At 48.4% G+C, this 126,567-nt stretch overlaps 1 protein-coding gene and 1 long non-coding RNA gene across 2 annotated transcripts; one reads left to right on the forward strand and one right to left on the reverse strand.

The window, feature by feature from the left end:
- Nucleotides 1-33,049: 33,049 nt before the first annotated feature.
- On the reverse strand, nucleotides 33,050-120,318 carry LOC120757950 (hydrocephalus-inducing protein-like). The gene is given in 67 exon segments (XM_058422144.1): nucleotides 33,050-33,809; nucleotides 38,841-38,975; nucleotides 41,569-41,704; nucleotides 42,486-43,068; nucleotides 43,974-44,074; nucleotides 44,586-44,746; nucleotides 54,405-54,479; nucleotides 54,481-54,498; nucleotides 54,500-54,631; nucleotides 54,964-55,106; nucleotides 55,451-55,693; nucleotides 56,269-56,377; nucleotides 56,937-57,129; nucleotides 58,072-58,223; nucleotides 58,801-59,033; nucleotides 59,407-59,611; nucleotides 60,218-60,290; nucleotides 60,606-60,844; nucleotides 61,118-61,286; nucleotides 61,779-61,878; nucleotides 62,470-62,569; nucleotides 63,266-63,464; nucleotides 63,636-63,808; nucleotides 63,911-64,070; nucleotides 65,319-65,438; nucleotides 65,651-65,833; nucleotides 66,008-66,195; nucleotides 66,618-66,776; nucleotides 67,267-68,323; nucleotides 69,564-69,705; nucleotides 70,454-70,658; nucleotides 70,960-71,088; nucleotides 71,547-71,671; nucleotides 72,768-72,927; nucleotides 73,227-73,408; nucleotides 73,884-74,094; nucleotides 74,347-74,586; nucleotides 77,071-77,223; nucleotides 77,622-77,813; nucleotides 77,901-78,022; nucleotides 78,660-78,796; nucleotides 79,757-79,890; nucleotides 80,600-80,847; nucleotides 81,365-81,542; nucleotides 83,986-84,114; nucleotides 85,396-85,605; nucleotides 86,275-86,373; nucleotides 86,867-87,032; nucleotides 88,355-88,671; nucleotides 89,165-89,305; nucleotides 90,653-90,796; nucleotides 91,947-92,211; nucleotides 94,554-94,792; nucleotides 96,616-96,768; nucleotides 99,010-99,174; nucleotides 99,619-99,754; nucleotides 100,990-101,093; nucleotides 101,909-102,141; nucleotides 104,301-104,368; nucleotides 106,304-106,527; nucleotides 107,713-107,831; nucleotides 109,102-109,201; nucleotides 110,380-110,572; nucleotides 113,916-114,117; nucleotides 115,438-115,559; nucleotides 118,557-118,756; nucleotides 120,169-120,318. Coding segments are annotated over 67 exon segments (12,264 nt in total). The 3' UTR covers nucleotides 33,050-33,521.
- LOC120757727 (uncharacterized) lies at nucleotides 106,671-109,866 on the forward strand. The gene is made up of 4 exons (XR_005702624.1): nucleotides 106,671-106,977; nucleotides 107,499-107,752; nucleotides 107,891-108,768; nucleotides 109,265-109,866. It is a non-coding gene; the product is annotated as an uncharacterized LOC120757727 (long non-coding RNA).
- Nucleotides 120,319-126,567: the final 6,249 nt, after the last annotated feature.

The following is a 126,567-nucleotide window of genomic DNA, read 5'->3' on the forward strand; positions in this document are numbered from 1 at the left end:
ACAATTGACATTGCTAATGCCTTTTTCTCCATTCCTCTGGCTGCAGAATGCAGGCCTCAGTTTGCTTTCACCTGGAGGGGCGTGCAGTACACCTGGAACCGACTGCCCCAGGGGTGGAAACACAGCCCCACCATCTGCCATGGACTGATCCAGGCTGCACTGGAAAAGGGTGAGGCTCCGGAGCACCTACAGTACATCGATGATATCATTGTGTGGGGAAACACAGCAATGGAAGTGTTTGAGAAAGGAGAGAAGATCATCCAGATTCTCCTGAAAGCTGGTTTTGCCACCAAGCAGAGCAAGGTCAAGGGACCTGCCCGAGAGATCCAGTTCCTGGGAGTAAAGTGGCAAGATGGACGGCAGCAGATTCCCACTGAGGTCATCAATAAGATCACCGCAATATCTCCACCAACCAACAAGGAGACACAAGCTTTCCTTGGTGCCATAGGCCTTTGGAGAATGCACATTTCTGAGTACAGTCAGACTGTGAGCCCTCTCTACCTGGTCACCCGCAAGAAGGACAATTTCCACTGGGGCCCTGAACAGCAACAAGCCTTTGCCCAGATCAAGCAGGAGATCGCTCATGCAGTAGCCCTTGGCCCAGTCAGGACGGGACCAGATGTGAAGAACGTGCTCTACTCAGCAGCCGGGAACAATGGCCTGTCCTGGAGCCTTTGGCAGAAGGTGCCTGGGGAGACTCGAGGCCGACCACTGGGATTCTGGAGCCGAAGCTACAGAGGGTCCGAAGCCAGCTACACTCCAACAGAGAAGGAAATCTTGGCCACCTATGAAGCAGTTCAAGCTGCCTCAGAGGTGATTGGCACAGAAGCACAACTCCTCCTGGCACCCCGACTACCGGTGCTGGGGTGGATGTTTAAAGGAAAGGTTCCCTCCACCCATCATGCCACCGACGCCACGTGGAGCAAATGGATTGCCCTCATCACTCAGCGCGCCCGCATTGGAAACCCAAATCGCCCTGGGATTTTGGAGATAATTACAAACTGGCCGGAAGGTGAAAACTTTGGTCTCACAGATGAAGAGGAGCAGGAACAAGTGACACGTGCCGAAGAGGGTCCGCCATACAACCAACTGCCAGCAGAAGAAACACGCTATGCTCTTTTCACTGACGGTTCCTGCCACGTCGTAGGGATGAACCGGAAGTGGAAAGCTGCTGTATGGAGCCCCACACGACAGGTTGCACAAGCCACTGAAGGAGAAGGTAGGTCAAGCCAACTTGCTGAACTCAAAGCTGTTCAACTGGCCCTGGACATTGCTGAAAGAGAGAAGTGGCCAAAGCTCTACCTCTACACTGATTCGTGGATGGTGGCCAATGCTCTGTGGGGTTGGCTGGACAGGTGGAAAAAGGCCAACTGGCAGCGTAGGGGAAAGCCAATCTGGGCTGCAGATGAGTGGAAGGACATTGCCACTCGGGTAGAGAAGCTACCTGTCAAAGTCCATCATGTAGATGCCCATGTCCCCAAGAGTCGGGCTAATGAGGAGCACCGAAACAACGAGCAGGTAGATCAAGCTGCAAAGATAGAGGTGTCAAAGATAGACTTAGATTGGCAACACAAGGGAGAGTTGTTCCTAGCTCGATGGGCCCATGATGCCTTCGGCCATCAGGGCAGAGATGCCACCTATAAGTGGGCATGAGACCGAGGGGTGGATCTAACCATGGACAGTATTTCTCAGGTTATCCATGACTGAGACGTGTGCTGCCATCAAGCAGGCCAAGCGGGTGAAGCCGCTATGGTATGGCGGGCGATGGTCCAAGTATAAGTACGGGGAAGCCTGGCAGATTGACTACATCACCCTTCCCCAAACCCGCCAAGGCAAGCGCTATGTGCTGACCATGGTGGAAGCCACCACTGGATGGCTGGAGACCTACGCTGTGCCCCACGCTACTGCCCGGAACACCATCCTGGGCCTTGAAAAGCAAATCCTGTGGAGACATGGTACCCCTGAGAGGATTGAGTCTGACAACGGGACTCATTTCAAGAACAGCCTTATAAACACCTGGGCTAGAGAACATGGCATTGAATGGATATATCACATCCCTTATCATGCACCAGCTGCCGGGAGAGTTGAACGGTGCAATGGACTACTTAAGACTACCCTGGAGGCGCTTGGTGGGAGGACTTTCAAAAATTGGGAACTGAACTTAGCAAAGGCCACCTGGATGGTCAACACTCAAAGGTCAATCAATTGAGCTGGTCCTGCCCAGTCTGAACCCTTGCACACAGTGGATGGAGATAATGTCCCTGTGGTACACATGAAAGATATTTTAGGAAAGAGTGTTTGGATTAATCCCACCTCAGGCAAAGGCAGACCCATCTGTGGGATTGTTTTTGCTCAAGGACGTGGTTCCACTTGGGTAATGCAGAAAGATGGAGAAACCAGTTGTGTACCACAGGGAATCTCATCCTAAGCGAGAACTGGATGTAAGGGTTCATGGTGTATAAAAGAGTTTATTGATTTAGGTATGATGCAGATGGTAATAGAATAAGGGGTGGATAATATCTTGTGTTATGTGACCAAAAAGCATGTATTCTATTTTATCTGTTGAAAGCTGTTTTTTGTGAGATGTTTTTCCCTTAACTCTTGTGACTCCAGGGAGAGGGGGGGCGGATGCCTTCTGTTAATGGTCTAGCCATTAAAACCATGTGATGCAGTGTTTCTTATCTATTTCACCACCTGTCCATACTCCAGGGAGACATCTTCTGATAATGAGCCATTAAGGTTCACCAAAGACATGACACATTCCATCATCCCATTGGGAGATGCTTCACACAGTAGGGGAGTGTTGGAGTCCAGGGCATTCCTTTGGTTGCCCTGGAGGGTCAGGGACCTGGGCAGGGGGGTCTGGGACCCCAGCCCAGAGCCCAGAGCTCAGAGAGACACTGGATTTGATTTCAGTCCTTGGGAGAGGCTTCTTGCACTGCAGGAAGCATTGCAGGCCACAAGAGTGTAAAAATAGTAGTTTAGAATATCACAGGGTGAAAAAACAGTGAGTTTGGGATTCTTGGCATTGAAGTGAATGGGGCAAAATGGAGAATTTAGGGCGTTGTCCCTTTCTTCTTCCTTCTTGTTCCCTCACTCCATTTCTGCAGTGACGTTGGCACAAAGTAGTTAGTGAGGATTGGGTCAGAGTAAAGATGACCTTTTTAGTAATAGTGATAGACATTGGTAATAAATAGTAAATAAAGAATACGTAGCAATGAGTATAAAAGATAAGGACAGCCCAGAGACAGGGGGAGTCATCAGATGTCCGAGCTGCGGCAAACACCTTTTGGACACTGAGAAAATTGTAAGATAAGAACTAATAAACGAAGCATGTAACCTTGAAGACTCCGTCTTTTCCTGCGTTTGGCACAGAGCTTTGCAGAGGGCCAGAACTCTAAAACCACCTGAATGCCGGGGAATTTAAGCTCCTAAAAAGGAGCGCCCGACAACTGCCGTCCCTGGGATGGGCAGAAACAACTGCCGTCCCCCAGATGGGACAGAAACAGAGGAGGAGCCAGCTGTTCCTAGCTAGATAAAAACTGGGCCTGAAGACGACCAAGTATCTGTTTTTTTCCACTGGATGCCGGAGGAAGACTGGATCCATCTCGCCACCACTGGATTTTCTACAGGACCATCTCTACTCCACAGAACCACATCTGTTACTCCAGGAGGATTTATTTGGACTGCTTCCAACACTCTGATCGACAGGGTGCCAGGTCATATCCCTGACTCTGTCAGGGGTTTTTTCTATGATTTTTGTTTGCTTTCTTGCTTGTGGGTTTTGGTGGTTTTTTTGTTTTTTTGTGGTTTTTTTTTTTTTTTTTTTTTTTTTACTATTACATTTGTATTTTCCTTTTTAATATTCCTAGTAAAGAATTGTTACTGCTATTCCCATATCTGCCTGAAAGCCCCTAATTGCAGAATTATAATAATTTGGAGGGGAGGAGTTTACATTCTCCATTCCAAGGGAAGCTCTAGCTTTCCCTGGCAGACAACTGTCTTTCAATATACCATGGGCCTTGAAGTAGATTGCAGCCTCCTTGCACACAGCATTTACCAAAAGTGCAGGTGGATGGTGCTTTGAGAGCCTTGGTCACAAAATTGCCAGCTTTGCTCACTTGTCAGCTCTCTTTCTAAATTATGCAGGAGTACTTGGTCCTTGATATCCCTGTGGCCATAACTTTAGCCCAGCTCTGTCAATAAGGGAAGCTCATGCCTAATGAAAGTAAGCAATATGCAAATGACCCTTGAGCCTCATTGCAGAGAGCTGGGTGCAGAGTATGAGGTCATTTTATCCCACAGGATCTTCTGAGGGCTGCATCTCCTCACACTAGAGTCAGAAGCTGTTTCTGATCCGGTCTGTTCTGTCTGTCTTCTGCTGACTGTGGTTGGTTTGCTCTTTGCTTACGCAAGTGAGCAGAAGTGAACTGGACTGCAAAAGGGATAACATCCCCAAATCTCCTCCAAGAGTCCTGCTGTCTCTGTGCTGCAGCCCTTTCTCTGTCATTCCGGCCATGGGAGCTCTGGACATCGGCGACGCCATGCAGGTGACAGTGGGATATGAGCCACTGAAGACCGGTGACAGTTCCACGTCCCTTGTCGTGCACTACGACACAGGTGAGTGCTGGACACTGCACAGGGCACTCTGTGCATCCCTCAGAGCAGAGCCCTTTCTAAGCAGAAAGGCTGATGTGGCCATGGCTTTAATGAGGGAGATGATGATCGTTTTCAAAGTGTTCATTTTGTAGTCATGTAGTTTGTTATCTTGATCATTGTAGAGCTCCATATAAATGCCATTTCTACAGAGCATATCTGATATTTGTTGTTTGCATCTTGCCTGGGAAACACTCACCTGCAATAGGAATGGTGAGCTTAGTACTGAAGTCTAAGGGCAGATAAATCCCAGGAGTTGGTTGGGAATAATGAAGGTTTGAAAGCTCTGGAAATGAGGGAGCCTTTGGTAGGGATCTGTTCGAGAGGGTGAAATGCTGGCAGGTTGTTCAGAACAACCTCATGCTGTGCATGTGTCGCTAGAGGACACGAAGAGATATGTTACTCACACTCCAACTCTAAGGCAAAAGAAGGTTAACTTTATTTAGACTACTTCGTTTATATAGATTCTGGACAATGACGAGGGATTGGAGAACAAGGTTACCACTTCTCCATCCCACGGGCCTGGCTAGAAGTCAATCAATTGTCCCTCATCAGAGAGGAATGCAAAAAACAACTCTTGTTTTTGTTACAAGCGTGAGAAGACTCCACTACAAAATGTAAACATTCACAGAAAGCTAACAGAATACGGCAACATGCATGTGCAGCTCTCTGGTTGTGATAAATGTACTGATGGAACTGCTCATTCAGCTAATGACACTTTCTTCTATTCCCCGTGGTTTGCTCTGTTCCTTGTGCTTCCATCAGTGAAGCAGTGCAAAGCCAGTGAGCTGAGCAAAGACTCCCCTTTGCTTTGTTCCAGGTGAAGACACCCACACAAGCCTTCATGGAGGAGCTGTGGATGTTCCCATCAGCCTGGACAGGAATGCTGTGACAGTTGAGAAGACGTACATCACACTGTCAAAGAGCACAACTGTGTGCATCCACAACCTGAGTGATATCACAGCCCGCTTCCAGTGGAAGGCTGTTGATACTCAGGGAGAGGAGGAGCTGAAGCTGAGGTAGGTTTGAAAGATCCATTTCAGTGACCTACCTTGCCCAAGGATAAAACTAATGGATGGCTTCAGGAGATAATGGTGCTTTTGAACGGCTTAGGCTAAGTAATCCATCCCATCTCTACCTGCCTCCCCCAAGAAGTTCTGTGTCAGGAAAAGCCACTTGGGTTGGCTGGTGGATTCTCCTTCAGCTGTGGCAGAGGCTTTGAGCCAGGAGGTTCTCTTGAGGGCTGCTGGCTTTGGAAACCTCTCCTGAGCTTGCAAGTGTGGAGTGTGGAGTGAACAACAAGTGATCCTCTGATCCCTTTGGAAGCCTGTAGCTCAGGGTCAGACCTTTGCTGAGGAGCTGCTCCTGCACTTCCACTTCTCTCTTCAGATATGTGTGGCTTATTAAACAATCTGCTGGGTTTGTCTCCCCTGCGGCTGCAAGGCAGTATCACAGGCTGTGTCAGCAGGAAAAGGACAAGTTGTCTGATTTTCTGAAGGAGTGCAGAGTGGACACCACTCGCTGAGAACACTTTGCTCTTCCCACCGGCAGTCTCCAGAGGGAGAGGGCAAAGGTTTGACGAGATCCCATGCTGTTCTACTCTGACGTTTTCTCCATTGAGCCAAAGGCTGAGAACTTCCCTTCCAGCTTCTCTTCCTCCTCATCCCTGAATAAGGTCACGTGACCAATCCCTGCCCCAGCTGGCTTTGTGTGCCAAGAGGGGTCATGGGTGAGGTCAGAGAGTTGGCTGCAAAAAGCATTTCTGCCCTGTGGGCTTCTGGCAGGCAGCAGGAGCCTGACTAAAGCTTGCAAACTCTGTTATCATTGTTATTGATGAGTGTTACTCACTCCTTGCTTGTCACTGATGTTCTAAATAATGGATTACAGGACTGTGCTTGAAAACAAAACTGTGACGTTTGAAGAGAAATGTTTTGCTGTCCCCTTCTGCTTTAGGAGGGCGAGATCAGGCCGAATTGTTGGGCTGAAATCAGCGTGTTCTTTAAGCCCCGGGAAGCCCGGGTCTATGAGCAAGCAGGTTACTGTGACATCTCAGGTACGGCTCCTTCCCCTGCCTCTCTCACCGCAGTGAAGGTGAGGTGCAAACACTCCCCCAGATCACTGGGCTCCTGTGTAACAGCTGGGAAGGCTCCGTGGTCAGCAGGGCAGTGCTGGCACATCCCCAGTGTTCCTGCAGCTTCCAGGGGATCTCCTCTATTTTGATTTTTTCCCCTCTCAGCTCTTCTGAATGCTGCCTGCATGTAGTGTGTTCCTCCTCCCTTGGGAAAACAATCTCTGAGGTGCACCTAGAAGGCAGAAGAACAAAATTTTCTGGCATTTCCTAAAGTTCCACTGTTTCCAAAGTTCCACGTGATTTCCAAATTGCCTTATTCATAATAGCCCTCATTTACTTTTCTTATGATTCCTTTACACATTTCTATCCTATTTGGGCATTATGGACATTAAACAGAATGATTCTTCAATGGCTTGTTTTGTAGTTTCTGAACCCCTCTCCATTGTTCCATATTTGGTAGGTTACAAGTTGAAACTTCAACTCTTCTGTGTTATCCAGAACAGTGCTTCCAGCCTGAAGCTGAACTCACTAAGCGTGGTGACCTGGTTTTAACAGGTGTGTCTTCCCCTCAACCCCTGCCCCTTAAAACTATATTATTTAACACTAGCTCTAAGTTGACTGAACAGAGTTTGACTTCTTCTGTGTGTAAAGTTGAATGGTTTGTGTGGAGTCATCAGGTGCCAATGACAACTTCCATGCTGTAGCAGTTTTGATGAAGCCATTATCACAACAACTCAATTAACTAAACAAACATATTTGTAAGCAGCTGCAGCTCATGTGCTCTGCATCACCTTTACTTCCACACAGATCATTTTGAGTGTATGTGCCAATGAGTACTGCCCCTCAGTCCTTTGCTTCTCCTCTTCCCCTCCCAGCCAGGGAAGATGAGGTACAAGGCAGTACTGCTCACTCTCAGCTGGGATCTGGCACGTGTGCAGCTGCTCCTGGCAGTGCAGAAATCCAGATCAAGTCGTTGTCATCTTCCTCTTCCTCCCACTTCTCCCTGTTCTCCCCTTGAGGTCACCTTTCAGGAGTTGAGTTCTAGCTCTGCTCCAGTTAGAGGAGAGTTTGTAGATAAATACACATCGATCTGCTTGCCCATAAAATGTGTTTTTATACAAAGAACGAGGACAATCAAGTATGACAGCCAGCCTGAGGTTGTCTTGAGATGGGCAGGTTTTGGTGATGCATGCTCATTTAGAAATAGGTACCACAGCAGCTGAAGTTACCTGTATAGCTTCACTCACCCAAGAGCTGTGTGTGGAGTAGCTGACAGATCTAAGTCAATGCTTAGGTCACAACCGAGTTTTAATTGCCTTCACTGCAAAAGGAATGTAATGTTTCTTCATAAAGGAATGACTGTTCCAATACTTCCCTCAATACACAAAGCATGAAGGAACAGAAGGGATAAAAAAAGGGGTTCCTTATTAGAAAGTTGTGGAGATTACTGCAGGCTGAGGCCCTAAGTACAACAGAAAGTTCAGACAACATCCACCTGCAGTCATCAAACAGCAATGGCCACTTCCATGTTTGACAGTGTGATATGTAATGTAAAGGTAATTCGTGTTCGGTCTTGTGATATGTAATATAAAGTTAATTCACGTTCGGTCTGAATTAAGCTCTGTAAAATATAAAATGTACTTGGGGTTTGAAAGCTAAACTGTGAGAGGGGGACATGAGGGTTGAGAGACAGGGAGGGTCTCTGCCTGGAAACCATCAGAACACTCGTTCACTCAGTGAATGGAAGAGATGATGAAATAAACCGTGTCTCCCCCGGAGATGAATCTGCTAACGACACAGCGATCAACACCAGATGGGTATCTTATCTGCTCCAGCCGAGTTTAACATCTCTAAACACCACTCTGGAGTAAGCAATCACGGCATTGTTCTACCTCAGGAACCTATTCAACCGACTGGAGACATAGACATGAATAACTGATGAAGCAAAAGAGGGACAAGAGTAACACGGTAGCTCTCCACTCTCAGCGAAAAACTGTATAAAACCCAGAAGCTCAGGACACACTTTGTGAACAGAGTGGATACGGAGCGATAGAGTCCGTTTCTGCGTTCACCCAGCGCCGAAACCCGGGGTTCGACACTATTCCTTTTAATTGTGGCTGTTAGAGACTGAATTTAAGTCTCGAAATAAAATTCTGTATTTTGATTTACGAAATTTGGCTTGACCATTTATTACAGACAGCATCTATTTTCATGTTCCATCTTCAGTTCTTTCAGAAAATATTGTGCGGGACTTGGCAATAGCAATAAATGGAGCTCAGGTAAGTAAGGCATAAACCAGAAGTAAGACAGATGAGAAATAACACGGCAAAAAGGCATGCAGTCTGAACAGAGAACTTCACAGACTTTAACTGTGAGCACTGCCATTGTCACTTTCTTCCTTGTCAAGGCCTGGTAGTGCCCAGACTGATTTTTGATCCTGAAAGAAGCGTCAGATCTATAACAAAGTCCTGTTTAGCCTAAGGGGAGGTTTAGTGATGTGATATATGTCCTAAAGTTAATTCGTGTTGATAGATATAATTTAATATCATCTAAATAAATGTAAGGTTTTATTTTAATCCAACAAACTCTGAGTTAACTCAGAGTTAAGCAACTCAGAAGAGGGTGCAGGAATTCCTCTCGCTTGAAAGGACAAGGGAGGGGGAAACATGAGACATAACATGATTAAGAATTACCAGGAGGGAGACACAAACATGCATTAACTACCAGGAGAGAGACACAAACATGCTTTGGCTACAGATCGTTAAAAAGGAATGTAACATCTGCTCTGAAGTTACTTCATATTAATAGAATATAAATTGTAATACTGAATGTATGATTATAAGTCCTGTATAAAGTAGCATGTTAGAAGTTAGGTTTTGTTTTAGCATTTTGTGGGTTAACTTGGGAAGATGGGGGATTCAACAGAATACAAAATATCCCTAGCCTGAAAAGGTTTGGGAGGGACACGGAAAGAGCTTGGTTGGAATTACCAGAAAGGAGGACGAAAGACTGTCACTGCCAGGAATCGCTGAAAGGAAACAAAGGGCAACGGAACACAGAGATAATAGCCCGGAGAACCTGATGATGGTTTCAGATCTGTATCTCGATGGTCTCCGCCAAAATCAGCATGTCTACACCACACCTGGAACCGACCATCGACAGCATTGTCCTCCTCTGCTGATCCATTCAGACTCTTAGAACTGAAACTTGCATACTTAATGAAGCTGCTTCAGATGGAGGACTTACATCATCTCAGGCCTCTCTCCGCGATCCAGTGTATAAAAAGAGGCTGCTGCAAACCCCAGATGTGAACTTGGGGGATAACAGACTGGCAGAGTCTGTTATCGTTGTTCACCCGGCGCCGACCCCGGGCTCGACGCTGTCCTTTTAATTGTGGCTTTCTGAGACTGATATTTTGTCTCACAATAAAATTCTAAATTTCTGATAAATCGAATCTGGTCGATTTTATTTATAACAATTCTGGTGACCCCGACGTGATTGGAGTGATACCGGGACCCCCGTGGGACCCCCGTCTCTGGCCAGGAGGCGTCCTGCTGAATTCAGCGGCCTGGCAGAGCTGGTGTAGCCGGGTGGAACCGATCAACCACACGACGAACAGAAACGGCAAAAGCCACACTTAAAAGGGAGATAGGCGAGGTCAGAGCTCTCGGGGAACTCGGGGAGGTTTTTCTTTGAAAGCAGAACCTCCGGAGCCGCGGCGAAGAGATCTACTCATAAAAATCTACGTGCACGAAGAGCCCACGCAGGAAAAGGATCGTAAGTATTGCGTGGTTGAGTGGGGGTGACCGAGCGTGTGAGTGAGACGTGATTTTATCACGAAGCGAGTGGGACCCCAAAATCGCAGTTCCATTGTCCCGCGAGGGGCGTGGTCGGTTGCGGGGGAAACGAAAGTTTCGGGGCTAAAACGCACCTCACACGTTAAGCCCTGAAAACTCGGGGAGTTTTTGGAAAGGGGGGATCGGTCACAGGAAAGCTGAAAGGGAAGGCTACGTCCTTACAAGAGTTCCAGGGACTGGTAAACCTTTCAGCCTTGGACCAGGAACGGTCCGGGGAGGAAGTAAGGAGAAGGGAGAGCTCACACACACCACAGAAACCCCGGGGGGGGAGCGATCACCCACAAAGGGTAAGTATCTGGAAAACCCACACCATGGGACAAACAAAAAGCAAAACTAATAGAAGGAATTTAAGAAAAACAAAACGGGGAACCGGTAAAGGAATCCCTGAAATCCCAGTTGAGAGCCCGCTGGGATGGATGTTAGAACATTGGGAAGAATGTCCCATAAGGGAAAGAAAATCCAAGAAACAGATGATACACTATTGCATAGAAGTGTGGGGAGGGGTGGAAATACGGGATCACGTAACTTGGCCCGTGTTTGGAACGTTTGAGGAATGGATATGTAAGGCACTGGTGCTTTATGTCAGAGAGAAGGGAAATGCGGAAGAACAGGAATATGCTGGGGTCTGGGGAAAAATAGATGCAAGGCTGTTACCCGTGAAGATAGAAAACCCTACCGCTGTCTCAGGGGATAAATGGGAACCCTTAGACAATTTACCTCCACCATACATTGTGCCCTCGCCCCCTCCCCTCCCAGAGCAGAATAATCCGCAAAACCCTGGGAGATTAGGACCTCCTTTAGGACGAAGAGTCCCTATGCCCCCGTCTCTTCCATCTGCCCCTCCGCTAGAATCACAATCAGGGGCCCCGTTCCCACCGGTTGGGCTCCCTCCCCCGCTAGAACCTGTACAAGCCACTCAGCCCCTGGGAGGGAGGACACAAAGTACAAACACCTCTGCACCAACACGGGATGACCTGCTGCCTGATTTAGATTTGGCGGCTTTCTTTAGTCCCCCTGCAAATACACAGCAGAGTTGGGCAGAAGCAAAACACTCACCTCCTGCTAGGAGGACCAGAAGACAGCTAAAGAGAATGAATGAGGTGGAGAGTGAAGGGGAGGGTGAAAACGGCTAATCTTCTCCCCTTAAGGGAAATACCCACTGCTCCGGGAATTATCGGGTACGTAAACGTCCCGATTAATACCAGCGATGTAAGAGCCTTCAAAAAGGAGATGGGGAAACTTATGGATGACCCTTTAGGGGTCTCCGAAAGGCTAGATGAGTTTTTGGGAACTAGCATCTATTCATATGAGGATCTCACAGCCATTCTAAGGTCTTTGTTCAATACGGAAGAAAGAGAAATGATCAGGCAGGCAGGAATAAGGGAATGGGAACGGAGAAACCCTCAGAGCACTCCTGGAGATCAGAAATGGCCAAGCCAAGATCCCCGATGGAATGCTCAGACCGAGGAGGGTAGGAGAAGTATGATTGATATGAGGAACATTATCATACAGGGAATCAGAGAGGCCGTGCCCCGGGGACAAAATCTGAGCAAGGTTTTTGGGGAATGTCAGGGGAAAGATGAGACTCCCACTGAATGGCTAGAGAGATTGAGAAAAAGCCTCCAGATATATTCAGGGACAGACCCCGATTCTCCCGTGGGGGAGGTACTGTTGAGAACCCAGTTTGTAGCAAAATCGTGGGAGGACATCAGGAAAAAGCTGGAGAAGATCGAGGGATGGCAGGAGATGGGACTGCAGGAATTGCTGCGGGAAGCCCAGAAAATCTATGAGAAGGGATGAGGAAAAACAGAAAATACAGGCTAGGGTATTAGTAGCTGCTGTAAGGGAAGCCCAGAAACAGGAACGCCCGCAAGCTTCGGAGAAACCCTTAAGGAAAGCACCACCGAAGGGGTCAATACGTCCGCAGAAAGGGACCTCAGGGAATCGAATGGAGGGGTTGGAATGTTTCTATTGTAAGAAAAAAGGACATATGAAAAGGGATTGTCCAAAGAGGATAAGGGATGAAAAGATGTTTCAGGAGGACTAGGGACGTCAGGGGCTTTATCTTTTGGGGTCCATAACATTGGGAGAGCCCTTGATAACATTGAAGATAGGACCCAAAGGAACAAAAATGGATTTTTTAGTAGATACTGGGGCTGAGAAAAGTACATTTAAGCAGTTGCCCCCAGGGTGCCAAATAAGCAAAAGAATCTATGGTGGTTATAGGAGCTAAAGGGGAACCGTTTAAGGTCCCCATTGTAAAGAATGTGGAAATAGAATCAGAGAATAAAATTTGTTTGGGGGACATGTTGTTAGTAGAAGAGGCTGATTACAACCTGCTGGGTAGGGACCTGATTGTTGCACTGGGTATTAACCTCATTGTAAGGAATTCACAGATAATGGTTAGCATATATAAACTAACCTGTGAAGATGAGGACAAAATTAACCCCAAGGTATGGCATACAGGGAAAGAAGCTGGGAAATTGGTTATGGAACCCATTTCAATTGAAATTGAGAGGCCTGAAGATCCCATAAGGATCAGGCAGTACCCAATCCCTTTAGAAGGAAGACGGGGACTGAAGCCTGTAGTAGATGACCTAAGTGAGCAAGAGAATTTCAAAGCCATGTGTGTCCTGATGTGGTAACCTGATGCTAGCCGTGAGAAAGACAGACAGGAGTTATAGATTAGTGCAGAATCTGAAAGCAGTGAATAAGACAGCTAAGACTCAGCAGCAAGCCCATGCACGCTTCTGAGCGGGGTCTCCCCAAAAGATACATAGTATAGTGTAAGTAACTTAAAAGGATGCATATTAGACCTGCCCTTTAGCCGAAGGCAGTCGCGATTTTTTGCATTTCAATGGGAAGACTTGAAACAAATGTAAGCAACAGTTGAGATGGGCCACCCTGCCTCAGGGCTTTTGTAAACTCTTCCAACTTATTTAGGCAAGCTTTAAAGCAATTGATAAGTCAGTTTTCCCCTAAAAAAGAGACAAAAATCCTGCAATATGTAGACGACTTATTAGTTGCAGGAGAAACAGAGAAAGATATAGTGATAAAGCAAAAATTCCTATACGAGAAATTGACAAAGGACAAAATAAAGTGGACTGAACAGGATGACAAGGAACTGCAAAGGCTAAAGGAGGCCTTGGTAACCGCACCTGTCTTAAGCCTCCCCGACATAAACAAAAAGTTCCAGTTATTTGTGGATGTAAGTAATCACACAGCCTATGGGGTTTTTACACAGGAATAGGCTGGAGATAAAAAGCCTGTAAGTTACCTTTCAAAATTACTAGACCCTGTAAGCAGGGGATGGCTCACATGTTTGCAGGCCATAGTGGCTGTGGCCCTATTAGTGGAAGAAGCCAGAAAGATCACATTTAAAGCTCCTATAGTAGTCTATACCGCACACAATGTGAGGACTATCTTACAACAAAAAGCTGAAAAATGGCTCACGGATGCGAGGCTTTTAAAGTATGAGGCCATTCTCATCCATGCTCCAGAATTGGAATTGAGAACAACCCAAGCAAGCAATCCAGCAGGATTTCTGTATGAGGAAGCACTGGGGAAGCCTATGCATATTTGTTCAGACTTGACAGAATTGCAGACAAAAGTAAGGGAGGACTTGGAAGATGAAGAATTAGATGAAGGGGAGAAATGGTTTGTAGATGGGTCGGCCCGAGTCATAGAAGGGAAAAGAAAATCAGGGTATGCCATCATAAATGGGAAAACCGGGGAGGTGGTCAAATCAGGTCCCCTAAGCGCTTCTCGGTCAGCTCAGGCATGTGAATTGTATGCAGTACTGCAAGCCCTAAGAGAGCTGAAAGGGAAAACAGGGACCATCTTTACTGACTCTAAGTATGCTTTTGGGGTGGTACATACTTTTGGGAAAATTTGGGAGGAAAGGGGACTAATAAACACTCGAGGAAAAAACCTCGTGCATAAGGACTTAATAAGACAAATCCTCGAAGCAGTAAGAGAACCAAAAGCTATTGCCGTAGTATATGTAAAGGGTCATCAAGCAGGATTACAATTCAGAATAAGGGGAAATAATTTGGCCGATCAGGAAGCCAGAAAAGCAGCTCTTCTCACCCTTGAAATCCCTGAGAACATACCAAAAGGTCCCCAGGAATTTCCCCCGCATCCCACAGAAAAAGAAATCGAGGAGTTTAAAAAGATAGAAGGTACCTTAGAGAATGGGAAAAGGAAACTCACTGACAGTCGAGAATTAATTCCAAAAGCATATGCCCGAAAGATACTGAAGAGATTGCATTCTCAAACCCACTGAGGAACTCAGGCATTAGCAGACCAGTTCCTGAAGTTTTTTGGATGCAAAGGTGTGATAAACATTAACTATTTTTTGTTCACTGGAGATCAAATAACTCAAGATAACAGGAAGTTACTATGTCGCTATCTAAGCTGATAGGCAAACAGACCCTTGCCCATTCCTTCTCTACTTGCTTAATCAGCTTTAAGTTTCAGGAATTCCAGCTTACAACTACAGCCTTCATCTCTGCGACCACCGAGGGACAGAAAGAGACCCTCCTAGCAACATGTCACACATACATCATCGGAGGGAAGAAGCAAGATAAAAGCAAGACTGAAAAACCTGCCAAGGCACGGCAGTTGGTGGAGCGAGACTCCCCTGCCGTCCAGCGCTGTATTTGCCTTTGCTTTGCCTGCTGTAATGTAATAAATTTCTATTGGAACTTTTCTTCGTGTTCATAGTCTATTACAATTTGGTGCCGTGACTCGGATCCACCTCTGAGATAGGACTTTTGGTTCTGCCTGGGGGGCGCCCCGCCGATCAGTCGGCGGCCCTGGTAGACCCGATTCCTGTCTCGGTTGGACCGACGAACCTAAATTCAAAGCATTAGGCAAAGGAGGCCGGCAGACCCTATAAACTTTGTGCACAAAGGTCCGGACGAAGACGCAAGACGCGTGAGTATCTGTGTGGAAGATTCCGTTCGGTCTGGGTCGGGTATCCTGGAGTGCTGCGAGTGTGTGTGTGAGTGAGAGGAGAACCGGCAGCTCGGATTTTCCAAGCGATTGTGGACCCTCAGTAGTGCAGTTCTCATTGCCCGAGAGGGCGTGAGCCACCAACAAGGGGAAGCGAGTGATTTCCGCACCACGCTTGTGTGAGGGCACTCCAGAAGATGGGACAGGGGAAGAGCAGGCCCTCTACTCCCATAAAACAGATAGCCCACTGGGGTTCATATTAGACAATTGGAAACATTACCCTAACACAGGGGGTAAAGATAAAGCTAAAATGATCCATTATTGTGTAGTAGTATGGGGTGGAAAGGAGATTTCCTGGAATATTTTTTAGCCTATTTTTAGATCATCAGAAGATTGGGTGAGGCAAAAACTCAACTTGTGGGTAAACACTAAAATTCCTGTTAGTCAGGAAGAAAGTGAATATGCTAATGTATGGGTTACAAGACCTGGGGGTGAAGTGCTCCTGTTTCCCCTCAAAGAGGGAGGACGAAAGAAAGACAGGAGTAAAGAGGAAGAAGCCTTACTAATCCCACCTCCTTACATACCCCCTCAGAACCCCCAGATTCCGGATGCACCTCCAATGGAGCCTCATGAAGCAGGGAGTAATCCCGAGCCCCCCGAGGAAGTGCAGGGACCCATAACCCGAGGTCGGGCTAGACAGCATAACCTATATACCCTAAGAGAAATGCCTGTGGGGGGGGGCCAGGGACCTCACCCAGCGATAGGGTTTGTTTCAGTACCTTTGAGTTCTGGGGATGTTCGAGAATTTAAGAGGGAGATGGGGAGCCTCCTGGAAGATCCTTTGGGGGTGGCCGAGAGACTGGACCAATTTTTGGGACCCAGTATTTATACTTGGGGCGAGTTGCAAGCCATATTGAATATTCTCTTCACGGCCGAGGAAAGAAATATGATTAGACGAGCGAGGATGCAGATATGAGATTCACAACATGCACAAGGACCTTTAGCAGACACCAAGTGGCCTTTGCAGGATCCCAATTGGAATCATCAGCAGCAGGATCACAGAATCAATATGCAGGATCTGAGGAGGATAATAGTACAGGGGATCTGGGAAGCGGTGCCTAGGGGGCAGAACATCAACAAAGCATTTAATGAGACAGAAAAAGGAGGAGACACTTAGGGATTAGCTAGAACGCTTGAGAAAAAAAAAAAAAAAAAAAAAAAAAAAAAAAAAAAAAACCCAAAAAAACCCACAACCCTGTAGATGTACTCGGGCTTAGATCCTGAGACACCGTTAGAGCAAGCACTACTAAAAACACAATTTGTGGCTAAATCGTGGGAAGATATCAGAAAGAAGTTAGAAAAATTAGATAATTGGCAAGATAGAGACCTAGATGAGCTATTGAGGGAAGCACGGAAGGTATGTGTGAGAAGAGATGAAGAGAGTCACAAGAGACAAGTAAGAATAATGGTAGCAGCAGTAAGGGAGACTAGGAGAATTGATGCCCCTCCCAAAACAAGTCAAGTGGCCCAGAGAAATGGGGGAGGGGTTCTCCGGGTAGAGGAAAAGGATGGAGGCGTATGTTTCTACTGTGGGAATGAAGGACACTTTCGGAGAAACTGCAGGAAGCAGCTGAGGGATGAGAGAGTCTTCAAAGAGGACTGAAGGAGTCAGGGGCTTCATTTGCTGGGGACACAGAAACATCAGGAGCCCTTGATAAAATTAAAAATAGGTCCTCAGCAGCAGGAATTTGAGTTTTTAGTAGATACTGGAGCTGAGCGATCGACAGGCCAGGTACTACCGGAGGGATGTAAGATATCAAAGGAAACTGCTCAAGTGGTAGGGGCGAAGGGGGAGCCCTTTGAAGTCCCTGTTATTAAGAATGTACTGGTGGAATCGAGGTCCAAAATAGGAATAGGGAACCTTCTGCTAGTACCAGAAGCAGATTATAATTTGTTAGGGAGAGACTTAATTATAGAAATGGGTATTAATATAGAAGTAGTAAATGAGGAAATCAAAATAAAACTCTGTCCCTTGAGGGTAGAGGATGAGGAAAAAATTAACTCAGAAGTATGGTACACTCCTGATAGTGTAGGAAGGTTGAATATACCCCCCTTCTCGGTAATCATTAAAGATCCAGAGACACCGATAAGGGTTAAACAGTACCCCATCTCCCCAGAGGGGGATAGGTTGTTTGTAGATGGCTCATCGCGAGTAATTAATGGAAAAAAGGTCTCTGGCTATGCAATAGTTGGGGGAGAAGGACTTGCAGTTATCGAATCAGGCCCTCTAAGTGGATCTTGGTCGGCACAGGCCTGTGAACTTTATGCTGTACTGCGGGCATTGCAGTTGTTAAAAGATAAATCAGGTACCATCTATACTGACTCAAAATATGCCTATGGGATTATACACACTTTTGGGAAAATATGGGAAGAACGGGGGTTGATAAAGTCCCAGGGAAAAAACCTGGTTCACCAGGATCTAATCAGGAAACTGCTGAAGGCCTTGAGGGGACCTAGGAAAATTGCTGTTGTTCACCTGAAAGGGCATCAAAAGGGATTGGATTTTAAAAGCAGGGGAAATAATGCAGCAGATCAGGAAGCAAGAAGGGCTGCTTTGCAGACGTCACAATCTACCCCCCAGAAAGATCCGAAGGCTGAAAGAAAAGAGCGTGAGACTAGCAGAGGGAATTTGCAAAAGATATATAGTTTTACTATGCAGGAAGAAGAAAAGATGAAAGGAATGGGGTTGAGAGAAGACCCAGAAGGGGAATGGCGACTTCCAGAGGATAATAGAACTGTACTGCCTAAATCCATAGCTATGGATATTATGAGGAGAATACATAGCAAAACACATTGGGGGGCACAAGCATTGGTAGATCAATTTGCCACCAAACATATGTGTATTGGGGCAGATGACTTGGCAAAGCAAGTAGTGAGGGGGTGCGTTACCTGCCTAAAGGTAAATAGGGCCAATTTAAGAAAAACCTTAATGGGGGGACGACCTACAGCATACCGGCCATTTGCAAACATCCAACTAGACTTTACTGAGTTACCAAAGACTGGGAGGTATAAATATCTATTGGTAATAGTGGATCACCTAACCCATTATGTAGAGGCATTCCCTACGGCAAGGGCAACGGCACAAACAGTGATCAAGACCCTATTAGAGCAGATTATTCCCAGATATGGGGTCACGGAAACCATTGACTCGGACAGAGGCCCTCACTTTACATCCAAAATAATTAAGGAAACCATGGCAATAATGGGAATACAATGGGATTATCACACCCCCTGGCACCCCCAAAGTTCGGAAAGAGTAGAAAGAATGAATGGGGAAATTAAAAAACAATTGACCAAACTCGTGATTGAGACCAAACTGTCATGGGTAAAATGCCTACCATTAGCATTGCTAATATCTGGACACAACCTAGATCGGATATGGGAATATCTCCATTTGAAATGTTGTATGGAATGCCCTACAATATAGAGGAACCGCAAGATCATCCAAAGTTGAGGGATCAAAATATGAATGTATACATTACCAGCCTAATGAAATATAGGGAAAATCTATGGAAAAAGGGAAGGTTAGCTCAGAGACCCCCACTAGATTTGAAACTGCACCAGGTGCAACCAGGAGATTGAGTAATGATAAAGTCCTGGAAAGAAGCAACCTTGGCCCCACAATGGGAGGGCCCTTACCTTGTATTGCTTACTACAGATACTGCAGTCAGAACAGCAGAAAAGGGATAGACACATGCTAGCAGAATTAAAGGGCCAGTGAGCAAACCGACTCCTGAGTAGCAGGTGACAAGCAATCCTGGAGACCTGAAGTTACGGATCCAGAGGAGAGATCGTCAATGAATGGACACCGTGTGAAATATGCACCAGAACCACACTACCCGGAGGAAAGATTAATTTGTAACTCTGATGTTAAGATAAAGTGTAGAGACCCAGAGTGCAATTGTTATCCCTTTGTTTGTTATATTTGTAAAATCTGCGGGGACAGGTGGTGGAGTCATTGTAGGCGAGGAACCCCTCCTAGAGGAATTTGCAGCCCCTGTTGGGTACTGCAGCGGAACATAACTGATTGGATTCTAGAATATAAAGTTAAATATGAGGGATTAGTAGGAGAATCAGAAGAGTGGTGGAGGATTTTTGCATTAGGGATTAAACCAAAATATTATTGTTATCACCCTAATGAACCCATCCCGTTCATAGCTGAAATTGTTGACTGCACCTGCCGCACACGCCTAAAGGGAATCCGGTGTGATACACCCCCAGTTAAGTATCGGAACTGGGATTCCTATGTCAAGAGGCAACAGAGTCGCCCCCGGGGACCTCCTGAAGAATATCCCTGCTGCCGAGAAGATGGTACCCCCCGTGGCTCGAGGCAACCGAGTCGACGGGAAAGGCAGAGGGGTAAAAAGCTGTGGAGGAAAGAAACCCCAGGGGTGGGACAACAAAACAATATTTGAGGAATTGCCTCAGGAATAGGAATAAGAGCAAAGACCCTGGGCAGAGAGACAAGTTGCGGTCTATGAAATGGAACAATCCTCAAATATGCTCCCATTCCTATGCCCCCAATGATGCTCACCACGTGACCCAGCCGATTACTTTTCTTTTGCTGATGTTATACTTAAGAGGGATTAATGCCTTAGACAATCTACCACACCAACCCTTTAAATGGTCACTATGGCGATGGGATGACAATGAGATTTTGCAAACTGTAACTACTGTAGGAGCACCCAGTTTCAGAGTAAAATTGTGTGATCTGACCAACATAAATCATTGTAGAAAAGTACTGAACCTAACGGGATTTTACATGTGCCCAAGCTCAAATCACAGTAAAGGATATTGTAATTATCCTGGGGAATATTTTTGTGGATATTGGGGCTGTGAAACAATCGCCTCTGACTGGACACCCAGGGGAGGGCATGATAAATATTTGCAAGCAGACTTTAGACCATGTATATTTAATAAACTGATTACTATAGTGAAAAGCCGGCTGGAAGCGGCACATCTTATGCTTCTTAGGACTAAGTATGATCAGATACCTGAAGAAGAAAATTTAGAAACTTTAGAGTTAGCTAGACAAGAACTGCAAAGATACAGTGAACAAAAATAAGTAAGAACAAGAGAAATGGGGGAATTGTGATAAACATTAACTATTTTTTTGTTCACTGGAGATCAAATAACTCAAGATAACAGGAAGTTACTATGTCACTATCTAAGCTTATAGGCAAACAGACCCTTGCCCATTCCTTCTCTACTTGCTTAATCAGCTTTAAGTTTCAGGAATTCCAGCTTACAACTACAGCCTTCATCTCTGCGACCACCGAGGGACAGAAAGAGACCCTCCTAGCAACACGTCACACATACATCATCGGAGGAAAGAAGCAAGATAAAAGCAAGACTGAAAAGCCTGCCAATTCACGGCAGTTGGTGGAGCGAGACTCCCCTGCCGTCCAGCGCTGTATTTGCCTTTGCTTTGCCTGCTGTAATGTAATAAATTCCTATTGGAACTTTTCTTTGTGTTCATAGTCTATTACAAAAGGCATCTTCGAATTAGCGAAGCAGGAAGTTCAGAATTGCCTAGTGTGTCAGAAAATTAACAAGTCAAGAATCAGGCAAAATATACCAGGGGGACGACCTTTAGCATACCGTCCCTTTGGGAGGATTCAAGTAGATTTCACTGAGCTACCCAAAATAGGAAGGTATAAGTATTTACTGGTAATAGTGGACCAATTAACACATTAGGTGGAAGCATTCCCTAGCCCCAGGGCAACAGCACAAACTGTGGCCCGAAGGTTACTGGAGGAAATAGTACCTAGATATGGGATCCCTGACTCTATAGACTCAGACCAAGGAACCCACTTCACATCAAAGATCATAAAACACTTAGCAGAGGCCTTGGGGATCAGATGGGAATATCACACTCCTTGGCACCCTCAGAGTTCAGGCCAGGTAGAAAGAATGAATCAGACTCTAAAAGCTCAATTATCCAAAGTTATGCTAGAAACTAAAATGTCATGGGTGAGGTGCCTTCCTTTAGCTCTCCTAAATGTTAGGACCCAACCCCATTCAGGTTCTGGTTTATCTCCCTTTGAAATGCTATATGGAATGCCATATGAGCATGGAATGCCGGTTGGACACCCCCGAATAGAAGATTGCCAGATCCAGTCTTATCTTGCCTTAATTAACAAAAATGTACAGGAGCTCCGAAAACGCGGACTAATAGCACAAGGCACACCTCTGGGATTTGCTATTCACAAAATCCAGCCGGGAGACCAGGTGCTGATCAAGACGTGGAAAGAAGCCCCATTGTCACCGCACTGGGAGGGACCTTTTCTCGTCCTCCTCACCACTGACACAGCAGTGAGAACAGCAGAAAAGGGTTGGACACACTCATCTCGGGTGAAAAGAGTGAAAAGCAGCTCTCCGCAGTGGAAAGTCACCTCAGCTCCGGGAGACTTAAAGCTGAAGATACATCAGGAAACCTAATGACCAGCACTTATCGGATATGTTGTAACCAAGCAGGATGTCCCTGCTATCCCTTTGCTCATTTTAAGTGCGGGTATTGTAAACAGATTTGGGTGACTCATTGTTACAGAGGGGCCAGGCCGTGGAGTTTATGTGAACATTGCTTTGAGGAGGAGAGCAGGCTTACGAATCTATTTCTATACATTGCCACAGAATCGGGTCTTTTTGAATTGGATTCTCCTGAGTGGTTCCATTATTTCACGAACGGGATAAGGGGAGGACTAAATAAAAGAGCGGAGCCACTCGTGATTGAGTGCAGGAGAACAGTGAAAGTACCCTGTTTAGCTGACCAAGTGAAATTAGCCAGGTGGGAACAATACAAAAGGTGATACGCTCAAAGGAGCACCTGTAGGGGCCCTGAAGAATATCCCTGCTGCCAGGAAGATGGTTTACCCCGCCGTTGGTGGCACCCCAACAGGCGAAGGGTTGAGCAGAGGGATACGCCTGTGGGTAACCCTGGTGATCCTGAGCCTAGCCATGTACCCCACGAATGGCCTCCCCAACCCCAAGGAGAAAACGGGGAAAGGAACTGACCTCCAGAGGTTCACTCAGAACTTACCTGGGATCAGGTCTCAAAATCCAGGGTACGAGTAGACTGGTCTACATTGCGAGGGGGAGGGGACTACAAATTGAATAGTGGGTTCCAAATGAACAAAACCAATAACCCGATGGCAATGTCTAGGAAAAGAAGGGAACTACAAGGCTTACCTTTTATTCCCACCTGCATGGAATGTAATAAAACTGTATGGATTGGGGGGAAGAAGGAAAGTACCTTTGTGGGATACTTACAAGTGAACCAATTGTGTTATGATAAAAAAAAAAAAGCTAGACATGTGTACCCTTAACAGGAAAACATATTGGGTGGGACAGAATAAGAAATTGCAAACCAATTCTTTAAGCGGAGGACCCATATTGCTGGATTTGTTGAGTGAAAATGATGAAAGGGTATGTCTGAAATTAGAAAAAGTGTTTTGTTTTTCTAAAGATGAAGAAGGGTTGGACCCAGAAAACAAGATACAAAGGGTAGCCTTAGAGCTAAAAAGGCAGGAATTAGAAGCAAAAAGGAAAAGAATGGAGCAAGAAAGGATGAGGACACTTAGCGAGCAATATGAGCAATTAGAAAGAGAATCTAGTGACTGGAGCCTGTCGGCCTCCAGCAAGAATCTCTTCCTGGATTTAGTGCAAGAAATTGCCACCGAATTGGGGCTAACTAACTGCTGGATCTGTGGAGGATTGAGATCAGCAGAAAGGTGGCCCTGGAAAGGTGAGAGTTTGGCCCCTGAACAACTGCTCAGATGGGATAACAAAATCTTAAAAACAATGACTAGACCAGAGGGATGGACACGGGATGAACGGGTAATAGGGACAATTTGCATTAGCAGGGAAGGAAATACATACAGGGAGACAGTAGGTTACACCCCATGCCTATCCACCCTAACCGTAAATTCTAGTAATAAGTCCAAAATGTGGCAACCCGAACCCCCTAACGGGTATTGGGGAAAGAAAAGAGAAGAAGGGTGTAAATGGATAGAAGAAATTGGACTCTGCTGGCACCAGGTAACAAATGCTAACCCATACTATTCCCTGACTGACTTAGCGGGACTTTGGGAAAACCCAGAGAACATATATATCAGATGGAAAGCCCCAAGTGGAATCTACTGGATTTGTGGGAATAAAGCTTATAGCGAGCTACCCCGTAAGTGGAAAGGGTCCTGTACCCTAGGAATGATTAGACCCTCATTCTTTACACTTCCCCGAACGGGCAGTAATTTACTAGGGGCTCCTTTACATGAGACTCTCAGCAGGAGGAGACGAGAGATAAAGAGAGAATTTCCACAGGTAGAGGGGAATCAGAAATGGAGAGAGGAGGAGTGGCCTGCAGAGCGCATTATAGAGTATTATGGCCCTGCCACATGGGCACAAGATGGGAGCTGGGGCTACCGAACCCCAGTATACTTGTTGAACCGACTAATTAGGTTACAAGCTGTAGTAGAAATAGTGTCTAACCACACCTCAGACGCCCTGGAGTTGTTAGCCAAACAGCACTCACAGATGAGAGCTTTCGTGTACCAAAATAGAATAGCTTTAGACTATTTATTAGTAGAAGAAGGGGGCGTTTGTGGAAAATTTAATGACTCAGAGTGTTGTATCGAAATAAATGATTATGGAGAAACTATCAGAGATTTGGCTGCAGAAATCAAAAAGGTGGCACATGTCCCATTGCAAAAATGGAATTCGATACTCAAAGCATCATGGTGGGATCAAACATTTGGAGCAGGAGATTGGTGGAAAAAGGTGGGATTTTTTATCCTGTGCTCTGTAGCTGGATTAGTATTCTTGCCCTGCCTAATACCCTGCCTAATAAGATTAATCCATACAGTAGTCCAGGGAATGCAAATAGCAGCACTCCCTATAGACCCTGAATTGGCCTCAGGGGGAGCAAATAAAACAAAGGCAGTCCCAAAAATCATGAAATTGAGTGAGAAAAGGAGTAAAGCTGCTCAGGTGTCAGAAAAATTTGAAGCTCGAATACAGGAAGGAAGCATAGGAAAAAACCTATTGGAACGAGACAACTAGAGAAATATAACCTGAATAATTAAAATGGTTAAGAGGCTTTTTTATCTTGATAGAGAAAAAAGACTATAACCAGAACACGAATTAAATTGGTGAATTTAGAAGAGGGGGGATTGTGATATATGTCCTAAAGTTAATTCGTGTTGATAGATATAATTTAATATCATCTAAATAAATGTAAGGTTTTATTTTAATCCAACAAACTCTGAGTTAACTCAGAGTTAAGCAACTCAGAAGAGGGTGCAGGAATTCCTCTCGCTTGAAAGGACAAGGGAGGGGGAAACACGAGACATAACATGATTAAGAATTACCAGGAGGGAGACACAAACATGCATTAACTACCAGGAGAGAGACACAAACATGCTTTGGCTACAGATCGTTAAAAAGGAATGTAACATCTGCTCTGAAGTTACTTCATGTTAATAGAATATAAATTGTAATACCGAATGTATAATTATAAGTCCTGTATAAACTAGCATGTTAGAAGTTAGGTTTTGTTTTAGCATTTTGTGGGTTAACTTGGGAAGAAGGGGGATTCAACAGAATACAAAATATCCCTAGCCTGAAAAGGTTTGGGAGGGACACGGAAAGAGCTTGATTGGAATTACCAGAAAGGAGGACAGAATACTGTCACTGCCAGGAATCGCTGAAAGGAAACAAAGGGCAACGGAACAGAGATGATAGCCCGGAGAACCTGATGATGGTTTCAGATCTGTATCTCGATGGTCTCCGCCAAAATCAGCATGTCTACACCACACCTGGAACCGACCATCGACAGCATTGTCCTCCTCTGCTGATCCATTCAGACTCTTAGAACTGAAACTTGCATACTTAATGAAGCTGCTTCAGATGGAGGACTTACATCATCTCGGGCCTCTCTCCGCGATCCAGTGTATAAAAAGAGGCTGCTGCAAACCCCAGATGTGAACTTGGGGATAACAGACTGGCAGAGTCTGTTATCGTTGTTCACCCAGCGGCAACCCCGGGCTCGATGCTGTCCTTTTAATTGTGGCTTTCTGAGACTGATATTTTGTCTCACAATAAAATTCTAAATTTCTGATAAATCGAATCTGGTCGATTTTATTTATAACAAGTGAGACCACATTTGAATTTTTGAATTTCAAGGAGAGACTTAAACGGCCCTTTGTCTGGTTTGTGTTATTCTGTGCAGAAGAATTTGCACTCTTTGCTAGAATATGAAAAAGAATATAATATAGAATCCCATTCAGAAAAGCAGTTAAGTCACTTTTGTCCTTCCTGGCTTTTGTGTTTTTCTAATGGAACCGAAGTTCATGCCTAAAATTAAAGCCTAACTTTTTGTCTTAGTTTTTTTTTTCACTCAAGTCCCTAGTGATTCAACCAGTAAAGTTTTAAACAGTCTGGATCTGTGACCTTACCAGGCATTGCTTTATTGGTAATTTTTTAAAAAATTAGGAAAAGGAAATAATTCTACCTTTAGTATTTGTCCTGCTTTAAAAACACATAGAGAATACATGAGAGATAGAGAATTCCTTCCTCAAAACCCCAGCAACAATCATCCCCAAATCCCACATAAAGCTAAAATACTGTATTCTTAAAAGATAACATTTCACTACTGCATTTCTGAGCTACCAGATTCAAGCAAAATATGATGCATGAACTAAGTATTGATTTGAGTTAATACAACCCTCAATTTAGGAGACTATAAAGACATTTCAGCTCCTTTCCTGGACACACTCAAATGTTCTTCGTGAACCGAGGGGCCCAGAACTGGACACAGCACTCCAGGCTCTTGTAGGCCTGTGGTCCTATTTATCTCACTGTAAGCAAGGAAATCTTCAAGCTTTTGAACAAAGCACACTTTTGCTCAAAATAAATCTAGAATTCTCCATGTCTGCTTTTCTGATGGGCAACTCCACACAGCAGTGTCTGTGTCTCTGGAACTCATTTCCATCAGCTGCAGATCTGACTCACACTGCCCAAATGTAACTGAACTGTCTTTATATCCTGAGCTCCACAATACATCTCTGGCAGCCATATGACTGTCCACAAGAAAACCAAACCATCTGCCTGTCTTGCTTAATAAGCCTTAATGTTTAATAAGAAAATGAAATATTTAATATTTACGGAAATAAAGCTGCGTCACTGCCAAATCCAAAATGGCCAACAGAACGTGCACAGCTGCACTTCTGCCTCTGTGGATGGAGCTGAGGAACTCTTCTGATGCCAGACACTTTCTGCAATCAGCATTTCTTAATGAGCAACCTTCAAGAGCAGAAAGTCAAAACTAGGATAAATACCACAGCAAATCCTAATCAGTAAAATTGTGGGATAGATTTAAATGACAGGAATGTATTTGGAAGACAGTTCTAAGGTTTGATAGCAGTTACTGCATGTGCACAGGAACCACCATCAGCTTTTATTTATCACACTTGCATCTGTCGGTGACTGGAGCAGGAGCAGCACAAGTGCAAACACCCACAGGAATATCTGAGGGCTTTCTTCACCTTACTGGAGCCTTGCGCTCAGGCACACAATTCCCAGAGACAGGTTGTTGTCTTTTATGTATTTAAAGGGAAAAAAGAGTAATATTAACTGCAGATTGAAAAATCTCATTCAACAAAGCTGCACTGCATTGTCAGTTTCCTTATTTAAGTAAACAATCGTTGCTGAGTCTGGAAATTATCATTTGCTGTCATGGGTTTCCAGGGAGCCAGCATGTTCCTGGCACGCGAACACCAGAATCACAGGAGTGTAAAAACACCTGGCCATGCCCTTGAGAACAAAGGGCGGGATTGGGGGTGCGCAGATGCCGAGAGGGCTGTAATATATGATATAAAATAATTTGTGCTTGTCAAATAAAGATTCAAAAAAAAAAAAAAAAAAAAAAAAATCGACGGCAGGGAAAGAGACTGGTTTGCAATTGTGAAGTGGGCAGCGGCAAAAGGAAGGACCTGATTTGCAATAGAAAAGAGTGGCTCCAGAACCAGGGATGAGTCCAGCTACACCCTGATGACGATGAGTACCCGATATGCATCTATGATAAGGAAAATCTGCATCGTCAAGGCTGTGCATCTCAAGGACAAGTTCTGAGATAAGCATTCATCTCTTCCCAGAAACAGTTTTGTCAAGCCTACAGCAAAGAAAAGCGACTGCATGAATATGCGAAGGGAGCAAGAGCGACAGAAAAGAATAGAAAAAACTCTGCCTTAGTCAAAAAACTGTATAAAAACTGGCCTGGCAGAGGCAGACTTTGTGAACAGGGGGATTTCGGAGAAATACAGTCCAAATCTGTGTTCACCCAGTGCCGACTCCGGGCTCGACGCTGTTTCTTTTGATTGTGGCTTTCCGAGACCGATTTTGGACGTGCAATAAAATCTGGTTTAATTATTAATTCAGTGAAAAACGTCAATCACTTGTTTTAAAGTTTTGAAAGTTTAATAGTAAATAAAATGTTTATAAAAATAGAATTAGAGTGAAAAAATTGAACAATTAGGGTTAGGACAATACGAGACAATAAAAACAAAGTTACAGACGTCTGGGTGCCTTCTCGAGCAAAAAGCTCTGTAGAAGGACCCCGTTAACAAAGGATTATCTCTTAAAAGCAATAGCCTGTTGAATATTCATACATTTCATACATGATGCATAAATTCCATTCAAAGAATTGTCTCTGGTTAGTGTCACTTTTTTCCTTTAATCTCTATGGCATCTTCAAGGCTGAGCGAGACAGGAGAAGTTGGTCTCTTCTGATAAGGAAGTAGTAAATTCTTTTTCTCTGAAAGATTTATGTTTTCCTGTGGTTGGTATATAAAAACTACTTTTTAACTACAAAACTACATTTACCATACTATCAAAATATTAATACAACATTACCAATCAATACAACATAATACATATAGTAAATATCTTGCGTAGAGCCATATAATATGCACTTTTCTCAATTCAGCTACTTCATTTATAACAGGGCGCACACCAGTGGTCTCCCGGGAAGGATCGCGCCCCTCGGAGCCCCCCGGTACCTGCATGGACCGGACGGTGAGCAGCAGGTGCAGCCGTGCCCCCCGCACCATGAGCGGCAGCAGCACGGCGGCTCTGGGCAGCGGCAAGCGGGAGAACTTGTCCCCAACATCGAACCGCCTCAGGCGGCGCCGGGCCTCCTCCATGAGCCCCTGCCCAAGGGCGGGCGGAGCGGAGCCCCGGCACCCTCCGGCCGTGCCCCGCTCGCCCGCCGCGCCTCCCGGGCAGGCACAGGACCCGGGGCCCGGCTCCTCCTCCCGCTCGGCCGCCATCTCCGGCACCGTCACCGGCCGTCCCCGCCCGGACCCGCCCCGGCAATCAGCGCTCGATCGTTCTCTTTCCCTTTCGCGTTCCCCGGCGTGTCGCTGCGCCGGGAGCCGCGGGGCCGCTCGCTCGCTGGCCCACGCGGGGCTGCATTGCCCCGGACGTGCGGCGCCGGCGCTGCTCGGCTCCATCGATTCCGTCCCGTCACGGCTGAACTCCGGGACCAGAGCTGCTCCCAGTGGGAGAAGGACCGTGAAAGTGCTGCATTCGTGCCCAGGCACAGAATCGTAGAACATGGAAGGGGCCTGCCTTAAAGATCACCTTATTCCACCTCCATGGTGTTAGGAATGCGCTAATTTTTAGATACAATTCAATGGGGACAAATCGTCGAAGCGAAAGAAAACTCCATAATAGTAACAATTCAGCTGAGCCAGGTGTGTGCCTCCCTTCCCCGAGAAACGAATGCACTCTGAGAAGATGACTCCTTTTTATATGCTTTCCTGGCTGGGGTGGTCCCTGTCCCCTTTCCCATTGGGTGGGTACTCAGGAACTTGTATTCTTTCCCGACTGCCAGCTTTTTGCAGAGTCACAGAATCACAGAATGAATTAGGTGGGAAAAGACCTGTAAGATCATCTAGTCCAACCTATGACCTAACACCACCTCTTCTACTAAACCGTGGCACTGAGTGCCATGTCCAGTCTATTTTTAAATGTGTCCAGGGTTGGTGACTCCACCACCTCCCTGGGCAGACGATCCCAGTGTGCAGTCAGTCTTTCAGTTGAGGAGTTTTTTTTCTAACATCTAACCTAAACTTCTCCTGGCACAGCTTAAGACTGTGTCCTCTTGTTCTGTCAGTTGTCTGAAAGAAGAGACCGACCCCCACCTGAGCTCAGCCACCTTTCAGGGAGTTGTAGAGAGTGATAAGGTCACCCCTGAGTCTCCTTTCCTCCAGGCTAAACAACCCCAGCTCCCTCAGTCGCTCCTTACAGGACTTGCGTTCAAAGCCCCTCATCAGCCTCATTTAACCCTCCTCTGGAAGTGTTCAAGAGTCTCAATGTCCTTCCTAAACTGAGGGGCCAGAACTGGACACAGCACTTGAGGTGCAGCCTCACCAGTGCAGAGTACAGGGGGAGAATGACCTCCCTGCTCCTGCTGGCCACACCATTCCTGATCCAGGCCAGGTGCCATTGGCCCTCTTGGCCACTAAGACACACTGCTGGCTCATGTTCAATCAGCTGTCACCAGTGCCCCCAGGTCCCTTTCTGCCTGGGCAATGTCCAGCCCCACCGTTCCCAGTCTGTAGCACTGCAGGGGTTTGTTGTGGCCAAAGTGCAGGACCTGGCACTTGACTTGTTAAACTTCATCTTATTGGACTCTGCCCATCCATCCAGACTGTCCAGGTCCCTCTGCAGAGCCCTCCTACTCTCCCACAGATTGACACACGCTCCCAGCTTGGTGTCATCTGCCAATTTACAGTCCTCTCCCCTCTCATCCTACTTCTTTTTTCATCACTTCTTCAACCCTGCTCCTGTCCCAGCTCACAGCAACACTTAACAAACCAACCAGAACAAATCCAAACAATCCAAGTGTTGCCCAACGAAGAGAAACACAAACCACAAAGTAGTTTATGCGGTGCTTTATTTGGGCCCGGGGACCCGGGGACTAGCGTCCCAAATCAGAATCCCACTGACCCTCATTTTCTTACAGGTTTTATACTATTTCTTACAGATTACATCATCAACGTACGTGCTATACATGACATTTCAGTTTAACATTAATCTTTTAATTTCTATAGACTATATCCCGTTCCCACAACACCTGCTTCCCTATCTTTATTTACACAAAAGGCTCCCACCATAAATTCTATTCTTCTTTGACCACCGTGATCACCTAACCGCGACGTCTCGGTCCGTTCCTCATGCTTCGTTTGTCAGCACATTCTTTCCTTGTATTTCTCCTAGCAACATGGCTAATTTCCAACAAGTCCCCCCTCTTGAGCATTCTTCAATTCCGTTGCAAGGATGCTCAATTTCTTAGGTTTGAGTCTCAGCTACATGAGGTTGTATCACTTCTCTTCGGGTAACTGCTTGTATTACCCTTTCGGTGTGAGCCCCTTCTTTCAGAATCATTCTTAAAAGACGTCTATATACAATGATCACTACAATTATCACGATTACAAACATTATTACATATTGTATTATAGATGATACCCAACCGGAAACCTGGATCCCTAAGGAGCTCAACAGGGCTCCTACCTAATTATGCTCAGCATCTTTTTGTATCTCCTTTGTTTTGGATTCTATTTGTTCTAATTGATCTATATATTTTTCTATTTCTTCCGTCACGTTTGGGATGTGCACGCAGCAATGGTCTACTCTGTTTCTTAAGTATCCACAAACCTCATGTTCTTTAAGTAGCAGCAAATCTAATGCCATTCTATTTTGTAATGTCATTCTAGTAGTCGCTTGCAGCTGAAGATTCAAGTCTCTAAAACCTTTTTTAGTTGTAGCTGCAAGCCTCTCCGTCTGTCCTAATAATCGGTACAACATCTCCCTGTTTCTGTAAGATGATATAGGGGCAAACAGTGATTCTAACATCTATCCTACTTTTACTCCATCATCAGGTTCATGCCAATCTTCCTGAATCGAAGCATCATCTTCTATCTCCCTTTTCTTTCTGCTTACCAATTCCTTTTCTTGCAGCTTAGAAGTTTTCCAGAATGGGCATAAGGTAGGAACCCCTAATGTAATTTGTGTAACTGCACCATCTATGGGCATGTGTGTAGTCCATAATCCATGTCCCATAACCCAAACTAAATTTCCTGGGCTCCTGACCGTGGTCGTCTTGCAATCCCAGGGCTCCTTTTCTTTCTTTGCAAGGGTGTGATTATATCCTCTACATTCACATCCCCACTGCAACAGCACTCACACTGGTTCAAGTCCAATCTGTACTGGTGGAGTGTCACAGGTTAGTACCCGTGTACAATTCCATAACTCCATCATCTCTACCTTTTTCCTATATTGTTCTTTGAATAATGACTTCTGCCCAAAATCTTGATTCTTTTTCCCTTCCCACACTATGCACCAATTCACTTTCCCTAGGTAACTATAAGTTTCTAACAGACTAGGTCCCCAGATTGTTTTCCACTCCTCCATTGTCATTGTCTCAGTGGTATTCTGACATACTTCTTCTATCTTCTTTCTCTTATTCCGAACTCGGATCTTATCGCATGGCTCGGACACCTTTCCAATCACCAAACAATTTCCCTTAAGCTTGGATCCTCTATCCATCCATAATATCCTGGTATCTGCTGACAATTTTGGATCCTCTACCCACCCATAATATCCTGGTATTTGCTGACAATTTTGCTTACTAATCTTTCTTCGTAACATACAAACCTCTACCCAGTCTAAAATCTCCTTAGACACTATTTCACAGTTCCAGGTCACATTCGCGGTGGCACTTGGCATCTCCCTTATGGGTATAATTCCCCACGGGATCAGGTCTCCAGCCGCTTGGGGAAGAGGCAGGCAGGCTGTTATTGAAGTTGTATTTTGCATTCTTCTGAAGTCTCGAATTAGTCCTACTATTAAATTTTCCTGTCCTTCTATTATTTTTAGGGTTTGATTTCTCTCTGGGACCTGTCTGGTAACTCGTATGTCCCTTACTCTTAACGTTACTTGACTGTGACCCCACCAATTATCTTGGGCTATCCAACACCAATATTCTCCTTCGTCATCCCCTTTCTGTACATTAGTAATTTGCAATGCTATTTCCTTTCTCCCTGCCGTGATTTTATACTTTGATCCTGGCCTAATCCTTGTTTCATGCCACCACCCATACTCAGTGTAATTTTGGGATATTGTACAATGTAAAGCAATATTTTCCCTTTCTACTGCTAAGATTGTTCTTTCAGTTGCTTCTATTCCCTGATCCGGGTTTGTTCTAGTGACCACTTCCCGAAGTCCAAATCCTCCATCTAATCTACACTTAACTATACACAGATAATTCCCTGCCATAGTTGTTGAAGCAAAAGATGTGATATTATACCACCCGACCCCTTTAGATTCTTTTTTCCACTCACTACTTCCTTCCTTCAATTGATCCCATTCCATCTCTCTCTCTTTCCACCAGCTAATCCTTATTCTTCTTTTGCAATTATTCTTCAAGGTGTATTGACAACTAATTCTCAATGGCGGGCCCAACCAAATATCCTGGCTTGTTCTCAAGGGTGCTACTATTACCGAACCTGCACTGGTATAGTTTTCATTTATAATTTCCAACTCAAAATCCCCATAATCAAAACTATCTTTTATCCATACTACACAGGTGTATCTACCTTCTCCAGAAGTTGTGATTTTAGGAATCCTTAAGGTAGTGTTTCCTGATTGCTGATGGTCATCCCAAAGTGTCATTATTCCTTTACTTACGATGTCAAGGCCTTTTCTCCATCTCACATTAATTTCATGGGATCCAGCTTTCTGGTTGTCAGAAAACAAACAGGTTAATTCAACATTTCCACTTTCCGGTACTAAGACTAAAGGGTCTGGTACATGAATTATAACTGCTGAGGCTACTAACTGACAAACAATCAGTATCAAGATGATCAGGGCTTTGTTCGGAATACCATCCGGGTGTCCGTTATTGGCTGCACCTCCCATCTCGTCGGTACCTTCTTCACCCTGGTGTAGTGTATACAGTTATCAATCCCAGCGACCTTGACGGCGGTGTACGTGGTCATCAGCACTTGGTAGGGACCATTCCATGACTCCTTCAGAGGCTCCACGCTCCAATTTTTCACGTACACATGGTCTCCCGGCGAGATGTCATGAACTGGGTTCTCTAGTGGTAGCGGGCGGTTCCACTGCAAGGCTCCCCGTACAGCTGCAAGAGTCTTATTTAAAGATAACACATAGTTTAATAATACCTGGTCCCCTGTTAAATGGGGGTCCCCCTGATAGGTTGCAGCATGATAAGCTTTACCATACAATACTTCATACGGACTGACTCCTATCCTCTCCCTGGGTTTTATTCGGATGCGCAATAATGCTATTGGCAGAGCTTGGGGCCACTGAACTTTGGCTTCCTGGCAAATCTTTTTCAACTGATTTTTCAATGTTTGATTCATCTTTTCTACCTGGCCACTAGACTGCGGTCTCTACAGAGTGTGTAAATCCCATCTAATCCCTAATGCCTTGGCTACACCTTGAATGATCCCTGCCACAAAATGCGGTCCCCTATCTGATGACATTCCTAACAGGATTCCAAACCGGGGGATTATCTCTTTCAAAAGGGTTTTAACCACTTCCTTTGCCTGATTCGTGCGACAGGGAAACGCCTCCGGCCATCCTGAAAAGGTACATACATACACTAAAAGGTATTTATTACCTTGGGCCTTAGGCAGCTCCGAAAAGTCTATTTGCCAGTAGTCTCCAGGCTGTGGGCCTATTTTAACCCTCCCATTTGAACCTGTTTTCGCACTAGGGGATTATTTTTCACACAAGTGGGACAGGTTGCATTAACCCGCTTTGCCATTGTTAACATCTGATTAGAGATTACCTCATTCTTTAAAAATTTTACCAAGGCCTCCGCTCCCCAGTGGCACTTGTAATGTTCAGTCTCCAAGATTGCTCGCATTATCTTCGCAGGTACTACCACCTGCCCGGTTGCTGTTACATACCACCCTTTGTCATTCTTCTGAGCTTTCACCAGGTGAGCCAGCTTCACGTCATCTGGTAGGTATGGAGGCTCATCTTTCATGTAGGAATCCGCCAGATTTCCCTTAGCTGGAATAAGAGCTGATTGAATCCTTATTTCCTTCGCTACTCTTTTAGCTGTTTTATCTGCCAATCGATTACCTTGGTATATCTTTCCATCTTCTCTTCGGTGTCCTGGCACATGCATTACTGCCACTGCCTTGGGTTCTCTTACAGCCTCTAACAGGAGTAGGATCTCGTCCCTATGTTTTATTGTTGACCCTTGAGACGTTAACAATCCCCGCTCTTTCCACAGAGCTCCATGTACATGCACCACCCCAAAGGCATATTTTGAATCAGTCCAAACATTGACCCTCTTTCCTTTGCTCAATTCGAGGGCTCGAGTTAAGGCTCTAATTTCTGCTTTTTGAGCCAAGGTTCCAGGGGGAAGAGCCTTTGCTTCTATTACTTGAAGAGTTGTGACTACCGCGTAACCTGCATACCTGGTGCCGTTCTCGACAAAACTGGACCCGTCGGTGAACAACTCCCAGTCTGGGCTATCGATCGGTGCATCCTTCAAATCTTCTCTGCTTGCATAGACTTGCTCAATTATCTCCACACAGTCATGGACGAGTTCCCCTTCCTCTCGCTCCGACCTGAGGAATTCTGCTGGGTTTAAATGGGGTGTTATTTTCAGTTCTATATCATCTTGTTCCCGCAGCAGCGCCTGATATTGCAACAGACGGCTGGATGAGAGCCAGTGACCTCCCTTTTGCTCTAAGACTGCAATTACCATATGGGGCACATATACTTCCAGCTTCCTTCCCAAAGTCAGCTTCCTTGCTTCTTGTATTAGCAGCACCGTTGCCGCTACCGCTCGCAGGCATCCTGGCCAGCCGGCACTAACGGTGTCCAATTGTTTAGAGAAATACCCCACAGGCCGCTTCCATGGCCCTATTTTCTGTGTTAGTACCCCTAATGCCAATCTGTGTCTTTCAGTAACATATAGCTGGAAATCTTTGCCCAAATCTGGCAATCCCAGCGCGGGGGCTTCCTTTAAGGCCTGCTTTAGTTCTAGGAAGGCTTTTTCCTGTGCACGTCCCCAAGTCCAGTGCATTTCTTTGAGGGCCTCATATAGGGGCCATGCCAGCAGTCCAAAGTTCAGAATCCACAGCCAACACCACCCCACCATTCCGAGGAAAGATCGGAGTTCCTGATGGTTTCGGGGGACGGGTATGGCGCAGATAGCCGCTATGCGGTTAGTCCCCAATTTCCGCACCCCCTTAGAGATTTCACACCCCAAATAGACAACCTCTGTTCTTACCAGCTGTGCTTTGTCTCGCGAAACTTGATATCCTCCTTGTCCCAGCATGTTCAGAAGGCTTATGGTTAATTGGGAGCAGATGTCTCGCTCCGTAGCTGCTAGGAAAATATCATCCACATATTGGAGAACCACATAGAACATGCTTGGTACTGTTACCTGGGTTGTCTTCCACTCTTCTAGTTCCCGAGCTAGTTGGTTTCCAAAAATGGTAGGGGAGTTCTTGAATCCCTGTGGTAGTCGGCTCCAAGTCAGCTGCCTTCTTCGTCCTGTGTCTGGATTTTCCCATTCGAATGCAAAATATTTCCTACTTTCAAGTGCCAGTGGGATGCAGAAAAAGGCATCTTTTAAATCAATCACGGTAAACCATTCAAATTTCTCTGATACAGATGTCAACAAGGTATAAGGATTAGCAACTACGGGATGAATATCTTTGGTTATCTCATTTATTGCTCTTAAATCCTGCACTAACCTATACTTTCCATTAGGCTTTTTTACTGGAAAAATAGGAGTATTATATTCGGATTCACACTCCTGCAAAATGCCTAAATTTAGGTATTGATCAATAATTGGGGCTACCTCTCGCCTGACTTCAGGTTTCATTGCATACTGCTTCAGTCGTACTGGTTCTTTCCCCTCTTTTAGTTCTACTACTACTGGCTGTGCTGCCTTTGACTTTCCGGGGGTCCCAGTTTCCCATACCCAGGGAACTACAGCTTGCTCAATTTCTTCTGTAATGGGTTGGGGCTCTACCTCCTTAATAATGAACATTTTACCAATATTTTCTTCCGGAATTTCTAACTTGACCCTACCTCCTTCAAAAATAATTCTGGCCTGTAACATCGACAATAGGTCTCGTCCTATCAATGATTCAGGGCTATTTGGCATGTACAAAAATTGATGATCAAATTCCTTTCCCCCAAACTTTATATCTACTGGCCGAAGAAATGCCCTTTCTTCAATTTTTCCAGTAACCCCCACTACTTGTATCTTTGTGTCACTTAATGACCCTACCCGTGTATTAATTGCAGAATATGTGGCACCTGTATCTATTCTAAATTCTAACAGTTCTCCCTCTACTTCCATGATAACCTTGAGATCCCGGTCTAGTCAGCTCTGATTCTGATATTCCCCCATTACCAGCGCCTGGGCGACCTCTGCTGACGAATTCCCAAACTGCCTCGGAATGCCAATCCCACTATTCAATGGGCACTCATTTTTCCAATGTCCTTTATTTTTACAAAGGGTGCATTGGTCATATCCCAATCTCACCTGGCCCCTGCCACGACCCCTACCAAATCCTCCTCTGCCTCGAGCACGCCCCCTCCCATTACCCCTTCCTACAGCTTGCTGGAGTACTGCCAACATACTAGCTTGTTGCTTCCTGACCGATTCCTTTTCCCAATTGTTACAGACCTTCCAGGCAACTTCCAACAATTTTTCTAAATTACGGGTATCCTCACCTTCTAGCTTCTGCAATTTCTTTCTAATATCCTCCTGGGACTGCCCCATAAAGATTAATGCCAATTGTAACCTTCCTGCTTCCCCCTCTACTTCTAAACTAGTATACCGTCTCGCAGTTTCCTTCAATCGTTCTAAGAAAGCAGAAGGGGATTCATTCTTTTCTTGTTTCACTGAATAAAGTTTGGACCAATTTACCGTCTTTGGAATGCCTGTTCTAACTCCTTCAATTAACAACTCCTGGTATCCCTTCAATGCTTGGTGTCCCCGTGCTGTATTGGGGTCCCATTCAGGGTCTTCCCTTGGTACTAATTCATTCAGAGTTCCATCCGCCACCCGCAACCTTATCATTTCTCTCGCCTTTTCCGTCATAGCCCGCAACACCATTTCCTTTTCAGTAGAGTCCATCAAAGTATCTAATAAAACCTGTAAATCATTCCAATCAGGGTTCTGAGTTTTTATTACCATTTTTACTACCCTGGCCGTACGGTCGGGATCCTCCCTATAAGATCCTGCAGATTGCTTCCAGATCATCAGGTCATTTGGGGAAAACGGAACTTTCACCATTACTCGATCTCCCTGGGGTCCCACCGCCTCTCTCAGCAGGGCCATTACTTGTGTTCCCCCCTCCTGGCCCCCTTTCTTAGAGACTAGGTGACCCCTTGTCTGCTTAGATATCGGGGTATGGCGTTTACTCTTGCCATCCCCTTTTTCCCTTGTTTCCCCACCCTCTTCTCCCTCTTCTTCCAAAGTGGTTTCAGGTGGGGGAGCACTAGGGGAGACCAGTAGGGATACATCCTCCTCAGGGTCTTTATATTTAACTAGATAGTCCGCCTTTCGATCCCGATTCTCGCAACCCCGACACTTCTCATTTGCCACAGTTAGAACCATTATTCCACATTCCTTCTGCCAATCCGTTCTCCGTCCCAAGTAATAAAACAGATCCAAATATGGTATCTCTTCCCACTTACCATTATCCTGTAAATAATGCATCATTGGAGTAATAATATCATGATTCAGCGTCCCATTCCGAGGCCACTGCATTCCCGCGGTGTCATATTGCGGCCAAACATGATTACAAAAATCAATCAACTTATCTTTAGCTAATTCTTGACCAAAATTCCCTTCTTTCCATTTCCTTATTAAACAACCTAGTGGTGAGTCCTCCGGGATTTCAATCCCTGCTGAGGACGTTTTAAACCCTTTAAATGGCTTTTTTTTTTTTTTTTTTTTTTTTTTTTTACCACTTTATGTCCTTTACCACCTTATGTCCTTTACCACCTTATATCCTGCTAGCAGGTATTGATCCTACTCAACTTTCGTCGAGATTTACGGTCAATTTTTTTCCACCAACCTGGGACGTCCAAGCCCAACCGTGCGGATCGTAGGTCCGTCTTAATCGGCAGGCGTCTAAAATCCTTTAAGAATAAAGCACTTTTGGGCTTACCTCGTAGTTGTCCGACAGGCGCGGGGTCGGGCACGCGTTGATGTCTCCCCAGAAATCACCTGGTGCCGGCGTGGAGTAGATCACCTCGCGAACCGCCCCAGCAACCTTCGGAGTCCTGCCGCGGTCGCCAGAAAACTGTTGCCCAATGAAGAGAAACACAAACCACAAAGTAGTTTGTGCGGTGCTTTATTCGGGCCCGGGGACCCGGGGACTAGCGTCCCAAATCAGAATCCCACCGACCCTCATTTTCTTACAGGTTTTATACTATTTCTTACAGATTACATCATCAACGTACGTGCTATACATGACATTTCAGTTTAACATTAATCTTTTAATTTCTATAGACTATATCCCGTTCCCACAACACCTGCTTCCCTATCTCTGTATCTTCCCTACACAAAAGGCTCCCACCATAAATTCTATTCTTCTTTGACCACCGTGATCACCTAACCGCAACGTCTCGGTCCGTTCCTCATGCTTCGTTTGTCAGCACATTCTTTCCTTGCACTTCTCCTAGCAACATGGTTAGTTTCCAACACAAGCAATAACACATAGAACCAACAACTTTCATTCTTTAGTGTAATTACCTTTTGTCTTCAGCAAAATATCAGCTCATCTCTCACAATCCACCCTTTGCTTTTATTATCCTTTTTTTTGCTGAAGCCCTTGATTTAGTTGTCCTGTCTAGTCAGCATAAACTGACTCCTTTTACAAAGTAGTTATAAATAAGATTAATCAGTCTTTTGTTAGGTCAGTGTTAAATTCAGTCTATTTTAAAGTTCCTGAGTTGTCAGTTCACATTGCTGTCCATAGTTCCTCCAACTCAAGAAAAGTAGGTTGTAGATATACTTGTGTGCAGTTCCTCCCATCAGCAGTTCCATCCGTGCTTGCTCGGTTGAAGCAAACCTCAGATCATGACTGTAGCCACAAAGATGACCTTCCTCAGTATCCATACCTGCTTCCTACGTTCTGTGCACTAGGATAGCGCTCTGTAGGGATATGGAGGTGAAGCATAGAAGCCATGACACTCCATCCAGCAATTTCCAGAGTCTTAGAACATCATTTCCTATTCCTCTTCTGTCAAGGTATGGTATGACTTATATTCCCACTGCTCAACACCCCAGGGATTGTAGCAAAAGTCTCTCTGGTGGCAAATGCAGGGGTCAGTCCAGGCTTGCCCTTGACTGTTTACTATTAAACCCTCTTTTGAAGATTAAATTTAGAGGGTCACTTCCTTCTACCACTGTCCACCTTTGGAGAGGAGCTTCTACTGGTCCTTTGACTCGAGAGGCTTGAGACCACCCCTGCACTGCAGTCCTGATAACTTTCAGTTGTTAAAAGTACCTGAAAGGGACCTTCCCATGCTGGTGTAAAGGTTAAGAACCAAATCTCCTGGTTTTACCTGGTGTATATGAAAGTCTAGAGGTGATGCTGGGGGCAAGAACCCTTTTCTTCTAAGATCAGTGAGAGAAAGTGTAATTGCTTGCAAATAATTTCTGAGATATAAGTCATTAGTTTCAGCCAACCCCTTCTCCCTTCCCAGATAAAGTAACCCAAATAACATTTCACAGGGAGAAACATGGAGTCCCTTCTTGGAGCAGTTCTGATCCATAATAACGCTACTTTGCTTTCAGTCATTTATTTGGTAATATTATTCTTAAGGATAGCATTGAATCTCTCCACATGTCCAGAGCTTTGAGGGTGACATGGGGTATAAAATTTCCAATTCATGTCTAATGCAACACATACACAATGAAAAAATTTTGAAGTAAAGTGTGTTCCCTTATTTGAGTTCATTCTTTCAGTTATCCCATATCTGGAAATGATTTGTTCTAATAGCATCTCAGCCACTTTGGAGGTAGTTGCAGTTGAGGTAGGAAAGGCTTCTACCCAGTGGGTGGGGCGATCAACTGTTTCAAGAAGATATTTCCATCTCTGTATTTTGGGGAACTCAGTGTAATCTGTTTGCATATTTTGAAAGGGCTAGGGCTCTTCCCTCACTAAGGTGTTTTCTCATCACTTTCTTATTTATCTTTGAACAAATCGAGCATTGTTCAGTCATTATTTGGCTATTATACAGACTGCCTCACAGCAGTAAGTTCTTAAGAACAGATCACACAGTGCTTGAGTTCTCCAGTGTATTCCTTGGTATAGTTTAATTAAAATTTCTCTAGCAGTTGCTTTATTCATTATTTGCCTCCCTTCCCTGCCCAGCTGTGACCGCAACGACACCAAAGGGAAAGCGCCTGCAGCCGAGAGAAGGCTGCGGTTGGGTGTCTGGTTCTCTTTGTTGTTGCTGCCAGTGTTGTTGCTTGTTTGCCTTGTTCTACATACTAGTAAAGAACTGTTACTCCTTTTCCCGTCTCTTTGCCTGAAAGCCCCTTAATTTCAAAGTTGTAATAATTTGGAGGGAAGGGGGTCACATTCTCCATTCCAGAGAGGTCCCACAGACACCTGTCTTTCCAACCAAGATAAGCTGACAATTAACAGTGTATTGCAAATCGTTGAATAACAATTAATTAACAATTAATTAACAATTAATTACTTTATTGACTTAGGTAATGAAAAGATAAGCTAAAGATGTTCACTGGAGCTTGGAAGTGTAGCTGCAGTGGTCTCTGGTGAAGGGTGGGAGACCAGCAGCAGCAGAAGATACAGTGTTGGTGGCTCCCATTGGATGCTCCAGCTGACGCAAATGCTGTCACTCAGGTCTTGGTTCCCAGTGCACCCGCTTCTTGGGTCTCTGGCCTTCCTCAGTCTGCTGTAACTCAGAGCATTTCGGTTTATCAAGACTCTTCTTCTCCCGGGCTCTGCCTCTCACAACCACCTGCACCTTCCTCTGAGTCGGCCTCAGGTTAGGAATCCTAGGAAGAAAGGGACTGGTATTAGCCAGACGAGCATTTCCAGCCAGCCGCTTTTCTGTCTCCTTGCAGAGCACACAGTGCTCTCTCTGTGCAAGCAGCAAGCTGCAAACTAAACAGCTGCACTCGCTGCACGGGGGCTGCAGCAGCGCAAGGGCAGGAACATGACCAGTTAAGTGCCTGGGGACCAGCTACAGCACACAGAGTTCCCTGTAGAGAAGCAGGCCTTGCTTGTCCCAAAAGGAAGCAGAGCTCAGTCCAGGGTGGTCCCTGGAGCTCTTGTTGCAAATTCTGCAGCCCTCCAGGAGCTTCATGTTTCATACAGTGTCTTTTCCCAGTGTCTCCCTGCCAAGGCCAGATGATGATCTTTCTGTGCTCCCGTGGGTGTTTCTGCTGCCTCTCTGGGGCTGCGTGTCTCCAGGCCCCCCTCCCCATCCCAGTCACAGGGACTGAAGGGAGGCTGTTAGGGGATGAACCAGGCTGTGCTTGGTGATGCCCAGCAACAGGACAAGAGGCAATGGGCAGAACCTGAACAGGAAGCTCCACCTGAAAGTGAGGAAAAACTTTCCTGTGCAGGTGACAGGTTGCCTAGAGAAGGTGTGGAGTGTCCTTCACTGGAATTATTCCAGAGCCCTCTGGACACAACCCTGTGCCATGTGCTCTGAGATGACCCCACTTGAGCAGGGAAATGGAATCTACTGTGATCCCTTCCAACCTGCCCCAGCCTCTGATTCAGTGATACCCATCAGTAGCATGAGTTGGCAAGTGCACTGATGTTTCCCACCTGCACAACAGCGTGGTCTTAAACATCCCCACGCTCTTTGGGGAGAACAGCAAGTGAAAGGTCTGCTTCCGGCCAGGAGCGATGATGCCGTGGGAGGGGTTGATGGATAACACTGGCAGTTCATGGACATCTGGCAAGATTTCCAGGGAGGAACTAACATGCTGCAGAGGAAGGTGCTTTGAGTGGCGTGGCTTCTTGGAGTGGTCCTGCTGCTTGGGCTGCTGCTGCTGCTGAGAGAGGTGCCATTTCTTGGAGTGGCGCTGCTTCTTTGAACACTTCTGCTTGGAAACCAGCTGCATGGCCTCAGAAAGCTCCTCGTCAGAAAGCTCCTCCTCAGAAAACTCCAAATCAGAAAAATCCTCCACCTCAGAAAGCTTCTCCTCAAAAATCTCCTCAAAAATCTCCTCAAAAATCTCCTCAAAAATCTCCTCAAAAATCTCTTCAAAAAGCTTCTCCTCGTCAGAAAGCTCCTCCTCTTCATGAAGCAGCTCCTCCTCATTAGGCTGCTCCTCCTCATTAGGCTGCTCCTCCTCATTAGGCTGCTCCTCCTCATTAGGCCGCTCCTGCTCGTAAAACTGCTCCTCTTCATAAGACGATTCATCCTCATTAGACCGTTCCTCCTCACAAAGCTGCTGCTGTTCTAAATCCTGCTGCTGCTGTTCTGAATCCTGCTGCTCCTGTTCCAAATCCTCCTGCTCAGAATCCTCCTGCTCAGAACCCTTCTGCTCAGAATCCTGCTCCTTCTGCTTAGCAAGCTGCTGCTTCCTGGCAAGCCACAGCCGCCTCCACAGCCGCCGCAGCCGATGCAGATCAGGAGGATATATATTAAAAGGATGCTCGTATTCCCACCAGAAACGGTGCAACAGCCTTTTGCGATGCCTTACAATAGGAGAAGAGAAGAACCGACCTGCAGAGAGGAAGAGGACACCTTTCAAAGACAAAATCCTATGTTCCCAGCAGCTCTGCCTCCTGCTGCAGGTAGTTGGAAGAGAACTGGGATGCACTTGGAGCATCTCTGGCCAAGTACTTTCAGCAGGAAATAGAGCGTCTGGGAGCAGGGTCTGTGTCTGCAGCACACACCCCTGTGCCAAAGCAGGAGAGTTGGTTTTAGACAGTGACTTTGCATTTGCCCTGGAGTGGGGAACTGCACACAGACAGTGGCTGCAGGGCAGCTCACTCATTACACCATTGTTTTTCCCTGTCTCAGACTTCTCCAAGAGGTGATCTGATGTCCCCCTTCCCAGTCCTGAGCCAGCACGTGGCTCTCCCCAGAGCCTGGCTCAGCTCCTTTGCAGAGCAAAAGCGGCAGAGCAGGAACAGAAGGGGCTGAAAGGCAGAGGGGGCCATGGAGAAAACTCTGCAGCTGGGAAGATGCTGATGAAAGTGGACGTGTGGACAAGGATGAAGAAGGGTTTTTGATTCATGTTTTGGCGTGAGGTGGCAGGGTCTTCTCCCCAGGCCCTCAGCTACCAAGTGAAATGCCCTTACGCATCAGAGCAGTTGAGTATGGCTTCTCCACAGCTTTACTATCTGCAGCTTCCTCCCAGGAGTATTTCAGGGCCACCTTCCCTGTGTTGTGCATCCTGAAACTGAAAAGCAAGAAGGAGGAATAAAAAAAAAAGTCCAATAAATATAAAGCAAATAGTACAGTAACATTGTCTGGTGGACTCGTGGTACCACTTCCTCCTGAGGAGCATCTTCTTCCCCAGGCAACCCTGCCATGCTCAGACTGCTGTCCTGGGTGGCCCAAAAAAGTATTTCCAAGTCTGGAAGTTTTAAGAGGAAAGGGCCAATATGGTGCCCAGGACACTGAAGCTAAGGGGCTTACTCTGGACTTTAGGTCTTGGTTTGACTGCAGACGTATTCTTGAGCAGATGAGGACAGGTGACATGCAGTGAAAGCAAACCCATGGCTGCCCCCAACAGAAGGGTATGGCAGCATGAACCTCTCCTGAGCACCATCTCCTGCCTGGCTTTGCGTGCACGTCAGTGGGCCTGTGCTGGTTTTGGCTGGGGTAGCGTTCTGGGAAGCAGGCACTGGGTCAGCCCCGGGAAAAGGCAGCTCCCACTCGCAGGGCCCTGCCTGGCCTCCAGCACTCACGTGGCTGTACTTGTCTGGAAGGGCAAGGTATCCTCGAGCTGAACCAGGATTGTGCTCAGTTTGAGCTCGGGGTAGACAACAACAGCACTGAGGTACACCTCGACCTCCTGGCTGCTCTCCTCCACCACGGTGTGAGCCGGTTCTGGGACTTTCTCGACCACCTGCAAACAGAGGAGAGAAGAATCACTGAGCAGAGCCCAGAAAGTCAGGCTGAGAAGGGAATCTTATGGCCTCCAAGATCAGCCTCCTAGAGGGACTAGAAAAGACCATTCACTTTTACTTCCCTGGAGAGATGACAAAATTGGGACTGTTCTGCTACTGTAGTTTTCTACCCACTGATCAAAGCAGTCACTATCACAGCTGTTAATATACATACCCATGAAGACTAGAGCTGTGTTCCAGTCCCTGTACTTCAACCTTGTAGAGGGACTGACTTTTTTCCTGGTCCCCTATAAATCCAGCAGGTCTCAAAATAAGGGTTAAGTTCCCCTGCCGGAGCTCTGTGGATGGAGAACCCCAAGACTGAAGAGTTCTACAAAGTATCTTTTTCTTCTTGTCTTAAGAGAAAGTGCTCTCCAGATGTCAGGTGTGGAGCAACAGCCACACTGCTGGGAGCTGGGGATGGGCATTTTGGGATGTGAAAGATCTCATTAGGAAAGCCTCCAACTGCAGATGTCCTGAGAGAAAAGAGGATGGTTTAGAGGCCTTAAAACTGCCTAGAGACTCAGAAAGAACCTCCACCCAAGATGACTGTGTTTGGCAATAATGACAATAAAAGCAAGAGTCTCTGGAGATGATCCTTCTCTGGACTCTTCCATACTGTCATACAGTGCCTGGGCTACTCCATGATGAGATATCCTACTGTCATGGGTTGGCATAGTTTAGTTTTTAGTTAGGGAGGAATGTGGAGTGTTACCCTGTCAGGACCTTGGAAGGACAGGGACTTAGTTTCTGATAAGTTGGGATATTGGCATCTGCTTTGACCACTGAGAATGTTGAATGCGACTTTGGGAAGTACCCATCTAAATCCTGATTTTGTTCAAGTCAGCCCTTTTCCTCCTGGCCAGCTGAACAGGTAACATCGAGTAGGACCTGCTGTTCCCACCCTCTCTTTGGCAGGGGGGAGCTGGCCCGAGGCGGGGGAGGAGAGGTTGCAGTTTAACATCAACTACTTTTTAAAACTTCCCCGGAGCAGGGAGGGATCTCCACCGGGCCCCTGATAACAACTATGGGCCCGGTTGGGCCGAGGCCGCCCTGATTGTCACCGAGGGGTGGGCAGAGCTCTCTCCTCCTCTCCTGATTCCCAGGTGGAGAGGAAAAGAATGGAGGGAGAATCTCAGCCGATCCGAGATGCACTGGGGGAGAGACTGCTGCTGGCAGAGGTCACACAGCCACTGCAGGCCTGGGCAGCGTTAACCCTTTCCTGGCAACATGAACCTTCCAAGGCCTCACCCTTATCTGAGGGAGAGAAGAGAGAGACAGAGTGGACGTAGAAAAGACACAGCATGAAGTCAGGAGAGCAAGAGTGAAAAAAGTGATAAAGATTATTAGAAAGAAGGATTGAGGATGTGGATATTTTTAACTGGACTTCTCTGGAGTAAACTATGGAGAAATGGACTGTTTCTTGTAACATCTTAATGTTGTTTGGGGGAATGCTGGTTCTAGTCAAAGTTGGGGATTGATATGATTGAGATTTAAGTGAGAATATTGAAGCCCCTCACTCCTGGGGTAAAAGGAGGTCTCAGTCTTTAAGATGAAGATGATTTTAGAGAGAAAGTGATTTGAAGCCCTTGGCTCCTGGGGTAAAAGGAGGTCTCTATTTCTTTTGAGATAGAGACAATTTTATAGATAGAAGAGAATCCTTGTTTTGTACTAGAGGAAGCATTCTTAAACAGTACCCCAGATACACTGAGAGGCCAGGGAAAAGGCTGCTGATGGGTGGAACAGCACAATCTGCAAGAACTCCGGGGTGTTGTAATGTATTAATTTGGTTTATATTGTATAGCATTGGATTTGTAATATTTCCCCTGTTTCCCTTGGAAACTGTATCCCGAGGTTTGTCCCTGCTCGGCTGCGCCCATCCCCCACACTGGAATGTAATCCAACTCTGTTCCACTCCCACTTTGTCCCTGAGTGGGCAGTGGCTTGTCCCTGCCTCTGGGCCCGTCCCCCCGGGGAAAAAGCCCTGGGACAGGGGGGGCCGGACTCTCTCTGGCACCGGCGAGGACGGGAAAATAAAGCTGTAATTCCCCCCAAAGACAAAGAGCAGGCTCTTTCCTTTTGCCATCAGTGGTCATCTGGGTCTCACTAAAGAAATACAAAAATTGGCACCTAAACGTGCAGCTCAAAGCCACAAGGGGCTCCCAGAAAGCTGGAAGAACCCCTCGGGGAGCACCTGGCCAAGGAATCTCAAGCAGGCATGTGAGTCATGAAACGTAGCCCACCCACGCAGAGACAGACCCGTCAGGCTTGGCGTTCACTGTGGAGTTTCCAAAACACAGGATTCCACAGGCCAGAGCTGTAGTTTTCTCCTTTGGACTCAAAAAACCCATCGTAGTGCTGCAAAGAAGCCCCCCAAATGGCAGGATGCTCCCAGAGAAGGAGACCACATGTTTGTGGAAAGCTGACCCTGGTAACTGAGACTGGAAGCTCTTTTTGCACCAAAAACGTCAGTCTCAGGCAAAAGGAGTCATTGGGAAAGAAAGGAAAGATTCATCTGAACACTGGATTTTTGGTATTATCACTTTGGGGTCTAAGGGAAAATCTTTTTCAGAGGCAGTGATCCTCAGGGAAAAGGGTTTTTTCCTTTCGGGGAAGGTTTTTGCTTTCAGAGTAAACCTTCAGGGTGCTTTAATAGCACATTCCTTTCGGCAGCCTGGGGGTGTGGAAAAGGTAACTGTTTCCCCTTCAGCTTTTTTTTTCTCTCCAGTGAGAGTTTTTTAACGTTAGGTTTCCCAGTCACAGTTAAAGGGGACACAGAAATTTAAAATCTGAGCCAAAAATGGGTTCTAGGCTGCCTGTGTCTCAAAAAACGGTCTATTATCAAATTTAAGTGCCATAAATTATGGGAAAATCCATTGTTCGAAGAAACAAATAAAAAAATTAATTCAGTGGTTGTTTTCTCAATTTCCAGATGTATCATTTCAGCAAATAAGCTCCCCAGAGTTTTGGGAAGCTGTTGCAAAAAAAACTGTCTCAATCAAGCTCCCCTAATGATAAGGAAAAAGCAAATTTTGCTCTTTGGAGCTTGCAGATTTTATTTGCAATGCAAAAACAAAATGAAAAGAAAAAAAAGCCAGTTCTTTGTGGATTTTCCTCAGTTTCCTCAGTTTCTCCCTATCCTGACCCCAAAATCCCTTCCCCAAAATCGGATATTCCTTGAGAAACCCCTAAATTTTCCCCAAAACTCCCTTCTTCCCCAGTTTGTAAACCCTGGGTTCAGTTTACTTTTGCAGGTGGTTCTAGTGATCAAAAGCTCCATCTTAGTGATGCCCAGGCTAGTCTCAGTTCTGGGGGGAGGTCACAAGCTGGAGGGGACTCCTGTGTTTCCCAAAATGGCCATAGCCATGTGCTCTTGAGTCCCGAGGAGCCTCTCTCTTTGTTTGTCCCTCTTTCCCACAATCCCTTTCGCAATCCCTTCCTCTCCCCGGCCCCCTCCCTCCCTTCGGTGCCACCCCCGGCACTGCCCTCTCCTCTGACTCTGTCCCCTACCCTCAAACCTCCGCCCTCCGACTCCTCCCCGTGTGACTCAAGCCTCCAGCCCCTCCCTGTCCCTGGTTCCCACGGGTTCCCCGCCCACAGTCCCAGTTCCCACGCCCCAGAGGGCGGTGTCGGGGGGCAGAGCCGGGAACCCAGAAGCAGGAAGTGATCCTGGCTTTTCTGCCACCCCTGTCACACACCGACGGTCAAAAAGAGGGGCTGCTGTCCATGGTGATTGGGACCCCTTCCCCCAACAAGTGATTCAGGATTTATGCAAAGCTCAGGCCAATTTTGGATGCGAAAATGAATACTTTCGCAGCCTTTTAAAAGCAAATATAGCAGGGAATCCTATTGTTCGCTTTGACCTCCAGCAGCTTTTTTCTGCCCTCCTTTCATCCACAGGGACTCTGGGACTCTACATGGAAAAAAAGATTAGGAGATTTAATTCCAGAGCTTTGTCAAAATCCTGAAACGGCTTTTGATAATAATAATTTGCCATTTCGATTAGAACATCTGTGTGGTGATGGTGAATGGGTCTCAGCACTCAGGCAGAGTTAGGAAATTCCTTTAGCTGTTTTGGAGTGCATTAAAAATGCTGCTTTAAAAGCATTCTTTTCAATCCAGCCCGATGGGCCTTTCCAACCTTACGGTAAAATAAAGCAGCTTCCATCAGAACCGTTTGTAGCATTTGTGGAGCAATTAATCAGAGCTATCAAGTTACAGGTAAAGAAAGAAGGAGCCCAGAAAGAGGAGCCTGGAGGAGATGGCGCTGACCAATGCAAACGAACAGCGCAAGGCAGCCATCCTCAGCCTGCCCATGGACCTGGCTCCAACCTCAGATTGCATGCTGCATGTTTGTACCCGGAAAGTCCCTTTCATGAGTGCACACCTTAATCACAGCTCCAGAGATGCATTCAGACCACCGCACAGAGCTGCCGCAGCAGACGCCAGGCCCCCTGTGCCTGCGCCAGAGTCACCACCCAAGAGAAGAACGATGTGTCTCCTGTGTGATCAGGCTGGACATTGGGCATCTCAATGCCCTTTAAAGAAGCAATTTCTGGACTTTTGGGACAATGGGGGCGGGAGGTCTCAAGAGTCCAAAGGGAATTTTTCAAAAAACTAAAATCTGAGCACCGACTTGCCCAGCGTGCTGACATAAATGGGGCAAGTCCGAGGAGGGGGGATAAAAAACTAGAAAATGCAAATGTTAAATTAAATAATCCTGCTTTAACCAGTTCTGCCCTTCAGCAGAATTCACCAGATATGACCCTTTCAGATCATGACGTGAGCAGACCCTGTCTACCCACAGAATGTCTCCAAGAGCCTTTTAGGTTGCCGCTGACAGAGTCCTTGCACCTAAGTGACACAGACTGGCAAATAGGTTCATTGGATCCACAGGTGCTAGGCTCCTGGCAACATGTTGGCAGTAAGTATGTCATCCCTGGGGACTCCAAGTACACACTGAGAGAGATCAAGATCCTTCTGGGTCTTGCCTCATCAAACCCCAAACAACTAGTTCTCTGGCTGCGCTGTGTCTGTCCACCTTTGTTTCTGCCTAAGGGGCAGATAATAGCTCAGGCAATTCCAGCACCTGATCTGTTCCCTAAAAAAAAAACATCACAAGGAACAAACACCTTGATGTTTGCCCCACACGAGTTATTGGGAGGGATAAACTCATAACAGGGTGTGAGGTCCGACACGGTGGGGAAGTAATGAACCTCAAAGGAGTTTTGGACACAGGCACGGATATAACAATTGTACCAGAAATGATGTGGGCCTCACATTGGGAACTGCAAAATGTGGCTGGGCACGTAGAAGGTGTAGGGGGGATGAAATGGGCAAAACAATCAAAAAGTGTTGTGCAAATTAAGGGGCCAAACAGACAATTGGCTACACTGCGTCCATTTGTTTTAGATTATTCAGAGCCCTTGTGGGGGAGAGACCGGATGGCCCAGTGGGGGGTCACGATTGGCATTCCAGATGCCCCCTGGTTTTTCGGGCTGCGGCCACTGAAGAGCGCCCTACCCAGAAACTCAATTGGAAAACTGATTCACCAGTCTGGGCAGAGCAGTGGCCACTCAGTAAAGAAAAATTGGAGGCGCTCCAGGAGCTAGTGGATGAACAGCTATCTAAAGGCCACATTGTGGAAACCATGTCTCCATGGAACTCCCCAGTCTTTGTTATAAAAAAGGCAAACAAAGGCAAGTGGCAGCTCCTCCATGATCTCTGTCAAATTAATAATGTCATTGAGGACATGGGTTCTCTCCAACCAGGGATGCCATCCCTAGCGATGCTCCCCCAACATTGGAATTTGGCAATTATTGATATCAAAGATTGTTTTTTCCAGATCCCTCTGCACCCTGACGATGCCCCACGTTTCGCCTTCTCGGTCCCTACCCTCAACCGAGAAGCACCGAGGAAAAGATACCACTGGAAATTTCTTCCCCAAGGGATGAAAAACTCGCCATCTATTTGTCAGTGGTGCCTCTCTTCCCTGCTGTCCCCAGTGCGTGCAGCTGTAGGAGAAGCCATCATCCTGCACTACATGGATGATGTGCTCGTGTGTGCCCCCAATGATGACTTACTGTCCCAGAGCTTGACCTGACAATCGGTTCTTTGGTTGCTGCAGGGTTCGAGCTTCAGGAGGAAAAGATTCAAAGGATGCCGCCTTGGAAGCACCTGGGTCTGGAGACTGGTAAGCGGACCATTGTGTCACAAAAATTAGTTGTCAAAAATAACATCAGGACCATAGCAGATGTCCAGCAGCTGTGTGGGTCTTTAGATTGGGTAAGACCTTGGCTAGGTCTGACCACTGAGGACCTAGACCCCCTCTTTAATCTTTTAAAAGGGGGAGAGGAGCTCAGTTCTCCAAGGACCCTCACCCAAGAGGCAAGAGCAGCCCTAGCAGAGGTACAGGACCGTATGGCCACCAGACAGGCCAACAGGTGCAAATCAGACTTGCCATTCAAATTCATCATTTTAGGCAAATTGCCACACTTACACGGGATGATTTTTCAGTGGGAAAAAAGTAGAAAAATCAAAAAAGGACAAAGACTGTAAGGATCCCCTCTTAATCGTAGAGTGGGTTTTCCTCTGTCCCCACCGGTCCAAAAGAATGACCAGGCCACAGGAACTGGTAGCAAAATTGATCTGGAAAGCCAGGACCCAGATCAGGGAGTTGGCGGGATGTGATTTTGAGTGTATTCACATCCCAGTTGAGGTAAACTCGGGCCAAATCACAAAAGCAATGTTGGAGCACCTGATTCATGAAAATGAAGCTTTGCAGTTTGCTCTGGATAGCTACACAGGTCAAATTTCAATTCATCGGCCTGCTCACAAATTATTCAGAGAACAAATTCAGTTCAAATTGTCATTAAAAAGTGTTCAGAGCAGGAGGCCTTTAAAGGCTTTAACCGTTTTTACAGATGCATCTGGAACATCTCATAAATCAGTAATAACATGGAAAAAGCCTCAAACTCAGCAGTGGGAGAAAGATATTGTCGAGGTGGAAGGATCACCTCAGGTAGCTGAGTTGGCTGCAGTTGTTTTTGAGCTTTTGAACAGTTTCCTGAACCATTCAATTTGGTCACAGATTCAGCCTATGTAGCAGGTGTAGTATCCAGAGCTGAACAAGCTGTACGGAGTGAGGTCTCCTATTCTGCACTTTTCAACTTGCTCTCAAAACTAGTAAATCTGATCTCCCACTGAGAGCAACAATTTTATGTGATGCACATCAGATCACACACCGATTTATCAGGATTCATAGCCGAGGACAGCAGAAGGGCTGATGCTCTTGCTGCGCCTGTGGAGATGGCCCCACTCCCAGACATCTTTGAACAAGCCAAAATCAGCCATCAGCTTTTTCACCAGAATGCACCAGGCCTAGTCTGCCAGTTCCACCTAACTCGGGAACAGGCTCGGGCAATTGTGTCAATGTGTCCCTCGTGCCAACAACACGCACTCCCAGCCCTAAGTGCAGGAGCGAACCCCAGGGGATTGAAGAGCTGTGAGGTATGGCAGACGGACGTGACCCACATCATGTCCTTTGGCAGGCAAAGGTATGTCCATGTATCTGTAGACACCTTTTCTGGAGCTGTCTATGCCTCTGCCCACGCAGGGGAGAAGTCCAGTAATGCTATGAAACACCTAATACAGGCTTTCTCCTTCCTGGGCATCCTCAAAGCAATAAAAACTGATAATGGACCCACATACACATCCAAGGAGTTCAGAAGCTTCCTGCAGCAATGGGGAGTAGAGCACAAAACAGGCATCCCCTACTCCCCGACAGGTCAGGCCATTGTGGAAGGGACTCACCAGAACCTCAAAAGGGTCCTCAGCCAACAACATCAGTCTCTAAAATTAGAAACACCACAAATCCAGTTGTCCAAAGCCTTATTCACTCTGCACTTTTTAAATTGCAAGTTTGAAAATCTTAACCCACCAAGTGTGCGCCATTTCAGAGAGAACTGCCAACTGCAGCTGAAAGCAAAGCCACCGGTAATGGTAAAGGATCCAGCAACCAGGGAAACAGAGGATACTCTTGATCAGGTCACCTGGGGTTGTGGGTACGCCTGCATGTCCACTCCCTCAGGTCCCAAGTGGGTGCCAGCCAAGTGGGTGAAACCTTTCATCCCTAAAACTTCAAAGCCACCTGCAGAGGCCCCACAAGTGGCCAGTGCTGCCTGGAGGAGGAGAAAGCACCGAACCCTCTCCTTCTAATTATCATCTTCCTTTAACAGTATTTTTCTGAACAGTTTGTCTGCACTAGATGTCTTTTTTTTTTTCTTCTTCTTCAACTTTAAAGGTACTCAAGGTCCGAACTCTGAACATCTCCCACAGACTGAGCCTTCCTCCTTCTCAATTTAATAAGAAAAGGGGAAATGTTGTAATGCATTAATTGGGTTTATATTGCATTGCATTGGGTTTGTAATGTTTCCCCTGTTCCCCTTGGAAACTGTATCCCGAGGTTTGTCCCTGCTCGGCTGCGCCCATCCCCCACACTGGAATGTAATCCAACTCTGTTCCACTCCCACTTTGTCCCTGAGTGGGCAGTGGCTTGTCCCTGCCTCTGGGCCCGTCCCCCCGGGGAAAAAGCCCCGGGACAGGGGGGGCTGGACTCTCTCTGGCACCAGCGAGGACGGGAAAATAAAGCTATAATTGCCCCCCCCGGAAAAAGAGCAGGCTCTTTCCTTTTGCCATCAGCGGTCATCTGGGTCTCACTAAAGAAATACAAAAACCAGGCAGTTGCAGATTTGTGACATTGGGAGCCACCAGACTGTTTTTGTCTTGTGACGAATGTCCCCATAGAACTCTAGAGAGCCTCCTCTCCCAAAGTGATGAAAGATTATGTTTAAATGGTAAAACTGACTGAAAATCACAAGTTATGTCTTTCTATGTTGTTTATAAGAAAGTTAACAGTTTGTAAGGGAAGGGAAGAGTGTTTTGAAGTTTCATTTTGTTGTTTTGTTTTGCCAACTTTTTTTTTCTTCATTCTTTTAGTGTGTGTTAATAAAACTATTTGTTTATTTTTAAGCTTAAGCCTGCTTTGCTTCTCCTCATCTTCTCCCACAAAGAGTAAACACTAAGACCACTACACTAAATTTGGCAAACAGAATTTGACAAATGTGAAACTACTACATGTACACAATACAGAGATCACAACTAAAATCTCTGGTATCCATGCAGACAAAACTTGGAGGTCACCAGCATATGCAGGAGAAGTATATTTCTCCCCACTTCCAAAGAAGAGACATAGTGCAGCCAACCTAACTCCTTGTTGATGAAAAGGCACCAAATCAGATGACAAGATTTCAAACACCATAAAATGGGATAAAATCATAAAACATTGTCTCCCATACAACATAGGCTGCAACACTTGTGCTTGTGGCACAGACTGATAGTTCCTGTGTGGCTAAAGGTCTCTTGTCAAAAGGCTTCTCCCTCTTGTGTGAGTGTATCTGGTCACTGTGCATCCACCTCTCCCCTAGAATGCACTGCTGGTGAACCTCACTGCTGTCCAATGGCCAGAGGAAGCAGGAGCTGCTCAGCCAGCAGTGATGGTGTTATGCTGATTCTTTTTGTAAAAGCTGGGGTGGCTTTTTTGCCATTTTTGCTTCTTACCTTCTGTTTTACAGGCCAGCGGGCTGCTGAGTCTTTCCTGGTGGTGATATCCTTCCATGTGACAATGGACATTTGGATCGTCCCAGTCCTGAACCTTCCTCTCGTGGCTGCTCAAAGTTGATCTTGGTCACCTTACATTTCACAAGGTGCCTCCTGAGGATGGCTGGGACATCTGATTTCAAGGTCACTGTGATGCCCTTGGCACAGCCAGGATGGAGATGTCCCACCTAGGGGGAGAGAATCAGGGAGTCAAGACTGAGCTGGAAGCACTGCCAAGGGCAGGACTGACAGCAAAAGGGACTGATGTGGTGAGCAGCTGCAGCCAGGAATCTGCACCTCAGTGTGGATTTATGTGAAGTTTGATAGACAAAAGTATGAACAGAAGGTGCCACCTCCCATGACATGAAGGGCAGCCTTGGCCCAGCCAAGCCAGGGACTGCATCTCCTACGTTGCACTGGAATGGGCTATCACTGGTATGTGGAGGATTCCCTGCCAGCTCCCAAGGAACACCAGGGCAGGGCTTGAGCAATGGGGAAAGGCAGAGCAGTCCACGCTCACCTTGGGGGAGAACTGCAATGGGGCGTTTGCCTCCCACTCAAAGCGCAGGACCTTCGTACAGGTGTGGTTGGTGATGGTGAAGGTCCTGTGGCAGGGCTCTCCAACAGGACAGTTCCCAAACTGGATGTGATTCACCCTGACAGCTGTTAAGGAGAAGAGCAAGGGATCTCAGCATGCAGGGCAGTTTCACCTCGCCCCCCTCATGTGCACAGACACCTGTATGTTCAATGCTTCCTTGCTCCAAGCCTTCCTCTCTCTGGGAGGGAGTTCCTCAGCAGTTCCCCATCCCACCACTTCCAGGGAAACACCCTGACACACCCCTAAGCCAGCGACATGCAGCACAGCACACACTGCTCTGCATGCATGGCTGCCACACCCACAGGCCACCAAGTCCAGTGGGTGACAGCCCAGGCCTGGCTAGAGAGGACACACATGATCAGACATCTTCCTCTTCCCTGTTCCATTTTGGCAGCCTCTCCTCTCTTACCATCAATGATGCCTTTCTCCAGACTACTCTTAGCATTCCTGTCCTCCTCTAGTCCGTCAAGGGTGAATTCATCCTTGTGGCCTTCACCCACCAGCTTTATTCGGGTCTTTTTTGAGTATTGGTGCTGCAATGACACGTGAATCTTCCCTTCCAGACGTTGAGCCAGGGTGGGTTTGAAAATTACATCAAACTCTGTCGATTGCCCACGGTGGAGAAGCAGGAAAGGCTTTATGGGCTTGCTCTCTGCACAGCAATGGAAATCAGAGTTAAGTGATCCAGCAGTACAGAGGAAATACTTTCATAGGCTATATGAGGAATAAGAGGTTGAAGCCAGCTGCCTTCTAAGCACAGGTTCTACCCCCAGTGGTTCCGGACCCTTTTCCTATGTTAACAATGCTGCCACCTCCAGACACATCTCCAACCTCAGGCTGATGCCCAGCCCTCATTCCATCTGCTTCCAGCCAGCTCCAGCCATTTGGAAAGCTGAGCCAAAGAGTGCTTTTGGCTTCTGCTGGCTGTCTGTGTGCTCAAGGGCTGCGTGCATTCACGCTGGTGCCTTCCCACATGCAGTAAATACCTCAGAGGATCCACTGAGGTAGTGACAGTCCCCCACAACTCAACCCACCATGTCTAGAAGAGCAGAAGAACTTCCTACAACTTGCTAGGAGGAAACCCTGCAAAAAGTCCAGAAAAGCCTGGGGACAGAGAGCCCAAGGAAAGAAACTGTGTCTAACATCTGGCTGCTGCTCAGAGAAGCCAAGAGCAGGGCACACATTTTCCCTCTGTGCATGATCACACTTCATGGTTAATGAATTTACCATTTTCAGCAGAGTCCTCTTCCACATCTTCAGTGTGGAATCTCTCGAGTGTGGAGCGCCTGCGTTTCAGGAAGAACGCTCCGTGCTCATCCTCCAGGTGTAACGTAAACTGGGAAAAGGGAACACAGAGCACAATGGTACTGGTGTGAGTACAGGACGGCACAGGGACTGACACTGCAGTGCTGCTGGGCCCGCATGGGAACCCAGCACCTCTCCCACTACAAACAGCACTTGGCACAAAAGTGAAGTCAAACCAGCCAGGAAAAAAGGGTGTTCACAGGCATTTGGATGGAACTGACACAGAATCAAACAGGACAGAGAGTAATGAGCAGAATGTAATTAAACCACAACTAAGTTTACTTAAAATGTAGTAAACTGGGGTCAAATACAGTCTAATGGAGCCGGGAAATGACACATGTCCATGAGGACAAAAGGTGACCTGAGAGACAGGGGAGAAAATACTCCACCACCTTTCTTGTGTTCAACTTAAAGAAGAGAGACCAGATGGGAGTTCTTGGAAATTTTCCTTCTTGGAGAACAGATGTCAGTCACTTGATTAAAAAGAATTTCTGACACCTTTTCCCAGGTCTGCCTTGTTTTTTGGGACCCTTCCCCTGTGCCACAAGCACTTGTTCCCAAACCAGACGATTCCTTGAGCAGGTCCTCACCTTGACAGATATTATGCCCTTGTTACAGACGACCAGGGGGAGCATCTCTGAATCCCCCAGCTGGAGCCTCTTGAAGCGCAGCAAGGAATTTCCCCTGTTGCTGCGGTCACTTGGGCACACGACTGTCACCTGCGGCTCATGCCCCTTCCCAGTGATGGTAAAGGTCAGGATTTGGGGTTTAATTTTCACAGAGCTGCAGGAGAGGCACAGAAACAATTTCAGCTGGCACTAACCCATTTCTCCCTGGGCAAGCGAGGCAGCAAGGACCACCCACAGTGTTTTCCCTGCCTGGTGCTCCTGAGCCACACAACACAGCCCCCCACCAGCCTCTTCCCAATCCACTCAGGGCCATTCACAAGGGGAATCTGCTCCAAAGAGCCAGAGCCTTCCACAATAACAGTTAAAAATAATTCCTCTTAATTGAATCATGCAGTACAGCAGGTAAATAATGAAGCACCACATGAGATACAGCAAATCCCCTGGCTGCAGTGAGAATGAGGCACATGCAGCATGCAAAAGCACAGCATGAAAGCAGTACAAAAGCAAGAAGGCAAAAATAAATCACCGTCACCATCAGTAAAGATCATTTCCAAGAACAGTAAGAAAGCAATTGCTTGTTAGCAATTAGACTTCTCTTGTTCCAATTCAGCCACTAAAGGGTTGAGGAAGGGCAGGTCCAAGTTGCAGTACACAGGTCCCAGGGCAGGGGAACTGGGCTCCTCTTGCATAGCAGCTCCAATCACTCACATAAAGGAGCTTAATGAATGCCAGGGAATCACAGAGGATCATGTAATTTCACAGAAACAGAGAGGAAATTGTGACTGATGACTTGCTGGCAGAGAAACTGCTTTATCTAAGCTTTTGTCCTTGGAAACCCCCAGCTCAGCTGCAGCACATCTCAGTAACTTCCAGCTGGCTACCTGGTATTTCCCTGTATTCATAGTTCCTCATAGAGGCTAAACCATCAGCCTCCTTTTTCTGCTTTGTCTAGCAGTTACCGCCTCCCAGATCATCTCATGCCAAGTACTCTGCCTATGGCTACTGAAAACATTAGAGCTAACAAGAGGTCTGTGCCTTCCCAGTGGAGAGGCAGCTGTCAGTGAGGCCTCCCTCAATATTTCACAGGGTCAGTTACCTTTTTGGGATGACAAGGCAAGCCTTGAAAGTGCAGTTGTAGGTCTGCTTGTCCGGTGGGGTGAATGTCACTGTAGCAACAGCGTAGGATGAGCCAGGAATGGACATCTTGACTGGATACAACTTGAAAACCTCATTGACAAGGCTTTTTTCCTAGGGGGAACCCAGAGAGCAGTGTTAGGAGAAGACACCTTTCAACATGACACAGTTTTATTCACAAATGCATTACTGAGAACAGCCCAGGCAGTGAGTCCTCCTTCCTGCTTCCCTGGGCAGGCTCCCTCCCTCCCAGGGAATGCTGACCTTGTGCTAAAGCATTGTTTGCACTGACAGCTGCCCCAGCATATATGGGAGGTGGGCACTGCATGGAAAATAACCTAGAACTGGCCTTCAAAGAGAAGGAAAAGCCAGGAAACCTGAGGAAATGCTCTGCTTTGAGCCCTGGCACGTCAGTTCATAATACAGAGTTCATAACTCTCTGAGTGTGCTTCCAAGAGAGGTTCAGAAGGATTCACTTCTCCCCCCAAAGATGCAGAAATGTGAGCCAAAACCTTGCTCAAGGCATGCAGAATTCAACACAACTGTTCCCTGGCTCTGTTGCTCTCCCCTGCAGTCTGACCTGTACTGAGCTAGACGAGTGTGGGCCACAGGAAGCAATGCATCTGGAGAACAAAACGGGCTCTCACATGGCCCTTAGAGGGCAACCATCACCTTGGCCTCCTGTTCTTACCTTTCCAGGCAGGGGTTGGATGGAGAGAACCACATCACACGGCAGGCTGTTTGCACTGTAGATGCTGAAATGAGCTTTAGCCTTTTGCCAAACCAGAACCTTGTTAAAGATGAATTTGTTCTCATCTCTGATGAACAAGCCGATGCCTTTCACTGACTGCAGCATGCGGCCACGGTCGGCGCTGCTGCAGATCGGGTACTCCTCAAAGATTGACGTGACATCCTCAACGAGTGCTGTGGACAGACCAGAGGGATGAGCGTGGAGAAGCCTTCCTGATGAATTTATCTGGACCCTGCTGGCCTCTCAGAAGGCTTGATAAACCCTTTCTGCCCAGGTGACTGCTAAAGCCAGCCTTGGGTGAGGGAGCTGCCTGTGAGGATGGAGCTCAGTCAACCTCAGTCTTAGAGAGCATTGCTTTCCTTTTATCCTTCCGTGCATCCCTCTCAGCCTGGGAGGGAGGAGTCCACTGGTGGACTTGAAGAGGGCTGGAACCTCTGAGGATTTTAAGGTGGGACACCAGGGCTATCATGCCTCTCTATCCAAGCAGCAAGTTGAGGTGCTGATCAGGAGCATGTCTGACCAAGGGAACCTGTGGGCAGTACGTACCTGGGAGGCAGGACTCGGCAGTCAGGGTAAAGGGAACGCCGAGGGGATTTTCCTTGGGGTCTCTGCCCATGATGTCAATGTAGAGCTGCTCCTCACATGTCCCCTCCTGCCCTGCCAGGCATTCCACTGTGATCTTCTGCTGGCCCCACGGACCGATGGAGCCGGAGCAAGGGGACACCGTGAACATGCCAAGATTGAGGGAACCCTGCAGAAAAAGTTCCAGGAGAGGCTGATGGCTAACAGCTGTGCCTTGAGCACCCCAGCACAGAGTATGTCCTGCCCTGGCCTCCAGCTGGGCCCAGGTACCCAGTCCCAGGGCAGGGAAGGATGACTCCATGGCCCGAGGGCAGCCCCAGGCTGAGGCCTACAAGCCAAGAGGAGCTGCAAGCCTGTCCCAGGTGACAGAAAGGAGTTTGAGTGTAAAGAATGAAGGTGGTAGCTATGATCCTTCAGCCTCCAGAGGTAACAGGCGAGCAGAAATAGCTGTGAGAAATGATGGGAGAGAGGTAGGGGACTGGGAAGAATAAAAACCAATGTTGTCTGAGATCTGTGGACTGGGAATTCAGTGGGGGAGGTTTTTGCTTCTGTGGTGTCCACAGACCTGTGCTGTCTAGCAGCTACCAAACACAGGACCTGCTCCCCCCTGTTGACCCCACAACTCCAGGTCAGAGCCAGAGTACAGGACTGTCAGTGGGACTGAGCAGATACTGGGCTCCATCCTGCAGACCATGTCCCACCCTGTGGCGATGAGCCCTCAGCCACCTTCTCACATCCCCTACAGCAGCATTTTTGGGGAGCAGGAGTCACCCACCTGTGTTGAGGAGCTTGGTTTCCTTCCCACTGAGTGCTTTGTAGCCGATGGAGCAGATTCCCCTTGCTTTGAACTGAGAGGAGAAAGCAGAGGTATCTGTCATGCTGAGCTCCCCTGCCTTTCTCTGAGGCCAAAGCTGGCCTTCCTCCTCACAGAGGAAAGCCTTGCTGCTCCTGATGGCTCCCAGAGTGCAGCACCCATTGCTGGACAGAGCAGCTCTATCACCAGCTTCGTACTGCACATGGGGATACTGAGGCATTTCTTTGCTCCCTCTCCCCAAGCCAGGGATGCAAATGGATGCTAGCCCAGGTCTCCAGGCTGCCTGCCACATACCAGCCGTGGGGTGGTGCCTCCTCAGACAGGAAGGGTTGTGCAGGGCTTCTCGTACCTTTGGCTTTCCAAAGCAGATGCATCCTTGGGTGCTTGGTGGATGTGGAATTTGAAGTTGAGCATGCCTTTGTTCTCCAGCACGACAGTCTGGGTCTTCTTGGTGCCCTTGAGCATGGCACCGAAGTCGATGGGTGAGGCAGGCTCAATGCTGTACTTGCTGTACACAGCTTTTGCTGAAACCCTCACTGGGATGTCGGTGACAGTCTGGCCGCCTTTCCCTGAGCTGGCATCTGTCACCTGTGTCCAGAGGAAGGGGCATAAACAAAGCAAAGTGGCCAGCCTCTACCCCAGGCCTCCACCAGTTTACCCCTCCTTGTTTAAGCACCTCCTCCAGAGTCAGACGCTCAGCTCCACTTAGGAAGTCTTTCAAACCCAAATGGTTTTGACACACTTTGTTTGTGCACATAGGAGAGAGGATTCTCCAGTTAAAGCCCGCCTTCCATTAGACACCTATCCTGTTTACGCTCCCAAAACACTGTGTGATAACACAGCCTGGCCCAGGCAGCTCACCTGGCAGTAGAGGATGGGTTTGTTCTCGAGGAGGATTTCACTTGTGGGGTGGAAGAGCATCTCAATATTCACACCAGGCTGGGAGGCAGTCAGCATGCCTGACTGAGGCTCAACAGTGAAGTGGGATGCCAAGTCTCGCATCCTGGGACCTGCACCCTTCAGTGTGAAACTGGGGAGAAAGGGAAGGAACAGAGATCTCTGCAGTTAAAAGTATAGGTGCCACCAGCACAGCCAGGACTTTGCATAGAACCAGAAAAAAAAAAAAGAAAAGGGAGAGTCCAACTCTGCTGAGGGAATCCTGGATCTTGACAGAGAGTGCAGACAATCACAAGGTTATTGCAAGAAACCTTAACAACAAAATCTTTCATTCACTCCTTTACAGAGTCTCAGAAAAAGAAGGGAGGTGACCATCAAAGAAAGGCAGTGAATCTCGGCATTTCAGTGGCTGAAATTTTTGGGGCTCTCCTTTGGGTTCCTGCTGAGCTGTGAAGAACTGCAGGTTTGTGGCTGCATTCTCTGGTAAAATAGTTGAGATTAGAGAGCCCAGGTTTTGCATTTGCCATGAGGTAGCCAGCATGTAAACAGGTTCTAGCCATTGACAGAGGGAGGATGCAGGCCTGGGAACCCGAGTAAATGCTCACCAACAGGCAGCTGGACTCACCTGTAGTTAGTGTTGTTTGCCCCTTTGTTCTTTAGACTCAGGACTTTCTTCACATTATCCAGGACATTAATGGTTCCAAAATCCAAGCTTCCATCTGGACCTGCAGAAAACCAGCAGAGCCAGGTCAAAACCGGCATTTGTGAGCTGTTGAAGAGTGCACCAGATCACAAGCTACATGGAGGTCTTGACACAAAACCCTTTCCAGCAAGCTTCCATTCTTGAAAGTGTTTTCCAGCTACTTGTCTGCCCTTTCTCTCCTGACTCAAAATATCTTCAGGATTAGTAGCTCAGGAGCTTGGCTTCCACTTCCTTGCTTCCAAGCACAAATCCAATTACTTTCTATGCTGTGCTGAGCCTGTGGGAGTTTCCAACTGCCTGTTCACATCACTGTTGTTTCAAAGCCCCCAAACCCAATCTGCATATGAAGCTGCACACTTCAAAGTTCAGAGGGGAGAGACTTAAGGCTCATTGTTAGTGCCCTGATGATGCTTTATTCCATGCAGCTTGCAGGGTGTGTGCTTTATGTAGCCATGCCATGCCATGCCATGCCATGCCATGCCATGCCATGCCATGCCATCCCATCCCATCCCATCCCATCCCATCCCACCCCATCCCATCATGTGCCCAGTTGCCCACCTCCCAAGGTAATGCAGTGCACCTGGACTGCTTTGTTTGGGAGGCATCCACTGACCTTCAGGCATGTCAATGCTCAGAGAAACATCATAGACCTCTGCAGAGATTTTGATATTTTCAGTCTGAACAACCCCCAGGATGTTTTCTGTATCTGAAACCTGGGGCACCAAAGAAAACAAACGCTGTTCAGTTCATTCTTTTGGCAGACAGCCTCTAAGTCCCTGTCTCTGCTGGCTGCTTCCCCTATGGCCTCCCTGGCTTCACAAGCATTGGTGGACTCCCAAGCTTTGCCAACCTGTTCATCTCATGGCTGCCCCAGTGGGATTCTGCTGCAGTAAAAAACCCTATCAGCCCAACTCTGCACTCCTACAGCAGGGAACACTGCTGCTGCGGCATCCTTGAGAGGCACAGGGATGTAAGAACAACCACAAGAAGCGTGAGGTGTCTCAGAGCAGGTGGCATTGACAACCCTCTCCAATCACCCAGCACCCTCTCTGAAATGCAGCCCTAAACCATGGGGAACGAAATCCCAGGGGGAAAGTGTGTTGTGCTATGCAAAGTTCAGACAAAGTCAGGGAGGAATGTAGATATTACACTGCAGTCTGTACAACCAAACAACAACCTTCAACCCTTCACAGGGACAAGGTGGTTGTGATACAGGCTCGGGATGCAGTGTCTGGTTATCTGGGGGGATGTGGATGCACTGCACGTTCTGGCAAACGCTGTGTAGAGGCTGAAGTTGGGGTCACAGCACCCTTGTGTCTGTCAGGTGCAGCTCTTCCTGACTCTGTCCCTAAGAGCACACGGCTGCTTGCTGTGCCCTGCTCTGCCAGGCAGGACAAAGTCCCCCTCACCTCCAGTCGCAGGGTCTTCTCAATGCTGCCAATCTGCCTGGCTTTGAAGTTAAGTGTCAATTCAAACTCTGAGCGGGGATCAATGATGCCGTTTTCTTGTGACAAAGAGAAGTCCTCAACAAGGTCATCCAGCCCACTGAACTGCCAGGCCATGGGCAGTAGGGTGTCATTTTTCAGGACCAAGGTCCTGCTGGCAGTCCTGCAGAGACAGGAAGGCATTTGGCATCAGCTGCTGGGTGGTCACACCAGCCTCACCACTGAATGCAGCTCCATCCATTGCCCCTTGGAGCAGCTCCATCCATGCCCCGGAAACCAGAATCAAACGTTTTCTCTTTGTCACAAGTCTTGGAGTGATTGTGGGACGACTGACCTGTGCAGAAGCATCCTGTCAAAAGACAGCTCCAGGGGGCTGACCTCCAGCTTCACATGCACCCCATGGCAGCACAGGCTGAAGACCACTGGGTCCGGGTTCTTCTCAATGTAGCAGATGAGTTTATCTTCCAGGAATCCAGGGGAAGTGGGGTATGCCCAAATGGTCAGCTCCTGGACCCAGCCCCCCAGAAAGAAATAGAAAGAGCACTGTGTGTGAGCAGGACACACTGGGCACTTCTACGGTACCTGCTCTACTACCTGCCCTTCTCCTACCTGCTTCTCCTCTGCTTTCAGTGTCATGCTGGGAGGGTCCAAAAGGAACGTCTCTGCTTCCCCATCATTCTCAAAGGAGAACTGGACCTCTACATCCATGGGGGAATTGTTGAGGATGGTTAGGTTCTCCGAGTTGCCGGGACAGTTCTGGGCCTTGTACCTGTCCACAAAAGGGGAAAAGGTTGCAGCGGAGACTGTTGCCTTTGCCACACATGGAGGAAAGCACCGTGTGCACCTGAGGAAGAGGTGCTGGAAGAGCCTGCTCTAACAGACAAGTGAGGGAAATGGATCCCTGTCAGGGGCATGGGCACATATGCTCATCCTTGCCTTACTTTGATGCCTTCCCCTGTACTGGGTGCTTCCACCCCAGAAGCCTGATGATGCTCAGGCCACTTCGAGAGTTTTTAATACAATGTAAATTCAAAGGTGCCTAGAAAAATAACAGGACCCCAGGTACATGGGCTCTTTCCCCTTCTTTCTTGGGGTGCCTTCCCTGCAGGATATAAAGAAAGGCTTTTGGAAAAAGAGTTCAGCTAATCTCTTTCATAAAAGTCACGCAACTGCTTTGGATTTCATGGGTTAGCTCAAAGTCTGAGAAAGAAATAGAAAGCATCAGTTCCCAAGAGGAATGCCAAAAGATAACAAATCACCCTTCTCTCAGATGTGGAAATGACTTTAGCGTGAAAGGGTTAAAGAGGCAAACAGAAATCCCAGACCATCCATCAACCTGGCTAAAGACTGTCTGGTTTTTAAAACTATTTCGATTTCATTTCCTTGGGTTGTCAAAATAGACCTAGCCCTCCAGAACTCCTATGGAGACAAGAACTTAATGTTAAATATTATTAAAAAAAAAAAGTGACAGTAAAAGCAGAAATATACCATAGCTCCAATGATAAAGTCTTTGGGCAGACTTTATTCAGCAGTGAGGATGCATTGTCATCACAGGAAAATGTCATTCCTGCTGTATGTTCCGTGACACCCATTGGATGGTCAACCATAAAATCTTAATAATAATTACAGATTAATGAAAGGTTTACAAAACCATCTACAGAATAATTGCTCCATCAGGCTACCTGCAGAGCTCAAAGCACTTCAAAAACCACCATAAAGTTCATTTCCTAAGGGGTGAAGGGCTGAGATGTGGAGGGGGACAAAAGTTGACCCCCAAGTCACCTTTGGACTGGCAGGAACATGTGGCTCTGGCCACCAAGGCACCCACTGGCCAGGCAGAGCAGCTCCTCCAAGGCTCATTTGCCTCTTATCTGCTCAAGTTCACACATCTGTGGTCCTTCAAACCCATGTGTCTCCCATGTGTCTCTGCCCGGGACTGCCCTGGATTGTGCCACCAGGACAGCGTGTCTCTCCAAGCGTGTCTAGAAAAGTACAAGGCCCAGCAGGGAGCACATACCACTCTCTTGATTTCCCACACAGCAGCGGTCCAAAGTGGAATTGCTTTGTGCTCTCAACATACTCCTTGTAGATGATTTCATCTGCCTCCATGGTCTCCCTCCACTGTGGAAACACCAGCCTGGGCAGAGACAAAGTGGGGGAGGAGGAGCTATGAGGTTCTCCAAGTAGGAAATGTAGTCAGAAAGCCACAACCTTTCCTGTTGGCTGAGGTACTATCTGCCTTCCCAGCTCCCAGCACACGAAGAGATGCTGGGCGACCTCAGGCAGCACCATCTGCCCCAGCCTGAAGCCCCTAGGGGCAGCCCTGTGGGAGGCTGCCAGGGGCCTTACCGTGGGTCCTGGCTGATGCTGGGGTACAGGCCGGTGCCACTGCAGGGCAGCTTGTACTGGCGCTTTGTCTCCACAAGCTCAAACCTCAGTGTCTGCGCAAACTTCCCTGGCTTTTTGGCGGAGAAGTGGACCTTCAGTTCCACCTCACCGTGGGCAGGCACTATCCACCGGTACCGTTTCAGCCTGGCAATTAAAGAGGAGGCTTCAGACATTGCTGAGGAGCAAATGAAACAAGGAGGGTGCACTCGCCATCCCATGGAGGCACTGGCACAGGGTCGCTGTGGAGCTGGGGACGATGGACCTTGTTTGGCAAGAGGACCAAGAAGCAGAGCAATCACCTCCTCCTGTGCAGCTCACCTGAGGAATTCTATGGGGGTCAAGGCACTTTTCAGTGTACTTTTGGGTCTTGCTGTGGAGGAATCCCAGGGACTTTCTATTCTCTGTGAGGAGATCTGGTTCTCCTTTGGAGAGTTGTCTCTGCTGGCCGCTTCACCCGTCTTTGGTTGGCCCTCGGCAGAACTGCCCTTCACATCTGGGGCCTTGGCCTAAGGGGAGAGAGAAAAGGGAGGGAGGTGAGCCCTGAGACATCCCCATCCTGGAAAGCAAAATGGGGGTTTGTTAACCAGTGGAAGAGAGAATAAATAAGTCCACCTGCCCATAGACTTGGTCTTCCTCATTGGTGTATGTTTTGCCTAGGACCCCCCTTGTCACTCAGGACCCTCTCCTCAAAGGAAGTTGATGGTTTGAAGCAATTTTTCCCCTCTTGAGTTACAGAACTGCTCTGTCTCCAGCAGAGCTGGCTCCTTTGTCCAGCCCCTGACAGAAAGGAGACCTGCAGACACGGGGCCCCATCACGTCTTCACTACCTCTCCACAATGATCCTCTTCCATCCAACCTGTCCCCCATGCCCCATCCAGCCTGCTCCCTGCCCTGGCCCCTTCAGTGCCAGCACCACTGGAGCACCCACCAGGGTGTCTTCCATAGCAGCACCTCCTGGTGCATCAATGGTGAAGGGCTCCACGTGCTCTGCAGAGCTCAACCGCTCCTCTGGGTAGTCGACTATGGAGAGGATGGCAGCAGGGGGAAGGGGAGGCCCTTCGGGATGCAGTCCCAGATGTCTCAGCATCTAAAGCAGAAGAGAAAATCCTGTTTTTATTTCTGTCATGTCCATCCTCACAACTCCTTCTTTAAAGGCACGGAGCTTTTGGCAACAGGGTTTTTGATTTACATGAACTACAAGTGCTTTGTTATGCCCCGTGGGGTGAGCAGGCACCAGAGCAGAGGCAAGAGCTACAAGCAGGACTGAGAGAGAAACCTCTCCCGAGTGACTCAGCTGAAGAAAACAAGGACCATGAGCTGGCCTGTCCTGGGACCATTTATAATAATTTCCAGGCTGGCAAACTCTGAACAGATGGGATACTTGTACACAGAGCACTCCCACTTTCTGCCCATCTGAGCGATGGTGACAACCTCCCCAGCCACACAGATGCTACAGTCACTGTGGAACATCATCATGGGCCTGGACAAGGCTCTGTGCCATTATCCCCTGGGGGGACACGATGCTCCAGGGCCCAAGACCACGGCAAGCTCAAGATCTGAGCCTTGCGGGGTTTTACCTGGTCTCCCGTTGGCAGCCTCCCACTCCTCAGGATCTCCGTAAACATGGCCTTTGGATCTGTGACCAGGATGTCCAGGCACGGCACCCCGACATGCTCGTCTCTGACTGTCCCTTCTGCAGCTTTGCTTTGCGTCTCTGGCTGAGATGACTGAAGACTCCCATGGTCTTCAGTTTTTTGTTCAGGCTTCTTCTCCACCTTCTCCTGAGGCTTATTGGTCTTCTGACCTTTGTTTTCAGCTGAAGACTGTGAGTTGTTTCCCTTTTGGATCACAGGTAACTCCATGGTACCCTGAACCCTGTCCCAGTAGGAGAAAACCTGTGCGACATTCTGCTGTGATGACTCATAAATCTGAAACCTCAGGATCAAGTTCTTCTCTGTCTCAGATAGGTCCTCTGGGATTTCAGTTTCCCCCTTCTCAGGGGCTTTGGTTTTCTTCTTCTTTGGGACTTTAGTTTCCTTCTTCTCTGGAGGCTTGGCTTTCTTCTCTGTGGCTTTGGTTTCCTTCTTCTCTGGGCTTTTGGTTTCCCCCTTCTCTGGGGCTTTGGTTTCCCCCTTCTTGGTGGCTTTGGGTTCCCCCTTCTCTGGGGCTTTGGTTTCCCCCTTCTTGGTGGCTTTGGGTTCCCCCTTCTTGGTGGCTTTGGGTTCTCCCTTCTCTGGGGCTTTGGCTTCCCCCTTCTTGGTGGCTTTGGGTTCCCCCTTCTCTGGGGCTTTGGTTTCCCCCTTCTTGGTGGCTTTGGGTTCCCCCTTCTCTGGGGCTTTGGTTTCCCCCTTCTTGGTGGCTTTGGGTTCCCCCTTCCCTGGGGCTTTGGTTTCCCCCTTCTTCTCTGAGGATTTGGGTTCCCCTTTCTCTGGGGCTTTGGTTTTCTTCTTCTCTGGGGGTTTCGTTTCCTTCTCTGGTTTTGCAGGCTGCTTCTCCGAGGAGACACCCTTCTTTCCCTTCTTCCGCTTCTCTTCCTCTTTCCGCCTCTCTTCCTCTTTCCTCCTCTCTTCCTCTTTCCGCCTCTCTTCCTCCTCTAAGGCTTTTGCCTCCTCCTCAAGCTTTTGAGCCAGCTCCCTTCAGCAAACAAAACAGAAAACATTGCTAAGAGTCACCAGGAGAAACCTGGGCTCACTACTCCTGGCTTACCCTGCACTTTATTCCTTGACCCCAAGGCCAGGCAGAACTGCGAGACCATTGCCGTGAATTCTCTCACAGAGGTTGGGAACATCCCAAGTGAGGGGAATGGTGGAAGGGGACCTCCAGGACCAGCCAAACCTAAGCCTTGCCATCATAAGGTCTCGACTGTGCAACCTCCCTCTTAAGGCACACCCAGACACCTCCAGCCCACTGCCAAAGGCTGATCCACCAGCTGTCTGCACTGATGCCTGAAAATGCCCTTTGTCTCTTGATTTCCAGTTTAAACCAGATCACAAATTGCTAACACCTGCTTATCCCTCCTACAATTCTTACTCAAATCATTCAGCCCCCTTCTCCCTGGGCACAGCCTGCTCCTTAATGAGAGTAATCCTATCAGTCAGAAAGCAAAGGCTGCAGGAACTCCTCTCCTGCAAGACAGACTCCTGTCAGCCAGATTTCCTGCTGGAACCCAGCTGTGACCAAGGCAAACTGGTGCTATCTACCATGGAAACAATTTGAAGAAGCCCCATCTGTCTCCTCCCCATGAAACCAACTTCAGCCTGGACCGAAAGAAGTCCTGATACACAGGCTTGCTTTAAGCAGCCTCCCCTCCCAGCTCCACACTTTTCCTGTGTGTCCTGAGCTGGGCTGCCTTCTTGGAGCTTCTCCTGTGCTTGCCTACTGCTGCAGCTGAAGGGAAGCCTAAAGGATGTGAGCTTTTATGGGTGGTGTCCCCCCATAAGGAGAACCCTGGCAGATCAGCATTGCAAGGACTTCATCTGTGGCACAACCAGAACCCAAACCAAGGGTTTGTCTGTGCCCCACACCTGCCCATACCACAATCCCACCGTTCTGCTGAAGAAGGGAGAGGATGAAGAAGGTGTGAATCAAAATCACAAACTTAAAGACACTTCTACAGACAGTGCCAAGGCAAGCCCAGAGCCCAGCTCCCTGCAGGCAGCATCTGAGCCGGGAAGGCTCACCATTAAAGTAGAGAAGATGTTCTATTTCAACAGAAGAAGCTCCTCCATCTCTTAGGAGCCAGGGAGCTAAGAGTGGCCATCCCTGTGTTGCTTCTGGCCTTTGCTATCAAACACCTCTAAGTTCAGAGTCCTTGGAGCAGGGAAACCCTCCAGGGGCACTCCTCTGAGCAGTAACCCATCGAAGGCTTACTCACCTCTCCCTCCGCATACAGTTCCATTCCAGTAATATTTTATCCACTTCAGCTTTCTCCTCCTCAGGGAGGGCATCATACTCATCCTCATCCATTCGCAAGGCACGTTCTGTGTTCCTCTGATGAGCTTCTTCCTGCTGCAGTTCTTTAGCACAAACCAGAGGAGAAACCGTGAGTGACTGTAAGTAGAGCTGGGTGCTCTGGGTCAGCTGCAAGGATTCACAGCTTTTCCCAATGCAGCCTATCACACCAGGAGATATTGGGGTGTTGCCATATTATGTGAGCTTTTTGTGTATTTAAAGTTCTGTAGCTGAGATTCCCACGTCTGTACTACAAACAATCATTGTTTCTACATTCCTCTCTGATGAGAGTCAACTGATTGACTTCTATCCTGGTCAGTTGGATGGAGAGGTGGTAACCTTTTTCTCCAATCCCTGGTCATTGTTCGGAATCTATATAAGCAAGGTCTTGGTAAATAATAAAGGTTCTTTTCTTCAGTCTTCTTGGAGTCAGATTCTGCGAGTATCCATTCGTGTCCTCTAGCAACATCGGGGAGTTCATATCCCTGCTCCAAAATTCAGACAATCCCCCAAACTATGGCCAGGCAGTGTGTTCCTGTGCTTTGCCTAGCTTAAGTGCACCAAGGCTGAGAACAGTCGTTTGTCACTGAGCTACAGCAGCTTGAACTTGTGCCCAAGCTTTAATGTTAGAGATTAAGGTGAGTCTTAAAACTTCTGGTCTCCTGCAATTCTGAGATGAGTGCTGGTTACACTGAGGCAGAAGGTGGAAAGATTATTAAAACCATTTCTTACAAGTTTTGCTGCAAACCCAGATACACAGAGATAAGGTTGAGGGTTGAGAGAGAAGACTTGAGAGGGACAGACATATCTCACCTTCCTTCTCTCTTTGAGCTTTCTCCCTCTGTCTTTCAGCTTCCTCCTTGGCTTTCAAGGAAGCATAATCCTGATGCAGATTCACTATGAAGATATGACGACGATTCTTGACAGCTTTGAGTACACAGAGCAGGGAGGATTCCAGGCTGCTTGCAAAGAGGCTCTCCAAGCCATCAAAGACCACTCCCTTGTAGCAGTCCTTACACTGCGAATAAAGGGAAGAGTAAGTCAGCCATTGCACGCAGGGGGCTCGCAGCTGGACAGTAAACCCAGATGTCACAGGGCACCAGCTGTCCCTGTTCCAAGTGCATTAGCTAAGAGCAGCTTGGGTCTGTCCTTAGGCTCTGCCAACTAAGGGCATCTGCAGCTTCCCTCAAGGTTCCTGCACACAGGCCAGGATCCTCCAAGAGCATGTACAGACCTCCTCGTCCTCTTCCTGTCTGAGTCGTACCTCACTGCCTGTCTCCCCAGAGCAGGAATGTCTCCTTTTCCCCCACCCCACACACCTTCAGCCTCTCACAGAGGATGTCCACCAGCACGTCCTCGGGCAGGACACAGCTCAAGCAGTTCAGCTCTTCCCCACAACTGCTGGTGATGTTCAGCTGCTGGGGCGCAGGAGCAGTGGAAACTGTGAACTGTAATGTGGACCATTGTAAGGAAGAGAAACCATAGTGGAAAGCCCTGAACAACTCCTGCTGCTGGGCTTGGAGCTAGGGTTCCTCACTAGAGGAGACTAGAACAACCCTGCAGTGCAGGCTGGGGGCTCCAGGGGATGGTCCTGGAGGGCCCATCCCTTGGCCAGCAGAGACCCAAGCTTACAAGGCCCCAGGTGCAGCCTCCCAGCACTTTGCTCACTGCCTGCAGCCACACCAGCCAGGACTGCACTTTGCCAGCAAACCACTGAGAACCACTGGAGCTGTCTGCCAGAGCACATTCCCAGCCCAAGTCATGCCCAGCCTGCCAGCTGGGCTTGGCACTATGGACCCACATACCAGGCCCTGGCTGGCACAGAGCCTCCGCTGTAAGCAGCCCCTGGCCCATCTCGAAGACAATGCAAAAGTCCCAAGCATCAACCAGGGCAGATCATGTTTACCTTGGGTTTGCTGGTTGGCTCCTTCTTGTTTTGTGCTGAAGCTTTCTTGCCTTTGGCATTCTTGTTGATTTTTTCCTCAGAGACTTGTTTTCTCTTGGTCTGAGCAGGAAGCCGACGCTTTTTACCTGCATAGGAGACAGATGGTTCAGGGTGGATTGCAAAAGCAAGTAGGCACCTTTCACTGCAACAGGCACAGCCTTGGGCCCTGGAAGGAGCATGGCACTTTTCCCCAGTCTGCTGGGCACTGGCAGACTCAGAAGCAGCTCCTTCCCTGCTTCTCTTACCAGCACGCCATCCCATACTTGATTTTAAAGCCAGCCCTATGTCCCTCCTAACAACTGTGCATGCAGGTGACACTGCTTGCACACCAGCTCCCCTACGGATCAAGCCGAGGATTCGTCCTCCAGGACCATCATTTCCATACACTGCACTCATCCTGCATTCTCATGTGGACACCTGCAGCCCTGCCCCACTTGCATCACCCATCTCCACTGAAGCTAAATCCTCCTTCTTGGAAAACCCCAGCTGAGACCCAGACCTCTTCCTTCCACCAGCTCCCAGCCCAGCCAGGTTCAAAAGTGAGCAATGCAAAACTTCCTCCTGCATCGAGCCAGGCCTGGCCTCACCCTGCAGAGCTCAGGGTACCAACTGCCCAGTAAATTCCATAAAAGTCTCCAGTCTCACATGGAGAACAGCCCAACATGCATGAGCTGTGTAACCTGACAGTGGGCACAGGGAAATCTCTGGAGAAAAGAGCTCGTCTCTAGCATGTCCCTCATTGGAAATTCCTCGGGGAGGCTGTCGTGCCCTTCCTCTCATTTGCGAGGTTACGCTCATAGTCAGTCCTCTTGTGCTTAATGAGCCACTCCAGAAGGTTTTTTCCTTGGTAAAGTGGGCAGCAGTTCTTCTGCCTGCTGCCCATGGGGAGCAAGCTCGATTCAGCTTTGAGGAAATAGAAAGTATTTGGGAAAGAGACAAGTGTGCTTCACTACCCTTAGAAAAATGAATGTGCCAAGAATGTCAGCAAAGGGGGCTATAAAAGAACCCCTGACTGAGCCCTTAAAATGGATTTATTTTTTCTCCTAGACAAGCTAGAGATGCACTTCACTCATGTTTCCTAAGAGACCCAAGGACTGAAAGACTGCTGCTCTGAGTAAGCAGAAGCGGACAGTCGTGGCGAGTTTCTCAAGCACTGGCTCTAGGTCCAGCATTTTTCCTTACCAGCACTAATTTGATTTCTTCGTTTCAGCTCCATGGCAGCCTTGGTGCAAAGATCACGGGCACAGAGCCCTGCCTGGCTCCCATCATTGGCGATGGCCTCTTTCACCACGGTGTCAATGGACAAGCAAGCGCCGTCATAATAGCGACACAGGGCCGCCTGCTATCTCTGTCTTCCCTGAGAGAGAGGAGAACTGCTTGGTGACACTTGCACGTGAGGCATTACAGGGACAGGCCCTGGAAAAATCTCAAACAAGATTTCAAAGCTTAAAGGACAGTGGGAATGCAAGTGTCCCTCCAGGGGGTGCCAGGAGGGAGGCGACTGGAGCGTGCCTACAAGCTCTGAATTCTAGAGCCAAGAGGATCATCTGCACCTCCTCTTCAGCCAAGGACTTTGCCTTAAGCACCACGGTCCACCAGGATGCGTTTCTCCTGCTTGCCCTTCTCCCTGCAGCCCAGGGCTGCAGCTCACATACCTGTCTGGGGATGCCCATGGACGACGACAACAATCCCTTTCTGCTGCCGTGCCTCACGCCTCTCGGAAGACGGGTCAATGCCCAGGTGACGCATGACAGCTCGAGAGATAGGATTCCCAGTCGCTTTCACCATGGGCTCAGGATACAATGGGACAGCCCTGTGATGTGCTGCAATGCAAAACCAGGGGGGAAAGTCAGCCTCCTGCCTACCTTTGACCCTCATCATCCTCCCCATCTCCTCAGATCCCTGGAAAGAAGACTTGGTGAAAGCAGTATGGACTTGTTCTTTTGTTGCTAGGAAGGTGTAAATATAAAAGAGCCAGTGATATTAGATCTGGTCCTACTGGCTGAAGAACCCATCCAATCCTAGTCTTTGTGGCTAAGGGACACAAGGGAATATCCTGATTATTTCCCCAGTCTATGGCAGGCAGATAGGAGCTTGCTTTGGCTACACTCAGGGCTGGTAGAGGATGCTACAGCCCTTCACCCAAGAGTTCCTCCACCAAGCTGGGGAACAGGCAGCTCCTAAAAGCATGGGCTTTCCCTGGAGAACAAGGTGACTGAGTTCAGAGTGTAGGGGCTGGACTCCCTGCTGTGATCACAGTGAAAACAGACACCACCAAACCCTCACTCTTTTTCTGACCTGGTGCTGCCTCGCCCATAGCATCGGCCTCAGCCTCAGCCTCAGCTGTGGCCTCAGCCTCTGCCATGGCCTTGAGCTCTGCCTGTTGAGCCTTCGGCCTCTTCTGTGCTTCATAGTCCTCCAGCAGCTCTGGGGGCAGCGTCCCACCCACGGCACGTGGAGGCATTAAAAAGTTCTTCTGGTACTCAGACCCCACTGCCATCCGCAGGATCTGTGTGCACAGGGAAGAGAAACCATACGCAAGATTCCTTTTCTCGTCTTTCATCACACACACTCAACAAACCCATTTTCTGTCTCCTCCCTTCCTCCCAACAACACAAACTATTTAAGTCCTCCCATAGCATGTCAGCAGAGTTGGCTTTGCCCTGGGGATTGCCTCCATCTCCCTGGTACAAGCCTGGGAATGCTGGAGTGCTGTGAAGCTTGGGCAGCACGTACATGGGGACCAGACGTGCCTTCTCACCTTCTCCTCCTCAAGGTACTGCTCATCAAAATCCAGGGAGTAAAACTCAATGGGGAAGTTGCATGGGTTCTTCACCACCACTGTGGCCTCCACCCTATCACTGTCCACCAGCACCCATCCCATCTCTAGGGCTGGGGGGCTGAACTCCAGCCGTGGCTCCAGACCTTGTCCTGAGAGGTGCAGCATTAAGTGATTGCAGCTCCCACTAATTTTAAGCTTCAGCTCATTCTTGTAAGACCTCTGAAAAGAGAAAAGTGCAAAAAACTCATCCATGAAGTCCCAGGTGACAGGATGCCAAATACAATACTTGCGCCAAGGTCAGTCCCTCCAAGGTGAATGGAAACCATGTATTTACTTATGCTAGGGCCTACAGCATCTGTGGTAGTCTAGGTCTGGGTAACTGGGATGAACCCTGGTGTGTTGGGATACAAATCCCTCTGGGCATCATCCACACAGGCTCAGAAGCACTGAGAAACGTGAGGGCTAAATTAAAGCCTTCAGAGAAACTAAAATATATAAATCCACATAGACATGAGGTAGAAATACAAGTTTAGTTTTAAATAAGTAGAGGATCTTTTAAATTACTTAGGAAAGTAAGAGAATGTAATAATTAGTAAGAAAAAGCCCTAAGCCTAGTTTAAAGTTCAGTGGCATCACCTTTTACAAAGCTAGCTAAGTTCTAGACATAATGAAAACATAATGTAGCCTTGCTAGCATTCCTAGGTAGAACAGATAGAGTTATGTACGTAGAATTTGTGTAACAAATTATGACCACTTTTGCACATCAATGTGTTGGGGGTTAAGTTTTCCTACAGAATTTCCACCCCCCCCCCCCCCCCCCGGCCATAAGTTGCTAAGAGACTAAGTACTGATATTTAAAGGGTACTTGACCCACACAAAAGGTAGTAGATCACTTAGTTTGAGGGGGAAGAAAAGGCTCAGGGGCTCCGGGAGCTGAGGGTGCTCTTTTCTGCCCTTGGCCTCGGAGAGGATGGTGGGGCGACTGCAGGCTGCGTGAGGAGTCCACTGTTAATTGAGGGTCCAGTCCTGGGAATTCTATCATCTGCTGGAGCACCCAGGAATTCGGAGCCCCTCGCCTGCCCTGCTGGAGCTGGGTCAGCCCCTGTCCAGCCATCGCAGTTCCTTCAGCACCGCTCACTTTGCCTGCCAGGACACCCCCCTGCCTGCTGGGACAACCCACCGTTTCCAGCCATCAGCCTCGGAGCTTCCCCTGTTTCGGCTTGGTGCTCTTGGGATCCCAAGAGATCAGACTGCCCTGGGCTTGTGAGACACAGCACCTCGGGGTTCTTGGTTTATTATTATTAATTTTGCTGTTGTTGTTTGTTTGTCCTGTTATATTTACTAGTAAAGGACTGTTATTCCTTTGCCCTTAGCTCTGACGGAAAAGGTTTTTTAATCTTCCAAATGATAATAACTTGGAGGGAAGGGATTGGAATTCCTCATTCCTAGAGAGGCCCCACCTCTCCCTAGCAGATACCTGTCTTTTCAAACCAAGACACAATGTTAGGTTGGGATAGGTCCAGCAAAGACAGTAGTAAAATCGTCTTTGTACCTGATTGGCTAAAAATAGAATAAGAATGCACTGCTTTGAGAATGCCAGAGTTCACGGAACACAGATCACAGATGTTGCTGCTGCTGCTAAGCTGCTGCCACTTCTACATGGGACTTGGGGTTTCATGCTAGAAGGCTTTCTGCGTAATGGCACGAAGTGTAACAACTCCACCTTCATGAGGCTGATTTAGCCATGCAATAAATGACTTTTACAACTACCCAGCTTCTTTAGTCTTCTGTGAAGACCCCCATTGGCTTAGCACTGGTGTGCACTGTAACTGGGTATTTGGGTATCAGATGGATGTACAGTGGACTGTCAGATGTTTTCACCTAGCGATGCAGGAGTGCAGGAGTGCTCATGAGAAGGGCCCTCAGGGTTACAGTGTCCACACACAGTCCTGGCTGGCACTGCTGCATCAGGCAAACACCAGCTCCAGGAGAGAGGCAAATGAGCTCACCCTGGCTAGAAATAAGGGTCATCTTCTCTCAGAGTGTTTGGCTCTGGTCAAAACCAGACACCAGATGGTTATGTCTCTCGAGCAATTAAAAGATCCCTGGGACTGTTTGCAGGCACAGAAGCATTTGTGTCTGTACTGGTACACGCTGACCGTTTCCAAGACCCAGCGGTCACAGGCAAACTACTTTTGGGAATGCTCCATCCTTTGAGTCCCCAGCTGCATGGGAATGTGCAGGCAGGCCAGAGCCCCAGGGACTGCTGGCAGCACAGCACTACAGGTGACTGTCCTGCCGTGCCCAGGAAGGCATCTGGCGGCTGTTTTGTCTGTTCTGCAGCAGGATGAGCCTAGACTGGCCATTCCAGGATGATCCTCTGCCAGCGTGCAGCTGCTCTGCACCAAGTGTGGCAGCTGCAAATACAGCCAGGCAAAGGGGGAGGCTGAGGGGATTTGGGCACATCCCTCCCATGGGCCGAGAGGCAGCCACAGAGCCCTGATGCTCTCTGGGCAAGCTCCCTGTGGGCACTTCAAAGCACATCTCATGGGAGTGCTCTGTGGGGGGAACTGAGCCACGCTGAGGACAGGGGCTTGCAGAAAGCTCCCTGTCAAGGCACAGCTCAGACCACACTCTCTGCATCAGGCCCTCATTTCCAGATAGCCCTGACAGGCCTCCTGGGCTGACACCTGCCAATCTCACCTCCTCCTCAGGTATAAACTGGATCTGCAAGTTCTGCCAGCTTCCTGCATCAAGGGTTCCTTCGGAGGGCGTCACTTTGAAGGGACAGGGCTCATTCTCCAGTGCCAGCTGCTTCTCCTGTTCTTCTGGTGTAATGTATTTGCGTTGATTCTTCTGGGCACAGAAACCAATCGTGTGAGGTCTCCTTGGTCTGGGAGGACAGAGCCTCAGTTCCTGTAGTGCTCTGAGACACTGCTATGGTGCTGAGAGCACCCATAGCCAAACCAAGCCTGGCCCCCACAGCCTAGAGCTGGGGGGAAAACCTGCAGACAGGGCAGGCGGATAGGGAACTACTGTCCTCAGAGGAGGGGGAATGGGTGAAGATGGCAGAAAAGCAAAGCATCAGCTAACAGAACAGGTCCGGGCAAACCAGCCTTCATCTAGACCCTCAGAAGCTTCCTCAAACAGGCTGTAGACCCAAGTGCTCAGGCAGCCATAGGAACAGAAAGGGCAAGAGACACAGAGAAAGCCCAGCCAAGAAGTTAACGTGTTCAATGCTGCCCGTGCTTCACCTTCATAACAGGCTTGATGGCAGTAATGGACCATTTGCAGGGCACTTGGAACCAGTTGTAGAGCCGGACTGTCTCAAGCTGGCACTGCCCAACGAGGATATCAGAGAACTCCAGAGTGCTCTTGGAGATGTTGAGCGACAGCTCCAACACAGTGGCATGGAGGCGGATGTTATACGTGAGGCATTCTGCTACCTGGAGAAGGACAGAGAGTTCAGCGGAGGCTGCAGGTGACATCTGCTGCTGAGCCCAGCCTGCTGCCTGCCCCAAGAGCTGTGGTACCTTGATGGGCAGCAGCACATCCACGTCACCCTGTGGCCAGCGGGCACTTTCAAAGCTCACGTCAAATTCCATGGTGTACCTCGGGGGCAGGCCCTTCACCTGGTCCAGGTCCACACTGAAACCTTGAACAGGTGAAAACAAAGCAGCTGAGATACACAAGAAACACGAAATGTGTCATAAGCACATTAAGGCCTTACAGGTGTCCTGACTGAGAGGTCTGGGAAAGCCCCCCTGCCTTGCTGTGACCTGGACAAAATCTTAAAGAGTGAACACCCCTCAGACACAGTGAGCCACTGTGTGATGGAAGCGCAGCCTCGCCTCAAGGCCTCTTCTGGAAGCCTCTTCTGATCCACCCGAGGATCTCACAGCCTGTTTCCTCAATAAAGGCTGAATACAAGTGCTGTGACAGTGTGAACTCCAAAGCAAGCACTTCCAAAGCACAGCAGACCCCACTGCTTCACAAAACAAGCCCATGGAGTGCCCAAAGAAACTTGGTGCTCGTGGGAGCCAAGGGCAGAAGATGCTGAGAGGTGTCCAGGGTGATGAGCCCATCTGGCCCCTGCACTGAAGCGTTAGGGCAGTCACAGGCAGGCCAGGTCCCTGGGCATGGCTGGCCAGGAGAATTCTGCCTCTAAAGCTCCCAGCTGGGGCACTGAGAAGAAGCAGCAGCTCAAAAACCTCCCCAGGTTCAGTGGCTTAAGCTAATCTGTCAGAGACACCTCCTTCAAGCCCATAGGAAATGTCTCCAGCACTGCTTACCCGTGTCCTGCAGGACAGACACACCCATCTGGAAGGACAGGTAGATCTGCCCAGGGTTGGTGATCTCCAGAGTGCGTCTCTCAGTGCAACCCTTAAGGACAGAGCCCATGTCCAGGACGTACTCGGGCAGCTCAACTCTGCAAGGAGGAGTAAGGACCGTCCTTAAACCACAGCCTGGCTACAGGTCCAAGTGGATGGAGAATACAAATAAAGTGGCTATTTATTTATTCACTGCTGTAAAAACTCAGCTCAAGCCCATCAAGCCCACCAAACCTAAGGCCTGACCACCTGGCAATGACTTTGGGAAATCAGGAGGAGTGCAGGTCCTAGGTTTTATCAGCTACCAGTGGTACCTGAAAATAAAATTAGTTTAAAATGGACACTGGTCACAGCTCCTCTGCCATGACAAGCCAGTCTAGGTGAGTCCACTGGGCCTCCACTGGTCTCAATGAAACTGCTTAGCCTGGTGTACAGCCTGAGCCTGAAATTGCTTTGGGGCCTAGGAGTAAGATTGGCCTGCACAGGAAATCTTCATTGCTCTACAACCACATCACATGATCTGTTCTGCAGAGCATCTTCTTCCTGAATGGAAGCCTCCTGTGCTTGTGCTGCATCATGATGGAGCAAAGGGACTGACCAAGTTACCTAGATAAGCCCTGTCACCCCACCAGGATTCAAGCCATCTGATTCGGGGTTTTAAAGTGTTTGCTGACACATGCAGTTCCCTTCTCCTTTAGTTTCGTGTGCTCTGCTAGTTGGAACCAAGACATCAGCTGGGAGTTGTCTCTTTCACAGCTAGTCAGCAGGGACAGAACCTATGCTGTCTGGAAGGGCCTGAAGATTTGCACTGGGTCCCCTCAGCTCTAGGGACAGAGCCCCAGACCTGTGGGAAGCTGAGCAGTCCAAAGCTCAGCGTGGTGCTGGGGAAGGGAGGACGCTCCGCTGCTCACAATGTAGCGTGTCACAGCCACAGGGACCAGGCCCTTTCTGAAGTCCCCAGCTATTCCCCAGCTCTGCACACACAAGGAGCTCTCAGGAGAAGGAAACATGGCTGGGTGTTCCTCACGGGGCACCTGGAGATGGGAGTCTCTACTCACTTGAGAAGACTCTGGCACAGCTGCTTGTCAGGGAACCTGTTCTTCGGGAGATGGGATGTGAGCTTTTGCTGCAGCTCCAGAGCAGCCTTCTCCATCAGCATCTTCACCATCTCTACCTGCACCTGACTGTCCGGCTGAGGAAAGGGAAAACAGTGGCTGGTTAGCAAAGGCCCCAAAGCTTGCACCTGAGGAAGGATCCCACCCTGCTCCTGTTGAGAGGGACTGTGGGGTTCTCCTGTCTGGCTGCTCAGCGTCTGTGACACCTCCTGCTCTCTTAGCCAGAACCTCATCTCCAGGGAAGTAACTCCAGCACCTTTGCCTGCCCGGACACTGTTGGCAAAGCTGATCTGGCCAGGCAGACAGACAAGCCAGGAACCTTCCAGAGCTCCAGATACTTGCTCACCCCCAGCCAGTATCAAGGCAGCTTGGACAAAAGCTGTCTTGAAAGGGAACCCGGGACCAAGCTGGTGCCTCTTGGAGATGAGCACGGCCAGCACAGTCCCAGGGCACAACCAGGCAGCTGCTTTCTGAGTCTGTAAATCTGGTAGGGCTTGGGTTGGGACCAACAAACTCCCCAGCACCTCCATCAAAGCACCATCAACTCCATCCCTGAGCATGGCCTTCAAGATCTCTCCCTGGGGTAGCCAGGAAGCTGGTGCAACCTCAGAAGAGACCATGACTGGAGTGGCAGCCCTAGGGGCAATACTGAGGTGACACATGCTTGTAAGTGGGCAGGGAGGTCCCAAGTGCCATCAGGGCACCAGGAAGCTGCTGTGGGCTGCAAGAGGCTCAGGTGACATGGAGAGGGTGGCATGTGCCAAACGGGGCTGCAGCTGTTCTTACTACAATGCCAGAGCCAAGCAAGCGGGGCTTCTGGTTCTGGGTCTTCAGATTCTGAGTCTTCATGGTCAGAGTCTTTGAGGTCTGAGTTGCCAGGGCCTGAGTATTCAGGGTCAGAGTTGTCATGGTCTGAGACTTCAAGATCTCAATATTTGGGCTCTCAGTATTCTTCCCAACAACTGATTTATTCCTCTGAGTGTATTGTTGTTGTATTCCAAGCTGTTTCGGTGGCTTCTCATATTTTTCATTTCCTGAAGCAAGAAAACATCCACAAAGAGAAGTGTGAACAAAGTGCCAGTCTCATTTAAGCTGGGAAGTCCCCACCTCCCAACACTGGTTTCTTCCGGAAAGAAATCCCTCAAGCCATCTATGGAAAGTGGATGCTGCTGCTCCTCTCTGAATCCTCCTGTTTGCTCCCACCCGTCTTCCTACCCACAGGGGAGCATCTCATCCCCTGCAATGTCCCACAAAGCCAACCCTGCCAGAAGCCCTGCCAGCCTCTCTTACAGCCTTCCCAAGCCTTTCAGTCTAACCATCATCCTTCAGGACCCTGTCAGATGTGCTGGCAAGCTCTGCAGGATGGTTCCTGGGACAAAGCCCGCATGGGATCCTCTGATCAAGACTCATGAAGCAACCAGAGGGCTTGAGTTGGTCTGGGAGTCCTGCAACCCTCCAGGCTTGGTGGAGGTGGGCATGAGCTGCTCTGTGGGTATATGGCAGGGAACAAAACCAGAGGGGCCCTTCCCAGGGCAGACAGGCCGTGCCCACCTTTGATGTTCCAGGGCAGGTTCACAGTGATCATGGGAAAGAACGCTTCTCCCTTCAGGCTGATACTTTCCGGGTTCAAGACACCCACTTTAAGCTGGTAAGTCCTGCTGAAGGCTCCTGGTAAAACTGGCATGTAAGAGAAATTCAGCACTTGCTTCTTGCCAGGTGCAAGGGAGCCCTGCAGGGAAGAGAGAAGAGGGAGAGAATGCATCAGAGAGTTTGATGGGGGATGGCTCAGGGGACAGACAGGCTCAGGAGACAGGTTCTCATCCAGAAGAAACCACCAGACCACATCACTGTTGTGATAAATATATTACAGTGTTGGCTTTTGCAACTGTTAGAAAATAAATACTATGTGGTTTATAATGTTGGCTTTTGTAAAAGAAGTTTTGCTGAAGTTTAGAGTTTTCTTAATGTGAATGTTTTGTTGTGATACCAATGTTGGTGAAGAGCTGTTGTAATATTAACATTTAACCAATGAAGGAATGGAAGCCTGTTGAATGTGTGGAGAAGTAACAAATGGCCAGGACAGGGACAACTACACATGCTCCAAAAAGGCTGGGACACAGAGGAGGAACTCTGTTAAGACATTTGAATACATAGAGCTGTTTGTAAATATGCATTGGGCCGATGCAATACCCAAGGTATAGAAGGGGTGATGGTGGTGTGTGTCTCTGGCAGCAGCTAATGTGGCTAAGCACCCAGCGCTGGTACTTCTGCTTTACTGACTCTGTCCCTTATTGTCCCTTATTAAATTTTCCTTAAATTTTAACCGAGGAGTGGGCTTTGCTTCTCACACCTTCTACCTTCCTTGTGCCCAAAAGATGGACCTGCTGACGCTGGGGTGCAGTGTGTCCTCCCAAGAGCTCCTAAGTCTGCAGCCCCAGCACAGCCTGATGTGAGCACAGCTCTGCTGCTCACGGGCTTTGCCCTCTGCCAGCAAGAGCCCGCCTCAACAAAAAAAGGCTTTTTTGCTGCCGCTATGGAAGAGAAGTCCCTGCACTCAGCAGAGCCAGCAGCTTCTCCCATCCCTTGTAGGACAGGCATGAAGAAACGGGAAAGGCAATGGGCTTCCTCTTCCCGCTGCAAAGAGGGACAAAGGCAGGAGTGCTGCTTCGGCTCAAAGACATCCAGGCAGGACTGAGAAGTCTGGACAATGGTGGGATGATGCTGCTAATTTTTCTCCTTGCTCTTCCAGCCTCGCTGCCCGCTGGCCCCCTTGCTGCCCCACAAAGCCTCTGCACAGCACAAAGCTGGAGGAGGCAGGGGCCAGCAAGCCCATGTTGCTTGGGGATATATAAATGGTGCTCAGCACTGGCGGTGGGAAGGCAGGGCCAAGGACCATGTCCTGTGTGATCCCACAGCCTGGGGAAAGTGACCCTCAGAAACAGTCCACTGTCAGCACAGCCTGAGATCTCAGTCATCGGGGTCCCCAGAGTGACTGTGAGGAACCAATTAAATGTAATTTATTCCTCAACATATGTTAAGAATCCATTTTCTGACATGTGGTGAAAAATTTCTACAGGGGCTGTAGACGTGTTGGGAGCCTTAACACACCCCACGTGTAAAGGAGGTTGCTAGGAGAAAACGCAGGCGGGCTCCGTCTCTGGGGGGCTGCTGGTGACCCCCCCCTTGCAGGAGGGCAGACCGCGAAGCCCGGGAAAATTTTGCCCGTCTGACCAACAGTCTTCCTAAAAGGGCTGAGTTATGGGAGGAACCTCAGCATGTAAAAGGAGTTAACACTGCCAGTTCTTCCCCGGCATTTTTGGCTTTTGTTAGGCTGGGAGCACCTGGAGGATCTGGCTCCATGGAGAGCCACTCCTTCCCTGTCTGCCCTCGCTGCTATCGCCGCTTCCCCGCCCGCCACGGCAACCGAGCGCTCCGCTTTGTCCCCGAGGGAGCAGCCGCCGCGCCCTGACCGTGACAAGCCGCGGCTGCTGAGCCGGGCCGCCGCAGCCCGCGGGACAGAGCCGCGCCCGTGCGGGGCCGGATCGTGCCCATCCCGCGGGACAGAGCCGTGCCCGTGCGGGGCCGGATCGTGCCCAGCCCGCCGCAGCAGGCACGCACGCTCGGTGCGGCTGGCAGCACACGTGCTCATGCTCCATCTGCCGAGCGGGACGGAGCGCCCCAGGGTTCTAGCGGTAACGCTCTGTCCCTGTCTCCTGTTACTCTCTCCGTTTCTCCTTTTCTCTCTCTGCTCTCTTTTCTATCCCCTTTTGGTCGGGACTATACCCTTTCTTTATCAGCAAACAATTTTCAGATGTAATAGTTGCTGCGTTTGTGCCTTATTGTCGCCCGAGAAATCTATCAAAAAGAATTCTCCTCTCCTCCCCTTACAGCGGGACAGGACTGTGACCAACACACGTGTGCCTCCTGCCGGTGTCTGCCCTGTGACAGCAGAGCCAGCCACCAGCCAAGGCCATGAGGGAGCCTGTCAGGAGAGCACTTGTTTGACCTTCTCTGCCCCCAGCAGAAATTGCTTACAGCCCTCTCTCTCTCATGGCTGGGTTTGGGGTTTTCCCCTCTGACTCTTTTCCCCCTTCCCACCCCCCTCTTTTTTCCCTGTACACTCCTCTGGGCCACTTGACACAGGGCTGGGGTCAGTCACTTGTGCTACTTACAAAGTTGGGGTTGACCAGAAACACACCAGGCAGATGTCGGTCTGCAGTGCTAGGGTTTATCACCCAGTTGAATTTAACCTTGCAGGTGTTCTCCAGGGTGACCGTGCTGTGATGAATTTCATTAAACATCTGGAGAGAAGGCATAGGAGCAGGAAGTTACAGACCCTGGCCTGCTGCTGGGAATCCCCTTCCTCTCTCCTGGGGTTGAAAGCAGACACATCACAGGAGCAGGGAGCAGGGAGGAGATTACAACACAGGCACTTGGGCACCTGGGGAACCTCAAGCACAGAGCACCTGCACAGGACCAGGGAGCTCTGGCAGCACACAGAGGTGGGGTAAGAGCCATGTGAGAGCCAGTAAGAAATGAACCCGGGGACACAGGCCCTCTGCACTCTGAGGGGTCACCAACAGACAGGAGAAACAAAGGAGGTAGCACTGAGGTGTGTGAGATGATTCCAAGAGTTATTAAGTTAATGAATGAAAGTCGTTGGTTCTGTGCGTTGTTTGTAGTGTGGATTTGTTCAGGTTGGTTTGTTGGGTGTTGCTGGGAGCTGGGAGAGGGGTGGGGTTGAAGACCTGACTAAAAGGAAATAGGATGAGAGGGGCGGGGACAGAAAAGTTGGCGGTCAGAGAGAATGTAAGTTCCCAAGTACCATCCAATGGTAAGTGGGACAAGGACCATCTCAACTGGGTATAAAATAAGCCATTTTGGTGAAGGGGGGGGTGTGTGCTCAGTTCTCGGGGAGGGAGATGCAGCTGAGTTAGTAGTAATGAACGGTTTTCTTTTGCTTCGACAACTTTGTCCCCATTGAATGGTATCTAGAAGTTAGTGCATTTCTGAGAAAGGCATTCCAGAAGAAAAGACACCTGCATGCAAGTATTGGCAAGCAACCTACATGCAACAAGGGAGTCACACAGGGCAACACAGACAGGGCCAGCAGCTGGAAATATCTGTGGGCTTTCAGCTGAAAAAGAGTGAAGTGGGGATTATTCTGGGACAGGCTCTCCAGCTATAGTGACTGGAAGCCCAACTTCTTCCCCTGATTATTGTGTGGACTAAGCAAGAGCTTTAGACAAGAGCATCTCCTTGGAGGTCAGGCTTTAGGAGTGGATCAGCAGAGCAATGTTTCAGGGCCATGCCCCTCAGTGCATCCCCACTGGGACCCTGCCTGGCCCTGGAGGCAGTGTAAGGTACCCTGAAAAAGAGGCATTCCCAGCATTTTGGCAAGGGTTGGAGATGGTCATTTTAAACCAGCTTGGATGCCGGATGTGTCCCTCAAAGGTTGTACTTCCAAGCCCCAGATCCAACCAAGGGGCTGGGAAGGGGAGGGAGCCCTGGCCCGAGGTGGGCAGGAACCCGCTGGCCGTGGTTGCAGGGCAGGGAGCTGTGCCAGGGGACGTGTGTGGTACCTGTAAGCCACAGTCGATCTCCCGGGGGCTCAGGGAGTAGCTGACACATGGGGCCCCCCCGGTCAGCTCCACCTTGTAGGTGGGGCCTCCCTCCACGCAGCACAGCGCTGTGCCACGGGTGATGGTGTTGTGGTGGCCAAAGAAGCTGAAGAAGACCTGCTGTCTCTCTCCCGGCTGCAGCACACCCGACAGTGGCAGGATACTGAAAGCCTGAGCAGAGGACAGGAGAGATTGAGGTGTTGAGCATGGAAATGGATGCAGAAGAGCATCTTGGAGCAAAGTGCAGCTGTAGCTGGAGGGGTCTGTTCCTCAAATATTCCTGCATCCATGCCACTGACCAGTGGAGGGACCATGGGGAAAATCTCCCATACTCACAGATCAATGCATTAATTAATACACTACATTAAAATAAACTGGGATGTCTCCTGGCAGTAGAAATTCTCTCTGACACACAACTTGCCCTTAAAAAGCATTTCTTACTGCTTTTGGAAAAGGAGGAGATTCACAGTGAGAACTCTTGGAGCTCAGGGAAGGACTCCAGCCCAGCTCATCTGACTCCTGAGGCTTTTCCTCCCTCTCTCTCTGATTTCTATGCTGCTTTTTCAAGGTGTCACAGCAAAAATTTCCAATGGACCACCTGATGAGGTCCAAGGGCAGCAATGCCCTCCATAGGTGCTGCACAGGGTCCTTGGGCAGCCCTACAACATGTCCTGCACGGCCTCTCCAACAGCCAGTTGCTTCAGCAGCACTTTGTGAGGAGCCTGGAGAGATGTGAGTGAGGCCCCTCTGTGGGCAGTGCTGAGGGCCACCAATGGGACTGGGAGCTACAGCCCTGCTTGGCACACTGGAAATGTGCAAGTGAGACAGATTCCCTCTTACCTTCTCCACTTCAAGGGGAGTGTACCCTAAGTCCATGAAGAAGGCGACTCTCTTCAACCATGGTGCGATGTAACGCTTTTCACGAGTATGTGGCAGCACCTGAAAAAGAAGCCATTTTCTGTGCTAGGAGGAAGAAACAGCCACTTTGCAAAGTCTCATCTTGTAAGACAGCTTCGGGGCCATCTCTGCAATACCAGCTCTCAGGTGAAAGCAGAGATCTGGATACAGGTAGTCTGGCTGGGTTGGGAAGAGGGTACACTGAGATCAGGACTCATCACAGCTTGCTCTGGGAAGGAAGCTGGAGGTCTTATCACCATGATGCAGATAAAAGCCTCATCTTACATTGTGAAGAAAACAAGGCAAAAATATCCCACACTCAACACAGGTCTGTAGGATCGGAGTGAGCTTCTCCAAGGAAAACTCTCCTATTTCTCCCTCCCACACACCCCACATCTAGCCACCGGCCCTGCTGCCCAGCCCACTGTCAGGGCACAGGAGAGCAGGGCAGCAAAAAGGGAGGTCAGCACGAGCATGACTTGTTGGTGGCAAGCTGGGGAGGCAGCATAAGCAGTAGGTGTACAAGAAAATGTACCTCTGCTCCTGAAGATTGGGCAAGATCCTGCGATTCTTCCGGGGCTCTTACTAGCTCCTCCACATTCCTACACATGAAGCGTCCCCATTCAGTTGCCGGGCCATGCAAATAGAGTGACGACATTCTTGGTTGCGGGGGTTTGAATTCAGGTGGCTGAAGCTCATATCTGGAAAGCAACAGAACTGTGAACAGAGACCTGCAGTGGGAGGGAGGGAGGGACACCTGCATGAGTAGCTCCTGGTCAGGATGCAGCCCCTGGGTGGGTGTTGGTGTGTTGAACTGAGAAATGGTTTGATCCAGCCCTTCCCAATCCAGGCTGGAGCAGGGCCCTTCTAAAGGGAGCCCAAGGGTGACACTGAGGTAGCAGTGGTGCAGGCAGCTGCAACTGCTTGCATTGAGGAACTACTGAGGACAGGGACTAACACCTTGTGGGGAGGCAAAAAAGCACAGTGGGAGAGGAAAATACAGAGAAGGCAAGAAAAAGGGGAGATATGAGGCACCAAGGGGCAGACCCAGTCAGTGATGAGCCAGCTCAGCCCCGCCAGTGCCCAACACCAGAAACCCTGCAGCTCTACCAGGTATTCCCAGACAGGCATTCAGTGCCTGTAATGACCTGCTCCCCAGAGAATAACTGTCTTTAGCTTTGTAGCTTGTTATCTAAGGCTGGGTTTAATTTCTGTATGAGGGGCTCTCTCATCAGAACCCCCAAGAGATCTTTAATCATCTATTCCACTGTCTTTAGTTTTAATGAATGGTTTGAGGCAACTTCCCAGGACCATGGAGCCCAGACAACATTTTTCACTCTAAAGTAGTGGAGTGAGAGGCAGAGATAGGAGATGATGTGATGCACAAGTCCTGCTGTCAAGCAGTACAGAACCCGTAAGGGACGTGTTGCAGTGGGGAAAAGTCAAAATGAGTAACAAGTGCCACACAAATGGGGAGTGAAGAATACAAGGTGTCCACTGAAAGCTGACCCCTGGGAAAGAAATTGTCCTGGCACTAAAGGAGTTGTCTCAGAAAAGAAGGAAAGGGAAGATAACAGGATGTGCATCAGCCCAGGTGCTAAGTAGCTCTTTCTTTGGTGTTGGGACTTCCTGGGCATCCTCCAGCACAATGCAAGGGAGGAAGGCAAGGAGCAGAGAGCAGTTCCTGCAGAGAGGACCCATCCCAAAGCAGAGGGGCCAAAAGGGCCTTCAGCAGCAGGGACTAAGAGCCCTTCATCAAGGTGGACAGTGACTCAGGCCACAGAGGTCTGAGAAAGCAGCTTTCACCCCAGCTTTCCTTCCCAGGGGAAACCACAATGAGCACCAAGCTGGTGGAAAATCTATTCCCTGAGCATCCAGCCTGACCACAGCTGCTCAGTGTTACTTGCACAAGGGCGAGTAAGAATCAGTTTGTCAGATCCTAGGCAAACAGCTTTGTTCTTTGCAAAGTACAAACAGGACGCCAGGAACAAGAGCTTCAAGGAGAGGACAAAGGTGCACATACATCACCCTGTTGACCTGGCTGTCTGTCTGGAATGCCCAGTGGTACTTGACAGGAAGTGAGCCGCAGTTGGTCATCTCCAGAGAATGCACTTTTTCAGTGCCAGCCACGATGCAGCCAAACTCCAGGGTGCTGGGCTGGATTTGGAGATTCGGGAAGCGGGCTTCTCCCCAAAGGGTGATTTTTTCCACAGAAGGATGGCCTCTGACCATTTTTATCTTCAGGATCTTCTTTACTTTCCAGCTATTAAAATCCAGTTTATAAGCTGGGTCAAATGCAATGTAGAGATGACAGGTCTGCTTTACATCCACTGTCACAGACTGCAGGGACATGAACAGTAATTAATCACCTGTGGGATGACATCTCAAGGTCTGTCAGCATGAAACAGTAAATGCTCCAAGTGTGACCCCAGCATGGGCTTCTCAGTTTGTGGTTCATTTCTTGACAGCAAGGGTCTGACTGCAGGCACCACAGTCTAGTCCAGGATTCCCTCAGACCCATGTTTCTGTGCTCAGCAGCAATACAAGGGGGTGGCTGCTGGAGAGCTGGGAGGCTTTCCAGGAGACCCCTTTACTGCATGGCCTGCCCAGACTTAGTTGCCTGCTCCCTTCTCCTTGTGCCTTAAAGCCAGGATGCATCTTCTCAATTCAGATTAAGATTTTGATTCCTTCAGCAGCTCTGCTGATGCAGCTCAGCCCAGCACGCTGCTGACACTACCGAATAAACTTCTCGACTCAAGGACCGCCCCAACAGAAGTTTCACCACCACACCCCTCCTCTTCAAACCCCACTGGAGGAGCCCAGGGCTGCTCACCTGGCCATCTGGGAGGGGCTGCCGGTTCGCATTGCAGACCTGAAACGGCTGCTCCAAGGACAGCATAAGGTCAAGTGGCAGCCAGCAGGTGTTTTTTATAGTCAAAGGCTGGTAGTGCAGGGTCAGGACATCGCTGGGTTTCTATGGAAACAGGAGACAAGGAGAAACAACCTCAGCCAGCCACAGACCTCCTGCTGCTTCTGCTGCATCTTGCAGTTTTCAGTCCCAGAAGTGCATACATTTCTATTCACCCTTTCTATTTGTTTCTACCCTTCCAGGAGATTTTTCTTTATAGCAGATGCTTTTCACGTTTAGAAATCACAGCATCCTCTTGGGGGACAGGGAAACACTCCCACATACAGACGAGGGAATAGGCCCCTGAGAGGATGCAGCTGCTTGAACAAGATCTAAAGCAGAAAGTGAATCCAGACCATTTGTCTCCACCTTTGTCTCTCTGTTGGGCAGAACAGCACTAGATGATCTTCACTCGCATACAGCCATTTCTTACAACCTTATTGGCTCCAGCAGCCTCATTAAAAAAAGCAGTTTGTCTGCAAGATGTGTCCTGCAGCCCCTGCTGCAGGGACAAGGTGTCTGTAGTCTCAAAGCTATGATCAGCCTAGCCTCTTTCTTCCCGTCTATGCATTGTGCTGGGCTTCCTGCATGGTTCTGAGAAACCAGAGAGTTTGGGAAACTAGTTCTGGGTGTACTGATATCAAACAGGCGCTGTGCCACAGTATGCAATAAAGCAGTTTGTGTGTGTGGCATCGAGCAGAAGCCAGGCAGAATCAGGGAGAGCTGAAAAGCTCCTAATTGCATCTGAACTGCCTGTTCCAGGGATTCTGTACTTGAGTGGAAGCCTGGGAAGCACAGGGAAGAGGCCTGAAACTACAGAAACCAACTAATGAAACATCTTCTCTTTTTCAGACAACTTGCAGGAGAGGGAAGCATGATGCTGGAGTTGGGATCCAGAGACTAAAGGGCACCTGCTCTGCCTCAGTGTTATCATCACTGCAGCTGCAGGGTGTCCTGGGGTCCTTTGAGGCAGGTGAGGCTTAGGGAAATGCACAGAGCTACACCATATAGCTATATCATACAGCATCTATGCCAACAGCAGAGAAGGCAAAGAGACACAGGAGATGATGGATTTTTCCTTGTCAGCCTGAGGAATCCACAGGAATCTCCATTTTTCCCAGCTTCCCTACAGCATCGGTGTACAGACATCACCGTGCCTTGGAGGATCCTCAGAAACCTCCCTTTACAGTGAGCAGAGAAACTGGCATTTCTCTGGAAGTGACCACGATCCCCCTTGGCAGTGCAGCTGTAACTGCGGTTTTACTTTGGGGAAGTTAAGTACCAGTCTCATCTCTAAAAGCATCTTCACTCACTTTACAAAGTGCCTCAGGAAGGGTAAAGAGGCGCTTTAACACAAGCACACACCCCCCTCAGCCATGCTGTTAAATGCCAGGAGGAAATCCAGAGACTTACCTTCACCACAGAGAAAGAGAATTGTCTGGCTGATATTTTTACAGAGGGATTAATAAACTCGCAGGTAAACGTTGTTTCTATTATCTTCGTAACCACGTTGCCTATCCCAATGACAGCTTCACACATCACATAATCCCGCACCACCTGCATGCAAGAGTCTCTTGTCACCAGTGGGTGGTGGGAGGGCATCCAGCAAATGCCCTGCATTGGCTCAGCACCCACCACGGGCCCTATTCCTGCCGCAGAGTTACGGTCACTGCCCGCTTTTCTTCCTGTCATGCAGCTTATTTATGCTGCACTCAATTGTCTGTAGCACTGCACCCCAACAGCCACAAAAGGCACTTGTGAGAAACTCTGTTGTGTATTAATTGGGTTTATATTGTATTTCATTTTTATATTGGATTTTATAATGGTTTCTTCTATACTCCTCTGTTCCGCTGGAAAATGTATCATCCCGAGGTTTGTCCCTGCTCCTTTTCCCTGCCCATTTCCCCACACTGGAATGCAATCCAACTCTGTTCCACTCCCACCTTATCCCTGATGGGGTAGTGGCTTGTCCCCGCCTCTAGCCCCTTCCCCCTGGATAAAAACCAGGAAAAGCACATGGATCAGTCTCTTGGCTGAGGGACAGGGACTGGGCTCCTGACCCTGTGGGGGCAAGACCACAGGAGAAAGACTGAATAAAGCCTTGGTTCCTCTCCGTTCAAGTGCAGGACCCTTTCCTTTGCCATCAGTGGGCATCTGCTCTCTCTAAAGGAAATGGTTCACAGCCGCTCTGGGGTCTTTGGGGCCCTGAGGAAAAATCCCTCCAACTGTGGTTTATCTCTCAAGCTAGCCAAGGCAAAAACAGAGCTGGAGGGCTCTGAGAGAGAGAGAGAGAGAAACCACATCCCTCTCTTCACATGGCTTTTGTTTTACTCTGTGCTTATCCCAGATAAACCACTCGACACTTGTTTAATTCAGTTTCTTTTTGGGCTCCTACTCTAAGTGTAACTTAGTTCTCTGCCCTTCTTTGCTGACTAAGCCTGCAACACTGTTGGCCCCAAAAGAGCAATATGTCCTTCCACCACTACTTTGGGATTAGCACTGGCTTTTGATGCCTGTGGAATCACGATAAAGCCTTAGCTGGCCTGATGGTGGCCAGCAAGGAAAGCAACTGGTGCCACCACAGAAACGTGTGGTCTTAAACCAGTTTCTTGCTCATTTCCCCAGGCAGATGACAAGGGACTGTGGAACAAGCCCAGGGGAGGGGATCTGATGGTTCCCCAGGCTCAGCCCGTGGTGAGGACCTCACCTGTGGGACACGGGAGAAGCCTCGCAGCACCATGTCCACAGACTCTCCTGGCTGCAGGTCCATCAACGGTGGCTCCAGCTCAAACACGGGACGGGTATGTTTGGTTCTCTTGGGTCTCTGGGAACCTTCAGCCTTGGGGCTACTGAGGGCTGAGGTGCTCTGGCCCTTCTCCTTAGCTGGTCTGTTACATTCCACCTTCCAGAAGAGCCGATGGAAATGGTGGCCCCCGTTTGTTAGTTTGAACCGACAAAAAAAGGGAAGACGGCTAGAATGGAAGCCAGGATGGAAAACAGTATGAGAGTAGTTATTTCCATGGTCATCAAATTGCTCCCAATGAGCAATCTGAGGTGTCAATAGCATGGAGACTGTCTTCATTTCCAGCTCTTAATGTGGACCAGAAACAGTGTCTGATAAGCTGCTCTTCTGATGTCATTATTGCAAAGAGAAATATGTTTAAAATGGTAATGTAGCATTTTCCAGGCGAGGCTCACAGGACCTGGTGTTTTCCTCCAAAATGTTTATTCTGTTGTGATTCGTACTGTTACTGTATTTTGTATTAATCTGGGCCTGAAACGGTTACTGAATCTTCCAGAACCTGCACTTGGGGCCCTTGTGTGTGGGGGCATGATTGCAGGCCTTTTTGAAAGCCGACTCACAGGCAGTTTCTGGATGATCCCAGCAAGCTGCTAAAAATCATCTCTCTGCTCCAGGAGAGGAAACCAGGGGAGCAGGGCCTCTCTCATTTGTAGCAGCTTTGGTTTTGCACTGGTAGCCATTTGTAGAAACTTCATTTTGCAATCAGAAACTGTTTTGAACTGAACTTTGCGAACTCTGCTGGCAGCAGAAAGACGAGCAAGGTCCTGTGTAACAGTGTACCTCACATGGTAGGGTTTGCACCCCCACAGTGGCAAGGAGGCTTCCATTTTAGGGAAGGATTTGGATTTCATTCTTTGTTTCACTTAAAAGGTAAAAAAGAGAGATTTCAATACCGTATTTGGCCTTGTGCCAGGACAGAGACACCTGTTGGATCCTTGAAACTGTACCTGATACTATTTCTGAAACAAGCCCTGATACTATTTCTATTGGGCAGGATGCCAAGAATCCCACCTTGATTGTTATATACTTAAGAGAATACACAAAGATCCTCAGGGCATTTTGGGGGTATTGTAGCAAGTGCAAAGGTCCTCCTTGCACTTGGCATGGCTTTTTCTCTTTTGTTCTGTATGGGGTTTTATTTTAATTTAATTAAAACATTTTTGCTTTTCAAACAACTCCGATCATGCCTTCTTGCTAATATTTTAAGCCATTCTGGGGCTGCCAGTCAAACCCAGGGGCGACACTCCTACGAGGGGCTCATAACATTCTGATCTGCCATCCATGCATCAGTCCTGGGCAGGCAGGGCAGCAGCAGAGCCCACAAGCAGCGTGAGGAAGTGGCGGCAGCGGCGGTGTGGACCCCACACAAAGCAGCAAGTTTCCATCTGCCTCTGGAACTGCTCTGTGGGCTCCTGCCTTCCCGGAGGGGGCTGTCACCCTCCTGTCTCTTTGTTCCCGGGGCCCCTGCCTGCCTGGGAGGTGCCATTTCGGAAGGGAAGGGAAGGGTGATGCCATCTTCCCTTGGTCCCTTAGCCACACGGTGGGACCGCCTCATCCAGGCGCCATTTCAGGAACCTTTTGTTCTAGGGGAGCCTGCAGATCATTGCTTGATCAAGTGAGGCCATAAACGTGTTAGAACTCAAGACAATTCAGTGGCAATTTAGCACCTGGTTTCCCTTTCAGTAGTTTTTGAGGGTATCTAGCAATGCTCAACTGTCCATCACATGTTTCTAAAGGAATCTCTGCCTTCAGGGAAGGAGTCAGGGCTTTGAACACTGAAGAAGATCTTGCCTGAAGGACTACAGCAAAAATGCTCCTTGTTGAGACAGGAGGAGAAGTGGGAGTGGAGAGATCTCCTACCTTGTGATATATGTCCTAAAGTTAATTTGTGTTAAGCAATAAAATATGTAATTCGTTCGTGGCAGAATGTAATAATGTATCATATAGCATGAATCTACTTTAAATTGAGTTTAAGATCAATAAACTAAAAGGTGTGTACAGGGTTAACTGAGACGAAAGCTGCACGGTGGGGCACGGGGAATCTCTCCCGGGAATCGTTGCAAAGACAGCACAAAGGAACGGAAAAGGGAGATGTGTGCCCTGATGATCTGATTGTATCAGATCACTATCTTATCTGTTCCGGCCCAATGTTACCATTTCCAAAACTTCTCCGGACACAGCAATCAGGACATTGTTCTGCCTTTGAGGAACTATTCAACGGACCCCGGACACGGACATGAATATCTAATGAAGCTACCGCGAAGCACGAGTCTCACGGTCTCAGTCGGCCCTCAGCAAGAGACTGTATAAAAATCCGCAGTATGGGGACCCAATTTGTGAACAGAGGAGGTAACAGGCTAGCATAGTCAGTTACCGTGTTCACCCAGTGCCGAAGTCCCGGGATTCAACGCTGTCCCTTTTAATTGTGGCTCCCGGAGACTGTGTTTGAGTCTCATAATAAAATTCTAAATTTTCATTCACTGAATTTGGCTTATCGAGTTTATTACATACCTGAACTTGTATCCCAAGTTGACCTCTGGGGTGAATGGTTTGTCTATGACAATTGTGGTGCCAACGCTCAAACCCTCAAGCACGTAGACTTTCCAAAGCCTGTTCCAAATGAACAGCTGGATATCATCACAAAAATGCCCAGTGTCATCCAGGGTTGCTGTGATAATCACACGAACTGAAGCCCTAGCGGGGATCACTCCTTCTCTGGGTTCAATAACGTAGCAGTGGGGCTTTTTAGCCTGTAAAACAAGCATAATATGCATTTAGGGTGGAAACCATACAACCTGGTCTCTTGTGGGATACAAAAAAAGGGAAGACTAAAGACGGGAGGATAAAAATTCTAAAGGCTTAATTTCCCTAAATTTAAGCTACAGTATCAGGCAACAGCAGAGCTTATACAACCTGTATTTTCCTCTTCTTTAACAGACTCTCACCTAATTAACCCAGTTTTGCCCAACCCAAGGGATGCTTATCCTCAGGAGAATGTTCCTTCCCCAGTCTTCCTCTGGAGTGTGTGCCAAGGAAAGCTGCTTTCTCTCTCCTGGCTTCAAAGGCTCAGGGCCAGGGGAAGTCATGACTGATCAAATCCTAGTCCAGAAACCACACAGCTGGAGGACACTGCTGAGAGCCTGAAGAATATCTCTGCAACACCAGCTGAGCAAAATCCCAACACCAAACTCTTCTTTCCTAAAGGGCCATGAGTTCTTCTCAACAGCTCCTGAAGGACTGAAGCCCTCACTTCCCACTGATCATCAGCTGTAGAGAGGCACCCCAGTGCCCTCTGCTTTTGGAAAAGTCAGCTCTAAATGGTTATAGCAGAGCAGGAAAGCAGGAAGCAGAATGAAAACTGGATGACATGTGCCCTGTGGGCATGGCCCGCTCTTCCCAAAAACTCTCGTCATCTGGTTTCTCATGGACTTCTCAAGGATTGGGCAAGAGAGCTGGAAGAGCCCCAGGGAGGGAGGAAAGGCCTTGCACCAGCACAGCTGCACAGGCACAGCTCTGCAGGTCCAGCCCTGGTACGAGCATGTGAAGCCCATCCTTTACACACCACGACCACCCAGCCAAGGTGCATCGCTCCCTGCAGAGGTGGAAAGCAGAATTTCATTGTGGAGTTAGAGAAAGCTGTCCTGGAAAAATCCCTCCCTTTAAGGTTACATTTATCCCCCAAAAAGTGGGAAAAGTAGCAAGAGGAAAATTCACACCTCTCTTCCTTGGCCCAGGAGGCTGTGGCTGGACTCTCCCACACGGCTTTATCCACAGACATAAACAAGTCCATAGCATCAGGTTTTAACCAGCTCCAAGTTCAGCACACCCAGCATGAAGAAGAACAAACCTCAAGCCCCTCACAGATCTCCCCCTCCAGCAGACATCCCACCCAGCCCCAGCCCACGAGCCCTTCCTGGCTGCACCAGCCCTGCTCCCCCTGCCAGGGAGCAGCCCCAGCTCCTTCTGCCCTGTGCAGCCTCCACATGTTGAACAGCCTTTCTCTGCAGCTGGTCCCCAAAGACGCTCTTCAACAGCACAGAGAGCACAGGCTGTGGGGATGCACAACCCCCACACACAGTGTCTTCATGTGGACAGCCCAACTGGCTTGACCCACAGCAGGTGTGAAAGTTGCATCCCCATGGGCAGTCTGAGGACAGACCTCACACCCTGTTCTCTGCTATGAACAGCAGTTTGGCACAAAGCAAATGTAGATGGAACAGGGAGACCACAGGGAAATCCATGATCTCTGAGGAGCAAAGGACCACAGGTTTCTCTTGATCTCAGAGCTCCAAAAATGTGACATACGCAGCTAAAATTCCATAGAATTAAGGGAGAACTTGTCAACACAATCCAGATGAATTTCTGGTCCAACATCTCTGCACCTGATTTCACTGGGGGGTGCCCCAGCTAAAACCTCTCCAGAGCCTGATTCCTCTTGCCTCGCTCAGATGGAATATTGGAGTATCTTGCTTCCTCTCATGCAGGGCAATATGGAAATCTTGCAGATAAAAACCAAGTCACGGCTGCCATTGACCAGCCAATTTCCCTGGAAAACAGCCCCACAGATACTTACGATCTCTATCCTGAAGTCTACATCAACAAGACCTTCATTGAAGAGGGAAAAACCTCGTGAATTAGGCTGTAGCGCTCGGATACTACCAAAATTTATGCGGCTTGGACATTGGTAGATTTCTGCCAGCCGTCCGTAGCTGTGTAGTTCCGTTCTCTGTTTCAGAAACCAGGCAAAAAAAGAGTTAAAAAAAAAAAAATCAAACCACAACAGGGAAACCTAAAAAAGCTTAAACATTTCAACTGTGCTCCAGTAATTTCTCTAAGGACAGCTACCACTCTCCAGCTGAAATGACGGGCTTTTGGGAAAAAAAAATAAAAATTACGTATTCACCTCCAAATTGAAAAGGAATAAGGTAAGAGTGTTACAGTGTGTTAATTGAGTTTATATTGTGTTTCATTTTTATATTGGGTTTGTAATGTTTTCCCCTGTTCCTCTCAGAAACTGTATCACGTGGTTTGTCCCTGCTCGGCTGCACCCATACCCCACACTGGAATGTAACCCAATTCTCTTCCACTCCCACCTTATCCCTGATTGGGCAGTGGCTTGTCCCTGCCTCTGGGCCCATCCCCCCAGGGAAAAAGCCCCGGGACGACTGCGAGTCTTGGCCTCTCTGGGACTGGACGGGGATGGGGAAAGAGCTCCGGCCGGCGGGGGCCGGACCCCTAAGAAGAAAGCCGTGATATCCCCCCGGACAGAGAGCAGGCTCGGTGCCTTTTGCCATCGGTGGTCGTCTGGGTCTCTCTAAAGAACCACTACATAAGAGAAACTTTCAAACTACAAATTACAAGCCCAAAAGTAGAAGCTTCGCAGGAAATCTCTAGTTAACACCAGGCTGGCAGTTAAACAACTGGTTATTCTGGTGGGATAAACCCTTCCCTTTAAGGTAAGCAGCCTGAAAGTTGAAAGCAACTGTTTTGTCAAACTTCAGGCTCCCTGGCACAGCCTGCACTGCCTGCCCTTCCTGTTGACTGATTTACATGCAGTGCCACAATGGTCCAGGTTCAGATGTTTGGTGCCTTCCAGGGAATCTGGCATCATCATTTCCATATGTTTAAATATAAATTTAAATCCTTGCAACTGCTCTTCAAATGCCAGCTTTCCTCTCTTTTACAGAAAGCTCAAGGTTCCCAGAAGTCTTCTGACACCCTCTTTTGTGCTGAGAGGTGACATTTTAAACCAGATGTGATATATGTCCTAAAGTTAATTCGTGTTAAAAGATATAAAATGTAATACCATCCCTATAAGTATAAGTTTTGTTTTAATCCAATATGCTATGAGTTAACTCAGAAGAAAGCAGCTCAGTAAAGGTACAGGAATTTCTCTTGCCTGAAAAGACAAGCGGGGGGGGGGGGTGGGGGGGGGGACGGGACGGGGACAACGACACCGACACGAGACAAAACATGATTAGAATTACCAGGAGGGAGAGACACAAACATGCCTCTGCTGGGAATCATTAAAAAGGAATGTAACATATGTTCTAAAGTTAATTCATGTTAATAGAATATAAAATGTAATACCAACTGTATAAGTTCTGTATAAACTAGCATGTTGGAAGTTAAGTTTTGTTTAAAATAGCATTTTGTGAGTTAACTTGGGGGAAGGTGACTTAATAAAATACAAGAATTTCTCTAGCCTGAAAAGGCATGGGAGGGACACGAGGAAAGCTTGATTGGAATTACCAGAAAGGAGGACAGAAGGCTGTCACTGCCAGGAATCGTTGAAAAGAAACAAAAGGCCATGGAAAATGGGGATGATAGCCCAGAGGACCCGATGATGGTATCAGATCCATATCTAGATGGTCTCCAGCTAGAATTAACATCTCCACACCACACCTGGACCCGACCATCGACAGCATTGTCCTCCTCCGCTGATCCATTCAGACTCTTAGAACTGAAACCTGCATGTTTAATGAGGATGCCTCGGAGGGAGGACCGTCGACATCCCGAGTCTCTCTCCGTGATCCAGTGTATAAAAAGAGACTGCTGCAAACCAAAAATGTGAACTTGGGGATAACAGACTGGCAGAGTGTGTTACCATTGTTCACCCAGCGGCGACCCTGGGCTCGACGCTGTCCTTTTAATTGTGGCTGTCCGAGACTGTTATTTTGTCTCTCAATAAAATTCCAAATTTTGATTGATCGAATTTGGTCCATCTCATTTATAACACAGATGTTTCCAAAGTTAACAGCATTTGAAAGAGTAATTAACAAAAATTAACCCCAACTCCATCTTAGATGAACTACACTCTGGGTCAGACACTGAGATTACCACCTATAAGGCATGAGCTGTTTATGTCACCAATCCCTTCTGTCCTCCACAGCAGCCTGTGCCTGTTTTCCCCAGAAGAATCCCTGCACACTGTTGCACAAAGGCACACACCTCCCCTTGCACTCACCAGTGGGTTTCTTTCATCCCCAAACACGCCGATAGGAACACTGGTGCAATGCTTGCCCCATGTTTGGGCTTCGACTACAAGTGGAATCTCTGCAGTGCTGTGAGGCTGGACAATCCCACAGGGTTTGGGGCTAGAGTAGAAGACAGGAGAGTCCTCCTTGCGTTCCTAGAAGGGACAGAATCAAATGCAACTTCAGAGGGACCTCTGAAGGAACTTTAAACTCCTTAACATCCACCACAACAGCAACTTACACACATTTTTAAAACTCCCCAGGACGAAGGTAAAAAGCTCAAACAAGATGCAATTGTTGTAGGTTTAGCATTCTCAGAGGGTTCTGCAAGGAGGCTGCCAGCACAGGCATCAGTGTCTGTGGATGCAGCAGCTTTTCACAACCCTCTAAGATCTCCCACAAGAAAACACCCTGAAGACTAGAACCTAAACTGTTTCTTCAGGAGGTTAAACTGCATCCTAAAGTTTACATTCAGGTAGGATCCTGTTCTCAGCAGCTCTTTAAGACTGAATAGAAACCAGCAAGGTCTTATCCAAACCCTTTTTTCCCCTAATAATCTCAATAATATTTGAGAGGAGGAGGTGGGTGCGATGCCAAACCTGGGGAATTAGGCCGTAGCAGCCAGGAAAGAGGGTGTTATTCCTAATGAAGAGCTTCTTCTCGTATGGCACCTTCAGGAAGCAGTCATCGAAGCACAGGATTTTGGGGTACACTTGCAGCTCAGGAGCAAAACATCTGGGCAAAGAGATGACCCCAAGGGAATCAGACACACTGAGAGAATGGAGAACGTTTACCCCCAAAGATTGTGAAATGGAGCATAACACATTTGTCACTGTCAAATAGACATTTAACAGCCCTACAGTGATAAATTGCCTTCTAAGTCTTCCCACACAAACATGTCCTGTCAAGGACGGGCGAACCCTGAGAGGCAGCGCCCAGAGGCTGCCAGGTGCCCCAGGCAAAGCACTTTGTCCCACAGCTGCCTCAGCCCCTCCTTTACCCAAGAAGGCTTGCAAGGACTCCTGTAACAGTGCCAGTGATCCATGAGCTCTGGGGGAGCCTTCCCAACAAGGATCAGTGCTCACGAAGGCTCAAGGAACACACGACTCCAGTGTCTCAGTAAAAATGACTCCCTTCTCTCCCATGGTGCTGTTGCCCTGCCTGAGAACTCAGCTCTTTGCCCCAGCCTTGGAGGGCACGAGACACCACCTGCCCTACAGAGGGGTGATCACGCCCTCCCAGTTCCTACAGCTCCCTCTGTCCTTCACTCCACAGGTCCATGCACTGACTGTCCCCAATAGCACTTGCTTTAAAAAATGGCAGCCCAGGCACTGAGTGGATGGCTCTGCCTGGGAGTGGGAACAGCACCAGGGAACTGCTTCCTTCTTGTCATTAAACTGACACCTAGAGCAGCACAGCACAATGGAATTCTGCTGCAGCAAGAGCAACTTTTGCTTTAAGTCTGAGAACATCAAAGCTCAAAATAGGAAGCAGAGGGAAGGAGAAAAACTAGAGCTGAACACCATGGGCTGATTTCTCCTCCTAAGATCTCGCCCTCACCACTCTTGCTGTCAGCCACTTCCCCACTGTCACACGCCCTCATTAACAGAACCACACCCTGACTCTCAGCAGGCTGCTTGGTGTGTCCCAAACCAATGCAGGGTGGTTGCAACTCAGCACAACTCCACCTTATGCAGGAAGAAGGAAAGGAGGCCCTTGGGAAATTAGTTCCACCTCAAGCACCAGGCCAATGAATTATATCATTCCTGGTCCCTTTAGAAAAAGGCCCAGGACCATGCTGGGCTGTGAGTAGGGGTGCTTTTCACCACAGGCTGCTTTCCAAGCACTGCTGTTCTCACGTCCAGCTGGGCAGAACATGAGGTCATTAAACAACCCTTCTCCTTGGGATCTGCAGCCTGCACACCCTGTGCAAGGCAGTGTGCTGGGGGAGGCCAGGGAAATGCTGGTACCTGCCCTTGATGATCAGTGATGCCACTCCCTTGCCTTGGCTACCCTCCACGTCCGCCAGCATTATCCGTTTGAATTCCGTCGCGGTGTTGGAACACAGGGTGACCTGGTGGAAGAGAAGAGCAGTAAATTCCTCCTTACAAAAGTTCATTACCCACGTGTGGTATCCTGCAGTTCTTGTTTGGTGCTAAGGAAAGGGAGGCTTTTGCCTTAACTCTTCTGCTGGTCCATGGGTAGAGCACAGTCTCTGAGAGTAACAAAAGCCTTCTGGCAAAGACCAGATTTGATGAGCACAACTTGCTATCAGGGCATAGGTCAGCTAAATTAAAACACTAGACTAAAGCTCGATGCACTACTGTCTTCAAATTAAGGGGCCAATTTGTCATCTGATGACATAAATGCAGAGGAAATCTGCTGACTTGAACAGAATGAGTTCAGCTTTACAGCAGGAAGCTGAGGGCAAAGTGTGGCCCAGCATGTGCTGGGCAGTTCATGGCCTGGGGAGTTTTTGGTCGTCACTGGAGATCCCTGCAGTGAACACAAATCATTCTCCTCCCCAGGAGAGGAGGAATGAGACCAAGAAGAAAAGCAAACTGCTTTATACAATGACCTCTCTTTAACAGCCACCTTCTGTCCTCATCCTTGCTCTGCCCACTTGCAATCAAAGAAATTGCTCGCAAAAAACACAAGAATGGCCTCAGCACTTGACCATCTGGCACATGATTTCAGCTTGTGATTTTGGAAACAAAGCAGTGCTCCTTCAGGAACATCCCAAGTAGCCCAGCTAACAGAGGCCTCACACCAGTGCAGATCTCTCACTCATACGATGCTCAAAGCTGGCATCAGAGCTAAAGCCCTCCCACACTCCAGTGAAGCTTCAGCCCTGGTGCTGAAGTGTGGATGGCTGGACTCTTTCCGTACCTCGATATCCTGGTATGTCTGGGGGAGGATGATCCCTTGGCTGGGATTCATTGTAAATTCCCTTGGCTTCACAGAAGAATGAAGTCCCTCCCTCCAGGACGGGTCACTGTCTCTGCGTATTTGATCAAAGCTGCTAACAGCAGGCTGTGTGCCATCGTCCAACACGCGGAGCTTGAACGTCACTGGCACCATGGAGGTGTTAGTCAGGCGACAGAGCCTGGTGGAGGGAAAGCCTAGGAAAAGGACACAAATATCCATTTAGGCACCCGTTATGTCATGACTCCTGGTGGGAATATCCTGGTAGAATGAAAGTGCGATTGGAGTTTAGCTCTTTATTATCTGAACTACAGCTCAGTGAGAAGCTGCAAGAGGAATTAATCATCATTTAGTTCCCTTTGACACTGATTCCAGACTGCAGCCTTGGAAATGCCCGCTCTTAGTCCTGCTGAACACTGCAAGCTTCTCTCTTTCTGACTGGGAGGAGCCCCCTCACCTGCCCCAAACCAGCACCAGTTATTTCTCAGTGATGAATGTGCACCAAGATAGAGCATTTCCTCTGAAAATTCCAGCTGTAAAATACCCTGTTAAGTCTGCCAACACTCCCATTGTTTTCAAGATATATAAGCAGGCAGTTGTCATTGAGAAGAAGCTACAGCAAAAGTGAGGATTGAATCAGGAACTAGGATGTGATGCAGAGCACCCTAATGCAGTTTCTCTCTGCAGGATCCTTAAGGCATCTCTTGGTTTGAGCACATGGCAGCTCAGAGCCCACTCAACTGGAGGCAAACCTGAGCCTTGCTTTGAGATTAGCAATTAGGAACCTTGTCGCACCTGACCCAACAAATGGGGACATCACACCCACGCTGCTCCCTGTGATTGCTGCCTGCAAGGGTTTACCCCGCTTTAGCTCTGAGATTTGCTTTCCGTACTGGAAAGCCAGACACAGCCACGCATGGTGGGGATGTCCTGCAGAGCCTGGACACCAGCCACAACCTGCTCTGCAGTGGACATCTGGCTTGGCTGGCCAGCTCTGTGGGGAGGAGACTTCTCCCCAGGCCTGCTGGCCAAGAGTCATTTGAACACAGATGAGGGGAAAAACAACTGCGGGTGCAGCCCAGAGCTTCTCTGTGCCCGTCAAGAGTGATCACTGCCAGCTCCAGCAGTGACTCCAGCAGGGGGACAAGAGGCACAAAGGGACAAACACAGATGTCAAAACCTCAAATGAGACTGAGGTCACCACATGCAGACAACAGTCAACAGTTAAAAAGATGCAAAGATCAACAGTTAAAAAGAAGCAAAGATCAACATCTGCCTTCAGCTGAAGAGACTTTAGGAATGAAATCAGATTAAGCAGGATGAATCTCCTATTACAGAACCATATTTCTACCTGTTGCCTTTCTTGTTTCATTTATTCAAAAGGCAACTTAACAAATACCTCAGCGGTGATGCAGGGTGGGGAAGAACCAGCTCAGGAAAGGCAATTAGTTTTCTTAAAATGTTCAACAACTTCATTGTTATGGGTTTAGGCTTTGTAGTGATTTTTCCCCTTGCTCTGGGAAGGGGTATAGGGGTTTTGGGGGGGGCTTTGGCTGTGGGAGTGGGATTTTCCATTCGGGGCTTTTTGGGATTTGTGGCATGATGCCATGGGCTGTTGTGAAGTTGGGCCTGAGGTTTTGCAGGGAGCAGATCTTTCTGTCCTGCTGCACAGGGGGTCGGGAAGGTCAGCAGCGTGGTGCTGCGTGACGTTGTGTGCTTGGCCCCGGGACTTCACCAGGCTGCAACTCATCACCGTGATCGAACCTGCTTGCCTTCCCCGCTTCTGGCTGCTGCTGTGTGGCAGTGCCGAGATGCCCTGCTGCCCGTCGTTTGCAAAGGCAGCGATTTCCTCCTTCCCGCCCTGCCGGGGCTGGCTGGGAGGGGATCACTGCCCTGCCAGAGCCCGCAGCTCCTCCTGCCTGTGATCATAACTACACCAAGGGGGGAAAACAGGACTTGGCGGGTTGGAAACTTGCACCATTGCATTGTTGTCTGTGCTGTCCTGGTATATTCTAGTAAAGAACCATTATTCCTTTTCCCATATTTATGCCTGGAAGCCCTGTCATTTCAAAGGTATAATAATTTGGAGAGAGGGGGTCATTATTCCATTCCAGGAAGATTGCCGCCTTCCTTGGCAGAATCTGTCCTTTAAACCAGGACAGAGACACCAGCAAATACTTGGTTCTATTTGATGCCACAACTGCAAAATGCCACCTGAGGCACCAGCAGCCCTGCAGTTCACACCCTGAAGAGGCTGCTGTGGCAGAACATGAGTGCTGGATGCTTTTATGTTCAAGTGGTCCATTCTGGAACGCACAGATCCCTCCCGCTGTGTCCCAGCCCAGGGAACACTCACCAAAGGAGACATCACCGAAGTCAATCTGCTTGGTGTGGAAGTGTAAAGTCGGTCTATGGACACGCCCACTGCGATGAGGAGGACAGAGGACGAAATGGCTTGGTTAAAGGGAATTGCAAAGCCTCTGGCTGTTGTGGCTCGGCGGCATAAAACCTGGTGTCAGAGGCACCGTGGGTTTCAAATCAACACACCACCATGTGCTCAGCACAGTGTCCATGTGCACGGGAGGCAGCTGAAGCCAAGTGGCCAGCAGCAGACAGCCACTGATGGGGCTCTGGGCAGGCAGGAAAAGCCCCGAGTTGCTGGTGGTCCCATTAAGGACCCTGAACCCACCCCCAGACATGACTCTGTGCCTCAGTTTCTCCATCTGTAATGTCATGGACATAAAGGTGTCCTCACAAACTTCTGTAACCAGCCTTTCCAGCCACAGGTTCCCTGCTTTGCTACTTCTTAGCTGTAACTGTAAAATTCCCTGTTAAGCCTTCCCATGAACTAACTATCTCAGGAGATTTTGACCCACACAATCATTACAGACAGAGTTTTGAGACATGAAACCAGGGGAGCCCCAAACATTGTCTGAAAAGAGCACCAACAGTTCTAACACAGTGGACAGATGAATCCTAGAGGAAAGGACCAGCTTGTCACCAGCGCACCAGCTGACACAGCCAAGAGCAATCACTTAAACAACAAAACGTGGGCATCCTGAATCTACCACACCTCCTCACGTGTCCTTGAACTGAACAGACAGACTCCAAAAGTCACCAACATCCACTGAAACCAGCACGTGAAGCTGCACAACACGAGTTTATTTTATGGTTGATGCCAATCAATGCCCCCTCTGACTTCTGGTTAAAAGTCAAGGACCAGTGAACTGTGCCTTCACCTGTGTTCACAGGACTGCCACTGGCTCTGCTCTCACATCTCAACAAGAGACACCTGCCCTTGCTCAAGGAGAAAGCTGCTTATGCAATAACATCCCATGACCAGTTTGGGGAAGGGACAGAGGAGAATCCATTATTGGATGGTGAAAGGTTCCCTCTTGATTTCCAAAATAAAAAAGCGGCACTTTTCCTCCAAAAACAAAGCCAGCATAATTGTTTCTCTACTATGGGCACACCTACTCAACACTTTTCTCTTGCTAAGTAATAAATTTCATGTTCTTTTTTATCCATCTCCCTTATCTTATTGGTATAATTGACTGCAGATTGCTTTCATTTCTTTACTGCCTTGATCCTGTGCCTCCCAACAGCAGCAGCCTAGCTCCAAAGCTCCAGAGCAGCCAGCATCAGCTTTCCTGCTTACACTACATTATCCTATCAGCACACGGCTCAGGCTAGCAGGAACAAGCCCTGATGCTGCTCTGGTCCTAGGACTGAGCTCTGCCTCCCCTGTCATCACCCCTTCTCCCTTTTGCTGGGCCAGGATTATCTCTTGCAATGGCACCAGCCCATGGGATGATGCCCATGTCCTTGGGACAGTTCCTGCTGCACAGTTCCCTGTCTCCCACATCAGCCTTTTCCTGGCTATGGAAAGGAGGCACCAGAGCACTCTGCACAGGAGTTGGGAGCACAGCTTGTCCCCCACAGCATGGCCATGAGAGGTGAGCTGAGGCTCATTTGGGGTGGATTATTAACAGAGCTTTTAGAAACACTGCTGCTGGTGCAGAATCACCCAGGCTGGCCCATCTCCAAAGCCCTGGGAGCCCTGCTGGGTGTTCAGGTGGGACATCTCAGAGCACCCAGAGCAGCTACTGCCCAAAGCTGATCCATGCCACTGTCTGCCACAGCCCAAGGCAGAGGGAGATCCCTGCAGGAAGGAGTCATTCCACCCCCCAGGTACCGCACAGGGCAGCGGGCATCCTCACAGTAAGGCAATGCCAGGACAGAGCAGAGATTAAGACCTCAGGAAACACCTTTTTTCTCTGCTCAACCCCAACATGAGATAAATGGGGGAAGTCCCAGATACAGCTACACATGTGCCCACCAAGCTCCCAGAGTCCTTACCAGATGGCCAGGATCACAGGCGTAGGAGATCCAGCCACACTGAATCGGAATTGTTCATCAAAGTACCCCACCACAGTGGCATTGAAGGAGATCTGAATAGTCTGGCTCTCACCCGGTGCAATGATGCCCTCCTCAGGTGCAAACTTGAAGCAGGAGCCCACGTTTGTGGTTGAAGGGATGTAGGTGAAGGGAGCATCAAGAACTCCTTTGTTAATCAGTTTCACCTGCAGCATCAAGAAAGCAAAATAGAAACACGTGTGGAATCTTCCCTTCTTGGGAGTTATTTTCTAATGATGCAATTAACACCTGGAAAAGGCAGAAGATGCTTTGTGCTGCTGGATGGCAGAAGTCAAAAAAATACAACAGGACAAGTTCTGCCTTTGGGTTTTCATACAAAGCAGTGGTAACTCCACATAGCCAGAGTCACCCTGGGGTTATCCCATGGACACAGAGCAGGCCACCTCTGGCCAGCGTCACCAAGCTCATTCAGACCTGGCCCTGAGAGTAACGTGGGGTGATTGCAGCTGCGTAGTGAATCACCACAGAGCTGCTGCTGCCCCAGTTAGCACAGCTCCAACAGTACCATCTACTCATTCGCCTTTTCCCATATCAGGAGAACAACACATTGAGAATGAGGCATCAGCATCGAAATGTACAGACAGCACCATCTTTTGGTAAGAAAACTCAGTGTGTCTTTCCCTTCCACAGCCAAACTTGAAAGTGTCTGGCATGATGTAGCGCCTCTTTTTCTACCTCTTTCAGTTGCTCTATTTTTTTTTTTTTTTTTTTTTTTTTTTTTGAAAACTTAACACTATTGCGGGGGGAGGCAAACAGGTACAAAATTCCTTTGCTTTATTCCCAGGAACACTTTTCTCTTTCTAGAGCCAGAGATGCTCCAAGGTTGAAGTGTGGTGAGGGACTGGTCAGCAAGGGAAAGAGCTCCCAAGCCCTTTGCAAAGGCCAGCACTGAGCCAGGAGGCTGGAAGGCTTTCCTGTGGCTTCCAGGAATAGGCAGGAGACACTTGACTGAAAATTGTTTGCAGTGGACTGAAGTTCAAATGTAGGCAGTTTGTCCCAGCTGCTTCTGAACAGCTCAGTACAAAGGTGCCTTGTGTCTGGTGCTGCCACAAAAGCCTCTGAACAGGCAGCTTTTTGATACAGGGTTCGTTTCATATGCCAAGGGGTTGTTTTGCAGGAAGCCTCCCAGCTGATCTCTAAGGAAGGCTGCCCAAAAGAAGGGATTGGAGCTTCCTGGACAACTGACACACCTTTCTGACTCCTCCAGATTTGACCAGTATGTGAAATATTCCCTGCTCACAACTGCCCAGATTGCCAGGAATTCCACAGGTCCACCAGGCTTGCTGCTGCCTCAGGAGCCATCAGGATCCATCCCAACCCCTGGTACTCACCTCACAGACATGGTGGCTGTCGACAATAGTGTTCCAAAAGGTCAGGATATCATTGCTGAGTTCAACCAAGGGTCCTTGGCCTTCCCCTCTGAGGCACAGGGGCAGCCTGTTCTCACGGCCTGGGGAGAGATGTCCATTTCAGTACAGTAATTCCCTCTGTTATACTGTATTTTTCCAGGCTGCCTCAATGCTTGTCCCTGGCTCTGAGCTGCATGCAACCAGCTCCTGATGCTGCAGGACAAGATATGGACCCTTCTTTTCCCTCAGGAGATATCCCCTGGGGTTGACTTGCAATTTCTAACCCATTCCTTGGACTGGTTTCCAATTTTAGCCACCGGTTTGCAGAGTTTAAAACATCTCTGATGCCCTGTAGTGACAGGCCAAGGAGTAATAGGTGTAAAATGAAAGGAAATTTACGTTAGATGTTAGGAAGAAATTTTTAACTGTGAGGGTGGTGAGACACTGGAGCAAGTTCCCCAGGCGAGTTGTGGAGGTTCCAGCCCTGAAAGTGTTCAAAGCCAGGCTGGATGGGGCTTGGAGCTACCTGGTCTAGTGGGAGGTGTCCCTGCCCATGGCAGGGGCCTTGGGACTAGATGATCTTCCATTCCATCCTTAAGGTCCATTCCATCCTTAACATACTATGACCCTATGGTTTCCTTCCCATGCACTTAGAGGAACTTGGAAATCCATTCCATGAAGGCACAAAGCTCATTAAGAGTTTGGCAGTTGCTTCCTGGCAAATTGGCAGGCAGCAATCGCCAAATCACCTGGCCCAGTAGCACATGACCTTGTTGCCAAAGTCCTCAGTTTCTGACACTCAGAACTGTGTTCTGTTTCCACAGTCTGAGAGCTGCAAGGTGACAATTCCCACACAGGGAGAGAAGCAGGTGCTGGCCAAGGGTGGTCCTTCCACAAACAGCCTGGGCTCAGCAGGGCTCAGCCACCTCTGGCCTGGTGGTGTCTGGCAGTGGGAGGTGAGCCGGGGTCAGGGAACACATTTCTAAGCCAGCTCCTACTGCCTGATGACGGATCCAGGTCAAATGGACCCAAATGGAGGTCAGTGGTCTAGAGGGGCTTAGTGCTTGTTCACTAAAGCTGTTCTGCTCTGTAGCTCCTTGGCCTTTGAGGAAATGCTGGCAAAGCCATGGCATGAAAACTTCTCCCTGCACTCCCTGCCTGGGTTGTTCTGGGATCAGCAATCCAGACACAGGTGTTCCAAGCCCTGGCCTTGCACGGGAGACTCCCTGGAAGCTGCAGGGACAGTGGGGGTGTGCCAGCACTGCCCTGCTGATCAGGGACTCTTGCCAGCAGTTACATGGGAGCCCAGTGGGCTCAGGCTTGCACCATGGCTTCACTGTGGGTGAGAGAAGCAGGGGAAAGGAGCTGTACCTGAGATGTTGCAGTAAGCCACACATCGATACTCCCGTGGTTCTAGGGGTTTAAAGGTCACCTTGATTTTGGCCAAACAATGTGGCCCAATCTCTCCCTCCTAAAACAGAAATAGACAGCAAAACATTAATCTTCAAACTTCACACTTCTTGTTTTCAACCAGTCCTGCGAGCCTTTCTTCAGAGCATCGATGATGAGTGAACAACAGAAAAAGCCCAAGGAAACACTCCAAACCCAGCTCAACACACCGCTGGAAGCTCTTAATGCTCAGCTGATCAGCTCCCACTCTCCACAATATTCCTGCTGCTCTGACACAAGCTCTTGGTCACATCACGCTGCTGTCAGCCACAGTGGTATGTAACTGCCACTGGGCACTGATGACCCTTGGCCTCAGATGGGCCATAGGAGTAACCAAGAAGAGAACATGATCCCCTTCCTTGGAAATAAAAATATTAGATTAACCTGTTTGGAAAGAAAGCAGAGGCTGGGATTATTCTAGGGTTTACTCCAAGATGAGAAGGGATTTTGCACTGCGCAGGCAGCAGGCATTCATCATCTCTCACAATGCCAACACTCAGAATCAGGGCTCTGGCTGATGGGAGGACGTGGGGGGTTGCTTACATAAGCAGAAAAGGAGAAGGTTTTTTGTCCCTGTGTGCAAAAGAACTCAAAAGGCCCATTTAAACTTCCCACCCTTGTGTCCAGGCTCACAAACGACACTGGAAGGGAGACTCACAAACAGTGCAAGTCATGCTTACAGGAAGGGATTGGCATTTCTATGATTAACCTTGGGCTGAATTTGGCCTCCTTTTCCAGAGAACCTTTGCACGCTTCAGGTCAATATGGAACTGGCAGTGGTCCAACACTCTCTGCTAAACCCCACGCAGCACAGCACGTGTCAGGGGAGCCCCTACCTACAATAAGGGTCCCTGGGGACACTGCAAGGGCACGCACGGAGTGCCCCTGAGCTCGAGCCCTGGCAGCAGAGCTGGGCTTTGTCAGGCTCCCAGCCCTGCCTTGCTCTTGCAGGGCAGAAATGCCTTTAGCAGAGAGCTCTGCAGCCGCACCACCAGAAACGCCATGTCCTCCCTCTCAGCACATCGAGGCAGCTGAGGATCTGCCGAGTGACCGCATCTGGGGGGACGGGGCAGGGGAAGGGGCAGAGGCAGGGGAAGGGGTGGGGGTAGGGTAGGTGGGACGAGGAAGGGGAGGAAGAGGAGGAGGAGAAGGAGGAGGAGGAAGAAGAGAAGGAAAATGAGGTTCTCAGCTATTACTTACCATTGGCTCAATGAAAAGAACATCATTGGAGAACAGCATGGGGTTTGCTTGCACCTTTGCCATCTCCTCCTTGACCTTGTTGCTCAGGAGGGCAGTGAGGTCTTCACAAAACCCCTTCTCGTCCTCTATTTCTTTCTCCTTTTTAAAGGTTTCCACCAAGACCTTTGTTGATGGCTGCAGCAAATGACACAGCCTGCAGCCACAGGGAGAGACAAAGCCAGCAGCTTGTTTAATAAGCCACATGTTTGCAGAGAGAAGTGGAAGTGTAGGAAAGCAAAGCACTTGGGGAGGAGCAGCAGCTCCCCAGCAAGGGCTGATCCCAAGCCATGAGGGTCCCAAACGGATCAGAGGATAACTTGTTCACTGGCACCTGGCACAGCAGGTAGTTTTACTCCACACTTGTGACCTACAGCGAGATTTGGAAAGCCAGCATCCCTCAAGAGAACCTCTGGGCCCAAAGCCTCTGCCAAAACTGAGGGAGAATCTGCCAGCCACCTCAGCTGGCTTTTCCTACCACTGAGCTGCTCTTGGGAGGCAAATAAATATCACGGACCACCCACTGCAGGACTTCCCTGGGAAGGGGAGACGAAGCTGGGTTGTAGCTACGTGTTACCAGCATCATTCTTTGTTTCTTCCATATTGGACCTGCCTTGTTCCTTACTGTTGTAGTGCATTAATTGGGTTTGTATTGTGTTTCATTTTTATATTGGGTTTTGTACTGTTTTCTTCTGTATCCCCTGTTCCCCTTGGAAACTGTATTACAAGGTTTGTCCCTGCTCGGCCCCGCCCATCCTCCCATGCTGGAATGTAACCCAACTCTGTTCCACTCCCTTGTCCCTGATTGAGTAGTGGCTTGTCCCTGCCTCTAGCCCCTTCCCCCTGGATAAACACTCTGGGATGGAGGCGGGGCACACCCTTTCGCCACAGGACAGGGGTGGGGAAGGAGCTAAAGGAGATACTGGGCTCCGGACTCTGCAGGGACAGGACCCCCAAAAATAAAGCCATGATTTCCCCGCCCAGAAAAAGAGCAGACTCTGCCTTTTGCCATCAACGGTTGTCTGGGTCTCTAAAGAACCGCCACACCTTACTCTGCCTTTCACAAGAGCATCCCAGAGCACTTCCAAAGGAAATTGATGAATTCAGGTACCGCATCCCTTCAGTGATATTCAAGGTTTTATATGCATGAAAACAGAGGCTCTGAGAGGGGAAGGGACTTTGTGGTGCAGGAGAGAGACAGCAAACTCCTGGAGTGACCTTGTCATGATCCAGAGCTTTTTGGGTCCCATCTCAGTGCATAGTAGTGGAATGTCCAGAGAGGGAAAGGATCCTGCACTATCTTCTCTCATAAAAAAGTCCTCTCTGCTCTGAGATCTCAAAAGTATCTCTGACAGCAGGACAGTGGCCTTGGAGCTAAAACCATCCCTAAGACTGAAGTAAGGAAGAACAAAATGTCCTGGTGACAGTCTAGGACACAAACTGGCATGAAAACAAACAAAATTGGAAAAAAATCCACAAAACCAAAACCAGGTTGAAGTTTATTTAAAGGAAACCTAGTTTCTTCTAAGGGGAAAGTGGATCACTTGGGGCCCAGACTGAGGCAGGCAAGTGGGAAAAAATGGAAATAAACCGCCCAGGGAAATAGCCAGAGAAGGTAATGGGATTTTCTTTTAACAAACAGAGCTTGTATGTAAGTAGATAGAGAACAGTGGAGAACCAAGAAGCCCAGGGCACTAAAGGACCCTCTTGCCAGCCATTCAAGTGGGCAAGGGTAGATCTCCTGGTCCTCTGCAGGCGATTTAAAATGGCTCTGGGGAGTGTGAGTGACCTGGCCTGCAGTAAACAGGGGCTTGCCATGGCAGTTTTGGCACGGTCATTTTGGAACGGCGGTTTTGGCACGGCAGTTTGGGCACGGCAATTTTGGCACGGCAGTTTGCACAGCAGTTTGGGCACGGCTGTTTGTGTGGCGTTTTTTCAGTTTTTGTGTGGCAGTTCACACAAGCAGGCTGAGCAGAAAGGGTGCAGCCACCCACCCTCCTTGTGTAGTGGGTTGTGTCTTTTGGTTGGTTGTGAGGTGCTTGGGGTTTTTTTTTGTTTTGTTTTGTTTTTTGGTTTTTTTTTTTCTTCTTTCTGCCTTTTTTTTTTTGTCCCCAGCAATGGTTAGTAAATGATCAAAAGCTATTGCTGCTGCTGCTGCCAGTAAGAGAGTACTAACTCAAACAGAACCCCCCAGGAAGGACGCAGCTGTCCAGGCCCCTGGCTGCAGGGAGGGTCCGAGCCTTTAATATCAGAAGATAGAGAGAAAGACACCTGCATCTGGTGTGAGCAGGTGAATGATCTGCTCTGTCCAGTGGCAGAACCTAAGGACAAAGTGGAAAGGCTGAGGAGCATTAGGGAGAGCGAAACAGAAATAAACTGGTGGAGCTACACCCTTCCAAGCCTGAGAGAAGCTCAGCAGGAGTCAGAGGAGCCCTGCCCTTCTTGTGACCAGGCAGAAGGAGGAGAGCTGGGAGACAGTGGGGAATGGAAATGGGTTTCTACTAGGGAGGTAATAAAATCCTGTCCTGATCCCCATCACTGTACCCTGACAGAATAGGTGTGAGGCCCTGGATCCAGAGGGTCAAGCAGATGACACTAAAGAAAAAATTATGTCTGGAGACAGCTGCACTTGGTCTGCCAGACAGATCCCAGCCTCAAGTATTAAGAAGAAAAGAAGGGTAGTGGTAGTAGGTGACTCCCTTCTAAGGGGAAATGAGGGCCCTGTATATCAACTTGATGCTTTCCACAGGGAAGCCTGCTGCCTCCCTGGGATCCAGGTACTGGATATCACCAGGATATCACCAGGATATCACCAGGATATCACCCTAATAACTAAATGAACTTCACCTGTTCACCACTGTCTGGGGTACAGTGACCATGAAATAATAGAGTTCTCAATATTTGGTGAAACAAATAGGGGCATCAACAAAACTTCCACTCTGGACTTCTGGAAGGCAGCCTTCAGCCTGTTCAAGAGACTGATTTGGAGAGTACCTTGGGAAACAGCCCTTAAAAACAAAGGGATCCAGGAAGAATGGACATACTTCAGGAAAGAAGTCTTGAAGGCACAGGAACAGACTGTCCCTGCATGCTGAAAGATGAGCTGACGGGGAAGACAACCAGCCTGGATGAGCAAGAGGTTTGGAAGGAACTAAGGGAAAAAGAGGGCGTATCACCTTTGGAAAGAGGGGCTGGCAACTCAGGAAATGTTTAAGGATGTTGCCAGGTCATGTAGGAAGAAGATTAGAGAGGCAAAAGCCAATTAGAACTTGAAGAAATCCAGTCATTGCAATCAACTTTCCTTCCCAAAATGCCATCCTTGGTTGGAGTATAAATGGAACTGGAATGCCAAGTGCTGGGCTCCTGAAGCCCAGGGACACACACCCTAATGCCAGGGATGGTTTATTTGGCTTAAACCATTCAAAAGTGCCAACACCACCCTGAGGCTATACATTAGTCTTGGGCTATGTATCTCACTGAAATGTATCTTTCAAACCAACCTCCTCTTCTTTTCATTCTCAAATTCCTCAGTAGGAAAAGCCTTCCACTGGAAGTGGGCTGTGATGTTACTGCTGTTTCTGATGAACACGGTTGCGTGGTTTGACCTGTTGACAAAACTCTTAACCTTCATGAAATATGTGCTCAACCCAATGTTTACATCTTCAGCTCCTCCCTGAAGGTTTATGTGGATACTTTCTTCCCCTGGAACAAAGCAAAGAGGAGTCTTTGTTCAGCTCAGTTGCTGATGGAAGCACAAGGAACAGAGCAAACCACAGGTCACAGAACAAAGTGTCACAGCTTTAGCTGTATTAGCAGTTCCATGGATCAGTATCTTCATCACGCCCTGACAGCTCTGTGTGTACAGTGTGAGGATGTCCCGGGCACCTCCTTAAACCCCTTATTTCTGAGCGTGTTTGTAGAGATTTGGCCCCAAGCTGACAGTATGTACAGTCAGATTTGTCAGATGTGCTCAGGTGACCCACTCAGATCACTGGCATTTCTGTATCAAAGTTCTTCAGGAGACGCTGAGGAGCCCTGGTCAGTCCTGCCTTGCCCAGGTCTCCCCTGGGCATCCCATGAGACTCCTGTCTCTCCTGATCCCTTGGATCCCTTGTTGCTGAAAGGCAAATATGCCTGGGGGCATGTGCGCAGAAAAAGGAGGCCCAGAGGAACAAGTGAAGTGACAGCCCACAGCAGGAGGGGACACAGGCCAGGAAACACAACCAGCCTGGCTCTGCAATATGACAAACCACTACAAAATGAACACCATAAAAACCATCATCATCTCCCTGTCCAAACCCACTGCCCCATCAGTCTTGAAATGTTTTATATTGTTCTGATCTCAAAAACCAAGCTGGAGCATTTCAAATTAAATTAAAAAGGGACAAAGGAAAGATTAGTAAGTACAGAGCAGCTTCTATATGAAGACTGAATGGGATTCCTCTAGAAATCAGTCTAGAAATCAAATGGGAGATAGATGTGAGAGGTTTGCAACAGCATGAACAGCCTGGGAAATGGGGACGAGGAAAAATTTGTCTTGATTTGTCACCAAACAGGAACTCGAGGGCCTGAAAATGTTATTAGACAGAAACTGCATATATGTGTAGAGAACAACATAGAAAAAGGGTCTGTGACAAGCCAAAGGAAAAGCGGAAATTACGGGACAGAGGCGTGCAAGAAATACACTGCATTACAGAGAGCCTGATGGAGACCTCACACCTCACATATGGCACTGCCCAGGAATAAAATAAAACTTCACCCAGGCATAGCCACACGGTAGTGGAGAATCAGGGTTCCTCCTTCCTCCACTCAGCAACTCCTGGCAAAACAGGATTGCAAAAATCTTAGCCCTGTTAGAGGGGATCCACTTTATCAACCCCCCAAACACCAACTAGTTCTCAGTTTTCTTTGGGGTAAAGCTGGAACAGGGGAGCTACGTCCAGAGGGAACGGAGGGGGATGGGAGAGCAGGGAGTGATGGTGGAGAACTGTCCCTGTGCCCCGTGCAGGGCCCGGCACTCACCTGTGCAGCCCACTACCAGGGATCCAGAATGGTCACCAGCCGTCAGCGGGTGAAATCCCACTGTCACCTGCATGGTGTCACCAGCGCCCAGAGTTCCTGTGGCTGGAACCACGGAGAAAGGACTGCAACACAAAGAGAGGGGTCAGGACTCAAGGGGACATCTGGCCATGATATTCCTTCTGCAGTGCACGTCACTTCGGCTCACTTGGGCCAGCAGGGAGCAAACCAAACACAGTCAACAAAAGACAGACAGAACAGACAGGATCAGAAACAGCTACTGACCCACTTCTGAGGAGATGCAACCCTCAGAAGATCCTGTGGGTTAAAATGACCTCATCTCCCCCATACTCTGCATCCAGCTCTCTGCAACTTGACACTGACTGCCTCAGGAATTTCTCTTTTCTGGCTGCCTATAACCTTCATCTCATTTGTATATGTTAAGGCACTACCTGTCCTGTGAGATTACAGCCTAGGAATCAGACAGGGAGAAGGAACTTTTCCTTGAAGACTAAGGAATAATTACTGTTGAATTTGTCGTGTGGGTCTTTGGTTTATTTTACCTTGAAAACATCCTGATTTAGCCTAAAAAGGGCACATTTTATCAGCATTTCAATGAAAGCTGCTCCAAGAAAAGGAGCAATCAAAACTGTGAAAGAGTGCAAATGCAGATTTAGAGCAATACAGGGACAAGGAAACAAGACCCAAAAGGAGGATGCCATTTACAATCTGAAGGATCCAATCCCAGCTAAATGAAGCACCATTAGCAGGAGCACATCAAGGAGGCAGAAGAGGAGGTTTCTGTGTATTTACCAGCAATGCAGTCTAGGACTCTGGGTTGTCATCCAGGCTGGTAACTGCTTGGCCTAGCAGACAAACTCTGAGCAACGTGTTGGAAATAATTATGCAAATGCGTTGGTGCACTTTGGATTTATCAGGAGCAATTAGGATTGGTCACCAGGTGAACACCTCTTGCCTGACAAACACTAGACTCCGTCCTTTGAAGCTCAGGGACAGCTCAGGTGAAATGTGCTTCTGCCCAGCAGCTGCTGGGCTTTGTGCTCTTCTATAACCCCACCGAGGAAACAGAAGTTCCTCAGTGCTTTGCTGGTGGTCAGTCTGTCCACAGAAAGGGTGTTCTGGGGAGTTTGGTGATGAATTTATCACACACAAAAATAAAGAGAACATCTGGCAGGCTGAACTTTATTCATGTCAGTAGTGACAGCTGATGAATTTGCTTTGGGTTCTGCTCACTAAGGATCTGTTGCTGCAGTCATGGGCCTGACCTGTTCCATTACCACTAGTGAGAACATCACTAGTGGCTGATGGAGAAACCTTGGGCCAGCAATGTTTATGTGCTGGATGTGAGACTTTGGAGAGAGGGGAGGAAGGACAAGGCCTCCCCAGCCCCAGAGCCTGGTTGCTGTACTGCTCCCGCACTGCCGCAGGTCTCTGCTGGGGCCTGGGGGAGGATCAGTGACTGGTGTGGGCAAGGCACAGGAATTTTTTCTTATTCTTTTGCCAGAAATTTCTCCAGAACAGAGAAGCTGCCAGTTAAGGGAGTCCCTGGCCACACTTCAGCGCTACCTTCCGTTCCATTCCCTTCCCGATCCTGCCCCATGTTACGTACTCCTGCCCTCAGATGGCAGGATGGGAATAACACTCCTGGGAGGTGACTTCAGGGGTTGCCTGAGACAGAAGATATCTTCTTATCTTCAAATTATCAGGAGAAGAGGATCCAGACAAGTTTCAGTTGTCAGGGCTGAAAAACTGAGTGCAAATCAGCCCCTGCATCCCCTACATCCCACCCTGGGCTGTACCCACCAGACTCCTCTGTTACTGCTCCAGCAGTCATCTCTCACGTAGACCTGGATCCCCAAGGCCCAAGGACATAAGCTCTACAGTTAAACTTAACTCCTCTGAATTTCAGCCAACATCACTAAGCTGTTCCCTGAGCCCACAGATAGAGGAGCTGTGAAGGAGACATCCCTGACACTGTAAATAACCAAATGAAAACCACTGCCAAGAGAGGGGGCTGGCAGGCTAAATTTTGGCCTTTTATCTATTAATTGTGAGCTGTCCCTTAAGATGATTCTCATCCTGTTAGATCTACCCTTTTAATGAATCACTACTGCACCCAACAGGCAGAAAAGAAAAGCTATGGAGTGTGTTTTAATATGTTGTTTTCTTCTGCTTTTTAACTAGGTCCATTTGTATGTTTGTTCTCTTGTACGGCATCTAAAGATAGCTCCAGATCTCCCAGTGGCACCTTGCAATCTCCAGACACTGGTCTTGCTTTGAGCAGTGTGTTTGCTCAGACAATTTCCAGGGGTCCCCTCCAGAAAAAGTTATTCTATACTTTTATCTTCTACATCAGCCCAATTGCTTTTCACATATTCACTGAATGTCTCAGATTTCCTACACACCTGTGCGTATACCTATGGGCATGTGGTATATTGATAGGCATTAGAGGAGCTTGACCTTTATGAAAGTTCCCAATGAAGAACTCATGATCTTTTGACAAACATTTAACACAAACCAAAATGAAAAAACAGCAGAAACATGGGAACTTCAGAGCAGCTAAAAAGAAATCTCAATGAAAGGGGGCACAACCTTATTCAGAGAGTTAAATCATCCATTTGAAATTTTAAACTGGTTTTCAAAGGTTCATCATGGAACAGAAGAGGTGACTGATGCCCTCAGCTGACAAGGGAAATCAGACCAGCTTTAACTAACAGGAACGGCACCGGCTGCCCACAACACAGCTCATGTTGGGCATCTGATGCGGGGACCACTGGAAAGCCACGTGCCTGTGGCCTCCCAGAGAATGGGTCTATTTGGCTGACAGTGGTGAGGAACCATTTCAGAAGCTGCTTGTGCTCAGGAGGGTGCAAGCCAGCCACTAACGTGTTCCAGCACCCTCCAGGAAATCCGGGACAGGGAAAGCTCAAAGGCTGCATTTTGCTAAGAACACTGAAAGCAAGAGCAGAGGCATCCATCCTGCCCATTTCCAGCCAGGGCTGCAGGGCAGCAGCTCTGATGCTCTGGATCCTTTTGTTGCTCTTTCCCAACTCTGTCATCACCCAAAGGTGTTTTGCACAAGCACAGATGAGCTGCCTCACCTCTGGGTGCTCAGCTGGTAATGAGCTGCCCGGTTACCGATGTTGCGAACCAGCAGAGTCTTCTGGGTGCTGTACTTGACCGGACACACCGAGAAGTCCAGCTGGTCAGGGAAGTCCAGGATGGCTCGGGCAGCAATGGCCCGAATTGGCACAACTATCCTTTCCCTTTGACTCATGCAGACGAGCTCATGGGAATAATCCTGCAGGAAAAGAAACTAGCTCAGTACAGGGCATTCAGTGCCATCCCCATGGCAGAAGAAAAACCATTTCCTATAACCCTTCAAGGCCATCAATTTACCTATTCCACCCCAAAGGAACACTAAGTTCTACTAATATGCCACATTTTAAAGGCAGCAGTGCACTTTGCAAAACCTATCTCAGTGGCATTAAGCTCTTGTGTCACTTGGGTCATACAGAGAACTGGCCTAGGCCACCACAATTTTTACACTCAATTTTAATGGTGATAAATAATTCCTAAGTCCCTTCTAAGAAACATGGAGCTAGGAAACACAGGACATTCCTCTTTAGGTTTCTATATTCCTGCACATATATATTCTATATATGTGAACAGGACAAAGTGTTAAACTGACTCTAAGCAGCAAAAGAAAGATGAGAGAATAGCAGCACCCAAAGAGATCCTGCACCTCTGGCCTGATGTAGAAACATCACTTGGCTCAGAACTCCCCTCTAACTTTGCCTCTCCAACCAAGTCAGGAGAAGAACAGTGCCAAGAGGAATCAGGATGCTGTTGGAAAGAGCCTCTCTTTGTTTCCCTGCAAGGCTTCCTCCCTTCCATGCCACGTCCTAAACCCTTCTGGATGAACAAGCCTCCAGATCACAGCACCGAGATCAGACTTGGCAGGGCCTCAGCACCCGTGTTCAAACCTCCAGGCAAAAGCACGTTTGGCACGGAATGGGTGCCAGTTGACAGAGCAACCACAGTGACAGGCATGAAGACAGAGCCACAGCAGTGTCATTGCCACAGGCTCTGGGTCACAGGTCTGCCTGCAGGTTTTACCTGCCCTACACGAGCTCTTTCAGGCAGGTGTCCAAGTCCCCTGCAGCTCACCAAGCTCCTGCTGACTAAGGGCACCCAGAGCTCACCTAGAGTGTGCCCGTGCCAGGCTGGGCTCTGCCCTGGCCTTGCAGCTGTTTCAAGGTCAGTTGTGCTCTGGGACAAGCACAGCTGCAAGGCTGGAGAACAGAGGGTGTGAAAAAGCACAGTCTTTGCTCCAGTGAGGCAGGGAAGCTGTTGCCAGTCAGGAATGAGGAAAGCTCTCTGACCTCTTTGTTCCTCTAGCACTTTCCATACTAATTAAACCCCTTCCACTGTACCTAGAGATGGCTGATCATCTATCCACACCCCTCTGTCATTTCCATACTGTTCCCTGTGCATCTTCCCTTGGGAATGCCCAGGAACATGCAGGGAAGGGAAGCAGAGCCTGTCAGGCCTGGGTGCAGTGCCTGACAGCACACGCCAAGGTGGGACTGGCTGCAGGCTGCCTGCCCACGGCCTGGAGCCAAGCTCACAGCATGAAATGGGCTGTACCCAGACTGCAGGGAGAACAATGGCTTTGGAGATGATTGTGTGTTTTGGCTCCTCCAGTCTCACCTTGTTCTCCTTGGGAGTGAAGCAGACGCGCACATGGGTGGACATGCCTGCTGGCACCTTACGGTACACATCATTGGGGCAGTCCAGCTGGAAATACGGTGAGCTCTCCATGGAGACCTTCAGCACCTGAGGATACTGCAGGAAAGACATGGAACGATGATTTTGCCACTTGGGGAAACAGGATGAGAGGAAACCTCTCTGTGCTTTGGTGACATCCTTCCCCAACCCCTTTTCCAAAGCCCTTTCAGCTGTGGAGGTACAGGCACATATTTCACAAGGGTGAACTTGAATCCTTTCTGTCTGGGTCCAGCATTTTGGCCAGGGGCAGTAGGGCAGTGCCTGGGGGGAAGGAAGGGCCGAGCAGATCAGCACCAGCAGGATGGAGACAGAGCACCTGAACCAAGTCATCTGCATATTCAACACAGCCAAAACGCCTGCTGGCTTCTGCCTGCACACAGCCATGCAGTCGTGTTCCAGAGAGCGAATGTGCTACCAGAAAGCAAAACAGCACATTATCCTGGGGGAAGGAAGAAATCCCCTTCTAGCAGATCAGCTTTGGGTAGGGCAGTTCTGGGGATACAGTCATGCAGGGAGATCAGCAAGAGATGAGACCAAACACTGTGGCCTTACTGGGAACAAAAGCAAACCTGAAAAGCAACAGAAGTGTGATAAATGTGCTAAAGTTAATTCGTGTTATCAAATTATAAAAGGTAAATGTTGAACTGTATAAAATATGAATGTTAGAAATGTGCTCAAATGAACATAAGTAAAGGTAAAATGTAGAAACTAAAAATTAGAAAATTTCCTGGCTTGGGAAGCACAGGAGGGACACGAGGAAAGTATGATTGGAATTACCAGGGAGGGGGCCTTGAAACTATTGCTGCTGGGAATCCCTGAAAGGAAACAAAGAACCACGGAAGAAGAAGATACAAGTCCGGAGACCAAGATAATCACTTCAGATGGATATCTCTACTCGTCTCCGCCGAAATTAACATATACACGACACACCCGGGCCCGACCATCAACAGCATTGTTCCACCCTACCGGTCTATTCAGACCTCCGATACCAGGACTTGAATAATTAATGAAGACGCCTCGGAGAGGATAACGTCAGAATTTCGGACTTCACTCCGCGATCTTGTGTATAAAAAGGGACGGCCGGAGACCAGAAATTGTGAACTTGGGGGGATACCAGGCTGACAGAGCTTGTTATCCGTGTTCACCCGGCACCGATCCCGGGCTCGGCGCTGTCCTTTTAAATTGTGGCTTTCCGAGACTGATATTTTGTCTCAAAATAAAATTCTAAATTTTGATACTTTGAATTTGGTCGATTTTATTTATAACAATTCTGGTGACCCCGACGTGATTGGAGTGATACCGGGACCCCCGAGGGACCCCCGTCTCTGACCAGGAGGCGCACTGCTGAATTCAGCGGCCTGGCAGAACTGGGGTATCCGGGAGGAACCGATCAACCACACGACGAACAAAAACGGCAAAAGCCACATTTAAAAGGGAGATAGGCGAGGTCAGAGCTCTCGGGGAACTCGGGGAGGTTTTTCTTTGAAAGCAGAACCTCCGGAGCCGCGGCGAAGAAATCTACTCATAAAAATCTACGTGCACGAAGAATCCACGCAGGAAAAGGATCGTAAGTATTGCGTGGTTGAGTGGGGAGTGACCGAGCGTGTGAGTGAGACGTGATTTTATCACGAAGCGAGTGGGACCCCAAAATCGCAGTTCCATAGTCCCGCGAGGGGCGTGGTCGGTTGCGGGGGAAGCGAAAGTTTCGGGGGTAAAACGCACCTCACACGTTAAGCCCTGAAAACTCGGGGAGTTTTCGGAAAGGGGGGTCGGTCACAGGAAGGCTGAAAGGGAAGGTTACGTCCTTACAAGAGTTCCGGGGACTGGTAAACCTTTCAGCCTTGGACCAGGGACGGTCCGGGGAGGAAGTAAGGAGAAGAGAGCTCGCACACACCAGAGAAAACCCGGGGGGGGAGCGATCACCCACAAAGGGCAAGTATCTGGTAGACCCACACCATGGGACAGACAAAAAGCAAAGCTAGCAAAAGGAATCTTAGGAAAACAAAGCGGGGAACCGGTAAAGGAATTCCTGAAATCCCAGTTGAGAGCCCGCTGGGATGGATGTTAGAACATTGGGAAGAATGCCCCATAAGGGAAAGAAAATCCAAGAAACGGATGGTGCATTATTGCATAGAAGTATGGGGTGGGGTAGAAATACGGGATCACGTAATTTGGCCCGTGTTTGGAACATTTGAAGAATGGATATGTAAGGCACTGGTACGTTATGTCGGAGAAAAGGGAACTGCGGAAGAACGGGAATATGCGGGGGTCTGGGGTAGAATTGATGCAAAATTACTACCCATAAGGATAAAGGACCCTGCCGATGTTTCCGGGGATAAGTGGGAGCCTTTAGACAACTTACCTCCACCTTACATAGTACCCTCACCCCCTCCCCTCCCTGAGCAAAACAATCCACAGAACCCGGGGAGATTGGGACCCCCTCTGGGACGAAGGGTCCCTATATCCCCGTCTCTCCCCTCTGCCCCTCCGTTGGAGTCACAGACAGTGGCCCCGGTCCCACCGGTCGGGCTCCCTCCCCCGCTAGAACCTGTACAAGCCACTCAGCCACTGGGAAGGGGGACACAAAGTACAAACACCCCTACACCAACACGGGATGACCTGTTGCCTGATCTAGATCTGGCGGCTTTCTTTAATTCTCCTGAAAACACACAGCAGGGTTGGGCAGAAGCAAAACACTCACCTCCCGCTAGGAGGACTAGGAGACAGCTAAAGAGGATGAATGAGACGGAGAGTGAAGGGGAGGGTGAAAGAGCAAATCTTTTCCCCTTAAGGGAAATTCCCACTGCTCCAGGAATTATCGGGTACGTAAACGTCCCGATTAATACCAGTGATGTGAGAGCCTTTAAGAAGGAGATGGGAAAACTTATGGATGACCCTTTAGGGGTCTCCGAAAGGCTAGACGAGTTCTTGGGAACTAGCATCTATTCGTATGAAGATCTCACAGCTATTCTCAGATCCTTGTTCAATACGGAGGAAAGGGAAATGATCAGACAAGCGGGGATACGGGAATGGGAACGGAGGAATCCTCAGAGCACTCCTGGAGATCAGAAATGGCCAAGCCAAGATCCCCGATGGAATGCTCAAACTGAGGAGGGTAGGAGAAGTATGATTGATATGAGGAACATCATCATACAGGGAATTAGAGAGGCCGTGCCCCGGGGACAAAATCTGAGCAAGGTCTTTGGGGAATGTCAGGGGAAAGATGAGACTCCCACAGAATGGTTGGAAAGGTTGAGAAAAAGCCTCCAGATATACTCTGGGACAGACCCTGATTCTCCCGTGGGGGAGGTACTATTGAAAACCCAGTTTGTAGCAAAATCATGGGAGGACATCAGGAAAAAGCTGGAAAAGATTGAGGGGTGGCAGGAGAAGGGATTGCAGGAATTACTGCGGGAAGCCCAGAAGGTCTACATGAGAAGGGATGAGGAAAAACAGAAAATACAGGCTAGGGTGTTAGTAGCTGCAGTAAGGGAAGCCCAGAAACAGGAACGCCCACAAGCTTCGGAGAAACCCTTAAGGAAAGCACCTCCGAGGGGAGCCACACGCCCGCAAAAGGGGACTTCAGGAAAATGGGTAGAAGGAATGGAATGTTTCTATTGTAAAAAGAAGGGACATATGAAAAAGGATTGTCCAAAGAAGATAAGAGATGAGAAGATGTTTCGGGAGGACTAGGGAAGTCAGGGGCTCTATCTTTTGGGGTCCATAACATCAGGAGAGCCCTTGATAACATTAAAAATAGGACCCCAGGGAACAAAAATGGATTTTTTGGTAGATTCAGGGGCTGAGAAAAGTACATTCAAACAGTTGCCCCCGGGATGCCGAGTAAGTAAAGATTCTATGGTAGTTATAGGAGCTAAAGGGGAGCCATTCAAGGTACCCATAGTTAAGAACGTGGAAATAGAATCAGAGAATAAAATTTGTTTGGGAGATATGTTGCTAGTAGAAGAGGCTGATTACAACCTGCTGGGTAGGGATTTGATGGTTGCACTGGGGATCAACCTCATCATAAGGAATTCACAGATTACGGTTAGCATATATAAACTAACCTGTGAAGATGAGGACAAAATTAATCCCAAGGTATGGCATACAGGGAAAGAAGCCGGGAAATTGGCTATGGAACCTATATCAATTGAGATTGAGAAGCCTGAGGATCCCATAAGGATCAGGCAGTACCCAATCCCTTTAGAAGGGAGGCGGGGGCTGAAACCTATAATAGAGGATTTGATCAAAAAGGGCATATTGGAGCCGTGTATGTCCAGACACAATACCCCAATACTGGCTGTTAAAAAGGGAGATGGGAATTATAGGTTAGTGCAAGATTTAAGAGCCATAAATGAAAGAACAAGAACTCGGTTCCCTGTGGTGGCTAACCCCTACACCCTTCTGAATAGGATCTCCCCAAAGGATACTTGGTACAGTGTTATAGACCTAAAGGATGCATTTTGGACCTGCCCTTTAGCTGAAGGCAGCAGGGATTTTTTTGCATTCCAATGGGAGGATCCAGACACTAACCGGAAACAACAGTTAAGGTGGGCCTCACTTCCCCAAGGATTCGTGGACTCCCCAAATTTATTTGGACAAGCATTGGAAAAGTTGCTAAGTCAGTTCTCCCCTAGGAAAGGGACCAAGATCTTACAATATGTAGATGATCTGTTGGTGGCTGGTGAAACAGAGGAAGGTGTAAGAGAATGCACTATTGATTTGTTAAACTTTTTAGGGGAAAAGGGATTAAAGGTAGCAAAACAAAAGTTACAGTTCACAGAATCTGGGGTGAAATACTTAGGGCATTGGTTAGTAAAAGGGAAAAAGAAATTGGACCCTGCAAGGGTAGCTGGAATCATAGAACTGCCCCCCCCTAAAACCAAAAGACAAGTACGTCAGCTATTGGGGCTGTTAGGATACTGTAGACAATGGATAGAAGGATATAGTGAAAAAGCTAAATTTTTGTGTGAAAAATTAACTGCAGAGAAGATAAAATGGACAGAACAGGATGATAAGGAATTAGAGCAATTAAAGGGTGCTTTGGTGACTGCCCCAGTATTGAACCTCCCTGATATAAATAAGAAGTTCCAATTATTTGTAAATGTAGGAAACCACACAGCACATGGGGTGTTGACACAAGAATGGGCTGGGGATAGGAAGCCTGTAGGTTACCTTTCCAAACTATTAGACCCTGTAAGCAGGGGGTGGCCTACATGTTTACAGGCGATAGTAGCAGTTGCCTTATTGGTAGAAGAAGCCAAAAAGATTACTTTTGGGGCTCCCATCACAGTTTATACTCCACATAACGTAAGAACAATTTTACAACAAAAAGCTGAGAAATGGCTCACGGATGCCAGACTGTTGAAGTATGAGGCCATTCTCCTTCATGCTCCAGAATTAGAATTAAGGACAACACAGGCAAGTAATCCTGCTGGGTTCCTGTTTGGGGAAGCTTCATCTGAGCCTATACACAACTGTATAGACCTAGTAGAATTACAAACAAAGATTAGGGAAGATCTGGAGGACGAGGAGCTCGAAGAAGGGGAAAAATGGTTTGTAGATGGGTCAGCCAGGGTTATAGAAGGGAAAAGAAAATCAGGATATGCAATTATAGATGGGAAAACTGGGGAAGTGATAAAGTCAGGCCCCTTGGGCACTTCATGGTCAGCTCAGGCATGTGAATTGTATGCTGTGTTGCAAGCTCTCAAAGGACTTAAAGGAAAAATAGGGACTATTTTCACAGACTCAAAGTATGCTTTTGGGGTAGCGCATACCTTTGGGAAAATCTGGGAGGAAAGAGGACTGGTGAACACTAGGGGAAAAGGGTTAATACATGAGGATCTAATAAGGCAAATTCTCAAGGCAGTAAGGGAACCAAAAGCTATTGCAGTGGTATATGTAAAGAGTCACCAGGCTGGACTACAGTTCAGAATACGTGGGAATAATCTGGCTGATCAGGAAGCCAGGAAAGCAGCTCTCCTAACCCTGGACACCCCGGAAAGCAGGACAGAAAATCTTGGAGAAGTTTCTCCTCATCCCACAGAAAAAGAGATTGAGGATTTCAAGAAAATGGGGGGAAATTTAATAAACGGGAAATGGAAATTGACTGACGGTCGGGAATTGATCCCAAAGGCTTATGCCAGGATCATATTAAAAAGATTGCATGCACAAACTCATTGGGGAACTCAAGCTTTAGCAGAACAATTTTTGAAATTCTTTGGATGCAAAGGTATCTTTGAGTTAGCCAAGCAGGAGGTTCAGAGTTGCTTGGTATGCCAGAAAATTAACAAATCAAAGGTCAAACACAATGCATTAGGG

This window comes from Hirundo rustica, chromosome 11 (genome assembly GCF_015227805.2).
Source record: "Hirundo rustica isolate bHirRus1 chromosome 11, bHirRus1.pri.v3, whole genome shotgun sequence".
In the NCBI taxonomy this organism is placed as follows: domain Eukaryota; kingdom Metazoa; phylum Chordata; class Aves; order Passeriformes; family Hirundinidae; genus Hirundo; species Hirundo rustica.